At 41.4% G+C, this 136959-nt stretch overlaps 3 protein-coding genes across 5 annotated transcripts in view; 1 reads left to right on the top strand and 2 right to left on the bottom strand.

The window, feature by feature from the left end:
• ENPP3 (ectonucleotide pyrophosphatase/phosphodiesterase 3) overlaps positions 1–6390 on the bottom strand; it is an 87220-nt gene extending 80830 nt beyond the window's left edge. Inside the window, exon 1 of the mRNA XM_018567688.1 lies at positions 6259–6390. Within this exon, the coding sequence (XP_018423190.1) occupies positions 6259–6336 (78 nt within the window). The 5' untranslated portion in view covers positions 6337–6390. The remainder of the gene's footprint in view (positions 1–6258) is intronic.
• An 8934-nt stretch (positions 6391–15324) lies between these two features.
• MED23 (mediator complex subunit 23) lies at positions 15325–81404 on the top strand. 2 transcript variants are annotated; one of them, XM_018567685.1, is made up of 30 exons: positions 15325–15570; positions 18836–18867; positions 20666–20753; positions 24396–24520; positions 25538–25649; positions 30148–30246; positions 31572–31673; positions 33593–33662; positions 37281–37393; positions 39820–39915; positions 40418–40435; positions 45785–45985; positions 47597–47740; positions 50406–50551; positions 53599–53844; positions 54437–54579; positions 59129–59303; positions 60770–60933; positions 64917–65041; positions 66091–66296; positions 67597–67777; positions 67970–68140; positions 70827–71043; positions 72248–72484; positions 74456–74621; positions 76278–76350; positions 78062–78276; positions 78623–78743; positions 80014–80145; positions 81027–81404. In XM_018567685.1, the coding sequence occupies exons 1-30, from the start codon at positions 15532–15534 to the stop codon at positions 81198–81200; spliced, it is 4131 nt and encodes a 1376-aa protein (XP_018423187.1). In that variant the 5' UTR covers positions 15325–15531; the 3' UTR covers positions 81201–81404. The 2 variants fall into 2 exon arrangements, with proteins under 2 accessions (XP_018423187.1, XP_018423188.1); XM_018567686.1 differs by lacking the exon at positions 40418–40435.
• Positions 81405–87924: 6520 nt separating this feature from the next.
• ARG1 (arginase 1) lies at positions 87925–106763 on the bottom strand. 2 transcript variants are annotated; one of them, XM_018567683.1, is made up of 8 exons: positions 106651–106761; positions 101421–101493; positions 97175–97349; positions 96420–96579; positions 95336–95430; positions 94594–94698; positions 89765–89901; positions 87925–88515 (listed from the first exon to the last, which is right to left on the bottom strand). In XM_018567683.1, the coding sequence occupies exons 1-8, from the start codon at positions 106708–106710 to the stop codon at positions 88349–88351; spliced, it is 972 nt and encodes a 323-aa protein (XP_018423185.1). In that variant the 5' UTR covers positions 106711–106761; the 3' UTR covers positions 87925–88348. The 2 variants fall into 2 exon arrangements, with proteins under 2 accessions (XP_018423185.1, XP_018423184.1); XM_018567682.1 differs by having other exon boundaries at positions 87932–88515; positions 97175–97397; positions 106651–106763.
• Positions 106764–136959: the final 30196 nt, after the last annotated feature.

Genomic DNA, 136959 nt, shown 5'->3' with positions numbered 1-136959 from the left:
ATACTGTAGTACTTGCACTAGCGTTGTTCATCTTGTCTCATCTGATTTTATAATGCCTTAGAAATGTTTATTGTGAATCAAATTAATCTATCACCTGCTGTGATGTAACCTGTAAAGTCTTGTGTCAGAAGGCGTATTCTGGAGCAAGGATTGGAGAAAGCATTAACTATAATAAATACTTCCTACACTCATTGAAGAATAGTCTGAACCCTGTTTTTGACTGTTATAGAAACAGCAACATTTCTGCGTATAAAAATATGAATCGCTGTATCAAAAACAATTCTATGTGTGTAAGTAAAATGTTTTTGTTTTTTAATATGCAGAATTGGGTGAAAATTGTTCTGATCTGACTTCTACTCCACTTTGGTATGACCAAGTTTGCAAAACATATCTCCCTCTACCTGATTTTATTTTTTTATTTTTAAATCAGGTTTGTTTTTATTTTAGGCAGGGGAGGAATGGGCTAGGGGGAATTTGCCCCCTGGGACAATACTAATATATGTTGGGCTGGTGGTGTCAGGGATACTGGCACAGGTGACCCCCCACCTGCGCAGGTACCCACACAGGCAGACCAAAACAGATGTGACCACACGGACCAGGCAAGTATGTTATATATGTATAGAATGTTTAATATACACAGCAGACTAACAGCAACAACCAACAACAAGGCTCAGGACAGCAAACAAAAGACACAGGAAACAGGACTTCAACCAGGGTTCAGGATTCACAGGAAAAAAGATTCAAACAGGGTTCAGAACTCAAAGGTAACAAGGTTCAAACAGGGTTCAGGATTCACAGGTAACAGGGTTCAGGACTCACAGGTAACAAGGTTCAAACAGTGTTCAGGACTCACAGGTAGCAAGGTTCAAACATTGTTCAGGACTCACAGGTAACAAGGTTCAACCAGGGTTCAGGACTAACAGGAAACAATACTGAGCCATCGTCCTGACTGCAGGGAGGGTTTAAATACCTTCCCAGGAAGCACCAGGTGATGGCCAAGTGCTGGGAGACACCCGCAGGTGAGCACTGAAGCTGCAGGTCCCAGCACCACCCAATGGTGGTCTGGTACCTAGCAGTTCCTGGATGCCTGGAGAATCCTGCAGGTGAGCCCAGGAACTGCAGGGCTTAGCTCCAGCGCCACCTGGAGGCGCTCTGGATCCTAACAGGTGGCCCTAAGTGTAGATACATCACCATCCAAACACTGATCAGGGTGGGACCTGCAATTAGTGACATCTGCTGGTCATTATATAGCTACCTTCTCTCCATTTAGGCTGGGTTCACACCTGTTCCTGGACCAGATATGGAATGCAGTGCATCGCGGTTTTGCCGCGATTTTAAAGTCATTTTGACGTGTTTCTGAGCCGTTTTTTTTGTAGCTTAAAATAGGCTCTCAGGTGCGTTCCAGTGCAATCAATGCATTTTTGATGCGTTTCTATGCGTTCCAGTGCATTCCAGACCAGACAAAATGAGACATGCAGTATTTTCCTGGTCTGGTCTGGAACGGACTGCGCTGGTGTGAACAGAGGCCAGAAATAGCATAGGGATGCATTAGGATCTGGTCTGGTCTGGAGACTGGATTTGGTGTGATGGGCCCTTAGGCCTGATCACTATGCTTGGCAAAAGAAAGTCCTCCAGCATCAACTTTCTTTACAGCTTTGAGATTTCTAATGACTTGTGCCCAAATGGCACTAATTGCAAAGGAAGCTAGTGTTGGAAGATGTGAATCTGTATTTGCCTCTCAGGCCAAAGGATCCTAGTTCTCCTGTGGCTACAGTTTATCCATTTAGGCTGCTGTAAAAATGCTTACATGTTGATTTGTTTATTTTCTGCTATCGTTATTGCCTAAATCCATTCTTATGGTAGATATACAGTAAACACTAAGTATGAGTTACTATTCCACAAATGCCTGATACTCAATGAGATTGTGCAGCTAACATGGAAAAACATTTCTTGGGCTCGTCCCAAAAGGAATTTTTATATGTCTTGGTCTGTGTAAGATTGTAGAACGGTGTGCTCCTTCTCAGTAGTTGCTGATAATGCCTAGTTCAAAATAGTCTATGTTAATCTGCTGCTTTCCTCAGAACATCTGTAGCCTTCACCTACAGTATGTCACCTCAGCTCAGACCTGGAAGAGCCAGTTGCCAGACACAATCCAGACACAAGGAATGCAAATGAATGTCCTCTGGAGGTTTCTGGAGGTTTCCTTCTTAAAGCTGGCCATACACTATGTGAATTTCGGCCGGTTTGTCAAGATTCACAGATTGGCCGACACCCCTCGATCAGCTGATTGAAGGAGCCAGTTGCAAAATCTTCAAACAAGCAGAGCAGGCAATTGTGATTACAGTACATTTTATAGAGTTTATATAAGTTATATGTTCTACATTTGCCTTGAAGAAGCATTTAAAGAGGGCAATCAAAGTGTGTTTCAGTGGGAACACAATCTGAAATACTGATGCAAAGTGTACTTAAAATAAACTTTGCACCGAACTTACTATTCCTTCTGTCTGGTGTCTTTATTACTTATGACATTATACAGTGTTCACTCTCCCTCCAGTGGCTCTCAGTATGTTAGACCAGGCCTCAAAATTTCCATTCGCAATTGGCGAGTGACAATTGCGTGGGGGCAAGTGGAATCTCATCGAGGTGCGCCGCCGGCGGGACCAGAGATGGGACACTACCGCTGCGGCAATTGCTCGCTTCTGTTCTCTCTGCTCATCGGCCGCTGCAGCTACAGAGTGGCAGAGGAGGAGAAGAGAGAACAGAAGCGAATGATCACCGCAAGGGTGGTGTCCCATCTCTGGTCCCGCCGGTGGCGCACCTCGATGACATTCAGTTCTGCTGTCTTCTGCAGCTTCCGCTGCCCACCTCAGCTGCCAGGCTGGGAGGAAGACTGCAGAGACAGTGAGACCGGCCATCCAGAAAGTTATGCAGCAGGGGGAAAACAAGATACATGTAGAATCTTCTTCACCAACCTCCACTGCCCCACCACCACCACCACCAGTAGAAAGAAGAGGCACCTGAATACCAGCTAAGTAAACTGTAAGTCTCTTTTCTTTCTTCCTTACACTGTGCGTCACACTGACCCTGCACTGTGCGCCACACTGAACCTGCACTGTGCATCACACTGACCCTGCACTGTGCGTCACACTGACCTCTGCTTCACACTGACCTCTGCGCTGTGCATCACACTGACCTCTGCGCTGTGCGTCACACTGACCTCTGCACTGTGCGTCACACTGACCTCTGCGCTGTGCGTCACACTGACCTCTGCGCTGTGCGTCACACTGACCTCTGCGCTGTGCGTCACACTGACCTCTGCGCTGTGTTTCACACTTACCTCTGCGCTTGTGTCACACTGACCTTTGTGCTGTGCGTCACACTGACCTCTGCGTTGTGCATCACACTGACCTCTGCGTTGTGCGTCACACTGACCCCTGCGCAGTGCGTCACTCTGACCCCTGCGTTGTGTGTCACACTGACCTCTGCGCTGTGCATCACACTGACCTCTGCACTGTGTGTCACACCCTGACCTCTGCACTTTGCGTCACACCCTGACCTCTGTGTCACACTCTGACCTCTGCACTGTGCGTCACCCCCTGACCTCTGCACTGTGCGTAACACCCTGTCCTCTGCACTCTGCCTCACACCCTGACCTCTCCACTGTGCGTCCCACCCTGACCTCTCCACTGTGCGTCCCACCCTGTCCTCTCCACTGTGCGCCCCACCCTGTTCTCTCCACTGTGCGTCACACCCTGCTGACCCCTGCACTCTGTGTCACACCTTGTCCTCTGCACCCTGCGTCACACTGACCTCTGTGATGTGCATCACACTGTGACCTCTGCACTCTGCGTCACACCCTGACCTCTGTCTCCCACTCTGTCCTCTGCACTCTGCGTTACACCGCTGACCTCTGCACTCTGCATTACACCGCTGACATCTGGACTTCTGTGCTCTGCCTTACAACTGACCTCTGCAGCTTGGAAATTACATTTTTTAAATTGATTCAGCTGAGTTAGGTCCTGCGCAGCAGCCTTCTGTGAAACCACCCCACACCTGCTTACAGCGTGTTTGCCGCCTGCACATCTCCCCCTCCTGAGACCCTCTGTACCCCTCCTGAGGCCCTCTGAACCGCTCCTGAGACCCTCTGCACAAGACATCAGGCCGGCATTTCAGAGCAGAGAGGCAGAACAGAGTATGTACCGAATTCATATACTATTATTCTGCATCTCTTTGTTCCTTAGGTCCGCCACTGGGTGTATTATTGTATTAGTGTGTGTGTATTTCTCTGTGTGTGTGTGTGTCTGTGTGCATATTTCTGTGTGTGTGTGCGCATTTCGATGTGTGTGCGTATTTGTCTGTGTGCATATTTCTGTGTGTGTGCGTATTTGTCTGTGTGCATATTTCAGTGTGTGCGTATTTCTTTGTGTGCATATTTCTGTGTGTGCGTATTTCTGTGTGTGTCGGGGGGTGCATTTCTGTGTGTGTGTATTTCTGTGTGTGAATGAATGTGTAAATCTGTTTGTCCTCTATGATTAAAATGAAAACCTGTGGGAAAAAACACACATATACTGACACTGCACACATATACTGTACATACGAGCATACATGACACATACAGATACATTAACACACAAACTGACATCACTCATAAGAAATCCTGACACAAACCATCACATAAAATATACTGAAATTGCATACAAAGTAACCATCACAAACACATATACTGACATTATAAACAGACATTAACGCTTGTACCGTAAATACTTACATTTCATTTTAAAGTATGACATTTTATAAAATTTGCAAAGCGGCCCCTATGGAAGAAGAAAATTTGTCCAGTGGCACCCAAGTGCATTGAGTTTGAGACCCATACTCTAGCAGCACTAGATTTCTAAATCTGTAAATCTTACTACCAGCCAGGACAAGTCATTTCACATCATAACTGGGTATTTGCACTTTATATAAACCACATTCAGCCAAGAGCAGAAGACGTTGCTGCTTGAGTATCTGTACCAACAGTTATACTCAGATACGAATTAAGGCAACATTTAGCCCTAGCCAAAGTAGGAGCTCTGTCCTTTCCTCATCTCTTCAGATAACATTGGTAAGGATTGCAATAGCACAGGCAAGATGCCCTTATTTGCATTCACTTCTGACATAGCTTACCCCATCAGACATTCACTGCCTACAAGTGTATACTTCCTTGGGATGTGACAGGCACATGCACAGCCTCATTATTCTGCACTTTGGAGCAAGTGCATGAAAATTGTAGCTGCCCCCCCCCCCCAGCATCTATCAGGTTCTAGCCTCCTGCCTTGGTTGTCCTGGGATGATCCTGTTCTAATTGTTGTACTGTGGACTTGTGCATTGGCTTGATCATCCCAATGACTCCCATCTTCAACCAAGGGTTTCCTAATACACAATCCTCCCACCTCTTGCATACTCATCTTGGCCCATCACTGAGATGATTGACCTTACTAGTCAATATAAAGTGTGTAAAGAGGTAGGCAAAAAAGATAACTTAGCTCAGACCTACCCACAGTCACCTGAAGGACCATGTAATGTCATATTCTGCTGGGTGTCAGCATTGTACTGTTGCAGCCTGAAAGGTTTAATTTTAGGTAAATTACAGTTCAAGAGCATGCTTGATGGCTTCATCTCGGGTGTTCAAATAACAGGCAAGTGACTGTCAAATTCATATGTTACCAAAACAATAGTAGAAAGTATGTAATTTACCAAACCATTCCACGTATAGTACAATCCAACAACAAATAAGAGAAGAGACCAAGGCCATTAACAGCTTAAAATGGTAATAACCAATGAATACTCAATCCCTACTGAGTACACAGAGGAAAAGCAAAACATTTCAGCACACACACGTGCATTTGATGAAGAGGGGTTGCTCCCTTCAAATATTATGGTTCTCCCTACCCTCCATGCAGATTAATTATTCATTACGACATGCTCTCTCCTTTAGTATCTTTTCAACAAAGACCCCTTATAAAACGAATTTCAGGTAACCGAAATCTCTCCAACATCTGCAAACTAGTGTTCACAGTCTTATCACTCATAAGAAACATTATCATAAAAAACATCATATAACAGATAAATTAAACATCATATAATATAAAAGCAAGGACACACTTTACAGTTACCCTGTATAGTGTCACAGGAACATAAATTAAAATCATGAGAAAGAATGGTTATAATTAAAAGGTTATAATTAATATAATACAATAGGAAGCACTTGGCACTTACCCCAGAGATTATTTTATATTTATTCACTCGCTTCCTTTTAACTGGTTCCTCCATGTTTAAGCTAAGAGTTGATTCCATTTTGTAAATGTGTAATTATTGCTGTTACCTAACAGTCCCAGTCACTCCAGTGAGCACTTGTGAGTCTCACTGGTTCAGTAAGCAGGGTCCTGTGGCTTTTAGCTACGCCTCTGTATACACTTCTACTTGTTTCCTCCTGCAAAGGAGACAGTCCCTGTTTATGCAAGGAACAACTCCATGGTGAACTACTGGGGAGATCTGGAGAAATATATGCAGGGTCAAAGACTGAATACGTTTATCTGTATACAGTCCATGGTTAGTAATGCTAAAAAGATTACCCTACTTTGCATGGACTCAAGGTAAAGTACAACCTTGGATAATAAAGATAAATTGTTTCACTATTGTGTTGTACTTCCCTCAGCAAATAATTGATCATTACAAACTTTAAACACCATGGCATTGTGAAAGAATGCACTTTACTCAGAATGCAGGAGTGCTAGACTGTCCAGGTTATCAGTAATCTGTCAGACACATAAATATCTGTGCTTAAAGAGACCCTGTCATGTCTTTAAAAATAAAATATAAACAGCAGTGCCTAGTTAGAGAAGAGGTAGTATATTCACCTCCTTAACTGCCTGTGCTTCTTACCGCTTATATTTTATTACATTTTTACATATTTCTCAGCACATTTGTTGCACAATCAAAAAGGAGAGAATGGTTTTTCTTAGGGATGCACCGATACTTTTCAGACATCAATGCCGATACTTGCCATTTTCATGAGAACTACCAGGGTTGCAGCGGTTGCAGCTGGCGCTCCACCACTGTCCTGAAATCATTAGTCTGTATTGTTTTAGAAAAACTGGCACATGACAATAAACAAAAATGTATCAGTACTTGTATCTGTAAGTACTTGGGCAAGTATCAGTACATTAGAACAGAGATGTACAAATCCCAAATTCAAGAGATCATCAGAAAACTTAAAACAATCATATATTTGTTCTCAATTGTGCCACAGATGAGATCCCGGACCCCTCTCTACAGCAGATGCATGGAATCCAAATGGAAATGGGGGTGAGCCAAGTAAGCCCTGTGTTGAGCTTAAAGGAGAACTATGAGGTGAGTGATTTTCACTCAATAAAACTGTCACACGTCGGCTCAATAGATCGGGAAGTGAGTGAACACATACCGTCGCTCGCTCACTTCTCGATCATCTCCCTGCAGAGAGCCGTGACTGTCACTCACGGCTCCCTGCAGGGATTCCCCTGTTCCGATCCTCCAGCGCTGACTGGATTAACGAACGGGGGAGGGTGCAGCTGGCTCTGCCTCCAGATAGGCAGAGCCAACTGTCACTCACGCAGCTGGGTGGATCTCGACAGTAATGTCGGGATCCGTCCCGGCTGCGGCGTTCTCAGTATACTGCGAGCTGTAGCTCGCGATATACTGAGCTTTGGGTCACGGGAGAACGCTAGTTTATGTCCTTCTGTGACCCTTAGGAGAAATATGGGGAAAAACACTTACCCCATAGTTCTACTTTAATAATGAGTATGATCAATTGTCCTCTTAGTACAGTTTGTGAACAAGTATAACAGTCCAAATAGCATCATAGAATACTATCTAATTGCCCCAGCGAATTATAATACCAGCTGTTGACATTTTCTTTATTCCTTTAAATGACAAATATGTTCTAATTTTCTTACTAGCACCGAAAACTTCCAAAGTTTGAACGGTTCATTTAAATCTTCCAAATTTCCCAGATGTGACAGCTCATGTAGAACTATGATGTAGAGCAAATTAAACAGGTAACAAGGAATAAGTAATATCCTATATAAAAAGTAAGGGAGAAACCTTCCTGGTGCAGAATACTATTTTAGCAATTCATGGATGCCAACCTAGATACAAAGAACCAGACATAATAATAAACACTGCCTCTGAGCTCGCATTTAGTGTAGCATGCGAATGTGTGCAAAATCGCACAACGTGTGGTGTTTGCGGTACCATTTATTGTTCATGGCACTCCAAACATGGCTAATAAGACACACGTTTTGCATGTGCAAAGACCTGTAAAAACGCATGGGTGAAAAACCACAAAGCACATAGCTTGAAACTCAACAAGGTGTTTTAACTTTTTTGCGGAATTTATAACACAAGGTAAAGCATTGAAATGAATAGGCTGCCCTATGTGCAACACATGAGAAACACATAAAAGTGATGTGTGATGTTACGTGTCACAAGTGTGAATGGGGACTGAAACGTGAAAGAAACCAGTCTGTGTCAGAGCATACAAGGCTATAAGTATCCCCCTTCCTAAGTGCTGTGTAAGCTCTGACACAGACTGACAGTTTACATAGGGCTTTTTGCCAGGGTGTTTGAGCAAAGCATACAAGAGCCAAAGGCCCTCACCTTCCACAGGGCTCCAGTCTGCAGTGACCAATTGCTCTATGTTCAAGCACGCAGCACTGTATCAAACACAGCAAGGCAGTCTGTGGAAGATTGATCTCCAGCCCAATGATGTTAGAACAGATCTTGACATCAGAACCAGTGGCGCAAGATAGACATGTGCGCTGGCAAAAAATATTTTGGTTTTGTTTCGTTTTCAGTCAGATTTTTCATTATTTCAATTTTTGGGATTTGGGCCCAAAAGGCAATTAATTTTGGGATTCGGACAAAATCATAATTTTCGTTAATTTTGTTAGCAGTAGTATGTATGAATTTTCGTTACGAACGAATTTGTGTTACACCAAAGTTACATTAGACAAAAGAAAAAAAATTACTTTTTTTTTTACAATCCGCAGAAGAAAAAAAAAAAAACGTGAGGTCCCCCCCAATTGATACCAGGCCCTTTAGGTCTGGTAGGAATTTTAAGGGGGAACCCAACCCCCAAAAATGGAGAAAAAAAACAGTGGGGATCTCCCCTAAAATCCCTTGATTGGAGCACAGGCCTGGCAGGGCAGGAAAACGTGCCCTTGGCATTGGGAGGGTGCCCACATGCTGATGGGGACTGCGGGCAGGGGGGCTTATTTGCATCAGGGTACCCCTTTAATTACATAGATGGATCCATTTTTTTTTTTTTTTAAATAAAGGAACTGTCAAAAACGGACTCTTTGTTTTTGTTTCAATTAAAGGACTTTTTCAGGGTTGTGGGGAAGAGGCCCTTGTCCCCGTCCGCATGGGGACACCCTCCTAATGCTGAGGGCACGTGGCCTGGTATAACGCGGGGGGGGGGGGCTTGATCATCCCCCCTGGCCTGGTAGAGCCCGGGGGGGGGGAGCTTGATCATCCCCCCTTTCCAGCCCTGCCAGGCCTGTGCTTGGATCAAGGGTCTGGTAGGAATTTTAGGGGGGACCCGATGTTTTTTTTCCCCATTTTGGGGGGGTGGGGTTCCCCCTTAAAGTTCCTACCTAAAGGGCCTGGAATTACTTTTTTTAGGAAATGAGGGCGAATCTCCCCTACAGGAGAACAGGCAGCAATAAAATCCTCACAGAGACTCTAACTCCTCACTGCTCAATTGAAAACGAGATAAAAAGTTGTGGCTGAATTTGTAGCTACTGTAGCCTTGGCATCTGAGGTTCTGATGAGACAGAATGTCCTTGATACCAATCACTCCTCCCTGCCTTTTCCTGTTTCCGTCTGATAGCAGTCTACATTGTAACTTTGTCTGTCCTTGTGTGCTGCAATGGGAACAAACAAATGACAATGCTGAAACTTCGAGATCAGCTCAGAAAATTACATTTTATGGCTCTGCTTACTCAAACATGATTCCTCAAACTAATGTTAAAGTCGTCAAGGAATTGTCAATTAAGTGAATGCCGCATTTTGAGCGTTTTCCAAATTTTTACTACTATTTGGTATGTCTGGAACTGTACACAAATTTAAAGTTAAACTTCAGCAAGTTATAAAAGACACAGATTAAAGCGATATTAAAGTCAAAGAGGGGAATTTATCAAAACTGGAGCAGACAAAATCTGGAGCAGCTGTGCATGGTAACCAATCAGCTACTCTCTTTCATTTTCAAATCTTAACGAAAAGAGAAGTTGATTGGCTGCCATGCACAGCTGCTCCAGACTTTGTCTACTCTAGTTTTGACAAATTCCCCCTAAAAGGTTTTAAGCTATTTGAAATGCAGATTAGATCACTTACAATGAATGCTGTTTCCTGATGTTTAAAAGTCTAGGTTTCCTGCACAATCAGCTGGTCCCCTGAGCACTGGCCCTGATATCCTGTATTGGGGTGGCTCCTTTCCCTTGCAGGGTCCTATGGAGCCATCCTGGTGTGTGCTAGTAAACTCCCCTCCCCCTTGCTCCCCTAGCTCCTTCCTTCTCCAATCTAGACAATGGACAGCTGCTGGAGACTGTTCTGTTCCTTGTGATCTTGTACTGGATAGGAAGTTCAGGGAAGCAGAGCTGAGAGAGTTGGTTCCAGCTATGTGGCCCAAGCCCAGGATTGGGTGAAACATGTCAGAGGGTGCAGACCTTGGGCAGGACTGAGTGTCACTGACACATTTTCAATAAACTGATTCAGCATGGAACGTAGTGCGGCCAGATTATTCCTTTACTATATACCTGTTTGGTTGAAGTGAGGTCACATTTCTGCCGGCGAGCACCCAGGTGTCTTTCCCCTGCTAAAGCCGTGGAGGAACGGTGCTTTGGTGTACTGTATATGGAGCCAGCTGTTTGTAAACATGATGGCTGAAAGTCTTTGGGGAAGAATGTAAAGAAATACATTATTGAAAAGAAGATTGAAAGTTTTTTACTCGAAAGCAAAACTTCTCATCCACTCACTTGTTATATCTCGTCTTGACTATTGCAACTCCCACCTCATTGGCTTACCTCTACACAGGCTATCCCCCCCTTCAGTCCATCATGAATGCAGCACATAAACTCATCCACCTAACTAAATGCTCAGTGTCTGCAACCCCCCTCTGTCAATCCCTGCACTGGCTTCCAATAGCCCAAAGGTTAAAATTCAAAATATTACCAACCACTTACAAAGCCATCCACAACTCTGCCCCCGGCTATATTTCAAACCTTGTCTCAAAGTATCACCCTGACCCTCCCCTTCGCTCTTCAAATGACCTTCTACTTTCCAACTCCCTCATCAACTCCTCCCATGCTCGCCTCCAGGACTTCACTAGAGCCTCTCTCATCCTCTGGAACTCTTTACCCCAACCTGTCGGTCTATCTCCCACCTTGACTGCCTTTAGGCATTCCCTAAAGACTCATCTCTTCAGGGAAGACTATCCCACCTCAACCTAACCACTGAACTATCACATTCTCAAACAATTCATCCCCACACAGCTACCTCCTCATGTATCACTCCCCCCCACCCTTTAGATTGTAAGCCCTCAGGGGCAGGGCCCTCCTTATCATCTCGTCTTGAATTGTATTGTGATTGTAATGTCTTCCTTATATTGTAAAGCGCTGCACAAACTGTTGGCGCTATATAAATCCTGTATAATAATTAGGGATGTCCTGATACCACTTTTTCAGGACCACGTACAAGTACTTCCCCGCATGTACCTGCCGATACCAATTACCGATACTTTTTAAAAAAGGGACAGGTGACTTTAAATGATCCATAGTACAAGTACATGTTATGTACTATGGATCATGATTTAACCTATTCATGTTAGCAGGGCAGAATTGTAACTCTATTGCTGGTGTGTAGTGGAGGTGTGTGCTGTATATATGTACTACATATACAGTGCACACGTCCAGTACACTATAGCAATAGATTTACAGCCAGCCCTGTCCCAGCTTCCCTCACTCACAGTTTCACTCCGATCCCTGTGCCTCACAAGGTGCCTTTTGTAGTCTCGGATCGCTGCATCGCGTCTCGGTGCTCAGCTTGTGGGAGGCACTCTCAATTCTGCCCTGATAACATGAATAGGTTAAATTATAATCCATAGTACATATACAGCACACATGTCCCGTACACTGCAGTAATAGAGTTACAATTATCCCCTGCTAACATGAATAGGTTAAATCATGATCCATAGTACATAATAGTACGTAACATGTAGTTGTACTACGGATCATTTAACCCATTCATGTTAGCAGTGCAGAATTGTAAATCTATTGCTGCAGTGCATTCTATATGTACTGTATATGTACAGTACATAGAGAATGCACTGCAGCAGTAGATCACACAAAAAACTAAGCCCAGTCCCCCGTCTTACTCACTGTTGCCTCGATCGCGGTGCCTCACAATTTTTCTCACAAGTGAGGACGTCGTCGGCACTGAGCTGGAGAGGAGCGTCGCGTCAATGCTGCTCCGGTGGGCGGCGCTCCAGGTGGGGTCCTAATTTAGGTGGCTGGCGACTGCCTGGAGCGCCGCCCACCGGAGCAGCAGTGACACGACGCTCGGCGCGACGTGGTAAGTAAAAAAAAAAAGTGACAGCCTCTCCAGCCCCGCTGCCCGTACATGCTGAGGGTGGCAGAACGGTGGGGAAGGAGCGGCACTATCTCGGGGTGGGGGGCCCTCTTCTTCCTCTCTGCCCCCCCCCAACAGGCGGAATGCCAGGGCCCGGTCGCAATCGCAACCACTGCGTCCCTGGTATTGCCGCCAGAGCTGGAATTTGTAGACCTGTATAGCTGGTGGTATTCGGCGTTCCTGTATAATCATTATACAGTTATGCAGAATACCACCAGCTATACATTTTACATTAAGTCAGCATACCACACCCCACAGTCTCCCATCCCCCTCCCCCCCTCACAGCCATTACCCATAGGGGCTTACCTTACTCCTGCAGAACCTCTTTCTTCTGAGTCCTTGGTGGCCAGTGGAGGGGCGCAGGAGAGGGTCCTCCCAATGATCCCAACAGCAGGATGTGGTGGACTGGCGGTGCCTGCAGAGACTGTACAGGCACCGCCAGGCTAAACACTCCTTGCAGTGACAGGCATTTACAGAGCCACCTGTCCCATCCCCGCACAGCAGCCGCCGGGACATACAGCTGTGACTGTCAGCGTTTACTGCAGTTCACTGAAAAAATCGGCACAGTACTTGTACTGTGCCGGTTTTTCACACTGAACCGCAATAAAGTCTGTGACTTTATTGTGTACCTGTTGCGTTTACAGGGCAGGAAGAAAAGTTTATTGTCCCCCAATAGGACACTAATGGCAATTAAAAATCTGATAGGTTTTAACAATTCCCTATTCTATAAAAAATGTGGTTTTAGATATACTTTAAAAGCACATACAAATACCCTAACCATACAAAATATCTGCTGAATATCTATTATATACAATAAAACAGTGCCAAAGTTCACTTACATTACTTTTGTTTATACATCTTTATATGAAGGTGGTAGCTCTTGGTAGCTACCACAACAGAGGGACTTGTCAATAAGTTGTCTTGTCACAAGTGCGGTGACACAATTTGCATTCCATATTTCCTCCTGCCCATGTTACTGAATGTCTTGTTACCGATGGCCTGGAGGAAAAGTCTGCAGGGACCAGAGCATTGCACCCGCCATACACTAATGCAGCAAAATATTAACCACCTGCTGTCCGGCCGTTGTAATTAAATGGCCGGACAGCGGCTTCTTGAGTGCGGGTGGGCGTCTTTAGAAATCGGCTTTGTTCTCTGGGGGTCCCAAGGTGACATTAAGGGTCTTGAAGACCCCTGATGTCTCCATAAAGAGGACCTGTCTTGGCAAAAAAAACCGTAGTGATTAAATACCACCAAAAGAAAGCTCTATCTGTCCCCAAAAAATGGTATAAAATTCATTTCAGTACAGCGTTGCATGCCGGAATAAATGTCAGTCAAAGTACTGCAGCGCTGAACACTGAAAAATGGCCTGGATGGGAAGGGGGTTTAACACCGCGGACTTGAAGTGGTTAATAATTTAGGGAAATTGGAATATACAGAGGTTGTCACACATAAACTGTATACAGAATAGTGCAGTATGCTTGCAAGGGAGGTCAGCATCTTCCTCCTTGCTGACCTCCCTCCGTGCTGTGAATGCAGAAGTGATGTGTATTACATTACTTCCGCATTCACCTGTCAGTCATCTGGCTGCTATAGCCATAGAGAAGAAGCTGATGAAGCAGATCTGTGCTTCATCAGCTTCTTTTGGGGTCCCCAGGTGACATTAGGGGTCTTAGAGATCCCTAATGTCTCCATAAAGAGGACTTGTCAGTGTGCCTTTGCTATTATATAAGGGGATTGTTATCCCCCTATGTAATAGCAATGACATTAAGTGTAAAAAAACATAAAAAAGTAACCCCCCCAAAAAATTTTAAGTCCCCCACCCCCACATTTACACACATATAAACGTAAATACGCGTCCGCTGCGCCAGCATGCAAAAATGACAATTGCGATGCACACGTTACATATCACTACAAACGTCGCAGTGAGAGAGATCATTCTAGGGCCATCAATCACTGATAACACTAAACTGATGAGCGGTAAAAGCTTTTAAAGCGTCGCACATGGCCAATTTCGGGTATTGTAGTTTTTTGAGGTTTCGCGCGCGCGCACAATTTTAAGGCTTGACATGTTTGGTGTCTTTTTACCCGACATGACCCCGTCTTTTATATTTTACCAAAAAAATTGGGTAATAATAAATGTTTTATCATTTAATATAGGGGAAAGTTTAAAAATGTGGTACTTTTCCCTTAATATAGTAAAAAATAAAACCCTCAGTGGTGATTAAATACCACCAAAAGAAAGCTCTATCTGTCCCCAAAAAATTGTATAAAATGTATTTCAGTACAGCGTTGCATGACGGAATAAACTTCAATCAAAGTACTGCAGCGCTGAACACTGAAAAATGGCCTGGATGGGAAGGGGGTTTAACACCGCGGACTTGAAGTGGTTAATAATTTAGGGAAATTGGAATATACAGAGGTTGCCGCACATAAACTGTATGCAGAATAGTGCAGTATGCTTGCTGCTCCTCCATGGGGACTCTGGCCAGACTTGTGTAGAAGAGACGGGATGTTACATTTGTGTCTGTAGAAGGACAGCGGCGGCCTGCTGTGTGTGTGTTGCGCTACTGCGCATGCGTCATAGATTCTCCCTCGTGAAGTATCATTTTGAAACGGAAGTGTAGGTTTCCGGGGGAGCCGGATGATAGTTGCACGCTTTAACCCGGAGACGAAAGACCTGAACACTCAGACACTGTAGCTGAACATGATTCAGTAATTGTGATGGCGTGTGATCCTAGCAGTGTAGAGCAGCATGTCTGGTTATGTGTAATGCGGTCAGCGTTGCCTGTGTGATTTCCTTTGTGTGTAGTGTGTTGTCACACCGCCATGGAGTCCCAGCTACAGAGCATCTTCGAGGAGGTGGTGGTAAGTCACTGGGGCAGCAGCAGGGTCAGGGGTGCTTCTACTTTAAAGTAGATGTAATCTCACTGGTATCTCATAGAAGACTTAACATGTCATCTTCATTCTTTTTATCTTTTAATCGTATGATCTTTACTCTTAATTCTGCAACTTTTAGTAGACTAATAAGTGGTGATCCTGCCTATTGTTGTGTGGAGGCTTAGTGTGAACCCGGTGTGCTCAAGCCCACACAAATCTGCCACTGACACAGCCCCACTTCCTGTCTAATTAGTTGCAGCCAGGGAATTCCCTGTCCATTTGTGACATGTAGCTGCAGGGTAGGGAATGCCCTGCCGCAGCTGATTGGACCGTAAAGAGATCACAGAGTTGCATGGGCTTGGCTTAACTCCCTGCCCTATAGGTCTTTGTTCAGATGTTTCTAGTTATGCAGTGACAGCTGTCTCCCTGTTGCATTCCTTCATTGTCACCATTTCACATATGCCTTGATGGAGAGTACAAGCCAATGCGTTAGCACATATTTAGCAGATAGGGTCACTATCGGTAATCCAGTCCAGAGCATTGATGTGCGGCTCACAATGGAGTGCATGCATAGACAAGCAATGTGCGTTGGCTTGGTACGCACCCAGTTCACCCAATCCAGTGCAAAACTGTGAAAAATACACCCCCATCCCAATCAGCTACAGTTGAAGCATTCTACACCCCACAGCTATGCGTTGCAGAGGGGCTGGGAATGCCGCCAAGCCCCCACACATCACTAGTAGACACACAGTGCAGGATATCAGCAGCACTAAAATGTAACAAAGGATGAAAACAGTGGGAATAAGATTATGGGGATAATAGCAATTGTTTATAGTACACAGTGACATTCAAGACCCCTGTAAAGTTTTTTTTTGCTGTCTTGTGTCCTTCCCAGGACATTTCCTTTAATTCCTGTCCCAGAGACACAGCAGAAAGTAAGAGGAAGCCCATTCAAAGTGCAGGGATATCTCCTCTTAGGCCCCTTTCACATGAGGGGTCCAATCAGCCCCACCTGTCAGTTTTTCAGCCGGACTCGATTGGAGTCTGTTTACACACGGTTACCTCCGGTAAATCAGATTAGGGCTGCAGCTAACGATTATTTTCAAAATCGATTAGTTGGCCGATTTATTAAGTTCGGTTAATCGGATTAAAAAAAAAGGCTCCAGTGATGGACTACTAGTTTGTATTAAGATTGTAGTCCATCACGGGAGCAAGCTTGGAGCGGTGGAAGTAAAAAAAAAAGTGTGGTGTGCAATATAGTACATTATACAGCGGCGCAATGCAGAACACCAGCAGCTTTAGAGGAATACAACAAATCGCAGCAATAGTACACTATAGTGTACTATTGCTGGGATTTGTAGTCCTCTGTAGCTGGCGTTATTCTGCATTGCGCTGTATAATGATTATACTGCACAATGCAGAATACCACTGACCAGTTATAGAAGAACTACAAATCCCAGCAATAATACATTATACATCGCAATGGAGAATACCACCAGCTATAGAGGAACAACAAATCCCAGCAATAGTACATTATACAGGCTGCTTAATGTATTATTGCTGGGATTTGGTGTTCTTCTATAACTGCTGGTGTTCTGCATTGTATTGTGCATGGTATCCTGCATTGTATAATACGGTGGCACAATGCAGAATACCACAGACTGATATATTCTGGTCAGCGGCGTAACAACCGAGCGGGGGGGAGGGCAGCAGGTGTGCTTAGCAGTTTGGCTAAATGCCGAAAGTGTCATTTTCCTGCAGATACATCGGTGCATCTGTGATTTCTTTCCTCCCCGCTGGGCGCTGCTCTGTGTCCCAGCGGGGAGGAGAGAAAGTGACAGCCGGCCAAGCGCTGTGGGAGGAGAGCGATGTGAGCAGCTGGTGTCTCTCCTCCCAGACCACTCAGCCGCCTCTCACCGTCCGGCATAGCGGTGTGGGGGCGGAGACAGGCCACGCTGTCACAGGAGGCGGAGCTCTCCTTCCTGCTCTGCTCGCTCAGCCTAAATAAAAATACACTGCCATTATAGAACTTTGTGTGTGGGTGGGGGGGTACAGTTCAAGGGGTCCTGACTTACTTTCAAATCGTGGGCCCTCTATTGTCTGCGGGCCAGCAGCGAGTGAGGGAGCTCACAGCAGCGTCGTGCGCGGCTTCAGCGCCCTGTGCGGTGGGCTTGGCTTCAGCGTCCTGGGTGCGGCGGGAGCAGCGTGTGACGTACGTGCGGCTCAGACCGTGTGTGGAGCCCCGAACAGGCTAATCAATCAATAGCTGACGAATCGACGATCGAAAACGTCGATTTTAATTGACTTAATCGATTAACTGTTGCAGCTCTAAATCAGATGGATCATTGATCTGTTTCAACGGACCGAATTGTGCTGGACCGGATGTAATGTGATGTAAACGGACACATGTCCGCTTACATCAGATTCCCCATAGGATTGCATGGGGTCTGGCAAATTCAGATATGTCACTACCATGCAAAACCACGTTCATGGGTTTTTAAATACCACAGAAGACATCCTGCAGCAGACGTCTTCTGGCTGTGCCTGCGCAATACATCCCCATTGACTTCAGTGGAGCTCATCTAGTGGAGCTCATCTACTTGCCAGGCGAAGTCTGCTGATTTATCACTCCAATAGGAAACCACAGTTACAGGTTGCTCCAACACCACAGAAGACATCCTGTAGTGGACTCGGGAGGATCATATCCTCCTGGCTATGCCTGTGCTGTACATCCCCATTAACTTCTATGGGGCTCGACTCCCAGCCGGGCCAAGTTTGCTGATATACCATTTCAATTGAAAACCACATTCTATACAATAATTCATAATTAATGGGCTGCCTTAAGGCAATGCATGTTAACATGTGTACATAAGCGCACTGCAACAGAACATTTTAATGAGAATGGACCCTAAATCATCTTTGCTTTCACTCCAATATTTGCAATTTATAATTGGATGCAAAAAATTAGTGCTAATCCTTAGAAAAAGAAAATCTTTTTTCTTTCTATGTCAGACACCTAACTCGAGAATATGTGAGTGTAGAACCCAAGATCCAGCAGTCATAGCGAGCCTGAATAACTGGAAACATGAACAGTTCCAAACCAGCAAACTTTAAAATAGATACAAATTGGGTGATTTATAAGACCACATACTATATGGGTTGTGTTTGCGCTACTTGTCTTTTGAAAGTGTTTTACATTACGTGAATAAAAAATTGTCAATTATGTTTGTTTTCTTTTTTTTCTCTTTTGTAGAAGACGGAGATCATCGAAGAGGCCTTTGCTGGGTATGCGTCTTGTCTGTTTTAAAATTGCTTTTCCCTAAAAACCACAAAAATGAAAGTGCTCTAGTATCACAGGAAAATACCATTTGTCATTTTTTTTTTCTTCTTTTTTTTTTTTTTCTTTTTTGAAGCCCGTGGACGTGCATCTAAACAAACTTCCCCCTGTGAACAAAAAAAGTGAACCGTGAAATCACAGCACACAAAAACGTGCAAGGTCCTTCCAAAGAAGGGACCTACTTCCTGACCCCCCGGGGCGCAAGGCTCCTGACGGGTTGAGATACTTTGGACCACCAACCCGATGGCCGAAGGTCCATTTCCTTTGGGGACCTGCCGAAACAGGTCCCCCACAGTACTTGGCAAGGGGGCTCTCCCGAAGAGAGACCCCCTTCCTGGGTGGGAGGAGACAGAGAACCCCCTACGAGGCACAGAATCTCCTCCCAGCGTCAGGAATAGGCCCCGAAGAAACCTGCACCTTTCGCATCTGTGGGTCAAATTTAAAATAAAAAAGTGCCAATCGTGCATAGAGTGCATAAATAAATCTAAAGTGCCAGTGCACCACGCTGACAGGCCTTAGGGGCCGGAGTGCAAAAATATTGCCCCGGACTAGCCATAAGGCCTGTCCAAGAGGCGTTGTGCAGAAAAAGCAATATGGTGTGTGACCGAGTGCTACAGTGAGTCATGTGGGGTCCCATACCCAAGTGACTTTCTGAGCACCCCTGGGACGCCACCCCCAGGGGGCACAACACCACGGGCTTCTGCCGCCCCCGAACCCTCGAGCCAGACCAAGCTTCGCATCTGTTCAGTCAGAAAGCCATGTACTGAGCGGTTCCCCTCTCACAGGAAGCCGCCCCACACGCTCTTTCACTCCAGCGAGTACTAAGTAACCATCCCCCGCAAGGACGGTTCTTTTCCCCACCGAAAACTGATAAGAACAGATACTACACTTGATCTTAGCCAAAAGGCCGAGAAGCCTTTTGTCATTTTTAAATTGAGTTTCTGACTTTTAAAAGAAAACTATGAGCAAACTTTTTTGGCCGTAGTTCTCTTCAGTGTCAATTACCAATGTACTTCTGTGACCCAAAACTCAGCATATAGAGCCGCGCTGCAGCATGGAAAAATTCCGACCTGATTATCAAGATCCACCCCGCTGCCTGGTTGACAGCTGGCTCTGCCTCTCTAGAACCAGAGCTAGATGTGCTTTCCCTTTTCTACTGTCTGTCCCTCCAGTCGGCGCTGGAAGAATGGGGAGGGGGAATCTCTGCAGGGAGTGGTGACTGACAGTCACTGTTCTCTGTATGGAGAAGATTGTGAACTGAGCAATCAGCGATTTGTGATCGCTCAGCTCTCGATCAATGGAGCTGATGTGTGACAGCTACAGTGTCACACGTCGGCTCTTACTATGCGGCTGAGTGTGAGCCTTTAAGCTCAAGTTCGAGAGTTGAGATTCTAAAATATTTGAACTCCTGTGTATTCATATACACGTAGTAAAATATTTATGTGCTTTACCTAGAGTGGCATCCTTTGTCACTGGCAAAGGTCTAGCATGTTGAAAGTGTAATGTATCAGTGCTGCAGAGTCTTCAAAGGGTCAAGCCTGATACTCTGATTTTGCAGCAGGAGCAGAAGTTCTCCTACTGTTAAGGTTACTGTGGTACAGTAAGTGGCTAATGCAAGGGAGGAAGAGAGGTCCATGTGCTGTGAATTTGCTGCACTAATCTACTGAAGATATCATCAGTGTGTTGCTGTTTCGTTGGCTAATAATTGACTGGTTTGGGCTTAAATTTTATGTTTATTATTTCTAGCATGTTCATGGACACAGCAGATGATGAAAGGACAAAGTTATTGAGCTGCCTTGGTGCATTCAGACAGTTCTGGAGTGAGCTACCTCAGGTAAATGTGTTGCTACGCATTGTGCTCTTGCTATTGTTCTATAAATATACTGTGATCAGCCATAACATTGTGACCAGGGAGAGGTGAAGTGAATAACATTGATTATCTTGTTACAATTCCACCTGGAAGTGGGTAGGATGAATTAGGCAGCAAGTGAACATTTTTTCCCTAAAGTTGATGTGTTGGAAACTGAAAAAATGGGCAAGCGTAAGGATTTGAGCGACTTTGACAAGGGCCCAATTATGATGGCTAGATGACTGGGTCAGAGCAACTCCAAAACTGCAGCTCCTGTGGAATGTTCCTGGTCTGCAGTGGTCAGGACCCACCAAAAGTGGTCCAGGGAAGGTGAACGGGTCAACCGGCGACAGGGTCATGGGTGGCCAAGGCTCATTGATGCACATTAGGAGCGAAGGGTGGTCTGTGTAGTCCGGTCCAATAGAAGAGCTACTGTAGCTCAAATTGATGAAAACGTTAATGCTGGTTCCAATAGAAATGGTTTACCTTTGCAACTTCTAATGCCTCCTCTATGCCTCTGTTATACTCCTTGGCCAAAATCAGCTTAAGCAACTCTGTTCACTGTGCAGGCTGATGATCTCGGTAGTTGTAAAGCTGAAGGAAATGATTATACTGCAGGACCATGTAGTGGCACAAGAGTGTATAAATCACACAGGAGCTTGAACAGAATTACAGCCTTTGGCAAGAAGAGAAGTTAACATTAATGCTTCAACTGTATACTCAACCACATGCCTTGATTGGAGTTTTAAAAAAAATTATGTAGAAATGCTGCTTTTAAATTCCCTTGCCACGTCTCCAGCCTGTCTTACAGGAATGCATGCATGTCAATGCAAAATAAAAAATGTCATACATGCACATTTCCCCATTTTTAATACCTTTTTAATCAAAAGCAAGCTGCAAGTACAGACAAATAACTGATGATGTGCCAGAAATATAGTGTTCTCCTACCTTACTGTGTGAGCTGACAACACAGTGTCATTTGAGCTCTGAAATCCTAAGCATGGAGTGTCAGCCCTGCCTACTTCATTTCTGATAGATTACAAAGGGCACAACCTTCTCCTCATCTCCATCTCCCTTTCATCTCCATAACGCCTCCTTGTGCATGAGAAGTTGTCAGCTCACAAGATTTCTGGCAGAATCAGTGGATTCTGATCAAACAGATATAACAAATCTCTTTCAGTGGTATACTTGGCTTAACAAAAAGAAGCAAATGAGAGCTAATGTTTAGGGTTTACATACACTTTATGTATTTGTATTAAACAGGGTAGAACTTTTAGAAGTATACGAAAAGACCACACTATCCAGAGAATTCCAATACTTCAGACTTTATTGAAATTCACAGCAAATCCAGTGTAATAGTGAATAAAAGTGTATAAAGCAGCAAATACTAGCACTGCACACCCTTAACCAGCTACAACCTCTCACATGTTTCACCCGTAGGCTTATTCATAGAGGTCTAGCACTTTTATTTTATTTCCAAACCTTTTTATGGCTGCTGTCATTTTAAGGGTAAAACTTGTCCGGTTAGTGTTTTGGAATTAAACAAAAGAATCTCATAGTATGTAACAAAGCGCCAGCGGCTTACGTCCAAACAAGGAGAAAATCTGCAGTGATCTTAGTATGCACCGTGAATGAGGCAGGCTCTCAAAAAGGCTTTAGGGAAACCTCAATTCTGGAAAAACAAAAACACAGAGAGCGCCTCCATCGCGTAAAAACATTTTAATAAAATGATTTAAACAGATAAAAACATACTCACAAGGATTGAGTTTAAAAAGGCATGAAACGGTAAAAGCATGAAAGGCTTAGCCCACCGGCTACTCTTCCTCCCTGATGGTTAACGTTTCCGAGGTCACGCCTCCTTCGTCAGAACCAATAGGGAGTGTTCTATTGACTCCCTTGAGCGCGGCTCAACTCAGGCTTACAATTACAAATCACCTGGGGTCGCAGGGATTTGAAAAAGATGTTCCCGCTTTAGAAGAAGTCGTTTTATGGAATATCTGATGTATATTTGTCACTTATTACTGTGTATGTAACAGAAAAAATATGGCCATATATGCATAGAACGAATTTAGGTGATAACATGATCAAAAGGAGATTCTTATAATACAAATATAAATAAGGATGCAAATAAAAACACCTGCATGAAACCATGCATACTTAATATATATCTTAGCGTGGAATCAGACTGATTATCTGCTAGTTTTATACATAGCCTTAATCAATTTAAAAAAGGATGTATAGGATTAATTAATCGTCAATTCGTATCCTAATGATAGTACCTAACGAGATCGGGGATATATGCCGGGAGATTCTGTCTAAGCTAGACACAGCTACATAGAATGGCACTACATGACGGGAATGGTTTGTTGAAAAGTACATCCTGCTGGACTGGTTCAAATACAAAGAAAATACATATAGGAAATATATAGAAAAAGGGGGGGAATCTGTATGAAATTAAATAGAAAGCGAAAGGACCCATAAATATTTTAAATAAAACAATTGGGTAATTAGAGATAAAAAGTCGTTAGAACAGAGACTAAAAAGTTTCCTGACAAACTATAAGATTATTTATACTGTAATGTCACAAAGGGTTAGTAGCAATGATTGTATTCATGAACTAAAGACGATAATGTTGTATCTGGACCTCGGTTTCAGTGTCACTCAGCCATACATTGTAGCAAAACCGCTCCTTGGCTGTATATTGATACAACTTAGCATAACATGTAAGGAGAGCCTCTAGGTAGATTTAAAACAGAGCTGAGACTTCACAGGAAAATGACACAGAAAGATAACACAAATGCTATGGCACAGAACGTATATACAGTATTAATCAGTCTTGATTCCACGCTAAGATATATATTAAGTATGCATGGTTTCATGCAGGTGTTTTTATTTGCATCCTTATTTATATTTGTATTATAAGAATCTCCTTTTGATCATGTTATCACCTAAATTCGTTCTATGCATATATGGCCATATTTTTTCTGTTACATACACAGTAATAAGTGACAAATATACATCAGATATTCCATAAAACGACTTCTGCTAAAGCGGGAACATCTTTTTCAAATCCCTGCGACCCCAGGTGATTTGTAATTGTAAGCCTGAGTTGAGCCGCGCTCAAGGGAGTCAATAGAACACTCCCTATTGGTTCTGACGAAGGAGGCGTGACCTCGGAAACATTAACCATCAGGGAGGAAGAGTAGCCGGTGGGCTAAGCCTTTCATGCTTTTACTGTTTCATGCCTTTTTAAACTCAATCCTTGTGAGTATGTTTTTATCTGTTTTTAAATCATTGTATTAAAATGTTTTTACGCGATGGAGGCGCTCTCTGTGTTTTTTGTTTTTCCAAAAGAATCTCATGCCTAACTCATAATAAAAGTAAATAAAATAACAAAAGATGAGCTACATTTTTGTGTGTATGCATGTTTTTGTTTTTTTTTACAAACTGACTATATAGTTAACTGTATATTGTATGTCTGGAAGATACTTAAGTGGTATGAAGCTCTTAAAATGTAGTCACCAGCTGAAATTGCCATTATGTCTACAATCTTTAATTATAAATGTAACTTAGTCTGTTTATTTTGTAAGCTATTTTTAATTTGCACATTGTCTTTTCTATGTTTAGGAGTCTCACGATCAATGTGTGCAGTGGATTGTGAGGTTTATACATGGGCAGCACAGCCCGAAAAGAATCTCCTTCCTCTACGACTGTCTGGCAATGGCGGTGGAAACTGCCGTACTTCCCCCAAAGTATGTTTACCTAATGTATTACTTGTTTCTGCTATTTTATGGAAAGCTTTACTTGATGAGCCGTTGTTTCTGATGAATTTTTTTTTTAAATCAGATTGCTTGACAGTGTCTTGTAAGGTTATGGCTACATGAGAGATGTGCTTATGTTCAGCTGTTTGAGTGAAGAACATGGGTGAAACAAAGAAGCAAGGAAATCTCAAAGGGTTTCTCAAACATTACAAAGTGAACATAGTGTTCTTGTCCCTGTAAATGCATCCATTAAATAAAGTTATTTTATTGACGAAAATTATCACCCAGGTCAACTGTGTACGATGCAAAGATGTTAGCAGATCATACTCGGATCATTGCTTGCTTCAGCTTTGTAAATTTTGATATTGACTTTCCATCTAATTAGAAATTAAACCCCTTGTGCAGTAAACCTATGCTTATAATGTATCTCAGCCTTCCAGTACAAGCAGTTAGCCAATTACAGAAATAATGGGGTGAATGTTCTGGGACATTCAGTGTACATACAGAGTATTGTTGCCATTGTTTCAAGGATAAGAATATTTTTCAAGTCAAGAATTAGTTTTTTTTCTTTTTTTGTCAATCGATGGACACAGGTCACTGTACTGCCCCTTAGAGGAGGATTGGAAACAGGCATGCAAAGAAAAAAAACTAGGCCAGCCTAGGAGCCCCTTTTAGTCCCAGCATGCCTCAGTTTTTTTTGCTAGTGTCGTAGGAAGATAGACGTCTTTTCTTTAGTGCTGCTGAGTAAATTCTAACCATTTTTGCTAACTTTGCTACATAGCTGCTTTAGCTAGTCTTTAAATGACAGCTCTCCCGATCGGCCCTTCCGCAGGCTGACCATTGGCGTGCTGTACCTGAACCCCGCTGGACTGGATGCTGCAGGGCTATCCTGAAATGTGACCTTTATGCGAGTTGTTGATCTCGTGTGTGTGTGTGTACAAAAAAAAAAATATCACTAGTAAATATTGCTGTTTTTTAAGCAAGTATCCCTTGTTCTACTTGTTGCAGAATGGTGTGTGAAGCATTGGTAAATTCTGACGCACTGGAGTGGGAAAAGACACAACTTTGGGTGTTGACATTTAAACTTGTACTAAAAATCATTGGTGGAGTTGATTATAAGGTATGACATGTTTCCATTGATTTGCTTGTAAAATGTATTTATTTATTTATTTTGTCTTTTTTTAAATGTATGTTCAACCAACACTTAGACAAGCGAAAATGGAAATACTTTATGACCTCTGTGTTTTTTTGCTATCCAGCTTCCCCCTGTTTTATTGCTATCCAGCTTCCTCTAAATTAAGTTGGCCATGTACTGGTAGATTTTATTAGGCACTTTCATATGAAAAATTTCCCCAGAAGATTTGATAATGCCCTCAGAGACTTGACCAGTGTTGTTTGGAATTTCGTTCCAAAACTGTTCCCTTTTTTTTGTTGTCTCATTACAGTTGAAATCTATTGTCTATTTGACCCCATTAAAGGGTTTCTAAAGCCTCCGGTTTTTTTTTGCCTATATCTACTGCTATCTAGCAGTAGATATAGGCAAAAAGTTTTTTAAAAAAAACAAAACCCGCTTTAACAGAGGTTTACACTTACCTTGTTTTCGCTGCCCGCTCCCGTTCGAGAAAACGAACCTGCTCCGGCGGCCGCAAAGCATCTTGGGGCGGGCGCATGCGCAGTTCGGATTTTTGGCCGGGAGAAATGCAGAGATGTAAGGTAAGTCTATGGACGCGTGCACCCGCATGCAGACACCGCTGGATCGGAAGTGCCTGCATGCAGAGAGGAGTCAGCGCTGGATCGGAGAGCTGCCGCACCGCTGGAGGGACAGATGAAAACATCAGGTAAGAAGAGGAAGATCGGATTAAGAGACATCATTTAAGGTAAGTGCTGACATTAACATTCGAGGGAGGGGAAAACAAATTATCCTTTAATGTCACTTTAACTATTAGAAAATTAAACAAACGTTCTGATAATGCATTTGTTCCAATGAAATTCTAACCATGTATAACCAGCTTTAGTATCCCCATAACAAAGGTTTCAACAGAAGTAAGGGAAATGCTTTTACAGCGACACAGACAGACCTAAAATGTTTTTTTTTTTTTTTTTTTAATATATTTGGGGGGCTCTGTTGCAGATCTTCCCTCACTTCCTGTCTGGTACCATAGTTTTCACCTGACAGTGAGGGGAAATCTCTGAGTGCCCCAGATAGAAATCAAAATCCGACGTGGGGTTCTAATCCTTCCCTATTTAAAATGAACACAGTTTTTTTAGATTTCAGTTGAAAATTAGTGAACCTTGTCATGTTTTTGTAATCTAATAGCCTTATGTTAAAATTGATAATCTTTTCTTGTTTTGAGTTTGTATTTATAGTTTCGAGCAGTGTGGGTAGGATTTGAACTGCTTAAAGCAGGGATAGTCAACTTAAAGGGAAATTCTGCTTTTTCACAAAATGTGAGCAAATGAACTTATCCAAAGGATTCCCCTACCCCTGCCCACCTCTGCTATTCATACAGTTTAGCTCTATGCGGAACCCGATATTCCCCCTCCCCCCGCTGCTGGCCAGTGTGCAGTCCATACAACGCATTGCAGCCCCACACTTAGGATCCAGCAATCAGAATTGCCAATGGAAAGTGCTTCTACTATGGATCCTTTTGAGTAAGTAAATGTTATCCCATTTTGTGAGAAAGTGGATTTAATCCTCCACAGAAGGGTAGGCACATGACAACGTTTTATAGTGGAAGATTGTCACATGGCATGCAAAAAGGCTCGCACTGGTTTGCTGGGGAAACAAAAGAAGCTACAGTGGGCCCCTGCTCTCTACAAATACAGTATGGGGCTGATCTGAGCTCTGAAGGTGCAGGGATTGGGGCTGATCTGAGCTCTGAAGGTGCAGGGATTGGGGCTGATCTGAGCTCTGAAGGTGCAGGGATTGGGGCTGATCTGAGCTCTGAAGGTGCAGGGATTGGGGCTGATCTGAGCTCTGAAGGTGCAGGGATTGGGGCTGATCTGAGCTCTGAAGGTGCAGGGATTGGGGCTGATCTGAGCTCTGAAGGTGCAGGGATTGGGGCTGATCTGAGCTCTGAAGGTGCAGGGATTGGGGCTGATCTGAGCTCTGAAGGTGCAGGGATTGGGGCTGATCTGAGCTCTGAAGGTGCAGGGATTGGGGCTGATCTGAGCTCTGAAGGTGCAGGGATTGGGGCTGATCTGAGCTCTGAAGGTGCAGGGATTGGGGCTGATCTGAGCTCTGAAGGTGCAGGGATTGGGGCTGATCTGAGCTCTGAAGGTGCAGGGATTGGGGCTGATCTGAGCTCTGAAGGTGCAGGGATTGGGGCTGATCTGAGCTCTGAAGGTGCAGGGATTGGGGCTGATCTGAGCTCTGAAGGTGCAGGGATTGGGGCTGATCTGAGCTCTGAAGGTGCAGGGATTGGGGCTGATCTGAGCTCTGAAGGTGCACAGATTGGGGCTGATCTGAGCTCTGAAGGTGCAGGGATTGGGGCTGATCTGAGCTCTGAAGGTGCAGGGATTGGGGCTGATCTGAGCTCTGAAGGTGCAGGGATTGGGGCTGATCTGAGCTCTGAAGGTGCAGGGATTGGGGTTGATCTGAGGTCCCTGGCATGGCATTGTTCACTGGCACACCAGTTGTCTAATGCTTGTACATTTGTAAACTTATTGTGGAATAGGTTGCCGAACCCTGGTCCAAAGTTTTTTAAAGTTAAACAGTTGTGCCTGGTCATGCTCTACCCTGAGCCATGCTTATGGTATATTTTTAAATCTACTGTGTAAAGAATCTAGTACAAGCATTGTGACACATTGGTGCTCTTGATGCCCCTTTGAGTTTTAAAAGAAGGACGTTTTTAATGAGTGTTTGTCTTTCACTGGCTGTGTAAACTTTTAAGTGAAGGTTTTTTCTGCTACTACAAGGTTTTTAAACCTAAGGAGACAAATATATATATTTATAAGATCTTACTGTCTGCTACATGCAGTTGGTTGAGGTGTGTATCTATTGTACAGTATCTAGGAAGTCCGGCTGAATTGCCGCCCATTATAAGAGATAGAAGATAATATTTCTACTGTACTTTGATCTCACATATCTGTACAGTTATAAAGAGGCACCTTGTTTATGCAGGTGTATCGGTTGATGACCTTTTTTATTACAAGTTCAAGATTTTATTGTGCTAGTGGCCTGTTAAATACACTACCTGTAGCAATGCATTTCTGATCCATTGCAATATTCCAACATTATCATATATTACCTTCTTTTTATATATTTGATGTGTAGTTGTCATTATTAAGCTTGTTATAGTTTATGAATGGCACTAAGCAATACATTATTTAGTAGGGATGCACCGATACTAGTATTTGGGCGAGTACTCGTACGCGCCCTGATGCTCATCCCGATACCAAAACTTCCGGTATCAGGAAGCCAGTCGGCGAGTCATTACACACCGACTGGCTTCCTAAATGGCCGTGAAGCTGACACCGAGCTCCCTCGCCACATGGTGATGAGGGAGCAGGGAGTGCGGTGAGTCATTACCCGCTTCCTGATTAACCAGAAAGCCGGCTCTATGCTTCCCCGTCCCCTGGTGACAGAGCATGGAGCTGGCTTTCCAGCTAATCGGAAAGCCGGGTGGGGAGTCATTACACGCCGCCCGACTTCCGTAATGGGAATTCCAGTATTGGTGAGTAGTGGAAAAAAAATATCGGTCCTTGTAGTCGATAACGAAAAAACAGTATCGGTGCATCCCTATTTAGGTTTTATTTTGAGGAGTATTGCCATGTCATTCTAAATTCCGAGGCAAATATTTAAAGATGTTTAATTTTGTTACACCAAATACTTTTATTGTTTTAGTTTATCACTTGGGGATCAGGTTATCAGTTTTTACAATTTTAAGGGGGGGTTTTTTCCCCCTTATTTACCATATTGGTCCAGCTGTTTAAACATTGCATTGAGGTCATGAAACCTGATGTTGCAGAACTCTTCCTCCAGTCTACAGTACCTGCACAAATCTCACATAAGATGCATAATATTTGTTTGCCAACACAATGCAGGAACCACTGCCAACTTTCCAGTTTATTGACCGATTTCACTTGTTGCGTGCAAACCTGTACTGAAAACAAACTCCAGAGGTTGCCATAGTAAGGCTAGCCATACACAGACAGATTTCTTTTGGATGAATGAGAGCAATCTAGAAGATTCCTCCATGCCTGCTAAAGAGAGTGGATGGAGGAATCTCCCCACCAGATGATTGGCTGCAGTCAGTCCTTAGTCGACAATTGTCCACCCGACCTGCAATTATGTAGCCTGTAACTTTGAAAAGACTCAACTACCCTTCCGTAATATTTTTCTGAGTGAGTGACTCACTTGATAGGATAGATCCTGGTTTCTCTGACAGGTTAATTTTTAGGCAAAGGCAAGAATTACTGTTGGGAGCTAGTAGCAGGTATTCAACAGGACTTGTGTGACAAATTACTACTAGCTATATCATGACCTAGATGAATGGGAACCTTCACAAACATACCACGGTAATACTGTTCTGTAACCATCCACTACCTTTTTAATACCCATATTTGCTGTACTTTTAGCACTCAAGCATATCTATTTTGTCATATTTTGTTCTTAGGGTGTCAGAGACTTGTTGAAGGTGATACTGGAGAAAATTCACACAATTCCCAACACTGTGAGCTCTGCTGTTGTACAGCAACTTCTAGCAGCAAGAGAGGTAACGGTCATGGTCATCTATGCCAGGCACTGATACATCTACAAATGTCTTCTGTTTGTCTTTATGTGTACATGTGTTAATACATGGGTTACTGTAGTCTGTGTATTTTAATATGTTAATACCCTAGTATTCCAGAATGTTTGTTGGCCAGTGGTGTGGGGTTTTATCTAGTGGTTTCCTTTTATTATTATTATTATTATTATTTAACTTGTTAATCATTTGTGATCCCATAGGGAACATTTTAAGCTCTTTTACCGCTCATCAGTTTAGTGCTAACAGGCATTGACAGTGCTAGAATTATTGCTCTCGCTCCGACGTTCGCGGCGATATGTAACATGTGTAGCGCAATTGTCGTTTTTGCACGTAGGCGCACCGACGCGTGTTTGCGTGTGTGCATGCACGTGGGGGGTTAAAACATTTTTTTTTCCATTTTATAATTTTTCTTTTATGTTACTTTCATTTTTAAAACTTTTTAACACTTTATTTTATTTTATTATTTTTCCACTAACCCTATTGCTATTACATAGGGAGCTAACAAGCACCCTATCTAATAGCAGGGTGTGACAGGTCCTCTTTATGGAGACATCAGGGGTCTTGCAGACCCCTAATGTCACCTAGGGACCCCAAAGAAGCTGAAGCAGAGATCTGCTTCCCCAGCTCTAAGAGCCAGAGACTGTCACGAGCGACACCGGAAGTGATGTAATACACATCACTTCCGGGTCCAGTGATCGGAGGGGAGATCAGTGGCTGGAAGCTGCTCAGGGGGGCGCCGCCGCACGGTACAAACGATCCAGCGCCTGTAAAGACGCCGGATCGCTTGTAAATTAACTGCGATCGCCTGCTGTTAAGAGCGGTATTTTAACCACTTTTTTTAACCACTTCAAAGGGCCGCCCTCTATAGACGTATTGCGGCCCGGAAGTGGTTAATATATACCAAAGCCATTGTTATAAAGTTATTGAATCCAAAAAACACAGCAATATGACCCCTTTATTCACAAAATTACTTTCCTCAAAATTATAACTGCTAATTAGTCAATAAAATCCCATTACTTGATACATAAACTTAAGTCAAAGAATACTAAAATAGTCCAAATTATACAGTTCATAAATGAAATACGGGATGTGATGGCTATCTATTGCTTTCTGTAGACTTCCCCAGATGCAGCAAAATGTTAAAGTATTTTTTCAGGTTTTCTTTATTGCTGTCTGCATGTTCCTGTTCTGATGGCAAAATCGGGCCCCTCATATTTGTTCTTGAGTTATGGGGACAGTAATTGAGGGTAAATTGAGGATAATATGTAAATATGAATGTTTTTCATTTGAAGGTTGTAGCATATATATTGGATCGGAATGCATGTCTTCTTCCAGCATACCTTGCCGTGACAGAAATTCGGAAACTATACCCAGAAGGAAAACTTCCACATTGGGTAAGTGTTCTCTTTTTTTCATTTAAACAACTAGTAATTTTACAAATTGCAACAGCTGGATTTCACATTATGGAAGAATAAAGAAGCACTTAATCTGATTTTGCAGATGCTTTTGTGTTTGGGTATTTTCCTATTTTAGTTCAGTACATTTACTTTTTCTTGCCCCTTGGAAGGTATTTGGTGGACATTTAAAATGCTTAAAGTTCAGCTTGAGGGCCTGTTCACACGACGTCCGTTTTGTGTGCTGACCGGCTCCGTACGCTGCTGCACTCAAAATGCATCCCAATGTATCCCTATGTGTTTTATGGGCTCAAGTTCTCACGTGCGCAGTCCCTTCAGCTTACGACAGAAAAAATACTGCATGTCACATTTTGTCAGGTCCGGAAACGGTCCGAATACGCAAACGCGTCAAAAACATGTCAAAAACGCACTGCGTTGCAGCTAACATACTAACAGCCCCACTCCAGCAAAAATAAGACAAAACATTTTTTTTTGCTGGAACGCATCAAAAACGCGGCCAAAAACGCACTGCATCAGCAGCTCCATGTCTGCTGATCAGGACCTGATCTCATGTGAACAGGCCCTGAAACACAAAGCAAATAAAAAGCAATCCACTCAACAAGCATTGGTTTTTGAGCAGCTGCACACTCTTAGTAATTCAGTAAAGTCAGCATGACAAGTTTCTTCCCATGCAAAACTCTATGCTGAAAAACAAAAGTGTCTGCCAGCCCTGGGGTTTGTCTTTTAACTCTATAGACCGCCTCTTTACATCTACTTCCCAATCTGTTGACCTTACAGATGGGAGTGCACCAGTCCAATTTTCTTTCACTGTGTGAGATACTTCCTACATTTTGACACCAAACCCATCTGTGGCTTTTACAACACAAAAACTTGGGATGGACCAGTATGGTGTCCAGTGACTCACCCACTCTTCCCCTGGCTATGCTCCAGGGCCCTGTAAAGCACATAGCTTTTGACGGGAGTCTAGAATTGTCTTACTCTGGAAACATTTAACATACAGGCCAGCTTAACCTGGGCAGCAAACACAGCCCATATCGTCCCAGACCATACCACAGACTTTCTTGGGTTGTTGTTCACAAGCTTCCAAAATACTTTACTCATTCATGCAGATTACTCATTCTCATTTGAGACAAGTGTTTCCATTGCAGGAAATAACTCTGCTTTGATTTGGACGCTGTAAGCAATGTGTTGGCAGGTGTTAAAGCCTCAGGACACTTCCCTTCCCTTGTAATATAATTCAGTGGAAATGCCTGTTATCAACTAGCTATGTTACCCATTCCTTCAGAATGATAGAAAACCAACTTCTGATTCTGAATCAATTCCTTGGCACTACAAAGCTATGGCATCCCTTCTCAAACTGCTGCTTTTCCTGCTTTCCTCAACTGGTTTGAGATTATCTATGTGTCTGTCTGTCTGTCTGTAGATACTGTTATTTTATCACACGATAACCTGCACAGTAATAGTTGTAAATGTATTTAAATTTATTACATTGATTTTTGTCTTAACAGGCATTAAAATAAAGTGGACAGGGTTTTAATAGAGCTAGTAGTGGATGACACCACAGTTTACAGAGCAGGCTAGACAAAGCTTATTATGCACCTTTGTGAATGTGTGAAACCTTTAGACATGTAAACCATGTAAGGGGCTGCATCAAAAACCTAATGACTAAACGGGAGAAAACAGCTTTGTGAATTAACCTTGATTTGTTTATCTAAAGGCTAAACAGGCAATTTTAATCCTGTGAGTGATATTACATTTTGATGGTCTCTTCATCTACAACCGAGTTGTGAAATAGCTCAGTTTAAGGGTTTGAGGTCGCCTGTGCTGTTTGCTTTTTATTCTCCCATGTTTAACAGAATATTTAATTTTCAGTTTTATTTTTATTTTATTTCTTTTAGCTGTTGGCAAACTTAGTGTCTGACTTTATGGATAGCTTCAGACCCACAGCAAGAATTAATTCAATCTGTGGTAAGTTGTGGAATTGAAATAATGTAGTTGTCATATGTAAGTTTGTACAGTCTAATCAACAAGTACTTTGCTTTCCCTTCCAGCTGGATTGATTAATAAAGGTGGTGGGAAAGATGTAGGTTTTGCAGTGTCTACAATTAATTGCACCAAAAGATGTGGATAAAGCTATGAGAACTCCCAATAGCTTTGAAACTTTTTTTGTCACACGCAATGGCTCATCGGCAGTGGCTCAAGCATGACATTCACCTTAGGTCCGTAGCATTTCAATTTCACCTGTACTATACTGTAATGGATTCTTCATTAACTATAGTTTAGAGTCATCGCTCAGCCACCAAACAGCTGACATGGCAGGTTGGGAGGGGGGATAAAGCTTGTGAAAACTACCTTAAACTGAAAACCTATTTTGGTTTTCTAATGCAACTTGTTTCAGTTACGAATTAGAACTTTTAAACGAGTTGGAATTGTTAACCATAAAACGTTTTTCTCATTACTTATCCCCTTCATGACCGAGGCCTTTTTTAAAAAATGTTTGTGTACATGTTGTTATCCACATTTTAGGCCTGAAAATTACTTTAAACCCCCAAACATTATATATTTTCTGGAAGCCAAGACCCTATAGAATAAAATAGTGGCAGCTGCAAATTTTTGTTGCACAATATTGCTTACCGGCCCGTAGAAGCGATCTAGCAGCAGCTGAGCCGCCAGAATAGCTTCTACTGTAAAGCCAACAGTCGGCTTTACAAGTTTAAACAGTTTGCCACCGGGAGTCTGCTTAAACGGGCCTGATGCCAGTGATGTACTATGGACATCACTGGTCATTAAGGGGCTAAAGAAACTTGCCTTTGGAAGCTATATCCAAAAAAAAAGGAAGGCGAACAACTATTTGCCAGTATTGTGGTCTGCCTGCAGCTGATCTTTTCCCCAGGCAGCCATCTTGGTAAAAGCAGGGCTTTGCTTCCTCATATCAAAGCCTCTTGCAAGATCACAGTAGTGACATAATTACATTTCACTCCAGATCATCTCCTGAGATTAGTGTTCAGAAGCAGCAGAGTCTTAGAGCTCACACAACATATATACAGCTGTGGGGCACACTCGTATACCAGGAACTACACATGGCTTTTTTTCAGGAGGAGCTCTAGATTAATGCTACATTTTTCAGGGTGGTACCTAGGCACAATTACCATTTCAATGTGTTTCCTATGACACAGCAAATATTCTACTTTTTTTTTGTTAAGGTCCACATCAATTGTGTTACTTTGTACCTGATTTACTTGCAAACAATATACAATAATGAAGTTATCAACTCACTGATTCGTTTTATTATTTCATGTAGTTGCAAGTGTTTGATGTCTCAATACGTTTTAAACTACCTTCCGTTATGGGATGTTGCCATCTTGTGGATGTCTACTTTAACTGCATATCAGGAAGTTACTCCACATCTTAGCTTAGGTGCTTTTTCCCCACAAAAAGTATAAATAAAAATACTGCTCTCTGTTAAACTTGTCTTACATTGTCAAAACTCCCAAAGCAGCCACCGCTCATATTCCTTGTTCTGACGTCACATAGCCCCATCCCTCTTGTCGGTGTAGACAAGAAAAGCACGCTGCAGCTTGATACTGGTTCTCACAGAAACAATTGCCGCTCAAACGACTGATATCACAACCTGGATACTGTTTACTCCCAAAGTCAAAACATGCTGTAAACACACACAGGCTCCTCCAACTCTAACATGTTTCACCAAACAGCTTATTCATAGAGATGAAGAAAGATTACAAAGACAACATTTAAATAGTTCCCTTTTTCCTACCCGCATATGTATCTGATGAATAGCCTTGTCTTGCTTTGCTTAGTTCATAGTTTGAAATGTATTTTTACATAAAATTATGTGATGTAGATTAGTTATGTTTACTCGGGTTCATAATATTTATGGTACTTGGCTTTACTGTTTCATCAAGATTTTTTATTATGGTGACATAAGAAATATGCTCAGGCATAAGCTACAGTGCTATCTTTAAATACAAGATATACTTGTTTATGGGATGTCATGACATATATATATTAAAAAAAAACCATTCTTACATGATGGCACCTGGAATGACAGACATGCAGTACATTTTATTTACATACAGCTACCCCTTGTAGTTATAAGAAACAAGTGTTACCATCTGAAAACTAAAACTACTATGTATACAGACTATACAATTTCCTAAGGGGCTAAAACGTATAGCTTGTTTTCACATATAGTTTTCATTGGCTTGAAAGGAGATGATGTAGAAAATAGGTAATGCTAGTCTAGCATTAGCAATAAATAGTTTGTTGGTCATTTACCAAGTTTTTATATGTGGATTTTGAAGTAAATATTGGCATTTTTATAAATTTATCAGAGCTTTTTCCAAAGCGGGTGTAAATGGCACAAAGTAAACCATTTCTAAAAAGTATTGTTAATCAAATCTAAGGTGTATAATAACGCAGGGAACATAAAAGATTACTACCGATCATTAGATCATATAATATGTGACCTATAACTTCATTAAAGCTGATATGATAGGTCATATTGCTCCACATGACTGTCATCACTCTATATTTAACATTAAGGGTCCATTTACACCACATTGCTGTGTGCTGCAATACATAAAAAAGCGCATTCAAAATGAATAGGCTGAAACGCAGCAATGCACGCAAAAGTAGGGCAGGCTGCATTTTAGCACAGCACACATGCGTTTTGAAGGTATGTATGTAACGTGCATTGCTTTGAACGGGCTCTTTCCATAGTGTATTTCAACGTTGGGAACCCATGGTGCCTTTCCACATCTTTCCATAGTGCAGCCAAATTTGGGAAACCCCCAGTATATATTTTTTTGTCTTCATTCACACAGCATATCTAAAAAAATATTTCATATACCTTTCTTTGTTTAAAATGTTTCTTTGGAGCAGGATTATGCACAGGACTCTAGCTGCACCTAGAATTCTTTTCAGAATAACCTGCTGAGCAATTCACTCTAGGAACACTTTAGGAACAATTTATTTTTAAAAGTACATCAACAAGTAATCTTTAACCCGTTGTTAGGACAGACAATGTGCGCATATGCGATGAGGTCTGCCAGCACAGCACATACAGGGTTAATTGTGGTAAAGATATCACCCCTCATGGATTAATTTTTTTTTGTAGGATGTTTTAGCCAATAAATGGATAAGCAGAAATGTTGTAATTTTTTTTTTTTAAAGTTATGTTATTTGAATGGGAACATGTGGCAAATATAAACTGAATGATATTCAAATTTGCCTGCAAAAGTGGACATGCATTTCAAGTTAAACTCTGGACAGACAGCTAAATACACAGAATGCCATACATATATGGTAGTTGTCTTACCTTTTAGAGGTTTTGTATCTTAGTCCATCCACTTAACATAGTCCTGGCGCACACAACGACCTGTCTTGCAGGGGAGGAGACCTGATTTTTCCCTGCTCCCAACCTGTAATGTTTGTGTATATAAATATATGATATACCCACTGCTTGTTTTTGTTATTATTTAAAAAAAGCTCTTTAAATGTGTTGGGAAAGAACACACTAAGTAAATTAACAATGTACATGACAATGTATGTTCATATAATTTATAGGACGTTGCAGTCTCCTTCCTGTGGTGAACAATTCAGGGGCCATATGTAATTCCTGGAAGTTGGATCCACTAACACTATGCTTTCCATTGAAAGGGCATTTGCCTTATGACAAGGTAAGTCTCCATTAGCAGTAACAAAGTTGAATGACCCAATTTAACCATTTAGCTAAAGTTCTGTAGACATTTGTAATGCACGTTGGGAGTGGCTAAACAAGAGAGAGCATGTTTCTTATTGGAAACATTTTAAAACCGTAAATTCTTATAGCCCAGGGCCAGCACATATATACTGTAATGCTCTACTGTTGTGCTGATGTCTGAAAGTTTAGACTGACAAACTAAATGTCAGAGTTGGCAAAAAATGTTTAATTTGGTAAACTTGACAATGGAGTATTTGAGACTGTAGAGAAAGCATAAACTATCCAGTCTCCGTAAACTAGCCTCATTGGGTAATAACTTACAAATGGTTACAAGAGAATATAAGGCATGGTACAACTTGGGTGCAATTTTTATATCCATCATTGGTATTACACCTTTTTTGTATGAGCTTTGAGTAAAATCCCCAATTCAGTATGCACTTTCAAGGCTATTTCACACTAGCCAGAGGTGCTGAATACTGGCCGCCAGTGTATGCAAGGAGGAACAGTGTCAATCTGTGACCCCAGTGCATCAGACTGTTTCCATTTTTTGTTAGAACTTTATTGACATGTCACAGCACAAAATTGTGCTGTTTAGAATGAGAATGATCAAAAGGTAATGTCACATATCATGGTACAAGGACAAGGGAGGCAAGGCGATGTGTAAGGTATAACAAAAAAGCGCATACACCTTAAATACATTCCCTGACTCCACAGATATAATGTGTGTGCAATTGTAATAAATACATGAAAATACAAATGGAATACAAAATATATATACAGGGTAACACAAAGGTTACTGATGAGTACCAAAGTGTCTGACGTGAGTAATGGATCTGACACTACTAGTCTGCATGGAAACGGAGAGGGAGCTCCAGCAGTGAGCTATGCTTTCCCTCTCCGGACTGGTCTCTACTTTCAATGACTATTTCCCACAATCACATGTGAGTGCACATCGCTTGCTTTTATATAGTAAACATTTTGGATTCTACTTGCTATACCAAATTGGGTCTGTTTGCGCTGTGTTCCGTTGTTGTTTTCCTTATAGTGATGTGTAAAGTATCACTGTCTGTCTCATGTCCTCTGTGTACAGATGAGCAACAAATTTACTGACTTTACAGGCATTGGTAATACACAGGTAGCGCAACAGTTTCTGTAGGGGTTAATTCTTTGCTTAGTACACAGAAGGAAACATTAATTTTATAATTGAACAAGGAACAGTGGATGGAAGTGTGTACAGAAATAATCATTACAAACAAGAAAATGCCATGCAGAAATATTGGATAGTTGCTTTAAAGTATTGCGATTCTCTGCTGTTTAGATCAGTGCTCCCCAACCTTTTTATCGCCGCGGACCGGTCAACGTTTGATAATTTTACCGCGGCCCGCTGAGGGGGGGACGTTGATTGTTTATATTTTAGATTGGAATCACCTGTCCCGATAAATCCATATTTCAAGTAGGACTCATGGTATTGTCTGTTAAAAGATACATGTTTCTTTGATGTTGAAGGCCCTTCTTCTGTCTCTTCACTGGGCCTTTTCTTTTTCCCAAGGAAACTTTCTAACGACGTCTGTTTCGTACTCATTGTTGCTAATTTGTGGGTTAAATTTGAGCAAACGCAATATACACGTACACCAAGCACTGTTAAACATGAGAAAGTACCGGTGAACAGAGAGAAGAGCGATACACACCTTCTCTTTACCAAAGCTACAACGCCACTGCCGCTTGCAGGGGCTCAGCTCCAGACGTCACCTAAAACCGCCCCGATATCACGATATTTTGTGCATGCGCGGTATTGGTGCGGCTTTAGGTGACGTCTCTCAGCTCCCGGTTAACCTCTCATCCTGGAAAGTCGGACAAACCCGAGAGAAATACACCACAGTAAATAAAATGGAAATAATTTAATGTTCCTTGGGCGGCCCGGTACCATTTGATCCACGGACCGGTACCGGTACGCGGGCCCGGGGGGTTGGGGGACCACTGGTTTAGATAACATAAAAATGCAGACTACTCTGTATGGCTGTTATTTACAAATTCTATGGAAGGCTACCTTTCCACATTTCTTCAGATATGTATCATTGATATACTGAACCATACAATATAGTCAAATCAATTACAAGATGAAACTCATCAGAGGAAGTCTTACCAATGTGTGTATAAAACCTGGAGTTCTATTGAATGCAACACATATTGTTATTGGGAGGACATTGGGAATGAAACAGGTTTGCTCTTTTGACGCCATATAGTGATACTGTGTGTCATGTCTAAAAATAAAACCTAAGATATTTTAAAGGTTGCATTATAATTGTATAAGTCAGCCACTTATTGTCTGTTTTACCACCTGTTAATATTTTATGGTATTTTGCTTCTTATATTGTTTGCATTACATTTTATCTTTCCCCACAGGACTTATTTGAGCCACAGACTGCACTGTTGAGATATGTGCTAGAGCAGCCCTACTCCCGGGACATGGTGTGCAACATGTTAGGACTAAATAAGGCGGTATGACAATACACCTAGACCTTTCTCTGCAAATATTCCTCTATCCCTTACCTTTTTCTTTGCTCTATAGTAGACTGAACAAAACAGTTAAAATAGTCATCCCTTATATTTTATTTTCTTGTGGGACCCTTAAAATTATTTTCCCTGTTTTCCTTTCTTTCTGGGACTTTGCCTGGGGATTTAAGTGGAATAAATAGTTGGAAAAACGACTTTTTGTTTGCATTGCTTTCCCCTTCCTATAAGGCCAGTCTCAAGAGAGCCCTTTGCCAGCCTAATGCACCACTAAATGAACACAAAACAATGCCCCCTTTTTTTTCTCCTAATGATTTTCTAACCACGAACTAAGTAAACATAATGATGGAATCTACTTCAGACACCATTGGTGGGTATTCTCTGACTCTGGGCGTCTTGAGGCAGGCCTCATAGTCACTGTTTTGTCTTTTCTTTTTTTTCTTCCTTTATTTTTGTTCTGTCTTGTCCTGCCCATCCTCCAATGCTCTAGACCTTGAACATTGCTCAGGTATGTTCACAACCTTCTTCTTGTATTGTGACTAACAGTCCTGCCGGCTGCTTTGTAGCCACTACTCCCATTTAACATACACCCATTTATTGGTGAGGGCTTGAAATTGGCCAGGCCGCAACATGCCAATTCTTTATGTACAGGCAGACACCTTTTTAACATCTATTTAAATGTTTTTTTTACCACTTTAAATAGATTCTGAAACATCGTGTAATTGTCTAGTCCATAAATTTTGTCTAGTTTGTGTGACCGTATTAATCGTTGAAATGGCAAAAAACTTTGTGACAGGTCTACAGTACTGCCTAGCATCATTCTATCCTTCTTATTTTCTCTTTACTTAGTCTCCATCTGTTTGGTAGCTGCTTTTCTTGGGGCAGAGTTATTCTCTATTTTTTGTGTTCTTTTTTAATATTCTCAGCATACTTCCTAGAATTTTTAATGCTAGTGCAATGTTATTTGATGTCATAATTCTTTCCTATACCTTTTGTATTTCTTTCCCAAAATGGAAAAAAAAAAAGCTGCATGTAACATTTACCACTTACACTGTAACCAAAAACTTGGTGTGATTAGACATGAAATATGCTCCTGGTTCTATTTATCAGTCCTCTAAATGATATGAGTCGGCTAGTTTGATAAATTTAGCAATAGTGCCCTTGGAATATGCGTAAATGTATTGTTACTTATTGGCACAACAAGTAATGCTAAAATAAAAAAAAATCTGAACTTTGATCATATGTGCTTGGCACCCTTTTCCTTGAAGTATAAATCTAGGCATCCTTTGATAGAGGATTTAAGGTTTTGAAAAGGGCTGCAACCAACTAATTGATGATCAGAATAGTTGCCAACTATTCTCATTATTGATTAGTTGGTCTGGATCCTCTAGTTCTCTGCTCTGCTGGGAGCCGGTGTTTCATTGGCTCTGTGTCCCCTCCAATCCCTGCTGCTCCCAGCGGGGATCGGAGGGGGCACAAACCCCTGCAGCCGGTGCCCAGCAGTAAGGAGAGCTCCCCCAACCTCAAACCCCCACACCTCCGGCGCCATTCTGCAGCTCTCCTCCCAGATGTAGATTCACTGGCTTTGGCTGGCTGACAGCCGGTTTTTCTTGCCTGCTGGGCACCAGCTGCAGCGCTCTGTGTGTGTGTGTGTCCCCCCGATCCCCGCTGCTCTCCTCTTCTATGTATTCCTTCCTGTATTATCGGCAGAGGCAGAACGGATCGGGGGGGGAACACAGCTGCAGCCAGCGGACAGGAGAGACCGGCTGTCAACCAACTCCGCTGTGACTCTACATTGGGTGCAATAGCCAGCCTCCTATTGGCCATTTCAAATTGTAATAGCAGGCTGGCTATTGCACCGGCCCACTCTCTGCTGTCAATCAGCAGGGGAGCAAACCTGAAGGAAAACTTTTCATTTTGGTGTGTTATTTTAAATAAAAAGTTAGTTATTTTATCATATTGGATTGGAGTTTTTCAATTCAGATTATTTTAAATCCATGAAACTAATTAACATGTCTAATCTAATACATAGTTTGTGAAAAAAAATAATTTTTGGTTTTGGCCTGACAAATTCTCCTGTGGGAGGTGCTTTGCAGTGCCATTCATTTCAATAGCACACCAAACACACCTCCCGTCCGCAGTGCGTTTGCCCACACTGGAACACATGGTACCGCAATGCCATGCTTTCCAGTGCGGTACGATTGCAAAAAATGCAGTTCTATTCTGAAGTGAATTTTGTTTATAACGCTTAATTTGTGTTTTTTAAATAAAACATGGTATTTCATTTTTTTTTATCCAAAAATTAATCGGAAAAAAAATAATCGGCCAAATAATCCGATTTATGAAAATAATCGTTAGTTGCAGCTCTAGTTTAGAAACTTTCCTTGCATTTTTTTTAGTGTTGCCTGTGTATCTTATTAGAAGATTAGAAGGATAGTAAAATTAAGAAGGGTTATAGCTAGGGATGCACCAATACTAGTATCGGGATTGGTGGCGATACACAGTATTTGGGTGACATGCTCCCGATGCCTATCCCAAACTTCCGGTATCGGGAAGCCGGGCAGTGCATCATTACTGATTGGCCAGGAAGCCGGCTCCGAGCTCACTCGTCACCAGGAAGCGTGGAGGTGGCTTCCCGACCAATGTGGGGGGGGGGTAATGACTCGCCCCTCGGCTTCCTGATTGACCAGAAAGCTGGCTCTATGCTTCCTCATCACCTGGTGACATGGTAGCATGGAGCCGGCTTCCTGGCCAAACAGGAAGCGGGCGCCATGTAATGACTCGGCCCCTGATTTACTGATTGGTCGGGAAGCTGGCCAATCGGGAAGCCAGGCTTCTTATTGGGACTTCCGGTATCGGTGCATCCCTAGTATAGCATCAGGTTTCTACTGCTCTCTGTCTCGTCATGGGGAAGCTTTCTTTTTCTTTAGAAAAAGTTATTACCTATGTTGACCAGAAAACACATCTGTGTACCCATATGATGTTAGTTTCAGTTCATTACTTAAAGTGACATTAAACCCAGGAGTTAAATATGAAATCTGCTCCTGTGATGGATTACAATTTCCATACAAATTAGTAAACTAAACGTGAGATTGTATTTAATCACAGGAGCGAGCTTGGAGTTGTGTCTACTTTACAACACACACAGGGACCATGGGGAACAAAAGTAGCCACCCTCCAGAAGGAAGGACAGTGTCTGCATGAACTCAGAGATGATTTGAGTATATACATATATATATGAGTGATATACAAATAAGATACATTTTTATTAACCGTTAAAGTACTTGAATTCATTTTTATGATTTAACTCCTGAGTTTAGTGTTGCTTCAAATCTTAAAAATGCATTTAAGTTCCCAAACTATTAACAAAAATGTATCACTTGGCTGTAGATCCTCAAATCACCTCTGAATTGGTGCTGACACCGTCCTTCCTTCTGGAGGGTGGCTACTATTGTTCCCCATGGTTCATGTGTGTTTTGTAAAGTAGCCACCGCTCCAAGCTCACTCCTCACTACAATCCTCACTCCACTCCTCACTACAATCTCATGTTTAGTTGCTAATTTGTATGCTTCTTTAATTTTTTTTATTATCTGGGGACCCCCCTACCTGGGACCCCCAGAGAAGCTGATGAAGCACAGATCTGCTTCACCAGCTCCTCGCCAGCTTCTGTAGCTGGGAATGATAGCTGAATGCGGAAGTGATGTAATATACATCACCTCCTACATTTGGGGACCGGAGAGGAGATTAGAGGAAGATTGTGTACTGATCTCTTTTTGATCTCCTGTGACAGAGCAGCTGTGCCGGTTAGGCCGCACCAGGCACAGCGGATCTTGGGACCGGCAACAGCACTGACAGCGGCGACATGGGGGCGAGAGGGGGTAGAACTGCAGCTAATACAAACGATCAGGCATCTCTAGAGACGCCCGATCGCTTGAATGTAAACCGCCATCCAAGGAGCTCTCGGCCGGCCATTTAATTACAACTGCCGGCCGGGAAGCTACTCGTCTGGCTTCGGCGTCCTCTCGTCACAGACAAGAGGACGAGTGAATTTTCAAGCCCTGTACATCAGTAAAACATTTTACTCTCGGTTCCATCAGTTAGGCTTTTTTTAATTTATTTCTGTTAATGGGTGGATGCGCTGTGTACATTTGAAGACAAAACTCTTAATTGAGCTAACATTTTTGCAAGTCTTTAGGTTTTCTTTCAAATTACTGAAATAGAAAAATCTCACATAATCATTCCTTCTGGATAAACAGGACTAGTTAATTTCAAGCCCTAGACAATAGGTTTTGCATGCTAGATAACATTGACTCTTTAGTGTTGTATTGTGCATTTTTTTACAAAATGTGTGTCTTTGAATATAGTTTTCCTGTGTTAGTTTTGCTAAAGTGTTGTCATCTAAGGGGTCACAAGCAGTCTCCAGTCTACCATTTAATTTGTAGATATTTTTTATTTATTGGAGAAATTTCCTAGTAAGCGAAGTAATACATTTGCAGATTTAAATTGAGCACTTGTTTGCCCTTTTCATGCTTCTAGGTGTGCCTCTACCAATGCAACTGCAGCCAGCTTCAAATTCAGCAGCCTTTACTAAAACCCAACTGTTAATATTTATTTGTTTTATTCTCAAATAAAGGGTTATAACCTCTCCTAGTTTAAATAATGTATGTGTCCCTTCTGAGTAGATTTCTTCACAATTCATGTTCAGCTTGACACCTGTCGCTAGGACAGGAAATGCTGTGAAATCTCCCGAATGGGGAAGAGGAAAAATTAGGCTATTAGTACACTGGCACTGGCAGTTGTGCTTGCTAGAAGCATTTTAAGATGTGTGAAACCTTAAATAAAACATACATAGTATGGTAACAGGGCATTGTTTTAGCCAGATAGTTGACTACGATCATGTGCCATTGGCCTCCTCCTGATAAGGGGTAGTCCTGGGTGCTCTATAGAGACTACATGTTACTCTTTGTCATGGCATGCGTCAAAATATCGTCGGCCTTGCATCTTTCAAGTTGTCGTTTTTGTTGGCAAAGAGCATGACGGGTGATGTTGATCGTACACATTTTAACTTGGCTACCATTTTCCTCATCCCTTTTTTATGGCAAAACAAAAGAGAAAAGTGATCTTACCATCTTGTCCTGAATTGTATTGTAATTGCAAAGTTTTCCTTATATTGTAAAGCGCTGCGTAAACTGTTGGCGCTATATAAATTCTGTATAATAATCTTGACCTGTGCTGGCATAAGTGCACAGTAAGCGCATTAGGTGGATGGTTTCTTTCTAAACTCTTAATTTTCCAATAGCTTTCTATTAATGCTTTGTATATATTTTTAAGAACAAAATATATACTTCTATTTTGCCTGTGGAAAGGGACGCTGTACTTCCTTGTTTAGACCTGCTTCTTTTATCATCTCTGATTCCTAACAGAGTAAATTAAAGCTGAATTCTGGTGACGGGGCATTGATAGTGAATTTGTGTCCAAAGTAACATATTCACTGCTTTTATAAATACCTATTATACTGGTAATATATGTCTGTAGCTGTGTTTTCTCAATTAAGAAGGAATCCTTTAAAATCTTGGCTCGTAAGGATTGCCTTGTTTTGTGATAGATAAATAGATAGATAGATATATATATATATTAGTATTTTGCATACGGTAAAGTATGTGTAGCTTAAACAGGAGTGCAAACTAAAATTTTTCTTTGTAACTTCGAACTATCAGTATCCCTGTCATGTTGGGTTCAGCTTGTTTCCATCTGTACCTCATTTCATGCTTCTTGGCCTTTTACTTGTCATCTGTATGGTGGGTTGTTTCATCTACTGGAGAGGAAGACTTCTGGAATACCGATTTCTGCTTTGCAGCACAAGCAGCGATGTCCTGTTCTGGAGGACCAGCTGGTGGACCTGGTGGTCTATGCCATGGAGCGCTCAGAAACGGAAGAGAAGTTTGACGATGGTGGAACCAGCCAGCTGCTTTGGCAGCATCTTTCAAGCCAGCTAATATTCTTTGTGCTCTTTCAGTTTGCCAGTTTTCCACACATGGTGTTATCTCTTCATCAAAAGGTATTCTTCTACACTCGGCATGCAGATGGTGTGTTTAGAATGTGAAAGCTATATGTTAGATTTAAAGAATATCTGTACTACGAGAAATACTTAGGCCAGTGTTGCTTATTTTTGAACTTGCTAGCTGCTTGGCTGTCTCCTGCTTAATGGCTTTCTGAGACACGGACCTTGGAAGAATACAGTCAGAGAAGCCCATAGTCCTGAAATGCATGCTTGGTCTGGTTCAGTGATGCAGATAGTATTAAAGACAGACAAAAAGCAGCTAGCATTTTAGTGCCTGTATTGGCAGCCAGGATGTTGCACTCAACAGTTTTGTTTTTTTTCTTCAATTGAATGTATAGTGATTTTGTACATAATTAAAGTAAGGCCATTGAAAAAATGTTTACATTCAGTATCTCAACTGGAGTGTTATGCACATGTGAATTATTCAGAGCACAGAGTCTAAAAGAAGGCCTAATCTAAAGATTGAAACAAATCACAGCTTCAAAGCAGTCACTGTTGCGGTGTCCCTATTGCTAACCCATAGAGTTCTGGGAGCCTTTTTTGACGTATTGAATGTTAGTTAAAATGTACATAGATGCTAATACAACAGATTAAAAGATAAACCAAACAGTAACTTAAAAATTAAATCCCAAGCCAGTATAGTTTAAGTGACACTGAATTTTGGGATTGTGAGGTAGAAGGTTGCATTGAGTGTTACCTATAGATTCCCCAAAGTATCCAGACTCTGCATGTATGGGCTTGTATCAACAGGCTTTTGTTTGCATTCAATTTAAGTCTTTTAAAATGCAAAATCCGCTTGAAGCAGGTCAAATGCAAGTCAGAAGACGGTTCACTGCCGATCAAATGCACCTGTTATTGAATTCTGACTGATCTTGGAAACATCTTAAACTGATGCTATTGATGCAAACCCTAAGCCCATTGAAACAGCTGCTATATGTGATACGACAAGTCTGTGTTTTTGATGCAGGTAGCTAACAGAGATAGAAGCAGCAGAAACAAGGGGACAAGCCTTGTAACAGGTCTTGTATATTGAAGTGATGTGGCAACCTGGCAGGTGATATTTATGAAAATGAGCCCTTTGTTGGTCTTTATAATAGACCATTTGTGTCAAGCAGTTACGGGCATCTTCCCAAAGATGTGTACGTTTCCTGTTTAAAGGAAATTACTTTGTATGGAGAACAAGTCTGAGCTGCTACAGTGTACAACGATCATGGAACCATGCTACTATGTCACATCAGAAATACAAGGCATCATTATTCATCATAGTTTTTTCAAGAGCTGACTGGGAATCCCCTTTGCAAGTGATCTGACAATTCATCAACTTAAATTTTCAACCGTAAGCACTCTGTTTAATCAGTGTATTGTAATGCTAAACATGATTGACACTCTTGAAGTGGAAAGCAGTCCTGTTTAGGAGATGTTTTGTGCTGCATGGCTGTAAAAGGAAAAAAAAAACCTCAGAAATTTAGAACGCAAGCTTGTTTAGAAATTACTCTTTATTGTAAGTAAAGTTTCTTAAAACCATGTAGATTTTCCTTATATCCACTAAAATGTATCGCGGTAGAAATCGAATGTTGAATGTGTGATGCTAAAATACATTTATTACAGCTTGCAGGCCGAGGTCTCATAAAGGGCAGAGATCATCTAATGTGGGTTCTACTGCAGTTCATCTCTGGAAGCATACAGAAGAACGCTCTAGCTGACTTTCTTCCAGTTATGAAGCTGTTTGACCTCTTGTATCCAGAAAAGGAAGTGAGTCTTCTTGTTTTACACAACGTATTGCATAACTAATTGTAGACAAGTTGCAGCTTTCTGCTCATGCATGTATTTGGAGGGAGGTGGAGGTTATATGCATGGTACATGAAATAATTCTATATTAAATCTTGGCAGTATTTTTTTGAGTGAGAAAAAAATATCCTATCTAATTTTTCTTTTTTTTTGGGTGCAAGAGCAATACAAATAAAATAATTTAGAGATATATAAAGGTTGACACAGGGATTTACACGCTAACTACTGAGTGTGAGTGTAGTTGGTTTTCGTAGAGGTATTTGGTACCAAAATTATACAACCATATGAACTATCAGAACAGTGAGCTATAAAACAAAAATGAATTTTGCTGAACAGTAGTGAAGTACTGTTTTAGATAATAGCCATAATTGGGGTAAGGTGTTGCAAGTGTGTCAATGACGACAGGGTGGTATCTCCGTGTTATTTTGCTAAGGGCAAGTGCTAAGGGCATTGACTAGCTTTCAGGGTAACACTGCGTACTTGTAGGTGTCTGCTGTTCATCCTTTGCAAGTACAAAGTAGTACATTTTGAAACATCCGATTTAAAGGAGAACTATGGGGTTGTCTTTTCCCCATAGTTCTCCTTAGGGTCCTGGGAGGACACAAACTAGCGTCCTCCCGTCACCCTAGGCTCAGTATACCGCGAGCTGTAGCTCGCGGTATTCTGAGACGCTGCAGTATACCGCAAGCTGCTGCTCGCGGTATACTGAGACGCCGCAGCTGAAGCGGATCCCGACAATTGTGCCGGGATCCGCCCAGCTGCGTGACTGACAGCTGGCTCTGCCGATCTAAAGGCAGAGCCAGCTGTACCCGCCCCCTCCCCGTCCGTTCCGCCAGTCAGCGCTGGCGGATCGGAGGGGGGAATCCAGCCCCTCCCCTGTCACGGCAGAGAGCCGTGACAGGATCGAGAGGTGAGCGATCTGCATGCACTGATACCAATGATCACAGTTACATCGAATTTTTCACTGTAACATAACAATTTGGGTGGATGAGTGAGGCGCATTAGACCTCACCACACGGTTTTAGGTATTTTCCACATCATAAACACAATCACTGAATATTGGTGGAATAAAACACTCAATAAAAAGACAGGTTACATTTATTACTTTATTTAATTCATTTTCAGAACTTTTTACGACAAAAATCTAAAGACAGTTTAAAATTTGTTTGCCATGTAATTTATTGCTCTGGAAGCAACGAGTCACGACACGAATATCACCACTTTGTTTATTAATTATTGTTTGTGTTCACTATAGATATATAACCTTTACGATACACAGGAGGACACGAATAATAGGGGCAATATTTAAATACCAAGCGCAACATATTGGCTCACATTGAACGCCGGTAACTGTTCGCTCACCTCCCGATCTACTGAGCCAAATTGTGACAGTCTCATTGTCACAGGTCGTCTAGAACTATGAGGTGAGTGAAAAGCACTCACCTCATAGTTCTCCTTTAACTGCAGTTTTGTGCTGGGTTTCAGAGAGTTGATTTAAACTTTCTCATGTTTCAAAATAATTGTTAGTAAAGGTCTTTTCATTGAGTGCAGTCTCTATCCACTCCTTCTTAAAAATTAGTTGCAATTTTTACCGGAATTGTTGAATGAAAGAAGGCTCTGAAGGGATCCAATTCTGGAGATAAGAGAGTTTGGAGAATCTTTGGCCATTATGTCCAAGCATTCACAGAATCGCCCATTTCAGTTTAAGAAAAATTTTGTTTTTGGATTTGATAGAAAATCATGTTCCTAAATAAGTCAAATATGTAACATTTTCCAACAAGGTCTACAAATATTTCATAACTGGGTTGCATCTAGTTGGGGGAAAAGTTGCAGCCGTTTAGTTAGCCCAGAATTGTGTGGCATGGTCTGTTATTTTGTTAGTGTACATAGTATATGGTTGTTGCTTTTTAGGAGACATTAGGGGTCCATAGAATTCTATGAAGAGGTGTCTTTGGATTGAGATCACAGAGAGAATAAATTAAGTGGTTATTGTTTCTTTTTTTTTCCTTGAGCATTTACAAGGTTAGTAGGGATTACTGGACATTCATGTTTTTTGAAATATTTTCTTCCCACTTTACTACCATCATTTTTTCTTTTTATAAGCATCCAAAATAACATTTATCCAGTAATCTTTGTGAACATGTTTTACTTTTCATGTGTTGTCCAGTAACCTCAAAATAAGTATATGTTAATATGTAATGAAAAATACAGATAATCATTAAACCTGGTGGGAAAAAATGAACACACAGTTGGAGTGGTTGCCCATAAAGACCAATCACAGTTCTTGTTTGATATTTCTGTAATGTGAAACTTGCATTATTTTATGTAATGTAGAATTGTATTTTAAAAATACTGGGGCTGATTGATTTCTATTCGCAACAGCTCCAATTTTGTGCTTATTTTCTCATATCCATGAATCAGCCCCAATATTTAAAAAAAAAAATACAATTCTCTCTTTTTATGTATTGACCATATGTTTAAGAAATAATAAAGGTAACAAATAATCCACAATGTCAACTTAAGTTCTTATATTTTATTTTCTTTCTTGCCTATTGTTGGGCTTGATGTGATTTTTGACAAATGGATATTTAACTGTCTACTCCGTACTTATGTGTTTTTTTTTTCTCAGTGTATTCCAGTGCCAGATATCACCAAACCTCAGTCTACTCATTCCTTTGCAATGACCTGTATCTGGATTCATCTCAATAGGAAAGCACAAAATGACAACTCCAAACTCCAGATTCCAATTCCTCATTCACTAAAACTGCACCATGAGTATGTAGCAATCTTTTGCTTTTAGATGCGTTCTTTACTGCGGTCCAATCTTTGTAACAATCTTGTCTTTCAGTTTCCATAATACAGTTTGTGCATAAGTTATTAGGTGTGCTTATTATAAACCTACAGGTGTAAATGTCTTGCAGTTGTTGGCAGTTAAGCTTTATGGTAATGTAGTCACTTTTTCATGTGATTTACGTTGCCTGTTTTAAATTTAATTTGAAGACATGTTTATGCTGAAGAACACCCCTGTATCTTACCATATTGTATAGGCTTAGGAACTTGCAACGTCCACATACTGATAGATTCACTTGCAGTACATACAGGAGTAAGCTGGCACAACAAAGGAGTGAACAAGGTATATTCTGTTACCACAGTGCAGTTGAAACGGGAGTATTATGCTACAACAGAGGACTTGCATTTCCAACTAGAGTATTCCGTAACCAGATAGTGGTAGCTGCAGTTCTGATTGATATATTCTGTTATCACAGAGGAGTTTCAATTTCAGCTGAAATATTCCATTACCACAGGGGAGTTGCAGGTCAGATATGAGTGTTCTCTTGCCACAGAAGACTTGCCATTTTGGCAGGAGTATTCTGTTATTATAGACAGTTGCAGTTCAGACAGCACTAGTCTGTTACTAATACAGTAGTTTCAAATCAGACAGGAGTATTCGGTTACTATACTGGGGACAAAGAGAAGGCAAATCTATTAAATACTTTCTTCAGCTCTGTGCACACCAAGGAACAGGATGTAACTCAAGTCCATAATGGGGATAGCAGTGCCACAGACTTTACTTGACCACAATGGTTGACGATTAATATGCTACAAAAACGGTAAGACAAAATTAAGGTGAACAAAGCACCTGGACCAGACGGCTTACACCCATGTGTCCTCAAAGAATTGAGCTGTGTAATTTCAAAGCCATTGTATCTAATTTTTAGGACTCTCTAATGACTGGCTTGGTACCGATGGATTGGCGCAAAGCCAATGTGGTGCCTATATTTAAAAAGGGATAAAAGTCTTTAGCAAGTAATTACAGACCTGTAAGTTTAACCTCAATAGTTGGCAAGGTACTTGAAAGTTTGATCAAGGATCAAATACAATTGTTTTTGCTTGAAAATAATTTCATAAGTGATAGTCAGCACAGATTCGCAAAAGAATGACAGAAGTTGTCAAACAAACCTTCTTTCTTTTCATGAGGATGTGAGTAATAAATTGGACAGAGGAATGACTGTGGATATAGTATACTTGGACTTTGCAAAAGTGTTTGACACAGTTGCCCACATGCGGCTAATGTATCAGTTAAAGTCAATAGGTATAGAGCATTCAATCTGTAATTGGGTAGAAAACTGGATTAAAGACCGTATTCAGAGTGGTGATCAATGATTCATATTCTGAATGGTCTGAGGTTGTTAGTGGTGTCCCCTAAGGTTCAGTGTTGGGCCCCTTACTGTGTAATCTATTTATAAATGTCATAGAATTGGGCATTAAAAGTACTATTTCTGTGTTTGCAGATGACACCAAGTTATGTAGTGGAATACAGTCCTTGCAGGATGTCTCCAACTTACAAGCAGACCTGAATGCTCTGTTTGATTGGGCATCTATTTGACAAATGAGGTTTTATGTTAATAAATGTAAAGTTGTGCACTTGGGGACTAAAAACATGCATGCGTCATACACTCTGGGGGGAGTATGGGGGAGTCAATGATGGAGAAAGATCGGGGTGTTCTGGTAGATCACAGACTGAATAATAGCATGCAATGTCAAGCCGCAGTTTCTAAAGCAAGCAAAATACTTTCTTGTATTAAAAGCGGTCTAGACTCCAGAGAGAGAGACATAATCCTGCCCCTGTACAAAGCATTAGTAAGACCTCATCTGGAATATGCAGTTCCGTTTTGGGCACCAGTTCACAAAAAGGATGTTGTGGAACTAGAGAGAGTGCAGCGAAGGGTGACTAAACTCATAAGAGGCATGGAAGAGCTCAGCTATGAGGAAAGATTAACTGACCTGAATTTGTTCTCTGGAGAAGAGGCGATTAAGGTGGGACATGATCACCATGTACAAATATATAAATGGTCCATATAAAGACCTTGGTGCCAAATTATTCACGTTAAGGTCACTGCAAAGGACAAGGGGGCACTCTTTGCGTCTGGAGGAAAAGAGGTTTAACCTTTGCATACGGAAAGGATTCTTCACAGTTAGAGCTGTAAAAATGTGGAATAGACTCCCCAGGAGCTAGTTCTGGCTAGCTCGTTTAATTGTTTTAAAAAACATCTGGATGTATTCCTAAATGCACAGAATATTACTGGATATTGAGTTCTTATAGGTATAGTAAGCATCAGAGATTGTTAATCCAGGGAATATCCGATTGCCTTATGGAATCGGGAAGGAATTTTTCCCCCGGTTGGAGCAAATTGAACCATATTTAATAGGGGGTGTTTTTGCCTTCCTCTAGGGGGTAGTTGTGGGCATAGTGTCTCGGTTTACATGCCCCAGAAACATGTAAACCCGAGACCCCACAGGGGCAGTGGATGCTGATGCTGCACATCTTTTCAGACTTCCGCTGCTAGATGATTTGACATGCCATTGTTTTCTACATGCCTATTGTACTTCTTGTAAGTACAATACAGTTGTGCGTTTTTATCATTAAAATTCGTTTTACACTATGGAGGCGCTCCTTTTTGTTTTTTTTGTCTCTCAGATGTACAATGTATATCGGCCATTGAGAAGACGCTTAGTATTTAGCAGCTAATGAATCAGGCTCTTGTTTTATTTGCACATTGATTTCTGTACCTGTACTTCCTTAGTAGATTGCTTTCAGCAGGTGCACTTTTTTGTCTGAAGAAAAGTTAGTGTTCTTGAAATATACACTTCATACATTAGTTGTCTAAAGTTTGATTTCTTTGCAGTATTATTCCTAAAAACCACATGCCTACCTCTTAGGTGTCATTTAAAAAACAAATATTGCTGAGGCTAATGTGTAAATGGCATACTAATGTCGTTTTTATTTTCTCTTAATATTGCCATTTTCTGTTTTGTTGCAGGTTTTTGCAGCAGAGTTTAAGAAGCAAGAGTTTACAAATGAACGATTATAAAATTGCTTTGCTATGTAATGCCTATTCAACCAATTCTGAGTGTTTCACATTACCCATGGGAGTGCTTGTGGAAACCATTTATGGCAATGGAAATGTGAAGATCTCACTGCCAGGAACCAACTGTATAGCATCTGGGTCAACTACACCTCTTCCAATGAACTTGCTGGATTCACTTACAGTTCATGCAAAGATGAGGTATTAATCTGACGCTTTAAGTGTTGCAAGTCATAATGAGACTTTGCAAAAATATTTAAGGTCAAGCTTCCAGTTAAAGTTTATTGGTTTATGTTAAAAAATCTGAGGGTTTAATGTCACTTTAAGCATTGGAAAGTAAGCACTGTATTCTTTGCATGGTCATTGCCCAATTGACTATTCAGCAGATGATATTGTAACATTAACACACGCAGCTCTTCTCACAAACTACTCACTTGGGAACACCTATTTTACCACATTAAGAACCTATCCAACCACTGATTAATTATATAAGTTGATCAACCTTTAGCGTTGTGTTTCTACTTTTTATCTACTATCAAGGTGGTTCATCCACTTTCTCTCATAGCTGCTTTAGGATCAATTACAATTTAGTTAGCTCCAGGAGCGCAGAATTCTATTTCTTTTACATATTGTAGATAACCGTGCCCCATATTGGTCTGTCATTTCTTCTTGGAGAAAAATAAATATAAAAATGTATCCATATTCTCTGTTGAGGGAAGTGGATAAAGTATCCCTCTAAATCTATACTTGTCCTTTAATTAACACACATTCTTTTATCTCCTTTTCTCTTCAGTCTCATTCACAGCATTGCCACCAGAGTAATTAAACTGGCACATACAAAGTCTAGTCAAGCACTGGCTCCTGCACTCGTGGAAACTTACAGCCGGTTGTTGGTCTATATGGAAATTGAGTCACTTGGCATCAAAGGATTTATAAGTAAGTAACTTATATGATTCTAAAGCTAGAAAGCACTACAAAAAGTGTATGTCAGCCTTAACGATACACTTACCTGATTTTGCTCTATTAACATATCTGTTCAATAAGTTCAGTGACAAAAAAACTTGTTTTATATCAGAAATTCACTTCCTGTGTTAGGGGGAGGATTCAGTAGTTTTGCAAACGACAACTAGGCAGAGCTGACACCATATCTTTTGGTTTCAGTCTATAAATGTATACACTTTTTATTGTGATTGCTTAGACTTTTTAAGATTTAAAAAAAAAAGTCTTAATACTAAACCATGTGTATCCAAAAAATAAGTGAGTAACAAAATCAAATAATAGTATTGTCTACTTGGAGAAAAAAGCATTAGTGCTTTGCTGCCCTTTTTGATACTGGTATAATGAGGCCTGAAAGTGTGCTGCCGCAATGACCCCAGTTAATATGAAGACAAAATCCCTGATGGAAGACGTGGTATTCTCAGGCAAAAAAATTTAACTTTTTTTTCTGACCGCTTCAAACTGTAGATGGAAAGTGTTTAAAGAGTCACTATGGCTAAATTACATGATTGCTTAAAATAGAGTAAAATGACCAGCTGTCATTTTGTTAACTCCTTTTACTTTCAATTCCAGCTTACTTTAGCAGTAATCTGTATGTAAGATTATAGAAATAACCGACTTTATGGACCCAGGCATAGTTATAGTGATTCTTAGTAACTCTTATATTATGCATATAGTCATTTATTTTATAGGTATAGCAGTCATTTAAAGTAGAAAAAAAAGGGGTTGGTGTTCCTACCTGGAGATCCGACTAATTATACGCCCTAATTCAGGTTTGCATATTCGCTTATTTAGACCGATCCGTGACCAGACAATCATGTACAAAGGAAAAAAGAGGATTAACTCGTAAGGAGGTAACGAGTCAGCAGCGGTCAACTAAGGGATCCGGACAAGCAGCCAATATGCAAAAATTAAATTTTATTAGAAAAAATCATTGAAACAACACAGTAAAGACAACACCTTCAAAACACCTCTCACCATTAAAAACTTTTTGGTTACAGACATACATGAATAATTGCGGATCGATCCTCATAAATTATTAACCTAAAAAACCCCCGATACGGAAAAAAGGTGCCGAGTGCTTCTCCCTATCATCTTCAATAGGGGCTCCCTGCAGAACATACCCTGAGTGTGCACCTGTAGATGTTATAAAATATGAAAAAAGAGGAGACTGCTCGGATCAGTCATCATGAGATATATATCATTCACTTCAAGTGAGACATTGTAGCCTCATGTAGACTATATTAGCGTGCTGCTTAACAGTAAAGAAGTCTCGTTCTCAGTTCACAGAGTATGCTCTCTTTATTTAATCCCAAATTCTCTTTCTTAGAGATCCTTATTCATTCGTGTAAACTTGAATATTCCTTTATGTTCGATATTAATGTCGCCGGCAAACTGGCCGCGTGAATCATTGATTTCCTTTTTGTTCATAGATAATGAACTGTGACAGTTTAGGAATAATCAGACGTATCACTATTCGTTTGTTTAAGGAGGGAAAGAGGGATGGGTAATTACTTTGGGACGGACTGTCACTGTGTTGGACTACAACTCACTTAAACTCCGGAACACTTTCCTTTATCTCCAAAATAGTGTAAATATTATCTTGCAGAGTGAAGTTCAAGCAGTGTCCTAAACGGACATATATAACATAGTTCAATCACTCACGTTATTGGAGTTTCTCAAGGTCCAGGTGATTCAGAGGTTTTTCAGTCTGATCCAGTGATCCAATTGTGTGGGTGTATATCCCATTTCTTTAAGGAGTATGTCGGTTGGAAGACTCGTCTCCGGAAAAGGAGTTGGAACAAAGTTGTTGTCCGGTGACACTTCGATGTTCTCCTCAGTGTCAAGGAGGGAATGAACCGTCCCTTAAACAGGCAACCATGGACTCGATTTCAAGTATTTTCGGGGTTCTTTTTTTCAAAAATAAAAGGTTTGAGGTTAAAGATCCGTCTATAGCATGATGTCTTTTTGTCTGATCACCATCTATCTGTCGACGCGTTTCACCCCTCCCATACTACGGGGCTTCGTCAGGACATAGTTATGGGCTGGGAGGTTTACTCTTAAGTACTTGGGTGTACATCCCTTCTTCTTTCCGGTTCATTGATTTTGGTTACGGATTGCAATTAACCCTCCCTAGGTTTAGATTATGATCAGTTACACCAGACATTACTTAAATGAAATTTAAAAAACGTTCTCACTTATTATCTACACAGCCGAATATACACTTCATTTTCTACCTCTAAATGGTGAAGTTAGTGTTCTCAGGATGACTCACCACTGTATATATGGTTTCTTCGCTGGGGAAGATGTGGATCTACATGACAGTGAATTAAACTTATTCTCCCTCATAGGAATACATTTAAATTACACTCATTGTTAAGACCCACCGGTAACATTGTATTCATTCTGTAGATCCACATAGCTCACCTATTCTTATTTTTAGTTGTCTCTTGGTTTTGCCTACGTAAAATTTTTGACATGGACATTCAATTGCATATATAACCTTGCTGGAATTACAGTTGTTAAAGCTTACTATCTTAAAAGTTTTGGTGTTTTCCGAATTACTGAAGGTTTTTGTTTTGTCTATATAGGGACAGATGTGACACCCTCCACAGGGGTACATACCTTTAGGTCTCTTTTTGTCCAGAAAAGAATGTTTTGACAGGCTGGGTGTAAATTCAGAATTTACTAGACTATCTTTCAGGTTTTTTGAGCGACGTGCTGTGAGTAGGGGTCTTGGTCCTACTATGTTGGACAATAATGGACATAAATCCAGTACATGCCAATGCTTCGTAAGTACTTCTCTAAGTTTTTCCCAGTTAGACCCATATTTAGTTATTATGCGTGTATAATTTTTTCCGTTTTTTGGGGCCTCTGTTCTATGTTCTTTAGTTTTCAATAGATCTTTTCTTGTTTTTTGATTGGCTTTAATTTTGCTCCTTTTAATTAGTTTGTGTGGGTATCCCCTTTCCCTGAAGCGTTTGTATAAATCTTTGGATTCACTCAGGTATTCAGTGTGTTCACTGCAATTGCGTTTTATCCTTAGAAACTGACCTGTTGGAATCCCTTGCTTCAGGGGAAGGGGATGATGGCTGGTTGCATGTAGAAGCGTATTTGCGGAAGTTTTCTTTCTATATGTTCTAGTGATTAGTCTGTGATCTTTAATCTCTATAGAGAGGTCCAAAAAGGCAAGTTTTAAATTACTCCAGCTATAGGTGAATTTTAAATTCCTATTATTCATGTTTAAATCTCCTATGAAGGATGTCAGGAGGTCTGCATCTCCATCCCAGACCACCAGTACATCATCAATATACCTGAGCCACGTTTCTACGTGGCTCAGGTATAAGGGATGACCATACACCAAATCTTCCTCCCACAGGCCAAGGTGGAGACAAGCGTATGATGGTGCCCATGGGGCACCCATTGATGTGCCCCTGATCTGCTTGAAAAAGGTTCCTGAGAATTGAAAACAGTTATTGTGTAAAGCAAAATCCAAGAGTTCTATAATGAACTCATTCTGGGATGCCATTAGTGGGAAATGTACGTCAAGGAAATGTGCTATGGCCTTTAATCCCCATTTGTGGGGGATTGACGTGTAGAGTGATTCTACATCGATCCCAACGAGCAAGGAGCCCTCTTGTATCACCAGGTCATCTATTCTATTTAGCACATCTTTTGTGTCTCGGATGTATGAGGGTAACTGTAAAACCATATCTTTCAGAAGGGAATCTAAGTATTTACCCATGCTTTCAAGTGGCCCTCCCACAGCCGAGACTATAGGTCTTCCAGGCGGGTTGTTAGGATTTTTATGAATTTTCGGTAAGATATAAAAAATTGGGGTATTATAATTATCTATTTTAAGAAAACAAAATTCATTTTCATATTTTATAACATCTACAGGTGCACACTCAGGGTATGTTCTGCAGGGAGCCCCTATGGAAGATGATAGGGAGAAGCACTCAGCACCTTTTTTCCGTATCGGGGGGTTTTTAGGTTAATAATTTATGAGGATCGATCCGCAATTATTCATGTATGTCTGTAACCAAAAAGTTTTTAATGGTGAGAGGTGTTTTGAAGGTGTTGTCTTTACTGTGTGTTGTGTCAATGATTTTTTCTAATAAAATTTAATTTTTGCATATTGGCTGCTTGTCCGGATCCTTTAATTGTCATTTAAAGTAGACCTATTCTGAAATTGTACCACCCCCTAATTTTAACATAACAATTAATACAGCTGCTTTTCTTGTAGAAACCTGTGCTATGTGGTCCTTTTTTTATGCCTGAGCTTTGGTCATATAATCTCTGCTAAAGGGACTTAGAAGACTGGATTTCAGTCATCAATGCAACATGAGCTCGGATTCTCCATGCATGACATGCTTAGAGCCATTTTAATTGCTTTCCATTGCTTGTTTGTATTTTAAATGTGGAACATGTTTTTATTGGCACCAGAACTCTATTTTGTATACTTTTTATCATTGGTTTGTTTACCCAGGTCAGCTTCTCCCCACTGTGTTCAAGTCTCATTCTTGGGGAATCCTTCACACGTTACTGGAAATGTTCAGCTATCGAATGCACCATATACAGCCTCATTACCGGGTGCAGCTCTTAAGTCACCTCCATTCATTAGCTGGGGTACCACAGACCAATCAGAATCAACTTCATCTTTGGTTAGTATTTCAAATCTAAGCGCACACAGCTCAAATCTCGGTGAGAATGTCCTGTTGGTGAATTGTGAATGGTCTCAAAAGCATCTCAAAATGATTTTGAACTGATGCCATCGACACAAGCCCAAAGCCTGTCAACATAGGCCTTAAAACACTTGGGGGCTGTCACTGCAATACAAATTGCTTAGTTGTCATTCTGATGCTCTGTATTCAATGCACTGAGTTACTGACCAGCAACAAGTATTCAGCTAAGGGACTTTTTTAAACTTTCCTTGTTTACAAGGAGAACACAGAAAAGAAGCAGTGCTCCTCCATGGCTCAGGGAAGGAATGAGCTGGGTGCTTGCCATGGGGAGCACAGTCTCGCTCCGATACAAAGAGGAAAAAAAGCCTGCCACACAACGGATTTCGCTGGAAACGTTTATTAAAGCTTGTACCACATCGCTGGTAACCCACACAAGGTCTGCCCCTAACTGATGTTTCAAACAATCATGGGCTTAGTCATAGTCTCTACAACCAAGCCCATGGTTGGGTGAAACGCATCAGAGGGGGTGTACCTTGGGCAAGACACCTGTGATGTGGTACAAGTTTCAGTGAACTATTCCAGTGGAATCCGGTGTGCGGCCAACTTTTCTTCTGTTTCCTTGTCTACGTTTTTTTCTCTGAATTAGTGACTCAAATTGTAGAAGCCAGTGGTCTAGGTAACAGCCAGGCAACTAGCATTTTGAAATGACCAGCAATGGTAACACCCATATTTTCTAATGACCTGTATTATTTATACTATTCTAATACATTTGCCATTGTGTAGATTTGAATGTCTACTAGTGAATAAGAATGCACTTTTATTTTCAAGGTAAATTTGCAGGAGTAAGCAGTTTGTTGTTATGGTGGTGGGTATGGGATTAACTGGTGGCAGTTCTTACCCTGGTGTCATAAACTAGAAATGGCAACCTGTGCTTTGCTGTAAATACCGACCTTTTGTAAAATGTTTACAATATTATTTTTGTGTACTAGTAGGCTTATTATTGACAAATGTAAAGCTGGCCATACACCTATAGATTTTCTGCAGAATTTCTATGGTCAGATGGAAAAAGTACAACAGATTCCCCCATCTACGCTAAACTGTGTGGATGGAGGAATCTCCCACTGGGCCAAGCTTCAGTATCTTGCTAGTCAGCCCCACTGGCTCTCAAAATACCTGAACAATGCCTGCATCCAATCAGATTATTCAGGTATTTTGACAGCCAGTGGGGCCGGCTAGCAAGATACTGAAGCTTGGCCCAGTGGGAGTTTCCTCTATCCACACAGTTTAATGTAGATGGAGGAATCTGTTGCACTTTTTCCACCTGACCATAGAAAATCTGCAGATAATCTATAGGTTTATGGCCAGCTTTAGTCAACATTTGCTGCTAATTTTCTTTTGAAGCTCTCAACTTATTAGGTGATTTTCTCTGTTACTTTTTTTTCAAGTGTGGAGAGCACGGCCTTGAGACTAATCACTGCCCTGGGCAGCTCGGAGGTGCAGCCACAGTTTACTCGGTTCCTGAGTGATCCCAAAACTGTTTTATCAGCAGAATCTGAGGAACTGAACAGAGCTCTTATTTTGACGCTGGCCAGAGCAACTCATGTCACTGGTACTGTTATTACAATACAAGAAAAATGTATTGCTCAGTTAGTAGAGAAATTTGTGTGTCTTTATTTTGCTTTATATATATACGAAAATTTCTGTTTTCCAGATGAATATTGTTGTAGAATTAAAAAATATATTTTGGTTTAGAGTGGGTGGTAGTGGGCGCAGTTGATGTGTGAAATGTTCTTCTGGTGGATATAACCCAGTTAGTTACTGCTGATTCAGTTTTAGCTTGGTCCTCTGCAGGAGGATAATGCTATGGACTTTTGGGTCCATCTCTTCTTTGATTTAGATTTGTATTTGATATGTGATGGCTTCCTCTTATTTTTCTGATCTGTTTTTGGGTTGGAAGAGATAATTTTGTTCCTTCCCACTTGGAAATACATTTTTGCTTGCTCCTTGCAGCAACATCCTAGGCCGAGAATATAGGGCCATAAACTGGTCAGATCTCCGCTTTCAGTTAAGACTGGGCATGGTCCCTGTTGTCACAGAAAGCTTGTAGACACTGGACCTTTTATCCTTCTGCTCCCCTGATATAAAGACAGAAGAGTCAAGTCTGTGCCACAAAAGATGACATGTCTGTACTGTTTTGTACCCAGTTTCCATATGGTGGAGCTTTCTTTCCCCATGTTTAGGTGGTCCACTAGGACTACAGCTAGTGGCTGATTAACCCCACCTCCTGAGTCTCACAAGGGTTTTGATAGGTGCATATTTTAGAGCAGAGAGGTTCACTCCCCGATCAATAAAGCCGACGTGTGACTGTTTCATTGTCGCACGTCGGCTCTAAATATGAGGATGAGTGTAAATCACTCAGCTCATAGCTCTCCTTTTAAGGTTTCTTCTACCCGCAAGTGTTCTATAAGACATTTGTACAGGAAAAGTGCTGGCCAGGCTGACTTCTAATGTTTCTGAAGTACTTTCATTTAATTTATCCTTCCTTAGAAAAACAAATAAGATACCCTTTCTCTCCCGTTCATTGAAGGACACAGGCAACAGATCGTAGATCCTGAAAAGGTAGGGTAATATCGCCACCTGCAGGAGAAACCCCCCACCGGATGACAAGTCTCCAGTTTTTTGCCTAGCGTCAGGAGTAAGGAGCTAAAAAAATTTCTTTGGAGAAATGTTTTTCCCTTCTTCCGTTTGACTTGATTTCTTCTAGCAAGTGTCCCCAGGGCGACATGCTGGATGACTGTAGATCCTTGTAGTCTCCCCTGGGTGACCGTCGAGCGCATGCAGACTCTGCCATGGTGGGTCGGCTGCGACATGTGGTCCCCCCTGACGCCTGTGGGTTCGTCCCGGGGAGTGCATATGACAGGGGGTCCGGGCCTGCCTGTCACAGCGCTCCCCTCAGGCTGGTGACGCCGCGGCTACGGTCGGGGGCGTCTTCCTACCGTTTCCCTACTCGTCCTGGATCCTGGTTGTGGAGTCCAGCCTTCGCTCTGCGGGGGTATGTATGTGGGGTCTGCGGTGGATGTGTCGTGGGGACCTGGAGCTGAGGTAAGCTTTGGCTGCGCTGTTCTCTCACAGCTGCAGCCTCCTGTCTCCCCCCTCCCCCCTGCCTCATGGTGCTCGGGCTTCAGTGGGCCGTAGATGGGCTCCTGTGCGGGCTGCCTTGGTGGGGACTTAGGCTCTGGGGGAGCTTCTGGGGCCCCCTCCGTGGGGCAGCCGGATCCGCGGCTGACGCTGCTCGTTCGGCGGCCGCTACTCGAGGCCCCGGTCTGATTGGGGCCTCCATGCGGTTCGGCGGCCGCCATCTTGGATGTGGGCAAATTTGCCCTTTTCTTTTTTGTCACTTCCGCCCGGGCCTCCTTCAGCCTCGGGCGGATGGGGAGTGTGTTCCTTTCGCCCCTGGACGCCTTGACGGAAGGACACACAGAGTGCAGCTCTCCTCTGCCTTGCGGAGTCGGACGGCTGGGCTGGGACAAGGACGCTGGGGGTCGTGAGTAGCGGGGTCCCTGTCTCCATCTGCCTTGTCTGGTGGTCTGCAGTCGGTGGGGTGGTTTTGTGCGGGTGTGCAATGTTCGCAGGGATGACGCCCCTACATTGCCTTGTGTGGGCTGTGGGCAGCACTCTGCGGACCCCTCTAGATCCCCTCTTGTGCATCCTGTACGCCTGCGCTGCCTTGCCAGTCGCCCATGCGTCCCTCTGGTTCTTCAGGGGGGGGTGGGTGGTTCCGCGGGTACCGCATTGTCCCTGGAGTCCTTTTCCTCTGTCATGGACGGGTTTGTAACGCGCATGGAGCACGCCTTGACGCAGTGCCCACCTGGAAAGCGGGCCTTTACCCTTGCCATCCCCTGCCTTGTCAGGGGAGTCTGAAGTGGAGGGGGAACTTCCCGCGACGTCGCCTCATCCTGATCCGGGTGATTCCTCACATCCTGTTTCGGCCAGTGAGGATGAGGCCGCGTCTACGTTCCATGATCCAGGAACGTGACATGGTCTCCGCGCTGTCAGGGAGACCCTTAAAATTGAGGACGTTGCCAGCACGTCTGCGCTGCCGCACGTGCAGTTTGGGACGCATAAGAGTAGGCGTTCTGCCCTTAATCAAGGCCACGGTTATTCCGGTGGAGAATTCTCCGTCCTTTAAGGACCTTTTCATGCGGTAAGTTTAGCAAGTCCTCCTCTTCCCACTCCTACAAGCGTCCATGGCAGCCCGAGTCTGCCAAGCCCGCCAGCAAGCCCCAGTCCGCATAAAGGTCGGGCCCCTACTCTGGTTCACAGGGTGGGGGGGAGCCTTCGGCTCTTTGCGGATTTTTGGCTGGTCCACGTTTCCGACTCTTGGGTCCGGGAGCTGGTTTCTTTGGGCTACGGGATCGAGTTTCTGTCCCGTCCGGGAAAACGGTTTTTCCCGTCCAACACGCGACTCGGATCTCCATCGCGCTGTGGTGGACCTTTTGTCCCAGGGGGTGATTGTGCCGGTTCCGTCCTCAGAGGTTCAAAGGGTTTTATTCAAACCTATTTACTGTGCCCGAGAAAGAGGGGGTGTGGCCCATCCTGGACCTCAAGCGTTTGAACACCTTCGTGCGGGCCCGTCGGTTCCGGATGGAGTCGATCCGGTCCATGGCGGCTTGGCTTCGTCAGGGAGATCTTCTGGCCTCCTTCGATATTCGGGATGCATACCCTCATGTACCTGTTTGCGAGTCTCATCAGCGGTATCTTCGTTTCGCGGTGGGGGAGGACCTTTTTCAGTCTGTGGCGCTGCCCTTCGGCTGGCGTCGGCCCCACTTGTTATCACAAAGGTGCTGGCCCCGATCCTGGCGCTGTTAGCTTACTCATTATGATTCCCCACTGTTTTATCATTATGAACCCTCCGCCGCCCCCAATGTCTGCCCAAACCTTCTCCACGGTTGCCATTTAATTTCGTATTTCTCATATTGGTCATACTTAATTGCCGTCAGTTCTTCCATTGTTCTATAATACTCTACTCTTTGATACCAATCTACCCTGTTCGGGATGGCTGTTTTATTCCAATATAGAGGTATTAAAATACTGAAGAGAATAAAGCTGTGTTCCATTTTGAGCCTGGAACAGTCTCAATATGGATGATGTAGTCCAGTGCAAAAATCCACTATTATGCTTCCCCGGTACACCCTCTCCCTCCACTGCCCCCCCCCCACTCCCTCCCTTAGTCCCTTTATAGCACCATTGTGTCTATATCACCAGGTAGGTGAGCTGTGGCTTGAAAGGTATGACATTCTCACCACTTCCCAACCGCATCTGTATCGATCCTCTGAGTCCACCCGCTTATTATAAGGCGTTCGAGTGTCCTATCGGGACCCAGGGAGCGTCCAAGGTGCACCAATAATCCCTATGGAAGATGTAGTACTTCGAAACCACTCAAAAATACAGCATGCATGATTTTACTAAAAGGTTTTTGTTTCTTGGTTTTTTTGTGTTGTTTTTTTTTTTGCATAAACCTTGTCATGATATACTTGATTGTGTTGCTTTAAAAAACATATATTGTGTTGTCATCGGACCACTATGTTTTAGATTTCTTTACAGGATCGGACTCAATTCAAGGCACTTGGTGTAAAGACATTCTGCAAACTATTATCAGCTTCACTCCACATAACTGGGCATTGCACACTTTGAGCTGTTTCCCAGCTCCATTACAGGTAATGGTTTTCATTCTCTGATATGTTGGGTTCCACCACTAGAGGGAAGTGGTAAACTACTCGGGATCATACTAAAAGGAGGATGCGTTTTTCAGTATTTGTGCCACTAATTATGCATTGAATCACACTAGTATAACACATTAACACTTTTTTTGCATTAATGTCATTTTGGGCATGGTATGTCACCTGATGTACTATATAACTGTCTTTTTTTTAATGTCAACTAGCATTTTTCTCTAAAATATTTGTTCCATTGCTTATTCTAAACATTAGGAGCTGGCTAATTTGAGTTAATCTAGAAAGAAAAAAAGGAGACCTTATCAGAAATGTGTTCCAATGAAAGGGCAAAAGTTAGAAAAAAGTTTACTGATAAAACACTGAGTGTACTTGCTCTCATTCCAGACCGCTGTCACAGCATCTCTCCTCCCACACCGCTCAGCCTCCTATCACAGTCTGGCAGGTATGGGGACGGAGACAGCTCGCTCTGTCAGGAGGCTGAGCGAGCAGTGCAGGAAGGAGAGCTCAGTCTCCTGTGACAGAGCGGGCTGTCTCCACCCCCATACCGCTCTGCCGGACTGTGATAGGAGGCTGAGCGGTGTGGGAGGAGAGATGCCGTAACATCGGTCAGGAAGGAGAGCAAGTATAAACACTCAGTGATCGCTGAGTGTTTGTAGATAATTGAGGACATAGCATGTTGACTATATCCTCAATTATGAATGAATGGGAAGTGATCTACATCACCTCCTGTTCATTCATAATGTTTATAAAACGTTTATTAAAAAAATAAAAATTTGGAAAGATTCAAATAAAAAACATTTTCGTTTCAGCCTGACAATTGTTTGTTTCGGTTTTGAGATTTCCATTTCGGTGCACCTCTAGTTTTAAGTATTAAAGTAGTAAGCGAAAACAACAACAAAAGTTATGAATGTCAAAAACCATACTAAACCAACAGATATAGTCATAAACTGTTTAGTAAATATTACAGAATATTTGCAAGTAAAAGAGCTCTGTCACAAAGCTGATTATAATATTTTTTTTGTTTTGTTCAGGCTTTCTTCAAGCAGAACAATGTGCCCCAGGAAAGCCGCTTTAACTTGAAGAAGAACGTGGAAGAAGAGTATAGAAAATGGAAGTCAATGACCAATGAAAATGACATCATCACACACTTTTCCTTACAGGGTTCTCCACCTCTATTCCTCTGCTTACTCTGGAAGATGCTTCTGGAGACTGATCAGATCAACCAGATTGGATACAGGTAAGACAATATTTCTAAGTTTACTTTAAATTATTGTCGCTTCTAAAAAGGTGTGAAATAGTTTATCCATTAGGTTGTTATGGATGTAATACTTGACTAGACAATTGATCCTTTTTTTTTTGCTGTCATACATGTTTGTCTACTGTAGTCATGGAATCAGAAAACAGAACATTGTGCAGGACTTAAATGTCTCTGGTATTACAGGGGATGCCTAGGTCACTTGTATCTATATATTGCTTCATGCTCCCTCGTCATCTCATGACAAAGGAGCATGGAGCCGGCATCCCGGCCAATCATAAAGCAGGCCGTCGCGACGTTACACGGTGCCCGGCTTCCATTTATGACCAGCAAGACGGCTCCGGCTGGGTACCAGAGGAAGGCCGCTCCTGGCTGGAGAGGCCCCTGGGGTGACAGGCTGGACATGCCGAGGTGAGAGGGGACAGAGATCCGCACTGCAGAGACATGCTGGATCATATGATTATTATGGGGATTCGTATGGGACGGCTTTCTTGTTAATCGGGAAGCCAGGTGGCTAGTCTTTACATGTTGCCCGGCTTCCCAGCTAATCAGGAAGCCAGGTGGCGAGTCATTACACGCCACCTGGCTTTCTGAATGGGACTTCCGGTACTCTGTAATTGGTATCGGCGAGTACCGGGAAAAAGTATCGGTACTCGTACTCGGTACCAAAATACTGGTATCGGTGTATCCCTAGTAATTATGCTTACCCTGTTCTGAGTTACTGTGTATCAATGATGAGCTGCTGTTTCCAAGAGGCTATTTTTGGGAATTTCTGCTTAGAAAATGTGTTGGTTTTGATGGTCTTTCCTATGCTGGAAGGGAAGAGAGTATGAATTTATTCCAGTCTTCTCAAATATAAGCTGATATAATCTATAGCCGACATCTTGGTCGGACAGACCCAGTTACATGTAGGCTGTATTGGACATCCCAGAGCATAGGGCTGCATGTCGGCATCCTCCCTATTTTTTTTTCATACATTCACATTTACAACGCTTCAGAAGACTTATCCTCAGTTGCAGCCGAGGAAGGCCCATATATTGCAAATAATATTGTGCACTATTTTGGAAATATGTGATTGTATAATCAATAGGATAATCCTGACATGTACACCTCAATATTTATATTGCAAGCTGATTAATAAGGCTCAGATGTTTAACATTGCTTACCTTTCCCATAGCTGTGAATGTAGGCTTTGGTGAAATTGTGTTAATGTAGCAGAAAGCTGAAAAAGCAGTTGTTTTGTTAGTGTAGTTTAAGTGGTAAAAATGTCCTTTCTTTTTAGGGTTCTGGAGAGAATCGGTGCCAGGGCTCTTGTTGCTCATGTGCGGACATTTGCAGATTTTCTGGTGTACGAGTTCTCTACCTCCGCAGGAGGGCAACAACTCAATAAATGTATCGAGATGCTGAATGACATGGTGTGGAAATACAACATTGTCACTCTTGACAGACTCATCCTCTGTTTGGTAAAGATTTATGTTTTCTATGTTAATACTTTAAAGGGTGAACGTAGAGAATTTGTGCTTTTATTGGGGATATTTTACATGTTTCCCTAAGATGTGATGCTTTTATATTTTTCCTGTTAACTGGTTTGAGAAACCACAGTATGCTTAACCTCCATTGAAGTGTTAGTAAGTGACAGATGTTTCTATCTATAGGCCATGAGAAGCCATGAAGGAAATGAGGCACAGGTGTGCTATTTCATTATTCAGTTACTTCTCCTGAAACCAAATGACTTCAGAAATAGAGTGAGCGACTTCGTGAAGGAGAACTCCCCAGAGCACTGGCTGCAGAATGACTGGCATAACAAGCACATGAATTACCATAAGGTAGCGTACATCAAGTAATTGCAATATTACATCTTTCATGAAATGTCCAAATATCAGAAAGAAAATTGTGTGCCATAATCAAAGTTGGTTTGGTGTAGTTTTGTCATTGACACCCACAGGGATGTGCGAATCCTGTCGCCCGATTGTTCCTCGATCTACTCTGTGTGATCAGTGAGAAAGGATTGATGTACTTGCAGTGCTTCCTGTCTCAGCTGCCACGAGCCAGGCTGCACAGGAGATCGAGCACAATGCTGTGCTTGATCTTCTGTATTGGAGGGCAGGGGAGAGACCTGGGGTTTAATAGACCTCCATAAAGACAACCTGTCACCTCCAAACACTATCACATAGGGGCTTGTTATCCTCTATGTGATAGCAATAAAGTAAAGTTTAAAAAAAAAAATTAAACCCAACCCCGCGCCCCCACCATCTGCGTGTGAATCCACGCATAGGGCATGCACATGTACGTAAACGCCAGTAGCGCCACAGCTCAGTTATCACCTTGGATGTCGGAGGGAGAGCCATAATTCATGGTTCACGGGTGCATGCAATTTTAACACTTGACATGTTTGGTAACTATTTACTTGCTGTAGCCAAAAATTTGTTGTTTTATTGCTGTGATCACTCTGATCAGTGCATTAGTTCTGTTCAGTATTTTGGGGGTTTGATTTTTTTTTTTTTATGGCTTTTTTCTTGTAATAATTTTTTGTATGGGGACAAGTAGATTAGGCCCCGTCTTTAGAAATTTGGAAAAGTATTGTTTAAAAAAAATCCCACACCCCTGACCCAGCATCACTTCATATGAAAAAGGTCTGCACTTTGCTTTTACAGCATCTGAAATTGGCTGCTACTTCCTTCTGTTCTAATGATAGCCTAAATCTCTCTTGCCTGGAGAGTTAGAACAAATAATAGCAGCTTGTGGATAAGTGTACAATTTATAACATGTAATGTTTGATAGAATACTGGGAAGCTTACACAGGAGGAATTCTTTCTATCGGTATACCCCATAATTTGAGATTACATAGCTTCCCTGCTAGTTTAAAAAAAAAAATGCTACAAACAGTGATACGAGTAAAGTGACACTGCATTACCCCCTAAAGCTATTAAGCTCCGTGTTCTCCCAAGAAGTGGAAAGTTTTGGAACAGCTGGAGTGCCAAGGTTCGCCACCACTGCCATACACCCACGACCCTTTTCATTGCATTCTATCAGCACTTCTACACTGCTTCCCACTTACCTTAACCAGGTCCCAGAATCCCCTTCAACCAGCAACTTCAGGTGCTGCTATGTCTACCAACTATCTATGTAACTACACAATTACAGTTGCAGGGCCTGTCAGCTGCAACATCAACCAAAGTGCTAGTTTATTGTGAGACGACAAACCCAGTAAGAAGGGCCTTTGGAGAACATTGAAACTATTGGCAGCCTAGACAGGACACTGAACATGTCTTCATGTGCCTTTGCATTTCTCCAAAGTTTCTTATGTGTGCCCAGAAAGGCCCTAAAACCAAGCAAACTCTTGAATCCAACTTTGCTCTGACTTGGAGCTCCAGCATGTATGGCAACTGGCAATGTAGCAAGAATATCACAGAAACCTGAGGAACACCCACATTGCAATCTAGGATTCTGTGTGGCACATGACAAACTTCTAGTTGTTTAAGTACACGTAACGGATCCTGTATAAGGCACTAAATCCAGTCACTATGTGATGCGCAAGCATTGTAAAGTAAACATAAACTTTCTTTACCTTCCATGACTGAGCCAAATTCTTTTATTTTTCATGCTTACCCTCCCAAGCACTGCAGCCTACAGTGGAAACGTTTTCAGCATTAGAGTGAATACTGCCAATCTAGAAGACAGTGAGTACGACTAGGTGTGACCAGTTGCTGATTGACAAGCTTCAGGTTTGTGAATCAGCCTTGACAATGCTGATGGCCATGCCCCCTGCCTAATTTTCTCATCCTAATGTAATACTGAATTCAGGAGTAGTGCAGTATTGTTGGCACCTCATTACAAGAAGCTTCAAGTGGTAGACTTCACTGGCAAGATAAACAAATATTACTGGAGGTGGGGCTAAACCTGTGAGTGCAGATGCACTTATAATGAAGTTCTGTAAGACATATTTTCTCTATTTAATGGGAGGCCATAGTTCTACTTTAAGTTTAAGAATGAAACACATTCACTTTAATGGGAAACTCTAATGGCGTTTAGGTAAATTTTATGTAAACTGATGTTCAATGTTTTGCAGTGTTGCTTCAAGGACTTGCCAGCACTCTTTTGCCACCGCCACCGCCACACACCCACCAATCTGAGTTCCAAACTGTTAAGCCCTGGTCACTCTGGCCAGGCATACAGCAGATCAAGGACTGTTTGTCCTCAATTCAGCTTGACAGCACGCTTGCAATAGCAATTAGCTATGTTTAAAGAAAATCAAAACTCTAAATTGATGGTCTGTAAAGGCTTTCAATTCCTTGCCTATGGGCAATTTTGGGCATGCTCAATATTGAGGCATGACATATTTGGTATATATTTACTCTACTCATCTTTGTTTAACTCTTTTTCTACAGATCTTTAGTGAACTGGCCGAAATTTCCCAGCATGTCTGACAGTATTTGATGAATAAATAGCTAGTATTATAATTTTGATTTTATACACTTATACATTGTTATGATTGTAATTTTTGTTTTTTAGAAATACCCAGAAAAACTGTATTTTGAAGGCCTTGCAGAGCAGGTTAACCCACCAGTGCAGATTCAGCCACAGTACCTCCCCATCTACTTTGGAAATGTGTGCCTACGGTTCTTGCCTGTGTTCGACATAGTCATCCATCGATTTTTGGAGCTGCTTCCTGTCTCAAAGTCTTTGGAAACCTTGCTTGACCATCTAGGGGGCTTGTACAAGTTTCATGGTTTGTTCTTTATTTTGTCTCATTTTGCTGTTTTTTTCTTGTTTAGAATTGTATATCTTTAACAGTATCCTCCTCATGCACACCCTAAATCCGACATTAAAGAACAACTGAGGTGAGTAAATTTCCACCCAACCTCATAGTTCGAGCCGACGTGTGACAACGAAACTGTCACACGTCGGCTCAGTAGATCGGGAAGTGAGCGAACACATACCGTCGCTCGCTCACTTCTCGATCCTGTTCCTGCAGAGAGCTGTGACTGTCACTGCTCCCTGCAGGGATTCCCTCCCCGCTCCGATCCTCCCTCCAGTGCTGACTGTTAAATGCCCAGTAAGATTACTGTGTTGTTGGAGCAAAGTTTGATCATAATCCTAGATCTTCTAAAGGTCTTTGATAGGTTGGTTCGTGGTATACTGAGACGCTGAAGCGGATCCCGACAATTGTACCGGGATCCGCCCAGCTGCGTGACTGACAGCTGGCTCTGCCGATCTAGAGGCAGAGCCAGCTGTACCCGCTCCCTCCCCTGTCCGTTCCGCCAGTCAGCGCTGGCGGATTGGAGGGGGGAATCCAGCCCTTCCCCTGTCACGGCAGAGAGCCGTGACCGGATTGAGAGGTGAGCGAACGCCGGTATGTGTTCGCTCATCTCCCGATCTACTGAGCCAACCTGTGACAGTCTCATTGTCACAGGTCGGCTAGAACTATGAGGTGAGTGAAAAGCACTCACCTTATAGTTCTCCTTTTAAGCTTGAAGAATCCCTGGATATGGTGAATTTTCCTTTGGCATGGTTGGCTCCTAATGAATTATATCCTTTTATATTTTATTATATGGAAAGTTAGGAGTAGCCTATTGTGTTGCATCATTTGCTTGTTTTTCCTATTTTTTGGCAATTTCATTTTTTAAACCTCCCAGCATGTCATGGGTGAAGTCTATAAGAAATGTATTTTCAGGCCTTAAGGCACTCCTCTTGGAAGAGTAATATGTAATCAAGTCTCTTACTGCAAAGTATGTAAGCCAAAAGAAAATTGAATAAGAAGTATGAAATGAAACCACACCATTCTGGCCATGGGTGGTAAGTGTATGTGGACGTTTCAGGTGCAGGGATGCCATCAGAGATGTACCAACCCATGAGTGTCTAAAGCTAATACGTGGTTTTGGGTTGGCTGATATTTGTTCTATAATCCAGTCATAATTATCACCCTACTTTAGATCGACCGGTCACCTACTTGTACAACACACTTCACTACTACGAGGTGCATCTTCGAGATCGAACAAACTTAAAACGCAAATTGGTCCATGCCATTATTGGCTCCTTGAAAGATAACCGGCCTCCGGGGTGGTGCCTGAGTGAAACATACCTCAAATATGGCATGAATGCACGGGAGGATAATCCTTGGATTCCAGATGACACCTACTACTGCAAACTCATTGGTCGACTGGTTGACAATATCCTTTCTAGTGGTTTTGTGTGGAACGTGTTCAACAATTATGTTTTAAAATACATTGTGTGATTAATGCATCAGAAGTAATAACAAACCCCAATAAGGCCCATAATTGGTAAGCAGAAATTTGATGCCAATATTGCATTTTTTTGTAAGAATGTTTTACAAAATGTATTCTGTACTTTCGTTGATCACCAACCGTAATCTCTCTGTGTCAGGTTTGTGTTGCTGCTTGTGTCCCTATTGGGGAGCTTTTCCGCACTACTTGTCTCAGTGGCATAACAACAAGCAAGAGGAGATCTCCCCAAAGTGATGGCAAGTCCCTGGAACCTCACATCCTGTTCTTGTAACCTCCATCAAATTTGGGGTTTCCCTGCACTGTTCACAACGTGTGGATGGATCTATTCACAGAGACAAAGACAGCAGTATAAACTTGAGAGTTCCTAGCTCTTCCCAACTCCATCCACACCTAAATAGTCTGGTTACATAATACATAGCATATGAGACAAACCATTTAACACTGACAGGGGTGCTTACATTGGTTAGCTTTTATTAATTTATGCAAATCCTTTATTCCAAAAGGAAAAGGGAAAAATGTTGCTGTAACTGCCTAAAAACTGTTAGGTTGAGTCTACATTAAATTGGTTGGTCAAGTCTATCTAAATCTGCTTGTGCATCTAACACTTCCCTCTCCGTAGGGAGACAATGCTGCTGTCCAAGGGGCACTGCATTGCTCCTCAAAGTGGAGCCACCCTAAGACAGGAAGTGCGTCACTAGCTGTATCACCGGGTGAAAATAAAAAAAGCCTAAAAAAAAAGAGCAAATGTAGTCCTACATTTAAAGATTAGTGAGCTGAAAAATATATATTTTATTTCTTGGTTTAGATACACTTTAAATAATGTGAAGTTTGCCCTAAAATATTTCAGATTGTGCAGTCGGCTCCTATGTTGCAAATTAAGAGAAAATAAATTACAGGATTAGCTATCGGCAGATTATACAATTTCCATGAAATCACTATGGACTTGAGCTAAACCATATATTTTCACTGAGATAGGGAGAGCAGTAAAGTACAATCGGTATACAGCACTACTTAGCCAGACATTATCTATGTAACAGTGAAATATGGCTCCAGGTTTACATATACAGTAACAAGCCTGTATACATTAAAGTGACAAAGTCAAAAACGTTTTTCCCTCTCCCCGATGTTAATTAAAGCACTTTAAATGATGTATCTTAATCCGATCTTCTTTCCAGTCCTTTTCAGCTGTCCCTCCAGCGCTGCTGCGGGTCTCCGATCCAGCTCTGACTCCTCTGTCCTTGCTGGCACTTCCTGTCCCACGGTGTCTGCATGCGGGTGTACGTGTCCATAGACTTACCTTGCGTCTCTCCTCGTCTCCCGGCCGAAAATTCAAACTGCGCATGCGCCTGCCCGAGCATTTTTGGATTCTCGGACGGGATCGCGCGGGGAAGACGGGTAAGATTAGACTGCTTTTTAAAGCGTTTTTTACTTTTTGCATATATCTACTAGATATATGAAAAAAAAAACGGATGGTTTAGAAACCCTTTTAAGTTTCTTTTAAAGCTGAACTTCCAGATTTTTTTTCTTTTTTTTTTTTTTTAATATTTTCGTCTCACTTCAGCAGACATCCACCACCCTGTGCAACCTCTTCTCCAAAGCCTCTTCTTCGAGACAGTGTGGTTGGTAGTCTGGCTCTGACATCAACTACAATGCAGTACTGCATTGTATGTGAGAACACTGAGGGCCCGCCACTGAGAGGGCCAGAGCGTGGAATAGCGAGTTCAGCTTTAAAATGATCACATTAGTTTGATTATATTTAGGTTTAGAGATTATTTAAAACATTTTAGGGGTGTGTCTTTTTAATTAATATTTCAAAGAAGCAAAAGTGATCTAATGTTCAACCCTGTAGCAGTCTTATTGGAGGATGCTGTGAAACTTTTCCTTAACATAGGTTACCCATGGCAGGAAAATCTCCTGGTCCGTTTCCGAACTGTGATTGGAGATTTAACGAGTTCCCTAATCCAGCAGCTCATGCTCTTCATGTGACTTGTGTGGAACTCATGGCTTTGGCTGTTCCAGGGAAAGATGTTGGGAACGCACTTCTCAATGTCGTTCTAAAGAGGTATAGGGAATTTGATCATGTTATTGATATATTTTACTTTTGATTGATTTTTTTTTTCCATGTGGTAAAAAACAACTTGAATGCCAAAGTCCAAATTTGTGTTGTCGTGAAGATAAAACAAAAAAGATAAATTGCTGTGTAAGCATTTAATCATCTATTTTCAAAAAGTAATCAATGCACAGTCTCATGGGTAGGCCAGCAGCATGTCCAAAAGTGCCTCAGATTATGCAGAAAAATCTTACATTGTTAAAGGAGAACTATTAGATGAGTACCCAGGGTAAACCAATGCAAGCACAGGGAGAACATGCAAACTCTTTGCATCCAAACCAGGGACCCCCAGTGCTGCAAGACAGAAGTGCTAGCCGCTTCACCACTGTGCTGACCAACTCATGTATTTTATTGTCGAAATCAGAAAAACCTAAAAAAAAGGTCCTGTACTCACCAATCTCGGCTTATATTCGGGTCAATACTTTTTCCCAGTTTTTTTTGGTAAAATTAGGTACCTCGGCTTATATTCGGGACGGCTTATGCTCGAGTATATACGGTATATGAAATGGGGCTGAGACCAAAAAAGGCAACTGCACAAAGATGCTCCATTATAATATAGTGCCTGTTAAGATACTGTACCTTTCTGTTGCTTATTACTTCTGGCAATCACTTAATTCCTTTTATAGTGCAAACATTAGAAAAAAATTTGAAGTGAATGAATCTGAGAAAAAGAGCCTGATGACATTAATCTCCCAGGATACATTGGAACATGTAACACCTGTGAATTGATACAAGCATCTGAATCACCCTGCCTGTTGCTGTGAATTAATGGCATAGACACTTTACTGTTTAGCGTTTTCCACATACTCTAAATGTGTAAAAATTGAATCCCCCAACACCACTGGATTTGTTATTGTCAGGTATGCTTTGAATTACAAATCATAGGTCCCTAGCTGTTAAAAATGTTAATCTTCCTGACGCCAACAGATAGTTAGTGCTTGAAAGCTGTGAAGAGAAAGTAAACTAAATCAGTATGTTACATTTGTAGGTGTATATTTATAGTATAGTTTGTGTATGTTTGTACATTCTTAGATACAGAAATAATACACTGTTGTAAATATAATGCAAAACATGGATATACAGTATGCCGCCATGATACAAATTATAAAAGGCATTCTGTTGTGCCTATAAGATTTACCCCAAACTTGTATTATAAAAGTGAGAACTCTTCAATATAGTTTTTTGTTTTTTTAATGTCCCTGGTGCCCTACAGATAGAGCAGGGCTTTTGAATAATATTTTGTTTCTGAATAAACAGGGATATGCATAATTAGACTGAAGACAAATGAATGGAAATAGAATCCCTAGGCTGTGGAATCGCATGCTCAAGTTGAGCTATTTTGAGAAAACCAAGTTACCGGCAACAATACATTTTACACAGCTGGGTGCACTTAAGCAATACCAGGGATCCCTTGGCAGGTTAAACCGTTCACATATGTGTATTATAACGATGTGTTTATCAGTTTGCCTCGAGTTTAGCTTTACAAGACATCTCGAATGAACTTGAAAAAATGAAATGTGTAAACACACTCTGCCGTCTCATTGCATCTAATAAAACCCTGTCCGATTTTATTGAATATTTGTATTTTTTCTTTCCCCGTGTTTATAGCCAGCCACTTGTGCCAAGAGAAAATATCACAGCTTGGATGAATGCAATTGGACTCATTATCACAGCTCTGCCAGTGAGTGAAGTGCATAATACAGATTCCTTTTACATTTCCGTTTTCACATCTGTGTTTATTTAGAGAGTTTATATATTTAATGCACAGCAATCTGCTTGAAAGCAGGAGGCTAAAGCAAAGAGCAGACACACACAAACAAAGGGAGATGCAGTTCGTGTTAGCCATGGCATTTTTCTTGTCCTCTTGTGTATGCACAGATGATTGCAATATGGGAATCTTTGGTGGTTTTGTTTATTTACATTTTTTCATTATTCTTTTTTGTTTTCATTGTTTTTGTTAAAAACCGTAAAGTGCAACCAAAGCCAAACTTTATTTTTGGATGTTGTCTTTGTGTCCCCTTTAGGGAGGTTCCCCCTCTCTATCTGTCCTGACGTGTGAAAAAAAATCCTGAATTGTGGTTTGTCATCAGAACAGGAATAAATGGGAAGTTTTTCAATGGCGAAACTAGTTCTGGTGACCCTGCTGACCACCAGGGATTTCCCTCTCTTTGGAAGGATTTCCTCTCAATTCCTGTTTTTGTCTACCGGACAGGAAGTGAAAGGAAGCTTTCCAATAGGACACAGAGGGCAAAAGAAACTGACAAGGGTTATACCCCTCCCTTACTCTATCCAAAACTAGAAAAAGTTTTGGCTTTAGTTCCACTTTTTAGCAAAATAAATGGGTTGGACTACATGTTGGTAAGACCTGTTTTGGCCAGCGAATGGTATAGCTTGCTTTTTTTCTTAGCAACAAGCTGAACATAAGATACATAAAAAATGCATAAGCTGCAATATATTTGTCACCACATCAAAATGATTAATAGATCCAGAAGCAGCTAAAGTTGTTAATTTCTCAGTTTTTCCTAAATATCAAACTGTGCATCATCCCCTCCTGCCTCAGAAGCCTCCCTGTTATTTACGCCCATAACAGCAAAGGACCCAATAGGAAGATGATGTTTTCACGGACAGTAACTTCTGTCTGTCTATTTTTGTTCTATTTGAATTGTCCAGATTTACTTTAATGTGATGTGAATATGATGACACCTGTTGATATTATTTATATATTCCTGCAGCTAAGCTTTCCTGTATCCATAGAAACTCACCATGCATGGTGTACATTTAAAATATAATCCTTTTTTACATACTCAAGGAAAACTACACTCTAATCATGTAGCCCGACTCTTTTGGAATCTACACGGCAGTCAATACTTTTTTAGTTTAGAGCAATAAAAGATTAACTCTGATAGATGGTTGCTTTAGATTACCATAGGTTGTATGCACGATTGAATAAGCCAGAACATTTTTGATTGAGTGAAATATAGTTATCTCTCTTTTTTATTTATTTTTGGATTGTTCATTTCATCTCTTTATTACATTTCCATTAATTTTTTTTTTTATGTACCGTATGTTTTTTTGCATTATCAGTTTTACCGTGGAGTTTTGCAGGTTTAATCACACCTTTTCATATCTGATGACAGTGATAGTATAATATGCTGGGGGTTAGGGAGTCAAACTTGCCAAGTGAGGTCACTTTGGCTTTAGCTAATTTCCTTTGCTAATTAAGTATCATTTGTTAGAAAAGAAATCCAGCATAATATAGTATTAAATTACGTTTGTAAAAAGTAACATTTTACATTAATGTTTTTTTAAAGTATTTAGCTTCTTATAAATTAGTCTATTGCTTACATGCAATAGATTATCTTTCTTTTAATTCTCGTTTTATTCATTTTTAGGAACCGTACTGGATTGTTCTACATGATCGCATAGTTAGTGTGCTCCAGAGTCCAAGCCTGACCTCAGAGACTGAGTGGGTTGGTTATCCTTTCCAGCTTTTTGATTTCACTGCCTGTCACAAGTCGTACTCGGAAATGAACTGCAGTTACACACTGGCTCTAGCACATGCTGTGTGGCACCATTCAAGCATTGGGCAACTGTCACTCATTCCAAAGTATGTAAATGTTCTATTCTACGTTCATATCTTTACCGTCATCACCATGCCTGTTTGTGAAATATAGACCTATGTTGAAGGGAACTCAGATGTGGAAGCTTAAAGAGAAATTGAGTGTTGCAAAATCTTTTTTATGACAGTTAAGCCTTATGTTTAATTTAATAAAGCTAATATATATGTTAAAGTTGATGACATGAAAAAATAAACTGCCAATCAGCAGGTTTTATATGACAGAAAAGACGTGTATGTTTCTTCTGCCATAAACGTTTCTTGCTGCCATTTAGCAATTTCTGTTCTGTACACTAAGCTGTGCATAATAATTTCATTGGGCTTTTTTTCTTTTTAGATTCCTCCCAGAAGTTCTCATACCCATTGTGAAAACTGAGTATCAGTTGCTCTATGTCTACCATCTGATAGGACCATTCCTTCAGCGTTTTCAACAAGAACGGACAAGGTGCATGATAGAGGTAATGGCATTTTGTATGGCCACATAAGGCACTTTAATTCCCGGCAAATACTGTTTTAAGTAAATAGAGAAGAGTGAAAACTGAATGACTCTATGTACAAGCATTATTTGATTAATTGTTATCAGTCATATCCATCAGCTGACTCTTTAAGTCTTGGGTTTCAAGCTTCTAGCCAGATTTAATAATTTTTTTTTTTTTTTTTTTTTGCTGTACACCTACTAGGGACACATAAAGGTGACCATGCATGGACAGTTTTTAGTATTTTGTTCCTTTTCCTATCAAGCAGTATATAGGTGAAAAAACATGGGGAAAAAAAAGTTACAAAAGGTTTAAACTTACCTGTGTCCCTGGCGCGTGCTCCCGTCCGAAGATCTGAAAAATCTGGGGAGGTGCGCATGCACAGTACAGATCTTTGGCCGATAGACAAGGAGAGACTAGGTAAGTCAGTGCAGGAAGCCTGGCAGCGTGCACCCACACACAGACTCCGTGGGACACAGAAGAGACAGCAGTCAGCACTGGAGGGGCTCCTGAAAACTACAGGAAAGAAGATGATTATCGGATCAAGAGGCATCAGTTAAGGTAAGTCCTTACACTAGTAATCTGTCACAGGTCGGTTCTATTGATTGGGAAGTCAGCGAAAACACACCACTGATCCGCTCACTTCCCGATCATCTCCCTGCAGGGGGACTGTCAGTCACCGCTCCCTGAATCTCGACACTATTGTCAGGATCCGTCCCGGCTGCAGCACTCTCAGCATCTAGCGGGCAATAGCCCGCTAGATACTGAGTTTTGGGTCACCGGAGGACACAGTATATGTCCTCCCATGACCCTGAGGAGAACTATGGGCAAAAAAGGCTGCCCAATAGTTCTCTTTTAAAGAAAACCAGTCAGGTTTACTATAACAAAGAATGTGTTTATACCCACTTCAAACTTTGGAAGAGCCAGGTTTATGAATTCATTTTGACTGCCCATTGCCCTAATTTGCTTATATATTCATATATAAGGACTTTGTGTCCTTCTGGTCAGACAAAGGTAAGTAAAGGTAGATTGTTCTTTGCTGCATCAGCGTAGTAAACGCTCCTGGTCCACTTTATGCTTGAAGCTTGAATAATTTATATTACTGTTTTTATATAATTTATTTATACATGAGTTGGATGACTTGAATATAGTGTAAATGATTCATTAAACCTCATCTCTAAAAATCATAGGTTGTGAAAAAGTGTAACTATTCCATGGAAACCAATTGCTCTCTTTCTTTGTTTTGTTGTAGATTGGCGTGGCATTCTACGAGATGTTGCTGAACGTAGATCAATGTAGCGAGCACCTTAATTTCGTTGAACCCATCTGTGACTTCCTGTATCACATGAAATATATGTTCACTGGAGATAGCATTAAAGACCAAGTAAGTAAAGTTTTGTATTGTTTGGAGATATGGCAAGAAACAACAACGGTTTCCTCAGTATTTTACTGCTATTGAAAGTAACATTATAAACCGAAAATATATAGACTTTTCTCTCCCGTTCTTCGATGGTTTCCGGTCTTCCCTCGTGTGGGTATGTATGTGGGGTCTCCGGTGGATGTCCTGAGGACCTGTATCCGAGGTAAGCTGGAGGCTGCGCTGTTCCTAGGCAGCTATTTGAGGTGTCTTTTGGGTGTTTGGTTGTTGTTGCCCATCCCTCAGTGTGTACTGCTTGGTGACGTCCCTACCATTCAGGATCTACGATCTGTTGCCTGTGTCCTTCAATGAACGGGAGAGAAAATAGGATTTTTGTACTCACCGTAAAATCCTTTTCTCTCCGTTCATTGAAGGACACAGGTCCCGCCCTCTTTTATGGGGTGTACACTCCTAACTGCTTGTTACTTGAGACTTGTCAGCAAGTGAGGGGAGGGGCCGCCCCTAGGCTGTCTTGTCTTTTTGTTATGTGCCTAGCGTCCTACTCCTGCAGGTGGCGATATACCCTACCATTCAGGATCTACGATCTGTTGCCCTGTGTCCTTCAATGAACGGAGAGAAAAGGATTTTACGGTGAGTACAAAAATCCTATTTTTTCCACAAGGATACCTGCTAGGGCCATGAAAATCGACAGCTGACTGTATATTGTTACGGTAACCCTGTTAAAAAGTGACACATTGAAAGTCATTTAAGCTGAATACAATGGCAAGTCCATTTGTTCTCTCTAAACTGACTGTATCTAATAAGCAGATTGCGGAAGTGAAAATATTGGGGTTAATTAATGTTTGATTATAAAGTTAATCTCAACTAACAACAACTTCTTTCTTTAGGTGGAAAAGATCATCTTCAACCTGCGACCAGCTTTAAAATTACGGCTGCGTTTCATTACACACATCTCTATGCAGGAACCTGTTCCTGCACCCCCCCAGCCAGTGAATAGTGGCTCCCCAGCCCCACAGACCAGCCAGGTGCCTGTGAATGTTACTATGCCTGTTGCACAGTGAAAAGACCAGTTTATTTTTTTTGCCCTGAAGTCATTAAAGAGACAGAGGAACTTCATGGCTTAAAAGACATTTTTGGCTCACTTTTATTTTATTTTGTAAATGCAAAAATATTTTATGGTTTTGAATTCTGCCACTTTTGCTACTTGAAACCTATATAGTGAGCTGTTTGTTTTACCTTTATTATTAGGTAAGTGAACAGCCAACTGGCAGGTTTGGATACTTGATCATATGCACTGCTTTCATGTGTTTCCGATACACAATTGTAGTTCTCTCTGCTGGCATCTGAATAGAGAACTATTGATTTTATTTTCAGAACATTTTGAAATCCTGTACTTTTTGTACTCCTAAACCACAACAAACTTTGTTGATATGTCGGTTTCCTACAAAGTCTGTCCATTTATGTTGTACAGTTTCTATAATCTGATATTGTAATACGTCTAGTTTGTTACAAATGTGAAGGGGCTATTCAGTCATCCGAAGTCTAATCAATACATTTTTGATTAAAGTAAGATAACTCCCATCTGTTTTTTTTTCTTTTTTCTATTGCGGATATGATAAAGCATAAGGTGATTGCTCTGAGACTCCAGACGAGAGGGGTAAAGCCTTCTAAAGAAGAGTACGGATAACCAATGTTTTTTCATTCAAATATTTATTTATTTTTGCTTGTTGTAATCTTGGCCATGGTTAATATTACAATATTTAAATAAATTCTCTGAATAAGAAGCATTTATCCATTTTTGTCTACCTTTTTATTAGGCTTTGCATATCTGTAATAAAGTAAGCGCTCACCTTTAGCTGTGCCATATTTACTATATGTTGGGCCCTCACGGTTTGTTATACCTGATGGTTTCTGGTTTGCTCCCAGATTCTTTTCTCATTCTGATTTTCTTTTTTTTTATTGCCTGCATAGTGATATTTCCACTGACTTCCACAAGACGGGAAGTTAGGGGAGATCTGCTTAATGGGGTCATCTGCAACATTGAAAACACTATCATATAATTAGATTTGAACACAGACCTTTTTTTTTATCATGTTTTTATTGGTGCATTAACCAGTTGCCGTCCGCCCGTTGCAAAAAAATGGACGGACGGCACAGTCGCATTGGCGGGTTTTTCCTGCTCGCGCGCACGGGCAGAAAAAACCCGTTCAAGGTAAAGAGCAGTTACCGGCTGTTTCACATATACACGATCGGCGGCTCTATAGCCTGCCAATCGTGTATATGTGCTGGCTGTGTGCCACTCCCCCTCCAGACCCATCACCTTCAATCCCGGGATCCGCTGCCCCATCTGCGGCCCAGGAGGGTGTCAGGAGGTAAGATGGGAGGGAGATCAGCATCTTCCTCCTTGCTGACCTCCCTCCATGCTGTAAATGCAGAAGTGATGTGTATTACATCACTTCCGCATTCACCTGTCAGTCATCTGGCTGCTATAGCCAGAGAGAAGAAGCTGAGGAAGCAGATCTCTGCTTCCTCAGCTTCTTTTGGGTCACTTAGCCCGTGTCCGGACTACAGTCCGCCATTTATTAACTCCTGTCCTATACCATACCCCTTCACCTCACTTAACAGTGACAGCCATGTTGTCACATCTGCCCTCTTCACCATTACATGCAAAAGATGCTCTCATGTTGCCATGGTAACTGACAGCATCGCTATTGTCAAAGTGACAGAATCGGGACCCACCTTATCCCTGGATCTGGCCTTGTCCTTTAGGGTGCAGATCATCAAGTACATAGTCTCCCGCTGGCCGGACCCCTTCTCCTCTCGTCTCCCAACAGACCGCACAGCAGGAGTGTCCTTCCCTCTGTTTCTCATGCTGAATGTAGGCAGCATCCGGGTTGTGACTTCCATCTCACCCTGTAGCCTCATGGCACCCCAGTAGCCCGTCCAGCGGTCCTACTCTTCCAGGGGTGATAGAGAGCGGGCCCAGCAAACACCACTCTATCCAGCCATGTCTCTAACAAATTTGTTTTCCTGCCCTGTACAGACAGTGGGGGGTGGAACCGAACTATGTTATGGCTGTCAGTGCACGCTCCGGCCTCCGAGGCCAGTGTATCCAGTGTCCTGCATCCACATCCCAGTGCGGGTCAGCCATCGTGGTCTGGACAGAGCCGCCACTTAGTCAGTGTCCAGACCGCGGCCCGGCCTTTTGTGCAACCTGATGTATACCATGACAATGTTGTATATTTGACACCACTTGAATTTTAGACTTTCACAGTAAAACATGAACAGTGATATTACCACAAATTCAGACCACTGTAAATGATGTTACAATCCTAGAGATGAGGATAGGTCCGCAGAATTGTCATCTACATTTCACGGGTGAAGAATGGTTTTCTTTCAACCACATATACATTTACAGATTTGTTGGTGCTGAATTCTCTGTTTGCTTTTAGAGGTTTCTGTATAGGTATTTTGGCATTTACTATAACTGTAATTATGATTTTTTTTTTTTTTAATAAAACCCTAAAACGTGTTTGCTTCTGTTTTTAATTTTTTTATATACATATTTCACACAGTTCTGCCCTTTCCTCTTCAAGTAAAACGCCAGACAATTTTTTCTTTTTTTTCTTTTTTTTTTTCTTTCTTCAAAGTAAGGAAGAGTTGAGGCTCATTGAGAAATCATCCGCAAAAATAAAAACCTGATAAAGCTTCTTCCCTTTTCCTTTTCTGTTCAAAGCTGAAAAAGGTGCCACTGTAAATTCTGACTTTATAAATGTCATCACCCCCAACAATAAGTTTACATACAATATACACTTACATGTGTTAGTGTGTGCATGTGTATGAAGATGCAGAAGAGGGAATGGTCTGTTTCAATTAATTTGATAGGCCAGTGGCGCAGAAAAACATGGAAGGTGCCTTGAGACATTCTACTGCAGGCTGATCCTATACATAATGCTGACCTATTAATTTAAGGCATTTCAGAGATGCCGCACCCAGGGCGTCCCGAGGTCGGCTGACACCCCGCCGTGTCATCAGCGCGCATGCTCGTGACTTCACATCGTGCATGTGCGACCATCTGATTGATGCCTGCCGGCAGCCATGTTTGTGAAGGACGCAGGCAGAGAGAGGAGAGGACGTTCACCCGGCGGCATGTCATTTTGGTGTCACCTCTGCAATGGTGAGACTCGGGTGCGGGCAGCACCCCCCTTGTGACGCCACTGGCCGCACAATACAACCTATTCGGCGCCTGTACAGACGCTGTATTTAAACAGCAATCGTCCTGTTCGTGCAGCAGCAGCCGTGTTTGTGGTATAACCACTTCCAGCGGATGACGTGTGTTTACGTGAATCCTCTGGAAGTGGTTTTACAAAATTGGGGGGGAAACGGTGTACTCAAAGGGGAAAGGCAAAACTCTTGAAAGTCTGCCATAGATCTTGTGTTTATGTGATGGGTAATAAAATCTCCATTTACATTTATACTTACCTGATGTAAAAGTAATCAGTTAATCTAAGGGCTTGTGTGAACAGGACATGGGACACATGACCAGCTTAAAGCAAGTCAACTGCAGGTCAAATGTACCTGTCAATAAATTCTGAATCCCGATCCATGAATATGATCTCGGGAGTCTCAAACTAATGTCAAATGCATGCTCATCGACACAAGCCCTTGCTCAATTTAAAGACCCGCTATTAAGCCCCATTCGTATTGCAACACAAGCAAAATAAAGATAAAACAAAACTAAAGATTATTTATTATGTACCATTCGTATTTATTAATCGGATGAACCAAAGCAAAATAAGAACATTTATATAAACAAACATTCAGCTTATTACAAATTTAGGAGAAGATTGGATTTAAATCAAATGCGGTAACCTAGAACTTTCCAGTGATTCTTGAAATACAAATCCCAGCATCCAATACCAGCCTTCATCATACCTGCAGACAGTTTTTGGACTACAGGGTATATTGTGACTTGTAGTTGCCCAACAGTTTGCAAGCCCCAGATTCATATGAGCATTATCTCCTATATGTTGAAGCGGACCTTTATCCATATCTTTAAAATAACAACAAACACACCTTTAGAAATGATTAGTCATGGCAATCTACAAACACATATTTGTAGATAATTGTAGGCTTTGTATTCTTTGCATGCATTATTTCTCTGTTCTTCCCCAGTCTTCTAGCAGTGGCCATGTTTACTAAGGGCAGATTACTAGCGTTCCTATTGCTTCCTGAATTTCTGGCACATGTGACTATACATGTGACCATGAACATTATCTCAGGGGAGAAAAATGCCTTTCCCTGAGTTATCTTGAGATTTCCCAGCAATGCTCTGCTGATGACAAGGCAATCCCAGTGTGCATTGCTTTGCCAAACTAAAGTAATTTGCACTTTCAAAGCAGGAAGTGAATGCTCTGCAAGTGTAAGTATTTCAAAATCACAGCATTTTACACCTGACATGTCCTATGTTTTTATTAATCATCATACATAGAGGGATGCATTGGTAGAATTTGATTTTTGAGTGTAAAGGTCCGCTTTAAGCATGTAGATGGCAAAAACATTTTGTTATGAAACATTACAATGCTTGTGTAGTCTATATTAATCTCATTACAACCACAGCAGAAGTGGTCAAGCGCAAACAAAAAGCAATCAATGTTCTTGTATAAACCACACATTCTACCACTGTGATGTACCAACAGCCTTATTATTTGGCAAATCACTGCATCATGTTCTCTAAATTCCTATACACAAAATGCAACAGTATTGAAAAAAAGCAGGCCTAGAATGGTCAAATCCTCACAGCTAGGTGGTTGTTGTACCACAGTTGGTCCCTCACTCTTTTTAGTCCATGTAGCATATGTTTAATGGCTACAGTAAATTTCAAGAGCACTTTGGTGCTTAAGATTGGGCATACTGGCTCCTGAACTTAACTAAACGTAACTAAATTAATTTTTTGTTTTATGACCACTGTGACTCACGGCCTTACCGTGAGTCACAGTGCTCATAAGACCAAAAAGTAAACCTATGATGAGTGAAATGCAGAGGGTACTACTGCTGTTGTTAAAAAAAAAAAAAGTTAGTTTCTAGAGGTTCTGGATCATGGGCCTTAATACTTGTCACTGAGCTGGGTATGAATATTCAGATCAGGGAAGTCAGCTGAACAGAAGTTATTTTCTGCATAAATCCTGACACAAACACATTTAGCCATGCAAACGTGCTTGTTTTGGGTCAAGGGGCCAGGTTTATGTGTGCATACTCTCAAGGCCAATGGTTGACAAATAAGGGAGCCTCAGCTGCAGCCCCTTAGGCCTTGTTCACACCAAATGCAGACCAGATACGGTCAGGTTTCTGCACACGCAGTGTAGTGGGTTGTGCCGCGTTTCAGATGCGCTTTTGGCCGGTTTTGGTTTTTTAACTTTAACATGGACTTTCAGGCACTTGCATGCGTTTTTGCGTTTTAGATGCGTTCCAGACCAGATCCAGAGCAGGTAAAATAGGGCTTGCCGCATTTTTTTCATCCGGTCTGGATCTGGTTTGGATCCGCATGCTGCGATGTGAACTGGAGGTCAAAATACCATAGGAATACATTGGACGCAGTTTTGATCCGGTCTGCACCTGCTCTGGTCCGGATCTGCTCCACGCTTGGTGTGAACAAGCCCTAAATGTACCAAAGGGGTGAGCATAATATTTAGTATATCTAGTGCTACAGAAGGCTGTCAGAGACTGCAGACAGGTGTTGTGGACTGGTACTCCGAAGCAGATGACGGGACATTTTTCCCCAGACTGCAAGAGATGACTTCTATTATAGTCCATTTGCAAATGTATGTTCCCACTCTTATTACTAAGGTCTACAAAGGGCCATATGTGGCCCTCAAGCCCCAGGTTGCACATCAGCGCTCCTAAAGTTTGCTATACAGCTATCTTTTTGTATGTCTAAACAGTAATTCCTGTGCCTGATACAGAATGCTGGTATAATGTAGATCACTTTCTTTGTGCCCATTCATGAGACACGATAGCTTATTTCACTTCAGAATATAGGCTGCCTAGATGTGATGGGTTTCTACATCCCGCTTTTCAATTAAGAACATCTATAGCAAGAAAAATAGATACTGACACCACCGGATATGTCCCTTGCCGCTCTGCTCTGAGGACTCGATTTCTTGCGTAAACCTTTCTGCTGGAACGAGCGTAGATTCAGTGCAGTGACCCCATTTATTCTACCTCATTTGCCTTCAGTAAAATCCATTCTAAATTATCCCGCAGTCATAAACTACATTTAAGCTTTCACTTACCAACTGTCCTTTTGCCAGGGCAGGTTTGAACCTGATTGGTGCATGTGAAGCAACTCAGAAAATGTCTTCCATAAAGTGAACTTGTCATGGCTTAAAAAGTGTCTACACTAACAGGGCTGATAGAGTGTAGCACATCTTTTAATCTTGGTATCAATTCCAGTGGCCTTGTGAGCCCTTTTAGATTCCATTCCAGTCTAAGTACAGTCTCAAGTTAACACTAAGCCAATAAACTGTGAAACAGAAGAGCCTCAGTAACATCTGGAAGCTATGGGATTTGACATGATTGGCAAGTGTCAGCCTTGACAAAAGTCAGCCTGAAATGAGAGGGGTCTCCACGGGCATGCAGGTATCAATGAGACCCAGCTATGACTACTTCCATACTGCATCTAGTTACTTCTGAATAGGAGCCACATTATGTACAAGAACACACTATACCAAAAGTACATCCTGTGCACATGAACATGTCAGAAACCACTACCGCTATGTGTGAATGGAGCCTAAGTGTGTAATCCCCCATCATACAAAACTGGAAGCATTACCGAACAGTGTTGCATTTATATCAATAAATTAAGACTGTTAACATCAAAACAGCAAGGTTTTCCTCTCGCTAATATATATATAAAATAATCTACATAAACAAGTGACAGAGATCAGAAGACCTCAAATTCTAAATTCTTACATGTAAAAGAAAGGAAGTTAATATAACTTAAATATCATTTGTGTTATGGTTCCCTATCTTGTGCATTTCTATTTTGTGAATAGGGGAATGAAAGGAATTCTCAACTCTATACTGTAACAAACTTACTGAGTAATGGTAACTTATGCATTTTGATATGAGTATTCTGCCCATTAAAAGATACTGTTTCTAATAATTAAAAATGAAGTATGTGATATGGATATAGCAGAGGCCTTGGCATTTAGATCAGATCAGGGATATACATCGAGGATGCGTGAAAGCCTTCTCGTGCCTTCCCAAAGCAGGATAGGATCATATTGAGGGCGGTGTTAACAGTCAGCATAGATTCCCTCTCCGTTTCACCACGCGATGGGTTGACCTCCATCATATCCACTGCAGAAAGTAAGCCTAAACCAGGTAATGGTAAAATGTGTTAGGAAATGCCATAATAAACCAACACAATAATAAAATTAGCTGCTTTGTGAAACCTTACTGTATAAACATAAAGAGTTAAGGGAAATGGACATATTCCCACAGAAAACAGGCAGAATCCAATTGTTCTCTGAAAGTTTGGGATCCCCTGCTGAAATTACGTGTTGTTGACTTTCTAAGCGAAAAGACGTTAACACAACCTCTGCAGGGAACACACATGTGCTGATTGTAATGCACATTTACTGTTTGCCGGCTGAATGGAAAGAACTGTGGCACATGCAACACAATGCAAAACACAATTACCAGTCAATCTTCTCGTAGTGTTTAAAGCTCCAAGTATTTAAAATGACTCATTGGGCCTTAATCTAATTTCGGTAAAGACAGCCTAAAGCTAAACTCCAGGCAAGCCCCTAAATACACAGATGAAATACATCAATTGGAGCTGTATTACCTGCCAAAAGGATTTGTTTTTCTGTCCATCCAGTTTTGAAATGTACACAGTTCTGATACACACCACAGCCCTCTCTGGTAGTGGAGGAGACCTGTTTTTTTTCTCTGCTGAGCTAACACTAACAGGTCTTGGCCCTCTCCCTGTATGTGAGTGGACATTGTAGCAAAAGCAACAGAATGATGAGCACATGTCCCAGTCACTCTATTCTATCCTCCTGTCAGCATGATCCTTGTTAGCACATGAACAATGCAGCACAGCTGACAGGCTCCACCCCTTCCCTTCCATCTCTTAGTCTGAGCTCTGCTATACAGGTACTTCTTGCATTTAACAATTATTATTATTATTTTTATACAGGATTTATATAGTGCTAACAGTTTGCACAGCGCTTTACAATCTGTGAGGTAATCATGTTAACAGTAGTAACAAAACCTGTGGTTATCTAGGTGTGTGATATCTTGGTTAATCCTCAACAAGCCCTATATCAGGCCCCTGCAATATACAGGACCAAGACTTCTGAGAAACCTGGAGCTCATCCCTTTCCCTGCTATTGAACAGTATCAACAGCTACTAGAGTCTTACACAGTGGACCATTGATTGAGAATGAATTCACACAAGCTTCAGGTCTGATAATACTAAAACCAAGAACTAGAGGTTTTGCAAGGAGGAGTGGAAAGAATTTAGAAGCAAGACTTGAAGGACTACTGACTGGAGAGAAGAACATTAGATACAACACATTGGTAGTGTAGTGTGACTGTTAGAGGAATAATCATTTACCTGTATTGTAAAGCTGCTCTGTAATGTACATGCCCTCTCTGTAGGTGAGGCCTCCAGGAACAGGTGTGCCAGTAGCAGGCGCAACACTAGGATCTAGACCATCTATGTCAAAGCTTAAGTGGATGGGTCTTTTCTTCCTTCAAATAATACAAAATATAAAACATCATACATAGGCTTACACAATAGTCATATTCATGGTATTTACAGTGAAGAAAAATACTAATACAGAATCTAGCTTTTCTCTAAGGCAGAATGTTCCTTAGCGTACACCTGTCATAAAAATGATGGGCGTTGCCATTTTTTACCTAACTTCATGAGAATGCTAGTTCCCTGGTTGCCATACTCATGGATTAGTTTCAATGATTTCTAAATAACTGAGAACAAGGAAAGAGATAAGGAATCCTCTGAATTCTCTGACATTCATTTACAGCATGTTTGTTCCAGGTCAGTGACTTAAAAGTGTTAAACCAGAAACAGCAGGAGAGGGCCAGCTATAGCAGTTTCAACACTTCTCATATTCCTAGAGAGGGTTTTTTTCCAGCATGATCTCTTCAAAATCAATGATGGCAACATTATACCAATAAACGTATAACAGATCCAGCAGGACAGGGCCAGCGATAGCAGCTCCAATACTTCTCTAATGACAGGCGGACTTAGTACACCAATAGGTTATCTCTTCGTCAGGTAAACAAATGTATGTCAGTGATCCTGTAATCCACATATTTCTACAGAGGGACTTTTGCTCAGTATAATCTCTTCAAATCAATGATGACAATGATGATATTGTTGAGGCTTATGTAACAACCTCATAGGTATCTAGGTGCTTCGTAAACATTTCAATTTCTAAAGTCAGTCCCCAAATTAAAAAATGACAGTCCTGTAATACTATATATTTGTCTATGGAATAATTGCTAGAGTGTTTAATGTTCATTGTGGGAATTACAGAATATACTAAATTTAAGATAAAGTAATCACAAGAAGCAAAGCTTTCATTCCATTTCATAATGCATGCAGTGTCTGTCATTGGAATTATAACAGGAAGTGAGCTGTATGAAAAGATGTACAGTAATACCTTGGTTTACAAGTAACTTGGTTTGAGAGTGTTTTGCAAGACGAGCAAACATTTCTGAAAAATGTTGCCTTGATATACAAGCGATGTCTTGCAATAAGAGCAAAATGTTTTAGGGAAGCACCACCCGAATAAGGCTGTAGCAGTGCAAGCGATGAGTCTGTTTAACAACAAAGCAATGTCACATTGGATAGATTCCTTGTTAAGGTTTCACTACATGAAAAAGATTCCAATGAGTCAAGAGATAGCAGTGATTCTGTTAGTGATAGTGAAAGTTGTCCTACACAATAATCCTCCTCTCTCTTGTATCCCTCACACCAGCCACGAAGGTATCAGTAATTGGTTTATTTTTATTTTGTACAGTATTATATTACAGTACAGTATTGTAATCATTGTTATATGAATATTTTTGGGTTGTGGAACGAATCATCTGAATTTCCATTATTTCCTATGGGGAAATTCGCTTTGATGTACAAGCGCTTTGAATTACAAGCATGCCTCCAGAACGAATTATGCTCGTAAACCAAGGTATTACTGTATATAGAAGTCAGAAAAAAATCCACTCTGAGATGAGCCAATGGACTTTGAAAACATTTTGTCTAGACAATTTGAGGTGCTCTTTGTTCACACTCATGGGGTTACCATGGGTACTGTAATTGATCACAATGTGGCCTATGCTTGTACTAATCTTACCCTACTTGATGAATATTGTGTTTTAAATGTGTCTTTATTGCCCTGCCTATTGATGCTGCATATCTAATATCTTATGTGACTTTATTTTATCCTGTATTGTATTTTCCTATGAAACTATTGCAAATATTGCAATGGAAAATGTTCTGTCTAGTTCACACAAGCTTTAGTTCTTGGGTGGGTAATACTGAAACCAAGAACTAGTGGTCATAAATATGCAGCTTCAGAACTATATACTGCACGTATTCATGGATTTCAGTATAGAATTATGATGCATGCTCAGATTTTACTATGCTTCGTTTAATCCGTTTTCCATGTTGTACAGGGCACTTCTAGACCTGGGGACAACAACAATACACTGACTTATAAATTGGTGGCTGTATTAGAACACCATAACATAGAATTATGTAAATCTATCACCATTGTTTTCATGTTTTATTTAACCATTAGAATAGGTCATTCCACACATACCTTAGTGATATAAAATTAAATATACTGTGGGCAATACATATCCTCCATCATACCCGCTCCAGAAGGCACAAAGCACTATGCTCCTGATCACTGAATACATCTTTAGGAATAAACATTATACATACATATATATATATATATATATACACACACACACACATACATACTGTACATACTGTATATTTGTCGTTTTTTTGGAGCTAAAAGGTCAAGCTGAAATTTTTGCACACTCACAGCTTAATGAGTCAGAGCACCTCACCACTACCTGCCTGACCATTCAGAGGGGGCTGTTTGGTATTTTAAAACAGAACTACCCCCTCCAATCTTTTACAGCCAGGAAAGGTAACATCTCGGCCTCTATTTGGATTACAGTTGCCACACATGTGATTGGCTATGACTCCAGCCATTTGGGATCTTGAAAGTTCAACTGAGAGCTGAAATAAATACACTGGCAACCTTGACAGTTGCCATGTCTTAAAAGTAACTGTTTTGGGAGAGATTAAATTGGCAGTCACGTTTCGCTTTAAGAAAAGAGATACAGTCTGAAAGTAAACAGCCTTGTACAGTCTGAAAGTAAACAGAAGTGCTGCCTCCTTACCAGTATCTGTCTAGTGGGACTGAGGCATACTAGGGATTTATTTTCCTATTACTTGAAGTGGAAGCTAAGCTATTTTTGTATGTGCTTTGTAAATGCTTGTTCAATGTGAGGTTAGCAAAGGTTAAAAATGTCTATGTGCTCAACGCTTTTAACAGCTAAATCATTTCTGTATTTTTTTTTTTATTTGCTCAGGTCATATGGTTACAAACTTGTAAAGGCTTTAGAAAACCTATAATTATAACACTTTTAAAGCTTTTAGTGTATCCTGCTGCAATTATGTGGCTGAAAAAATAATTATATAGAGTAATTCCTGTTTATTTCAAGTTATAACTCTGAAGTAGACATAAGGTGACATTTTTGTTTCTGTACCCAATACTCTAATGTCCACACTAAAGTCAGTAACTACAAGATGAAACATACCACACTACCATATAAGCAAATGTATGTCTAATCTAGATAAGCATGTTGCAATAGCTGTAACTTTAAAGAAAAACAAAGGCAGAATATTTAGATGTTCCTACATTTTCCGGATACATCAGTTTTAAGAGTAATGTATTACTCTCACCCTATTTGTCACAGCATATCTGTTTTACAAGAGATCACAAGCATCATATTTAATTACATGATAAACCTGATACACCCGAGAGTCATCTAAAACAGTGTGGCTGGACCACATGGGAGATTTTTGACTGTGTCATTAGAATCAGGAATAATGATTACAAGTACTGTATGTACTACTATTTGCGAATCTGCAATCTCTGACATGAGGTTAATTTTGGGGGGTGTAAGGAAAAGAAAAAAGTCTAACAGTCTCTTGGATTCATGGGTAAGGAGGACATGAACTGTGGAACCTGTATCCAAAAATACAAGCAGAGAGCAAATGACCAGTCACCAGTGTTGCCAGTAGAACCCCTGCAATGAAACCTTTTCACATTACTGACTTTCCATGCCTTGATTCTGACTGTGGAAGGAGACATTTTGATAAAAACAGGGCCTTGCTCAGGTCAGATCTAATTATTGGTGGTGTAATGATCAAAAAGCAGCAGCAATGATGGAGCTAGAAGAGAGCTACAGAACGAATAAAGCAGAAGAAGAGAGATGCATGCACTGCAACTCTTCATGTACAGCTTCCTCTCCAGGAGAACAGCAAGCAACACAGTAGTGACATCTTCAGATCTTGTGAGACTTGTAGCCATAGGCACACTGCCTTAGATGATCTTACACTGTTGCTACAGTAAACAAGGCTCAAAGCACAAGCGTGCCTATGAACAAAAAGTGCACTGCTATTTTTTAGGAGAATTCAAGGGAAAGGGTAGATTTGGGGCGCTACACAGACACAATTAACATTTATAGATGTTCCCTAAAAGATAGCAAATCTTCACGTTTTGAGTTCTGTGCTACTTTATTTTTAAGGCCTCAGCTGGTTGCAGATGGTAGATAGTAGTGATGTTTTTAAACAATATGACCACAGTACCTTTTTTTTTATAACAGAGGTGCACACAACATTCAAAAGTCGGTATATAGCAGATACTATGATAATACAGACTGAGAGGCAGGCTGATATACTTTTCCCCCTTAAGATCTTTAAGCTGAGGGTAGCCACTTAGATTTATAGCCACCATATAATTTTCAAATCCTATTAATGTTAACAAGGTTGAGTTATCTAATATATCGAGTTACAGTGGTTTAAGAGTCATATGTGACCTTTAGCTAACTTTTGCTGTTATTTGAGGTGGATTCTTAGAGATTGTTCAGTTCATGTCCATTTAATATTGCACAGTTCTCATGTGCACAATGCAAATATGATTTGAAAATATACAAATAATATAATAATATGTGCTCATATAACCCCAAAAACATCCCGCTATATCAATCAACTTCTAATAACCTAAACAGCTGCTGTGTAAACACTCAAAACTCATTGGGGGTCTTCATAATACTAATTTATATGATTCATTAAAATGTTGGTAAATATTGTTTTGGGTGTTTATCTATACGTACTTTCCAACTAAATATTCAAGAGTTTCTTCCATCACTTTATTTATTGTGAGTCTGTCCACGTCTGACATTGAATAGCTCTTAATCCCAAGAGTCTTCAGAATAAAACTGCAAGAAAAAAATGTATTTGTTGAATATAATGTATATACACATAAAATGAAAATAGATAGGCTGGGGACTTTCATTGTCTGGCTCCTATCCCACTTATATTGTCATTGATAAAATGAGGGAGGGTATTGAAAAAACATCTGGAGAGAAGTGAATCACATTGAGGCCAGTCAGAATTGGGTTTAAGCTACAGAAAGATCTAGGATCAGATTACATGCACCCAGTTTATTCTATGGTTAGCTGTTATTGACAGCACTTTTGTAAAATTCAATATATTGTGTAGAAATTTTTGTTGTTTTTTTGTAATTTTCCTACATGGTTTGTGCATTCTATTTAGGTACACCTGGTATTATAGTAATGCTCACTACTAATAATGCAAGTTAAATTGTGTATTCAGCCATAACCTGTTTAGAGCAAGTCAGTGCTCCCATTATGTATATACCTTTAATACGGCTGGATGGGATTTTTTTGTTTTTATAAAGAACCAAAAGCTCAGGGCTGTACTGTATATAGTATATTAAAAATGTTACGTAGAGAGACAAGATGAACTTATCCTAATAGTGTCTACAATTTAAAAAAAGGTTCACTGTATCATAGTGAATGCAACTCAAAAGAGAAAGCTTCTGAATGGACTTACTGTTCTCCGGGGTCTACGTCTCTCAGTCCAATGTATACTATGTCTTTAGCAGACAGGCATGGCTTCACCCAAGAGAATCCTGGGATATCTGGCACCTAAGAAACAAAATTAATAAGACAAAAAACTTGGTTAAAGTCTTTTACAAAGGTAAACCACAGAATTATAGGACACAATTTAGTAGGAGTGTAAGATAACAAGTACATTACAGAACAGACAGGTGTTAACCCCTCTGATGTCACTGAATACTAAAATGTATCAATGGAGATAGGGTGTTGTTCCTAAGCTAGGCATAAGAAAGGTTTCACCCGAAAAGAATCCAAACTCCAGCGCTACGTGAACTTGCGTCTAAACGTTTCAGTTGAGAAGGGAGAGTGGTTACCATTAGAGGGTGGGGATAGAGTGGCCCTGAGGTACCCCATACCCTGGTGTGTGTTTTAAAATAAACATTATATAAGAAGATATAAAGTGGAAAGAAGGGTGACTTAGAGGGTGGCTAAACTAAAGAGTATGAAAAAGGGATATGGTTAGGGAAAGTAGGCATAAGGAACAAATTCGTTTTTAGAGGTGAACATCTATGATTACTTAATTAGCACATCATTCACATTATAATTATTATTATTGTTATTATGCTTGTAAGCTTAAATTACCAACATTCTTTTCAATCCATGTAAATGTATTTTCCAGTTACAAACAGAACCAGTTTAAGTAAATGATCCCTGCCACAATTGTTTGTTGTCTGTTTGCTTGGATACATTGCAAATAATCAGAAGAGTATTGCACAACGTGGAACCTATATGAAAAGAACTTCAATGGAAAATTGCCCATAGCAACCGATTAGCTATCACCTTTCACCAGCTGGATTTGAAGTGCTGTTAACCTATTATTCCCAATGAAAAGGCAAATAGACCTTATACGTGAGTTGTGGTATGTATCTAATAAAATAGAGCCTGGGTTTCTTTCTAGGAACTGACCCCATTTTGTAGTAGAAATGTTATCACTGCTGTTATCTATTTTTATGTTTAACAGCTAATATGCATGTGATTACGAAGAAAATTAGCAGTGCGTACTGAAAGCCTTGGTTTACCTTGTTTTGTAGCTCTTTTATTAGGAAAGAGACAGGTTGTCCATGTAGATTGCCACTGGGTGATGTCATTGGAGTGTTGATATCTGCATGGGCATCCACCCAAACTACACACAGATCAGGGTGAACCTTAGCGTGACCTGCAATGGTCCCAACTGCCAAGCTGCAACAGCACAAACAAAGAATAAGGGTAAACAAAAAGAATGTCACAACAGATTGACTTGGGACATCTTGTCCGCAGGCTTTTATAATTCTTTCCTTAGAACATTGTGTTACAACTGAAATGTCTCATTAGCACGCAGCATGGGGCAAACCAAACTAATTGAAGGCTTTTCTGAGAAGAAGCTGTAGGGATGGGCCAAAACTATTTAACGCATCTGATTGCTATTTCCACATAGATCAGGGTCTGGTGAACTAGATGCAAACTACATATGAGTATTGTCTCCAAGTTCAGCTACTGTCATCATATCTGTGCCATCCAAATGTTCCATTAAAAGTATAAGTGCAGTTTTTTTTAAACTATTAAATTTGCAGGCATCTCCAGCAATATGCTTTGGTTTACTGTATTCAGGCCCCATTTACACTATCACATTGTAGTAACCTTCATTTCTCTTACTGCAACAGTGTCATTTTAGAATCATACCCTAGAGCAGCACAATGCACTTCTGTTGCAGCAGACCACAACACACAGATGTGAAAACAGGTTGGGACTTGGGGTTAAAGGATTTTATTTGCAGATTTCTTTTAAATATAATCACCTGTGATCTCCACCAATCGTCAAGCAAACTCTTCCACTTTTCTTGACTTCTGAAACAGCATTAGCAACTGTTTCTGTAGCTTGCCCAACTGTGCGTGGATTCTTCACATTCTGGAAAGGTTCGTCATGGGGCAGCTCAGGAAAAGGCAGATCACTGTAATCTTTCACATCATATTCTGCAAAAAAGTAAATAATAACCTTGTAATTTAGAATGTATTGCACAACTAAAATAATCAGTAAAATATGGAACATTGTGGTGTCAACACCTAGTATTTCTTGTATAGGTTTAAAGGTCAACTTCACTTTTAATCCTTTCACCCGTTTGAGTGGCAACCACAAAAAATTTACTTTCAGCCCTGCTCCTGACTTCTTCACTGTGTTGCCCTGCCTGATACCACACATCCTTTGCAGAAAGGGGCCTTGTCCATGCCAAGCAACTACTGCACATGCATGCCGCTTTTCCCATTCATTCCTATAGCTGTAGGCAAAGTCCTCTGGATGGCTGGGGTCCTGCAGGGGTATGAAGGCTGGGGTCCTCCAGGGGTATAGACCAGCCATAGAAATCCTGCTACTAAAATTGCTAACTTTTTTACCCTGTGATAAAAAACGACCTGCTTCCCTCTGCAATGGACTTCCTCCCTCTTTGCTGCCAGACTATTTGCCAAATACCTGCCAGCCTCTTAGTCATCCTGCACATTGTTGTATTTGTAAGCAAAAATATATATACAGTATATATAATATATATCTATATATATACACACTGTATATACACTGTATATACAGTATAATGTAAATTTGTGTTATTTTTCATTCCTGTCATTGCTTTCACTTTGCGCTCTAGTAACTGTTGCTAGTGCTACCATACTTTACCACCCCAAAAAAAATAATTTCCAGCCTGGGTGGGGGCTTCACTAAACAGTCCCCCAAATGTAGACTGGCTTTAATTACAAAATAAAAATAAATCTGTCTTGCAGTGTCCCGTTAGTGGCAAATGCAAGCCTGCACTCACAATATTTTTTACTTTTTTTCTTCATAGTAATTTATTTTTCCAATGCATGATTCTAAGTCCAGAAAAGTGCAAAATGTTGGTTAATGAAAACAACCACGGCCAGCATACCAATTCCCAGGGGGGAAAAAACAAAACATTCACACCTCATGACACCTCAAGTTGTTGATTTGGGGATTGGCATAGTGAATATCTGGTGGAAAGTCAATTTTAGGTCCAATGTATTTGAACTGGAGGCAGAGAGAAGGTTGATTGTTTTCACCTATCACACTTCTTGAAAGTAGAAATTTACAGGTTCCAAACATTTAATAGTAGATTAACAGAACTTCTTTCAGTTTTTGGATGGGTAGTAAATAAAATAAAAGTAGTTATACATTTAGGATATGGAGTTTTAGCATATGATGCATGCTTCCACCTTAAGAAACATAGCTACATTTTTGTATGGGGTAGCATGTTTTATCTGATGTAATGTTTACCTATATGTGCAAACACATATTTTTCCATCTAAGGTGAAATTTGATAAGCCTGAACAGAAAATGTATTTAATATTCCAGAAACAGTAACCTACCTGATAAGCGATGCAAGTGATCAAAGACGACTGCAAACAATTTACAAGTGTTGGCAGCTTTTCCCTGCATTTTCACCTACTGCGATTAGCAATAATGCAATGAGGCTCATTTACTTACTTTATTGTGTGAACATTGTCGATTCCTTTAGTAAGGCAGACTCAACAGCAAAAGCCACTAGCTAGTATGTTAAAGACAGCAAATTTTGTATATTTGTACTAATCATATTGCTCTTTTTCAAATATCATGGAGATTAGGAATTTATGTTTTCAATAAAACATGTTCACAGTCACGTAAAGCTATATGTGTCATAGAAATCTTGAAACTTGGGAACTTTCACAATAATCAAGCCAAAAAGGAAAAGGATTACTACATGCCCGTTCCAACAATAAAAGTGTCATAGGTTTATATCAGTGAATCACTATTGCCTATTACAGGCAGTGAGCTAAAGCTGACAGTTTTGCCAACCGGTAGGAGACGTAGGTTCTAATACGTAGTTTCAAAGAACAGTAATGCAATAGTTGTGACTAATATCGGTCAGAGCAAAACACAAAATATTGTGTACATTGTGGTTAAAACCTGCGTTACAAGATGTGACCAGAACTGAAAGTGTGTAGGCAGCCTTAACAAACTGACCTCATACAGATTTTTATATATGATTTGTAAGGTCAGCAACATTGACTCAAAACTGTGCAATTTAATACATTTAGGGTAGTTTTAAGGTTATGAAACTTCAACAACTTCCAGTAATATCCAGTATTAGTGTTAAACAGCATTAACTTTAGGTCATACACATGAACTGAATCTTACTTGGAAGTCAATCAATAAAGCCACAGCCACACATCAAAAAAAAAAATAGTATATTACAGCTTACCAATCCTTAGATATGGCAGCTGCATTAGTTTTCTTTTTCCTCTATTTTTACCTTGTGATCCTGGCAAGAATACACCTCCTGTCTTAGGGTGGCAATGCACCCTCACTGTATCTGTGTAGGAGCAGCATTGTCACCTTAGGGGGCTACCCTCCTTTAGATGGTGTTTATATAGCACTGCCAATTTATGCAGCACCTTTACACAGAGCACACTCACATCAGTCCCTGCCCTCAAGCCGCTTACAATATAAAGTCCCTATCTAACATGTGTACATGCAAGCACAATTTCAGAGAAGAGCCAATTAACCTGCCAGCATGTCTTTGGAGTGTGGGAGGAAACCGGAGTACCTGGAGTAAACCCATGCAAGCACAGGGAGAACATGCAAAATCCTTGCAGATAGTGTCCTGACCGGGATATGACCCAGGGACCCTGAGTGCTAAGGAATGGTTAGTTGCAATTTATTAAATCTTTGTTCTTGGGTTTATATACTTTAAGCCAGCCTTTTTCAACATTTGTATCACAATGGAACCCCTAAAATAATATTCAGGTCTCCGAGAACCCTTGCCAATAATTATTTCATATAGTTAGACCATACAGTACATTAGTGCAATCAGTCACTTGTAGATATAATAACTAAAAGAATAAGGAATTTGATGTACTCCTCTCTCTATACGAGAAAATAAATAAAACATTAAAATCATATAAAAATGACCAGACAAGAAACTTTAATTTTACATTGGTGGTCAGTAAAGAAATATGCATTTACATTCATAGTCAGAGTAGTGTCACCTTACTTTGGTGGTCGTTGGGAGAAGAAACCCTTTCTATTTTGCTGGTTGTTGGGAGAACCCCTTATTGTGTTGGTGATTATTGGGAGAAGAGCACCTTCTTATTTTGATGGCCATCGGAAGAAGAAACCCTTCTTATTTTGGTTGATGATGGGAGAAGAACCCCTTCTTATTTTGGTGGTCATTATGAGATGAACCCCTTCTTATTTTGGTGGTCATTGGAGGAAGACCCTCTTCTTGTTTTGGTGGTCATTGGAAGAACTACTTCTTGTTTTGGTGGTCATTGGGAGAAGAACCCCTTCATTTTTTGGTGATTATTGGGACAAGAACCCCTTCTTAATTTGGTGGTCATTTGGAGAAGAATCCCTTCTTATTTTGGTGATTATTGGGAGAAGAACCCCTTCTTAATTTGGTGATCATTGAGAAAAGAGCTCTCTTACAGACAGCTAAAAATATCATTAGTGTCAGTGATTACTTACCTGAGAGAAGAGAGGAGAGACTCTACTGGTCCCATGCTGCTGGCTCTGCCAAGTGACTTACAGGGGGCAACAATGTTGGCACCTAAAGGCAGGAAATCAATTTTCCACTGCTGATTGCTCAAGGAACTGCTCAATCTCTGGAGGAACCCTACGTTTCTACACAAACTCTGGTTGAGAAAGGCTGCTTTAAAAAGATATAATAAGAATACTGAAGACCTCCCGTGTGTGTTTGTGTGTGTATACCACATGCAGCAAAATTAAAATTGGTAAGCAGCTCAACCAGTTAATATAGCAAGGGAATTGCATAGGGTGACTCAAAATTCCCCAGCTCTTAGCTCATTAGCCCCTTGCCTGGAAAAAAAATATTTGTCAAAACAATTATCTATACAATGATATGTAAAAAGGCGGCTTGTGTACATAATAGAAATGAGCTGTTTGCATCTGCAAGTTTTAGCCATATATAGTTTAACATTTTAAATGAAACACAAAAAGAGAGAAAACACAGATTGTTTTTTTAAATATTGTCAATATCTTACCAAGTTCTTCCAATTTTTCAATTAAACCTGCTCTTCTTATGTAAATTGGGCCTTCTTCTACACCACCTCTGGACTGTTGAAGAAAAATAGATGTTTTAAAATAATGATAACATTATATTCATCAAACATGTATGATTGACCTTTATAATTACATATTTCTTCACCACAATAATATTCAGGCTTTATTTTGTTAAATAATAACTTATGCATATTACTAAATTTAAAAAACATGCATATCCTATTATGAAAGCACATTGCCATGGTAGAAAGTACAGAAGAGGTAGAGTGATTTGCTAACAGATGTGGCACCTGATAAAGTAAAGATGGCTATACGCACTGCAAATTTCATCATGTTCTTAAAAAACCAGCCAAAATTTGCACAGTGGATGCTCCTGTCAGCACCCTTTTTCCCGGAATCGCTCAATTAGCTGATCGAAGGAGCAGGTTGGAAAATTCTCAGCCGTTTGGAGCTTGCAGCTGATTGGCTGGCTGCTGCTGTCAGATTACAATGGAAACAGCGGGTGATTCTTCAAGACAGAGGAATCTGTTATATTTTCTTTGTTCAGCCTGCAGGTTGAATAAAGAAAATAGAACCTTGTATACCCAGCATTAGTATGGCATCCAGGGGTTATGTAATGTTGGGCATTAGGCTCAGATTAAGGTTAAGGTTACGGTCAGGGGTCAAATTAAGTGTTAGGCATAAGGTAAGGGTTTTAGGAATATTTTCAAGTTAAGTTTATGATAGGTTACCTATTAAGGTTTGGTGTTAGGGTTTAGTTAATTATAAGTCTGTAGTGTTTAAGTATTAGGGTTCAGGTAAGGGTCTGGCTAACCAATATGTTTGAGGTTATGTTTAAGGCCAGAGATGTTTTGGTACACAGTTTATTTTTTTACGTGTTTTATAGGCTGCAAGCCCTGCAATGAGAACTACTGCACAGGGAAATTAAATGCACCAAAGTTTTTTTGGATTACAGTTTATCTGTGTATAGGATCACAGCTAAAGAAGGATTTGAATACATATATATACTATATATATGTGTATATATATAGTATATATATGTATTCAAATCCTTCTTCACCTGTGATCCTACAGGTGAAACTCGAATAATTAGAATATTGTGCAAAAGTAATTGCAGTAAGTGCTGCAAAAGGGGCCCAAACCAAGTACTGAGTACATATGCATGCTTGTACTTTTCAGAGGTCCGATATTGTTCTATGTACAATCCTTGTTTTATTGATTGCATGTAATATTCTAATTTTCTGAGATTGTGGATTTGGGGTTCTTGGGGTTTTCATGAGCTGTAAGCCATAATCATCACAATTATGACAAATCACGGCTTGAATTATCTTGCTTTGCATGTAATGAGTCTATCTCATATATTAGTTTCACCTTTTAAGTTGCATTAGTGAAATAAATGAACTTTGCACGATATTCTAATTATTCAAGTTTCACCTGTATACTTGTTTTATAGGAGATTTCAATTTGGGCTATTAAAATGGCTATTATTGCCTTATTGGCTTACTCCAACCATTTTCTTTTCTGTTTACTGCACTGTACTGCAGTGCATTGGTGGCACAAGGAAGCACACAATGGTGTACTCATCCCTTATATCTGTCTAGTTTTATGCATTATTTAATAATAATTAATTAGGAAACAAGTAGATATTGATTATCACTACAGTTATTTACCTACATTTTGTGTATCTTTTCACAGTTCACAGATGCATATTTCGGATGAGGGGTTTATTTATCAGTGAGATACAAATATACTTCCCTACTGTCGTTAATTTTTCTTTGAAGGGGCAATTGATAGCAATGTTAATTTTTAAAGCAATTTCCGATTCAGTTTTAGTCTTAGGTTTTTTGACTAAAATGCCGGTTAGTTTTAGTCATATTTTAGTCATCTTAAGGTTCTTAGTTTTAGTCTAGTTTTAGTCAACTAAATATCATAAGATTTTAGTCGACTAAATCTACATTAATTTTAGTCTACTAAAATCTAGTGGGTTTAGGTAGAGCAATTTAAGAATTTCTCTAAATTTCCAATCTCATTATATACTCCTGGAGTAAACATCTGTTAACCTGTTAATACTTACGGTATTAAGGTTTGAACATGCAATACAGACACCAATTTAACTGTTGTGATATATAACATGTCTTTATTTATCTTAAAATTAGATTAAACCAAGTCTTATAAAGAAACCATAATATTGAGTATTTTCAACAAAGAACCAGTAATTAGATATGAATTGATTATAACAACTTGCATGTGACATTCTTCATTATTTCAAGCAGAAGTGAAACTCTAAAATATTACAATGAAAAACTATATTGGCTGTAATGCCGTAGCACATATTACCTATTATCCATCCATTTAGTATGCAACTGGAACTGAAAGTCCAAAGAGATTAGTTCTGATTGGATCTCTTCTCAAATCGTCTCTCCCTAACATTTTAGCCTAGTTTTAGTTAGTCGACAAAAAAGTCATTATATTTTTGTTATAATTTTAGTCATCATAAGTTAGTTTTTATTTCGTTTTAGTCACTGAAAAGGTGTTGCTGACGGAAACTGTGACGAAAATTAATAGCCGAGGAAATTAACACTGATTGAGAGGTAATTATTTTTCTTTTTTAAGATTAATTAGTATTATTTTACTGAACTTGGAATGTCCTTCTGACTTCTAGTCCCCCTTGTGGCCACACAAGAAAACATTATCAAAAACACTTTTAAAAATCATAGGTATCTAATTTTTAAGAAGTATAAAAACAAAAAATTCCCAGCCCTTCCATGTGCACCTTGCTTTAAAGCTAGTTGTGAATTCAAGAGTGCATTGGCAGTTTGTTTCACTTGTCATTTTTAAGACTCAAAACGGGAACATCCCTGTGATTAAGCAATAATTAAGTTAAAAAAAACTGCTCATAATTGCATGTATATAGTGTTTCTGTTTTTTGTGTGTCATAGGCTGAGTTTTAAAAGCAAAGCGAACAATTATGGCATATTTGCAACTAGCTGCCTCCTAATGACTAGTGTTACAATCTCTCTTTTGAAAGCCAGAATTATTTAGCTGTATCTACCATGACTAGTTTCAGCCAGCGTGTATGCTTCCAGTGATGACAACAGTCAAGGTTTCAGACATGCCTTTGGGCAAAGTGAGCTTTATCAACACATAACTGATGCATGACACATTGGGGTTGATTTACTAACCTTTTAAGCACACCACGAACGTGTATACACCTCTGTAGTGTGTTCCCTCCCAGCATGATCTATGGGAGGAATCGAAACACCTTTGTAGTGTGTACACACCCAGCAGGTGTGTTGTTCAAAGCCCTGCAATGAATTGCAAGGTAATGTGGTGTAAATTAGCTCTATGTTATGTTGCTTGTGTTGATGAATGCAGGAATGTAAATGCATGAGCTAACCATTTTTGTCTAAACTGTGAAGCAGCATTATATATGCATCATGTGCATGATTTTTCCATATATGGCATTAGTGGAAATATGCTTTTAGAGACTTTTTGGTTGATAAATACGTTTTGCTGTGTGAAAATCACACACACCTGGTGTGTGTGTGTGTTTAGGTTAGTAAATCAACCCCATTGTGTCAGAATGATTTGTGACATGTGCTATCATTAAAAAATACCGTGAAAGGGCTGCAGGTATTACTGATGAACTTTATCTATCTCATAAGAATATTATTAAGCTAATATTTATAACATTTTCACTGTAGAACTTCTATACAGTTGGATCAGGGAGAGTAGAGTTGCTGCTAATAAAAAATCAATTAGTCATTTACATTTTCTCACTTTAAAGGGAAAGTAAACTCAGGAGTTAAACCTTAAAATGCATTCAAGTACCTTAACTATAAATAAAAATGTATCTTGTCTGTGTATTACTCAGCTGTAAATCCTCAAATTATCTCTAAACTGGTGCTGACACTGTGCTTCCTTCTGGAGGGTGGCTACTTTTGTTCCCCATGGTCCCTGTATGTGCTGTAAAGTAGCCACCGCCCCAAGCTCACTCCTGTGATGGACTACAATCTCATGTTTAGTTACTTATTTGTATTAAAATTATGGTCTATCACGGGAGTGAGCTTGGAGTGTTGGCTACTTTACAACACACACAGGGACCATAGTGAACCAAAGTACCACCCTCCAGAATGAAGGACAGTATCAGCATAGATTCAGAGATGATTTGAGGATCTACTGCCGAGGGATACACAAATAAGATACATTTGTGTTAACAGTTAAGGTACTTGAATACATTTTAAGATTTAACTCCTGGGTTTAGTGTCATTCTTTGTATAGACCACTTTAGATTTAACAAAACTATGTAATATGACAAACTACCTAATCTATCCAATCAGGCAAGCCTTGTACTACATAGTTATTTGTTGCTACAGAATTATATTGTACAGCCATGCTGTAATGTGGGTGGTGAGCATTGCACTAGAAATGTTACAACTTAAATCTGATTAGTTAATGCTGGACATACCCTTACCTTTCCTCTGATGTGTAAAGTCAAAGCAAACCTATTCAAACCTGGGCAATGTAAAATGTGCAATAGAAACAGGTATCTTTAGTATCTGAAATCTCACATAAAAAGGATCAGTAGATCCATAATTATAGGCAGATGAACTGCATTAAAAGGCAGATGGGAAAATCTTTGCCTCCATCCACCTTGCCTCCAATGCCTCTCCATTGGCCCTTTTTTATGACGGGCATCTTTTATATTCAACAGGGAGACTCACCTGGTGGGAAACAGCAGTACCAGTTTTCATCTGTCTATAGCTGTGGATCTACTGATGGTTTTGAAGTGTAGTTTTAGCTGAAGGCAAACTTCTGATTTTTTATAATAATATGATCAGTGTGAACTGACCATCTTTATGACAGATTTTCTTTAAACCTATGTATCCTTTCCTTGCTAATACAATACAGATAGGGAGGCATGTAATTCAGCTTTAAAGATGCTACAACAAAAATCCTGCAAACAACTTAGGAACTATAAACAAAAGAAAAGCATTACCAAGAAAACAAAACTTTTCATATGGCTATATTAAAGTTCCTAAGGAAAAAAGTGTGTGTATATATATATATATATAAAAAAAAATCAGCCAGAAAAGCAATCTGTTTCAGCGTTTCAGTTAATTAGTAATATGTGTGTGACTTCTGTTTCAGATATGGTCCGTCGTAGCATAGATCACAAGCAGTGAAAAGTCATTGTGGGAAATATCTCACCTGCCCCTTTGAAAAGGGTGCTCCAATAACTCCCACTGATCTCTTAGTCCTTCCACTCATTGTGCCTGTCTGTTCTTGTGTGTGGGTCTGCTTGCTAATATTCTCCTTTTGTACCTTTCTCCTTTCCCTTACGGTGAGGTAAAGAGGTGTAACATCTCCACCCAGGAACAAAAGTTATGCAATGTATTTCATTTGAAAAGCATCTGCTGAGCAATCCTGTATTTGCCTGGTGATGTAGTTGTGAAAAAAACTGGCTGTTACTGGACCATATGTACATACAAATGTGTCATACTAGAAATGATAAACTGAAAGAAAAGTTTACAGAAGCAAAATGGTTAGCAAGGTTAATAAGTTGAATTGCCTATTTAGCATTAATTTTATTATTCACAATAAAATTACTAATTTATAACAGAGAAAACAAGGAGATATTACTTCCCCAAAATGTCAAGCAGTCTGAATGACAGTTGCTGTATGTATCTCTTGCTGTTTGTGTTATCTATTATTTGTTTGACATGCGTGCTTCATTTGCTACCATCATGATACTGTATATATGACATATTTTATAAAATGTTATCAATTTTATTGGTGTGCTTATTATTTATGCTTTAATTAAGCTTAGTGTAAATGGATATAGCTATTGGGATTAGCATACTATGTAGCTGCTTGTTGAGATTCTGTTGGTGTTCTGTTGCCAATTTCCACTATTTGATATAATATATACTTGTGTAAAGGTATATTGATAGAACTGTAGCATTGGTACATGTTTTATTATACCATTTTTATGCTTGACAATTATAACAATTTGTTTTAGCGTCAGTTCGAAACACACACCCTTGGATCAACTGTTTGGAACCCTCAATTTACTGCCTGGTTTAGACACTCGATCTTTCCAGCCGAAAAGCACGTTCGGCTGAAACAAAGGGAAGAAACTGTTTGCCTCAGCCGATGCAAGATCTGGATCAGCCATAACAGTGAGCATGAAAACAAATGGGCAGAGGAGTGGTGACGTTACCACTGGCTCCGCCCATCTGTTTTTATTCGGCCGGGTGCTGTCAAATCTCTAATTTTGTGGCGGCAGTTCGTTGGAAGCAGTTGGGTCCGGCGGGATTTTTTTTATTTCAGCGAGTTGCTGGCGTCGTTCATCGTGATTGATGTAGGATTACATCGTGATTTACCCAAATTTTTAAAATTTTTATTTATCTTATTATTTTTTAATTTTAAGAAATTTATTTTATTACTTTTTACTTTTTTATCACTTTTTATATTTTTAGTTTTTATTTTTATATTTTTATTTTATTAATATTTTATTGTATTGTTCTCAGCTCTGCTCCCTGCTCTCCATCCTGAATTACTTTGCCATGGTCCCAGGTCCACCAGAAGAGCAGGGGACCCAAAAACCATGGCAGAGAGGCAGAGCCAGCTAGAGGTGGGGGCAGACCATGGAGGGGGGGCGGCGGGGGAGGACGGACGAGCAGCTTCTCATGCTCTACATTTAGCTCTGCTTGCCCGAAGCAGGGCTAAATGTAGAAAAAAACGACCCGCCCGACACCCGGAACTGGATGTCCCAGACGTCGGGCGATAGGAATTCCACACCCCTGCTGCCCTGAGGCCGGGCCTTGGTGGCCTTGTGGGAAATTTAGCCCTGGCTGTACGGGCTATTGTGAATAGTCTATACAGCAGCCCTTCGGTTTGGTTGACCTAAAGGCTTCCTGCACCCAAAGGATTAGCTGAATGTTCAGCTAAATTCTTTGGCAGCTTAGTGATTATTCTCAAACACACCCTATGCTGGATCCTTGCCATGTCTCATATGCAGAGGGCCTGAAGTGTTATTGTTAGTGTTAAGAAGGTAATCACTGCCAACAATTAGAGTCAAACCTGCCTTGGAAGCCTGAATTGACTATGCTCAGTATTTACATATTCTAAACAAGCAGTAAAATCACTTCAAAACAAGCCCACATTTACCTCTGTAGATATAGACATTGTAGAGAAAATCCACAAATCTTCTATGTTTTGTATACTTCCCTATACCCTAATAAAGGGGTATCAAACACAATTTCATTGGGGCCCACATCAGCATTATGGTTGCCCTCAAAAGGTTGGTTGTATCTGTAACGCTATATACATGTGCCTACTCTTTATCATATTAAATAACTGCCTCTGCATTTGATTATTACTGGTTTAAGTAATAACTAGATCTGTAAATAGAAGTCTAGGAAAAATAATGGCAATTAGTGTAATAGTGCTGACTCTCAGGTGGCTGTGCAGGTTCTACGGTGGGCTGTGCGCACTCTCAGGTGGGCTATGCATCTATTGTGCAGACTCTCAGGTGGCTGTGAAGGTTCTATGGTGGGCTGTGTGGACTTTCAGGTGGGCTGTGCAGGTTCTATGGTGAGCTGTGTGGACTCTCAGGTGGCTGTGCAGGTTCTATGGTGGACTGTGCGGACTCTCAGGTGGCTGTGCGGGGTCTATACTGGCTGTGTGGACTCTCAGGTGGCTGTGCAGGTTCTGTGGTAGGCTGTGCAGACTCTCAGGTGGCTGTGCGATGTCTATACTGGGCTGTGTGGGGTCTTAGGAGGGCTGTGAGGGGCCCCGTAGGTCTCGGTGGGTGTGCAGGCGGCGTGCATCCACAGTAAGGAGGAGATTTGCTACCAGCAATGTAAACGGGCACTGCAATTTACAGGAAGGCTGCTGGGACTTAGCTGGGGACCTCAGCAGCCTTTCCTGTGAAGCCAAGCGCCGGCTTCGGGTTCAAAATTTAAAGTGATGGTATCAACGCTTAGTTGGGGGCAGAGATGGGGGGGGGTGCAGCAGCTACAGACGAGGTGGGAGAGCCACATAAAATGGCTTGGTGGGCCGGATTCGGCTTAAGGGCCATGTGTGTGACACATGTGCCCTAATAGATTGTAAGCTTTTCCACTTTCTATATCCCTCCTTTATACCCTAGTAGACTGTAAGGTCTTATACCTTCTGTATCCCTCCCTTATACCATAACAGATTATAAGCTCTTCCACCTACCACTACCTCCCTTTGAGAGGCAGGGCCAGTTTTACAAAAAATTCGACCCTGGGAAAAAATTCAATTGGGAACCCCAGTAGTATAACGCATCTTGTAATCAGCATCATAACATTGGTATATTAACCAGAGACAGTTTATCTATAATACGAGAATAAAGTGGTGTGGTTTATAGAATGTGGGTCTCGGTTATCAATGGCATATGTCCCCTCATATTCAGACGCATAACACCTCCTCAGCATGCAATATTACTTGCAGGTGGTTGGGTTCTTTAAGCCAGCTATGGAATGTGAGGCCACAGAGAGAGGCAGAAAAAAAGTCCCTGTCTTGGTGCTTAGTGAGAGAAAGAGCACACTAGAGCCAGTGGTTAGTGGGGAAGAGCCCCAGTGATGGTGGTCAGGGGGAAAAAATGTCCCCACATTGATGATCAGTGGGAAAAAGAATGTCCTGACTTCGATAAACTGTCCCTTATATTGATGTTAATAGTGGAAAACTGTCCTTTCCTGTTTGGGTCAAACAATCTCTTACATTACTGTAATCTGGGGCATTCTGTAATTTGCATTGGTGCCAGTGGGGTGACTACCTTCCTTACACTTGTGTCATATAGGGGGCTTACTGTCCCCTTCATTGGTGTTAGAGAGGAGCATAATGCCCCTTTCATTGGTTATGGGTACACTCTGCATTTTAAAATCTGCCACTTGCTACCACTCTACAGATAGGGGGTCCTCAGGGGGTGGGGGTCATGAGCAGAGCAGTTGCGCCAGTTTGCCCCCCGCCCCTTCCCAATGCTGACTCTGCGGACAGGTTGCACTGATGACAGCAGAGGACACTGATGTGACAGTGATGATATGTTGATTACCACACATCATTGGAGTGAGGTAGTGGCAGGAAATGGCAGTACATCATGGCTGCACTGCTAGGCACTAGATTTGAGGCCACCAATGAGCTGCAGCCTGTGTGCCCCCCACTTTTATCACACACATGCTAAAATCTACATGCAGAGGATTTCTGGGGCAAAAAAATGCAAGTCTCTGTTTTGTATGTCACACAATAGTTACGCAAAGGTTTATGAAATCTGTATTTTCACAAAAATAATAACTAACAATTTTGGTCCAAATAAAACCTTATTGCTGAGTATTTGAATAAAGGATGAAAAGAAGAAATGATCAAAAGAAGATGAAACTGAGTCAAGTTAATAAATAGCAAATATATCTAGTTATCTAGTTTGAAAATGGTGGATGCATGTGAAGCAGCAGAAAACTACAGTGGCCAAAATTGTTAATACATTAAAAACCTTTAGGCTCAATTCACATGTAGGAGCAGTCTCACAAGTAGCTTCGGAGACTGAACAGTGCTTATGTGCACCCACAGGCATTAACATGTAGTCCGTCATACAGCGATTATCTGTCTACCTTACCTCTAGCGTGATGTGGTGATACTTAAGATGTGTTAAATAACAGGTGTTTAAGTACAACAGTGTGTCATAACCATGTTTATGTATAAGTAAGTGTCTGTGTGTGTTTGTGGGGAAGTAAATGTTTTTTATTATCTTAATATATTTTTGCTAAAAATTTATGTGCCAGTATATAAAGTAATGGCTGCTGCACCAGGAATCTGATAGGTCTGACATGCTCAGAACCGAATGAGAAGCAGTATACCGTTAAAAAGGTGGGATCCGATTGTAAACCGATTGCCATATTTGCAGTCTCTGGCATTTTTCTTCCTCTGGATCTACAGAGCAGTGATTCCTAAAACAGATAGAAGGAGCCTGCCAGAGTGGGGAATAAGGTATGGCACTACAGAGGATGACAGAGTGCCCTACAAAAACAAGAAGTATTCTGCACTTCCCTATATCAGAGGGGAGACAATGATGAGTCTCTTTAAAGAGCCACTTTAGATGTAACAGAGGTTTGAAACTATAGCTAGTGAGTGTATTTTCTGCCTATAACAGCCCATTCCCATAATGCGAGCAGGCCTATGGGTACTTGGTTGCTTCCAGCTCCTGTTAAACAATGCTATAGTTTCTGGCTTGGTGGCACGAGGGACTGGGTGAAGGTAACAGAATAGAGTGGTCTTCTGGAGTAGCAGGCATGAGCCTGAAGTATGCTGGAGAGTTTCCATAGGACTGGCTGAAGGCTGGCGGTGATCTGGGCAGGCAGCAGACAATTAGCATAATGAAAAGACAATTTGAAGTCAGTGCAGGCCGCAGACAAGCACAATCCAGAGACAATCTGAGGTCAGGGCAGGCAGCAGACAAGCCTAATCTAGAGACAATTGAAAGTCAGGGAAGGAAGAAGACAAGCATAATCCTAAGCCAATCCAAGGTCAGGGCAGGCAGCAGACAAGCTTAATCCAGAGACAGTCTGAGGTCAAGGCAGGGTCAGTAACAGTGAATTCAAAGATAAGGCAAGTAAAGGGTACAGCAGCTAGGACACAGGATGCCATCACAAGTCAGGTTTCAGTATTTTCAGAGTCCCGGGACAAGTATACAGATAAGGAAAGTGATAGTAAAGTGGGAAGACAATGTCCATATGCCTTTTTCCACCTAAGATCTGAGTCTAAGTACTGATTCAAGAGTGTTAGCATAACAGCCAGGTAACCAACATTTTCAAAAGGTGAGGTTAGCAATGATAGCCTTTACGGATCTCTCATGACAGATTTCCTGTTATGTGTCTGAATTTACATTCTTCTGTTATGTGGCCAGTTTAGAAATAGCCGTAAACAGAGTTTTTTCATCAATGTTTGTTTATAGATTGACATGATCTGTGTGATGGTAATAGCTGAGTTCCGTATTTTTTCAGATCACAAATAACATACAATATTTAATAATTTCAAAATAAATTAGATAATATGCATCTTTTAAAGGTATTATAATTGGATTAGCATATTACGCCACTACAACAGAAAAGGGTGACCTACTGTAACATTTAAGTGTATAACATTTTTAATGAATGTATAAACAATACAGATGCAAAGGAACTGCTAATATAAATGCAGCACAGTGGTGTTGTGGTTAGTGCTTCTGCCTTGCAGCACTGGGGGTCCCTGGTTCAAATCCTGGCCAGGTCACTATCTGCAAGGAGTTTGCATGTTCTCCCTGTGCTTGCATGGGTTTCCTCCCACCCTCCAAAGACATGCTGGTAGGTTAATTGGCTCTTCTCTAAGTTAGCCCTCTATGTATGCATGTGACATAGTGACCTTAGATTGAGGGTAGGGACTGATGTGAATGAGCAACTATGCAAAGTGCTGTGTAAATTGTCAGCACTATATAAATACCTGTAATATAATAATACCAAACAAATACATCTTTCCAACTGTTAACATTAATAACAAAAAGCAAAAGCTATTAAAAATAATCCCTAAGAAGGAGGGAGTTAACTTTAACTGAATTACCTTGAACAAGGTAAAGGCTTCTTGAAAAATACTTGAACGTCAAGTGCCATCAGAGTTAGAGTTGTTTCGCACTATTATTGGTTTCAGCATGCTGAGAGACCACATTCCATGGGTGCATAAACAGGATACTGAGCTGAACTCCCATATTGCGTCACAGACTATGCATCATTTATGTAAGTACGAGGCATTACCTAAAATAACTAGAAGAACGACACCTAAAGCCTAGTGCAGTGCAGAAATACAATACATTTCATAATCGAACATTGCAGGACACAGGCTCCTTTAATTCTTAGACCATTGGATTATATGCAGCTTCCTGTAATTGGCAAACAAAGCCATAAAGACACTCCTATGTAGCCCCTCCCACTCCAAGCAAGCCTCATTTTTTTTTTGCAAGTGTCCCTAGGTGTTGGACATCTAATCTCTGTTATGAGAGAAGTAAACTCTTTGTTTCTCAAGATGTTTCTTCTAGCAAGACTTTATGCTGCTTACTTTGCAGCTTCTGGTTTGGTTGACTTCTCAGCTCTGCCTGGGGGCCTGTACCCAGAACTCTCCTGGAAGAAGATCAATAAATGTCACCAGCACACCACCAGTATTGCAGTCCAAAGAGTTCGTTTATTGGAACGTCGTGTCACCAAAACTAGCGCTTCTGGGGCCACGCAGTGTCCCCTTCATCAGTCTCAGCACACCCCCTCATTCAACTTTGGGTTTTTCCGGTAAGGAGAGCGACAAGGTATCTCTTGGTTTGTCTCTCCTGGAAGAAGATGCAGGGCCCAACTGTAATGTCACTTTGTGCACTGGATCCTGCTAATGGGTGCTCACCTTAGCAGTGTGACATGATTTAGCTGCATGGTGCTATACAGGTAGGCCTGTGGAACTTCCCACTTGGCGTGATGCTGTCCCTGAATACCCATTTTGGGGTATGTCTATTAGGAGGGTGAAGTTCTGAATGGGGCTTGGCTCCTTGAAATCCCCCCTGCTTTGCCACAAAAAAAAGTTGGTTGGTAAGTGAGGGCTGTGCCCTACTGGACCCCACAGTGCTGATGCTCCAGTTCCTGAGGGGTTAACGAGTGAAGCATAGTCTTTGACAGATTCAGTCACAGCCAGCGATAGAAGAATTTTGGCTATCCTTTTTTTTTTTTTAAATAGAGCCATTTTTTCCTTTGCCGCAGGTCCTGGACCAGGGAGTGACACTGCACCTGCAGGGCCTTCTATTCAGGTGCTATACTGCACATGTGAGCAAAATGTTTCTCTGCATGCAACTCTCCCACCTCTGCTCCCTGCCTCTTGCAGCAAAATACAACCACACAGTGTTCCTTGGATGCATCTGAGTGCTCCATAGCCTATATGGACTGGTCATGGACAGCTTAAACCTTCTCGCTCTGCAGCCATGGTCATAGGTACCCTTAGGACCACATAGTGGATCACATGAGAGTGGGTCAGCGATCTATGTGGGTCCATGCTTCAATGGCTCAGTGGAGTCTTGTGACATTACCCCTAGGGGGGCATAATTCTGATAGCCCAGGCTGCTGTTTCCATTCTGACTCACTACTGTTCTCTGAGACATCCTCTTTGATATATTATCAAAGAGGTGTTCCTTAAAAAATTGTCTGTCACAAATGGTCCATCTACATTATAACTATGAAAGAATTTTGGCTTTTCGCAATTGCAAACTGTTTAAATTTGTAAATACTGGGACCCGTGGAAAACGTGGTATTTGTCCCACTCGACGGGCTAACAAGTTTGCCCAAATGCTATGTCTTGTACACTGGAAAGTATATGTGTTCTATACTCTCCCTTTTTTGTTTTGTTTTTGTTTTGTTTTATTGTTTTCTATGCTATTTGGTAGATTACTAAGATACATTCTTTGAGTCTATTTTGTTCTGTAACGTGAATGTATGTCACACTCCTAAGAACGAGATGAATCAAGGACCTATACACACACACACACACACAATAGGTTGGACTTGATGGACATATGTCTTTATTCAACCTCAAATACTATGTTACTATGTAACAATATCTGGAAAAATTAATAAAAATCTATTATTTAAAAAAAATTGTCTGTCCTTGTTGTTGACCCAGAAATGTCTTGATTTAACAAGAAATGGTTGTGGAGGATGTCCCTGCGGACAAGAGACTGGATGCCATCTTTAGGGCCTTATTTTCCCTTACAGGCCCTCCATGCAACCATGGAGGGCCTGTAAGGGGTTGCAGCCATGTCCATCTGTCAGACCCTAGCTGTCTGGTCCAAATTAATGGCTTGGGACCCTGTTTCCATTCTAACAGATGCCTCTATCCTCCAACATCTTGAGCTCCTACCTATGGACTTGTGCTACTGTGTGGATGGCCTGGCAACTTTATGTGCATATGAGGAGGTCCTACTGACTAAAATGTTGCTCTGCAGGGCTTCCCTGCAAGAAATGTCTCATATGCCCTTTGAGTGAACAGTCAGATTGGGTTATGTCTGCCAATTTGATCCGAGCTATGCAGATCCTACAGAAATTGGGATGGATCCTCAACACTGAGAAGTTGGTGCTGGAGCCAATGCGTCGGCTGGAGGATCTGGGCCTAACCTGGATACAGCCATGTCCCTGGACAAACTCCAGTCTCACCACTCCCATACTTCAATCTTTTGGTCCAAGAGCCACCCAAACTTTAGCTTTTGCATAAAGGTTTTTGATCTGATGGTGGCCTCCTTTAAGGCATTCCCTTACACCCTCACTCCAGATCATTACAACTCCTTATTCTGGCAACTTAGGACAAACGGTCCCTGTATTGTTCCATTTGCCTGACCAGCAAAGCCAGACTTGCTCTGGTGCTCAGCTATTGAATCAGGGAAATCCTTGCTCCCAATGGTCTGGAAAGTGCTCATGACAGGTGCCAGTCTGTCAGACTGGAGAGTAATCCTGGAAGCCCTCTAGGACTTGGTCGTCGGAAGAAGCTTGGCTCCTAATAAGTGTTTTGCAGCTCAAAACAAATCTGTTGTCCCTTCTTTGGCTGGCCTATTAGCTGTGTGCAAAAACCTCCCCTGGAATCTAGGGATATTCACTTGTCTTCATTTCTCACAAGGTTGCCTTTCTTGTTGCTGTCACCTAGGCGAGGACAGTGTCTAAATTCCCAGCTTTATTCCTTGTGTTGCATGTGGATAAGGTTCTTTGAGACTAAAGGCCTCCTTTCTTCCCAAGGTGGTCTCCTCCTTTCACCTTAAAGCGAAAGTAAATCCCTATGAATTTTTTTTTTTGTCCTAATGTGCAGTGGCACACCTTAAACGTGTGCCCTTTTCCAATGCTGGTGGATCAATCTTTGGTCCTCAGTGCTGTCCCCTGCTGCCATCATATCCTCTGCTCACACTTCCACTGTACAGTGTACACAGAAAATTTGGAAAATCACTGTGGGAGAAAGCAAGATTTTTTTTCCTTTTTTGCTGCTACTAAACATCCTAAGAAGAATTCTTGGTGCCGCTGTTTTGGTCTTTTTTTTTTTTTTACAGACAGTTGGTTTCTCACTTTGCTATTGCTGAAGGTCCCCGCAGGGGACACTCTGCCTCTCACACCACTAATTCTAGGTAGGTTGGCATCAGGCATCTGTTTGCCAGATTTGCAAGGTGGCCACTAAGTCTTCAGTTGACATGTTTGTTCCATCAGTAGATGTTCATGCTTCCTCTGATAGCAGTTTTGGTCATAAGGGGCTCCAAGCTGCTCTCTGAGTTTTTTCGAGCCCTTCTTTTACCCATTTGTTATGTGGACTCATTGGTGTTGGTTGTTGTGTGGCCCACTCCTCAGTTGGACTGCTTTTGGACATCCCAATGGTCTAAAAATAGAAAGAGCTTATGTCATGTAATGTACATTTGGAGTACATTACAGGCTACAGACCTCCTCTCCTCTGTTCTTTTGATCCACTCCCATTATTCCCTACCAAAAAAACGGAGGTTTTCTGGGAGTGTTAGCAGGGCCGGATTAACATGGGGCGGGTGGAGCTCTTTCTCCAAGCATGCCCCTGAAAAAAGGGCCAAACCGACCCGAATCACTGCTGGTATAATGGCAATCCAGGTCGACCATGACCAGGCAGCCGCGGCCCTCTATTCAGGCATATAGGTGGGCCACTCACTCCTTAGTAGGGCCCCAAGAGGCTCCAGTGAGTGTCCCCCTGATATGCCTGAGCACAGAGCCACTTCTGCTGCTACCGCAAATGCCATTCTCGCTCACTGACCACCTGAGAGCCGGCACTGACTACCTGAGAGCCCATACTGACCACCTGGGGCCCGCAATGACCACCTGGGAGCCCACACTGACCACCTGGGAGCCCATACTGACCGCCTGGAGCCCTCACTGACCACCTGGAGCCCATACTGACTACCTGAGAGTCCATACTGACCACCTGAGAGCCCATACTGACCACCTGGAGCCTGCACTGACCGCCTGGAGCCTGCACTGACCACCTGAGAGCCTGTACTGGAGCCACACTGATATGCCTGAGCAGAGAGCCGCCTCTGCTGCTGCCGCAAATGCCATTCTCGCTTGCTGACCACCTGGAGCTCACACTGACCACCTGGAGCCCACAATGACCACCTGGAGCCCACAATGACCACCTGGAGCCCGCAATGACCACCTGGAGCCCACACAGAAAGAGAATCCTATTTTGATATTAACCTATTAAAAGAAGCACTGTTTTTGCAGTCTTAAAGCGATCTAAAGCCAAAACCAAAATTTATACCCAAAAATGTAAAGCCAATACCAAAAATATAGTGCCTCCCAGCCCCCTAGAGAAACCTGCACCTCCCTTCAGGAGCCCAAATTTTTTTCTCCCCTGACACCATTAATGGGGCATTTGTTCTTCCTGGGGCATCCTTCTTTCAACTCACCACCAACAAGGGGATATGCTTTCCTCCTATTGACCACTGATGCTGGGTCATTATTTTCTCCCACAGATCACTGATGCTAGGGCATTTTTTTCCATCTACTGACCCCTGAAGAGGCATTTTTTCCCCCTACTTATCACGTACATGTGTGGAGACTGGATGTAGGAGGAGGCTTCCCTTGCAGCTCGTGTCCTAGTGACTCTGGTATTGGGGACAGAGTCCTTATAGACAGTGAGTGGCAGGAGGGCCAGAGGCGGTATCACCGTGCAGGCCAATCCTGGTTTTGCTGCAGGGTTGTGTAAATCCCGATATCCGAGGTCAACAGGCCGAGGTCACACCGAGCAGGCAGAGCAGGTACAAAAGGAGAAGGCGTAGGCAGTCCAGTAGAGCAATCCGAGGTCAAGGGCATAGGCAAACAAGAATGGTCAAACATTCCGAGGTCAAAGGCAGGCTGCAGGCAAACAATGTCAAAGTCAATCCGGGTCAATAATCAAAGGTACTGGTAACAAGGAGCAGGAGACGTCAGGGTGGTTGAAGAGACAATCCAGCAATGAGTTGGTGTGGAGTCTGGGTTTAAATAGGGAAGAAATCATCTGGAGAGCGTCACTTCCTGTGCGCCATTTGGCGCGTTTTTCCGAGGCCAATCCGTGGCGCGCGTATGCGCGCAAGCCCATTACGGGAACCCGGACTTGGCGCATGCGCGGAAGCAGCAGGTCTCTGACATTACTTCACTGACACCGGAGCATTTTTTCCTCCTATTGATTACTGACACCAGGACATTTTTTTCCTACTGCTGACCAATCAATTAGGGTAGGGTAATCAGGTAGGGTAATTTATCTTTCCCTGACAGCTCCATGTCAGCAAACAAATGGGTGATGGCTCCGCCTCCCCACCCGTCTGATAGAATAGTAACTCATAAATTTGAGCAATCTGCAGCAACCCGCGTTCCTCTTTTTCCCTCTTCTATAGTGCGGTGTCTGCTTACCTGGCTGGGTCAAATCTCTGGCCGTCCACCCTGTCGGTTATCTGGAAATGGAAGGGTGCAGACCCCTGGACATCCTAAATCAAAGTGATGGGGGAGCCTCCCTGCTGATCCTCGAGGTGGAGTTCTGCTCAGTAAATCTGAGCTCTCTGGAGGTGGTGTACTCTGATCTATGGCCGTAGTGGTTCGTGCAGCTGCTCGTCCGCCTCCTTTCCTGTGTGTGTGCGGGGAGGGCTAGTCTAGAGCTCACACACCTCGTCCAGATCAGTGCTACGCCTATCACAATGTGGCCCTTCCGGGCAACACGGCATGCGGGTCCTCCTTTAATGAAGCTACCAAACAAAAGGAGAGTGACAATCTACAGGTTGTCTCGCTGATGGAACTAGTTTTTCAAGAATCCCCGAAGGATGCAGCACGTTCTGGAGACTATCAGGAAGCTTCTGGCTCGAGACCCAGAAGTCAGCGGGAAGAGCTGAATCCCCCTGCGGGGGCTACAGAGTATGTGGCGTCAGGTTCGGAGTGACCAGTCTTTGGATTGGGAGGAAAATCAATCAGACACCTTTGACTTTACGATGGTGCAACCAAACGTGCAGGCGGTGAGGCACACGCTCCTCTGGGAAGAGGAAGCTGGTAAACCAGATAAGAAACGTAGATACTTCAAGCGTATTAGAAAGGAGGTTTGCAGCTTTCTATTTATCGAGAAGATTAAAGATATTATCTTTGAAGAGTGGGAAAATGTAAATCAAAAGTTGATGCTACGTAACCGGCTCTCTAAGCTATACCCCTTCAAGAAGGAGGAGGTGAAATATCTTGAGGAGTCACCTGTGGTGGATACTGCCTTAATGCGGTTGGCAAGACATGTGACTCTACCTCTGAATGATACCGTCACGTTCTGAGATGTGTTGGACAGACGCATCGACCTGGATCTTAAAAAGATCTATCTGGCAGCGTGGGGTGGCGGTAAACCAGCTTTGGGCCTGGCAGCTACTTCCAAAGCTCTGGAGGTCTGGGCCAATGATGCAGAGTCAGCTGATCCAACAACCTCAGTAAAGCTGAGATATTGGATTCACTGAGGCAAATTAGGTTAAATTGTATATAGATGGGTGTGCAGCGCTCGGGGTCACCAATAGGGCGAACTATCAAATACGTAATTAAGTGTTAACAAAACAACATATAATCAAAAAATCTAAAAATTAAATAAGTGTTTACAATCATTATTAACATACTAAAGTGATAGCCAGTGAAATAAAAAATAAAAGATAGATGAAAATTTCACTTTGTGTACAAATGTAAATTATGCCTTATGATAAAATCCTTGTTGTAATCAAACGTGCATCCAATACAAAAATCATCAATAAAAGTGATAAACAGCAAATCAACTCAAAATCATCAATAAAAGTGATAAATCACCAAGTGAGTCCGAAACTATTATAAAATCCAAGTGTATATGATGCTTTGATGATGAAAACAAGCTTTAAACAAAAGCTTAATCTTTTTCCCACACCAAGTGTCCACAACAGAACTGCCCTCTGGGGTGTGCACTCACCAGACCCACGGTGTTTGTAGGCAAAAGAGATGAGAAGCCAATAAGTAGTCCCAGTAGCCGTCTCATCAGCGTCACATGCATCAGTATTTAGCAAAAAGAAAAAACTCCTCACAGTGTAGTATTTTTTCAAATATTTTATTTTTATTTATTTTTTTACAAACTTTTAATTTTTTTAATATTTATTTGTATTTATGAAATCATTTTTTATTAAATATTTTTATCTTTTACTTTACTTTTAGGGGCTTTGGGGAAATATTAGGGGTCTAAACAGACCCCTGATTTCCCTTTTAAAATAGAAAAAGAGATTGAGAACACAGAGTCCCCAATCTCTTTTTCTGTGTCCCCTGTTATCAATGAACAGGAATCCTCTATACTGAGTGTTCCTGTTCATTGATAACATGAGGACATGGTATGATTACTACAAGTATGAATGGACAGGAGGTGATGTAGATCCCTTCCCATTCATTCATGATTGAAGATATAGTACACATACCATGTCCTCAATTATCTACAAACCCTCAGCGATCACTGAGCACTGAGTGTTTGTTCTTCGCTCTCCTCTCTGACACGCTGTCACAGGAGGCTGATCGAGCGGTGTTGGGAGGAGAGCTCAGCCTCCTGTGACAGCGCGGCCTGTCTCCGCCCACACAGCGCTCTGCCGGATAGATGTGATAGGAGGCTGAGCGGTGTGGGAGGAGACGCCGGCCGCTCACAGCGCTCTCGTCCCGCAGCGCTCGGACGGCTATCACAGTTTCTCGTCTCCCCGCTGGGACACAGAGCAGCGCCCAGCGGGGAGGAAAGAAAGCAGGGATGCGCCGATGTATTGGCAGAAAAATTGCACTTTCGTCATTATGCCAAAAGTGCTATTTCGACCGATATATTTTGGCGGCCGATATATGTCGGTGCATCCCTACTTAATGTATGTGCACAAAACATGCAAAAATGTGAAGTGGAAATGCACATTGAAACGTGTGAAATCGATGTCGCCTAGGTGTGAATGCAGCCTTAAGCAGACCATTTCTTCTTTTCAACCTACTGACCATTGCCGGTCGGTCTGTGCCTGTTTACAGTTGCATGGCCCACATGAGAGGTGCACAGCTCACCTGAAAGTCGCATAGCCCACGTGAGGGTCGCATAGCCCACGTGAGAGTCGCATAGCGCACCTGAGAGTCACACAGCCCACACGTGAATCACATTGCCCACCTGCAAGTCATATAGCCTAACTGAGAGGCAAACAGCCCGTCTGAGAGTTGCATAGCCCACCTAAGAGTCACATAGCCACCTGAGAGCAGCATAGCCCACCTGAGAGTGCGCACAGTACACCTAAGAGTGCCCACAGTACACCTGAGAGCTGCACAGCCCACCTCAGAGACATAGACCACCTGAGAGTGAGCACAACCCACCTGAGAGGCACAAAGCCCACCTGAGAGGCACACAGCCCACCTTAGAACCACGCAGCCCATCTTAGAGTGCGTCTAGAACACCTGAGTGGTGCACAGCCCACCTGAGAGCCGCATAGCCAGTCTGAGAGTGCGCACAGTACGCCTGAAAATCGTGCAGCCCACCGGAGAGCTGCATAGCCCACCTGAGAGCAGCACAGCTCATCTGACAGCCCGCATAGGCCACCTGGAGACATCAGGGCTTCACTTGAAGAGAAGGTGGCAACCCTAAATTTCCCTGTGATTTCTAGCAATGCCCCTGACTACTGCATATCTGAAAATACTTATTTTTGCTATGCATAACTATTTTATTGTCATCTTTTACTAGTATATGAAATACGTTCTCGGCAGGATTGCCTTTCAAACAGCTGCAGATTCCAGTACAGATGCAGTGAATTTATTTTTGCTAATCTAAATTACTTTTAGCATGCTCAGCAGAACAATTATTGCAGAAGGTTGGGTAAATGCCACAGGCACTACAGTTACAGAACTTTACCATACCTGTGAGGATTTCTTTTTTTTCTTCCTTTTTTTGCAGTGTCAGGATATTTACATTAATAAGCCTTAGGCAGAAATGGCTAGGAGATTCCCAATATCAGTCATTGAAGATTGAACCCTATGATTTTTGACAATGGTTTGTCACATGGCATTGCACAATGATGCATGATCAGTTATGACATCAACAGGCAAACGTGATGGTCATTCAAGGTTTCTACTGAAGAGACAGGAGAGGATGTGCTGTATTTCAGCAATACAGGCTGCTAAATAGTGAGTTTCTTAACAATGAAAGTGGCATACAGTAGCAAACAGTTCTTATCAAAATAAAGGAGTGTATTATGGACACAATTGCATTATTGTTAACAAAAAAATAAAAAAAAGTAATACTTATACAATACAGTCACATGCAAAGTTGCTGTAAAATGTATATGTGCTGTGGAGTAAATATGATATATGTCCAAGCAAGTTAAGCGGAATGTAATCCCCAAGGCATGAACTTGTTTGTATGAGCAGTTTGCTCCTGTGAGATCCTGTGAAGCTCTAATATGTAACATGTCTGAATCAAAATCAACTGGACTTTGAGATAAAAAATACAATCTCCATTTTTTTTTTAAGCAAAGTAACTGCATTTCAACCTGATCTTAATCAATAGGTCATTAAAGCAGAACTCTAACTAGAAATAACAAGATAAAAATAAACAGCCTATTAAAAGATAAAATAGCCAAATCAGCTTCCATAGATTTCTCCACATTCCTTTTTTTCCGCCACTAGATGTCCTAAGTCTGATGGCCAGCATTGTTTAACCTGCTTCTTTTGAGACCATTTCTTCTTGGATGCACCCCAGCCTGTGACTGGACAGTGAAAAAAAGAAGTAGCACATGATGAGCGTATTCCTCCTTCACTCTGCTTTTTCTTTCCATGCTTCTTGCCAGCACATACACTTGTTGGTTCTTTCTTCTTTCTCTCACACTTTAGCCCTGCAATGCAGGGACTGCAAGAGGCTGATACCAGCTCAAACTGACTACAGAGCTGCATTCATTTGTGTCGCTTATATGTGCTTAGAGTTTAGTTTTAGCACTCAATGGGGGGAATTTATCATAGCAATTGCGAGTGTTTCAACTTGCACGGAATATATTTGCACCAGATTTATGATGCAAGTGTAATGTTGTTGATAAATGAGGTTTAATAGACTCCAGGAAAGTAGACTTGTAACTTCAGGCAAAAAGCTTAACTGTCGCATCTTGAAGAAGTGGTCATGGGGACTTCTTAAGTTGAAATGATGTTTGCGAGAGTTTACTTATCAACTATAGCTAGAATCAAATATGTCTATAGGTCTAAAGGTGCCCACCTTGCGATAATCATACGATAATCGTGGGAAATCCCACGATCGTACGATTACCGTAAGGTGTGTGGAAGCGGTGCGACCTCTGCTACTGTAAGGTCGCACGACTTTTATCTTAGGAACATGTTCGAAAACCAGCCGAAAATCGTACAATTTTCGGCTGGTTTGAGGCGCGTTCGCAAGATATAAGCCGCACTGGCCGGTTTGCGCAAGCGCACACTGCCCGTTCAGCATTGCGGTCATCGGAAGCCCGCCCCTCAGTGGGGCGGGCTTGCGATCATCGCAAGTACGATCTGCCTGTCCAAGATAGGCAGACCGAACTTTTTTTAAATTACCTTACAACCATCGCAAGACAAAAGTCTTCCGATGGTTGTAGGATGTGTGCCCAGCATTAAGCTACTTGGGGAATAATCATTGGACAGTTTGGAAAACCTGGTGAAACCCTACTGTTCTTCCCTGAGACAAACTGCTTCCAAAGCACACAGCTTCATCCCACCTGTAGCCCATCTGCCAAACGATCTGACCTGGGGAACGTTCCAGAAGCGTCTACACTGCAAGAAGTAAAGGTGCCCATACACTGTACGATTCTCGTACGAGAATCGCGGGAAATCCCACGATCGTACGAGAATCGTACAGTGTATGGAAGGCGGGCAACCGTTTCTACTGTACGGTCGCACGTCTTTTGTCGAACCAGCATGCTCGAAAACCCGCCGAGAATCGTACGATTGTCGGCGGGTTTCTAGCCTGCTCGTTCGATAGCTGTGGAACGGGCCGGTGTGCGCACGCGCACACTGCCCGTTCTGCATTGCGGTCATCGGAATCGCTGCATTGCGATGGTCGTAAGGTGTATGGGCACCTTTAGTCAAGTACATTCATCAGAACTGCCCAAGCTCAGAGTAGTCATAGTCTGTTATTGTTACAATTACCCATAGAATATGATGGGATGAGCAGGTTCTCAGTTCTGATGTCATAACAGACAAAATACCTGGTCATGTATGGACTGCTGCAAAGTTGTAGCAAATTTCCCTTTCCAAATTTAATCTACACTACTTGGGTCAAAGTTGTGGACATTGAACATTGACTGTTAGGTCTATGAGTAAATTCAGTTTAGACATAAAATGAATAATCTCTGGTGTGACTGCGTAGTCACATGCTAATTGCGTGGTAATGTTAAAGTAAGTCAGGTGTGTAGAATATGTAACCTGCTTTTAACATTAATAATTTGAAATGATTCAACAACAAACAACAATAATTTGGAATGATTCACAGAGACATTTATGTGGTTAGAACAGTTTTCATCCACCAATGCTAACCCTCACTGATTAATTACAACATAACCTGGCAATTGTTCTAACCAGCATAAACCAAATAACTTTTTATTTATCCCCACTGGCATGCGCTTAACTGGTGGGTAATCATGTATCTCTAACAAGCTGTAGGTGGAATTAACTGCCGCTAATTTATATAACTGAAGGTGTAATGAGAATATGTGGGATCCCAGACTAAAATCCCCATATATCATATACAGGCAATTACTATTTAGTAAATTTAGCCCTTGAAGTTTTTATTTTCTTCTTCTGTTATAAACAGTGTCTTATAACAATAAATATAAAGAACATGAAGCTCAGAACACAGGGCGTAATGTATAAAACTCATCAGTTCAGCCAAAATAGGTAGCCTTGAAGTAACATTTTGTAACACTTGTAAATACAGCAGTTAATGTAAATACAGCAGTCAACTTCTCAGACAGTAACATATACACAAAAGAATTGTTCAATAAATAGTTTAATTTTTTTGGTTCACTTGCATTGCGATGGTCTTTCTTAAGGTGCCCATACACTTTACACGCGTACACTGCGCACACTGCCCGTTTGCAGTCATCGTAAGCCCGCCCCTCATTACAGTCATCGTAAGCCCGCCCCTCAGGGGGGCGGGCTTGGGATGATCGCAAGTACGATCTGCCTGTCTAAGATGGGCAGATCGTACATTTTTTAAAGTACTTTACAACCCTCGCAAGACTTTTGTCTTGCGAGGGGGAATTTATCAAAACTGGAGCAGACAAAATCTAGAGCAGATTTGCACAGCAACCAATCAGCTTCTATCTCTCATTTTCAGATCTTACCTGAGCAAACTAAAGAGCGAAGCTGATTGGTTGCCATGGACACCTGCTCCAGATTCTGTCTGCTCCAGTTTTGATAAATACCCCCTCTGTATTTAGCCTATACAAAATAATAGTAATATTAAAGTCAAAAGGATTTTAAGCTATTCCAACTGCTGATTAAATTACTTACAATGAATGGTGCTTCTTGATGTTTTTTGATGTTGAAAAGGTTTAGCTTCCTTCAGATTCAACTGGTCCCCTGAGCACTGGCCCTGATATCCTGTTTTAGGGTGGCTCCTTTTCCTTGCAGGGTCCTATGGGGCCACAATTTTGTGTGCTACTAAGCTGTGTGTGTCTCCGCAAACACACAGGCACAGCAAGGGAAGCCTTTCTCCTCCACCGTGCTCCCCTCTCCTCCCTCTTTCTCCAAGCTAGTAGATGGGCAGCTGCTGGAGACTGTGCTCTCCCCTGTGATCTTGCATTCAAAGGAAGTTCAGATATGTGAAGCTGGGAGAGATAGAGCTAACTGGTCAGAAGCATGTTGACATGCTTGGTCAAAAATGTAAAGAAATACTTTGCTGGATAATGTATATTTGTTTAATCTGGATTCATTATTTAAAAACATTTAATACTACTTGAAGGATGGCTAGCCCTGGAATTATCTGCAAATACTCCATCTAAAAGGTTACGGCAACATACCTGCTGTGCCATACCTGATCAAAACACATGCTACAGTCTGTGCATATTCACTCAAATAGGAAGGAGTGAAAATCCTTGGTGTGAAATTATATTTACCAGCAGTTCAGCATTTGCTCAAGTAAGCCCCCAAAATGTGTTGGTTGTGTATATCTTCCTGTGAAGGTTTGTGAAGCCAATAATGTTTTTTTGGACTCTTGAGAGCATTATCTGGCCCTTTTTTAGTCTCCTTTCACATGTATTTCTCATTCTGGCAATTTCCTCCCTCATTTTGTGAAGAGCTGCCTGAACTAAGCCATCAAGCCCAAATATTGCTCCTATTTCGACGAGAGAAAGGTCATGGTCCAGCACCTCTTCCCCACTCACCCTTGGAAACCTGACAGGTCAGGCCACCTGATTAGGCAACCAAGTACATCTGACTGGGAAACAACAATATAGGTTAAATGCTGATAATGTATCCCAATTCATCTATATGGTGGAAGAGGATGCACAGTTGCTCTGCCCTTGAGGTTTAGGGAAATTACTCAAACAAAACTGGCTTTTATTTACCAGCTGGTCCCAAATATTACATTCTCTGCAGAAAATCAACATTTCTTTTTTCTAATTTCCTTTTTGCAATGTTTCTTCTTCCTTATCTAGCTCTAAACAAACTTATCACAGAATTGTCATGACCAGAAAAGTATATATTTCTTTACTGTAGCTCTTACATATCTCTTTGCATCATGTTTTTAAGGGGTACATTTTTATGAAATACAATTTTAAAGATACAATTTATGTATTGGGTAAAGTGTGGATATTTTTTGTTTAGTGGAATTTGTCTGGTGTGAAGTTCCAAGGACTGCAGAGACTGTCTATACATAATTCACTTCTGCTAGTTACCAAAGTATGCCTCGCTCTGAGGTCTGCAGTAAATAGTTATCAGCATCATCATCCTACAGGTGCCTTTGCATTTCATGCCTAAATATCTAAACAAACACAGGCACTTCAGTCCACTGGTGGCTGAGGTTTGGGTTCATAGACACAATTTGACTGTATGTTCTTGTTTATAGTTGAGAGGGGAGGGTGGAGGAGATGAGCAGCACAGGCATATGTAACCAATGAACCCTATCTTAATTAGGAACAATAGCAACTCGGACAGGTTGTCTAACCTGCTCCAACCGTTGATACCCCCAAGGATTTTGTACATGGAGCCCTTGGACATAAGATTGATTTTAAAAAAATGCCAGATCAGGCAACTGTGATGTTTTTGGGAAAAAGGTTTACTGGTTCTCGTAGACCAGAGTTAAAAGAATTTTGGGTATGCCTACAGTGCAATGTACTCCAAATTATAATAATGGTTAATAATAAAACCTAGAGTAGAAATGAACTTAGCAAACTCTAGTACACTTTAGACACTAAGCACGTGTGCAGACATCACATGCAATAAATCGAAGTTGCTAAACGTTGTGAAATAAGTGGAAAACTTTACTTTTTATTAGTAGGTCAGTTATTTGATTTTATTAAATGCTTCTCTGATTTTTGTTTTACTTTTTTTTAATAAAGAATTATTATAGTAAACTACCCTTTTACATAGAACATATAACTTTTGAAAGCATCATAATCTGCAAATTAATTAATTTAGCTTTATGCAGATCAAGTGACTGTCAAGAAGCAAGAGTTAGTCTGCATGTCCAAGGCTCTGTGCAGGAGCCTGTACATGCACATGTGCATGAGCATAGTCTGGCTCAGAATTGTGCACAGCCTTGTGCATCTGTGCTCCCTGGGTAGTGCGTGCACTCACCAGTTTGTGCGTGTTTGTGCACATGCTCACCGGCATGCAGGGGGAAATGTGCACATGCTCATTATGAGCTGTGGCACCAAATGGGCTATTTAAGGCTGTGACATCCAAATCTCCGGTGCAGAGTGATCAACAACCTTCCTGGTCCCTGAGGTTCTGTGCCTGATTGTTCACCCATTATCGACCCAGCTTGTTTGACTCTTCTCGCTACTCTGTGCTTCTGTGATCCCAGCTTGTTCCCAACTACTGCTTCTGTCTGCTGCTTGTTACTTCTTTGCCTGCATGTTACTGACCCCGGCTTGTTTCTGACTTTGCTCCTGTTTGTCACCTGGTACTTCTCTGCCCGTCTGCTGATAAACTTGCTAGTGTGATTATGGCTCTTCTGAAATCCTGCATCTTCAGTACTCTGTTCCTGTGCATGATTCCTGTGCAGAGACTGACCTTCCCTGTCACGGAGACATCATCTGGCACTCGTGTCTCCCAATGTCCCCACGCATCCGGCCTGCCATCCAGGGGCTTTGGGATTGGAGATGCAAGGGAGATTGCCCTCATCAACTCAGACTCCACCAAGGTATGTGACAGACTATTGGCCTGTCTTGCACTCTATCCCTTTGGCCTACAATCTTACTACCACTGCCACTTACACTACTGTCATGTAACAGCTTGCTAGCTTGACCTCTCAGCAGCTCCTAAATAGAGGTAATAATGTCAACACTTTCTGATGTCACCTTTATGTCACTCTTCTCCTCACTCAAGGATGTTATATCTTCTGTTGGAGAATCCAGTCTTTTCTAAACAGGGAGTACTTTCTTCACCATGAAACTGCTTTCCTTTTTTGGCTGTGGGTTTCTTATAAACTAAAACTGGAACATTTACTAAATCTTCCTTTTGAAAGTGCCCTCTATTCTTCCAGACAGGTCTGGAGCAAAAGAAACAAAACAAAAAAGTGCAAAGCATACATGGCATGGTGAATAGTGGAAGACAGGGAGCCAAAAGGTTAAATATTTTAGTACCAGGTTATATTTAGGCCACTAACCTGATTGGACAGGGGCCCCCTAGCAATGCTCTAGTCAGGGAGGCTTCCCAGCTTGGAAGAGACTCTGCTGTGGTGCCAGCCTGTCCTGTGTTATGACTGGTTTCTCTCTTCCCCATCCTTTACAAGGGCTGTCCCCCATGGTGTCTGTGTCACTGAGTGCTCTAGCGACAGGATTTTCAGCCTCTGCAAGTTGGTCAGTGCTCCTGAGGGAAAGAGGAAGGAGGCACTGCAGCAGGTCCAGTCCTTTAAGTGACTGGCTTGGTGGGTGTGACATCACTGGTGGGCAGACTGGACCCATGGGAGCCAGGTACCTGGTTTGCCTGTAGCTAAACTGGTGCCCAAAAAGGTGGACAGAGATGAGAGAAGGTCCAAGGGGGAAATCACTGCTTCTAAAGAGGAGAGGGAGAGAGAGCCTGTGGCAAAGAGGACTTCTGGAGCTGCGACTGTTGGGTAGGGTAGAGTCAGCCTTTATGATCTGCTTTGGAGGCTTTGTTAGGGGTTATTGGGGGGAGGGTTGGGGGAGGGGGTGCAGTGGAGGCAAGAGGTAGCAGATCAGGGGTTTGCATGGGGGGTGCAGTAGTCATTTCACCACCTCACACAGTCTCCTGCAGTAGAACCATCTGCAGGTGTGAGGGATCTTTTCATTGGGCTGCACAAGCAATTGCAAAAGTTTAAGTCGAGTTCTTCTGAGGCAACTACACCTGTGGCAGCTTGGGTGCTCCGGCTGAGTACTGCCAAGCTTGCAGCTGAGGTAAGTATGCCTCAGAATTTTCAGTTGACAGCTGGGTCCACAGTGATGGGAATCAGACGGTACAGCATACTGTCACTCGACCAAGAATTAGAATGCAGTTGCTACAGGGGTGGATAAGCAAGAGATTGTAAGCAAGGAAAGGGATGTTCCCGTGATTCCCTGGGAAAAAAGGGAGGATGTCAGTGAAGGTGGAAAAGATGCAATCTAGGCCTCGTTGTTTTTGTAGTCTGGGTTTTCAGGAAGGTTTTTGCATCCCAATTTCACTTTCTTCTATCCTGCCTGATGGCAACAACCTAAAATCTGTACCCATCATTTGTGTCCAAAAAACATCAGAAGAAATTAGCATGGGTCGGATGGGCGGTCTGTTTAGCACTGCACCAACGACAAACTTGGTGGTGTCATCCCTAGGGGTGGTGCCTAAGAAGGAACTGAATAAGTTTTGGTTGATTCATCATCTTTCCTACTCTAAAGTAGCGCCAGCGAATGAAACCACCGACCAGTCCATTTAGTGATTGGGAAGAAAAAGTAAGTTGAATTTCACTTGCAGGATCGTGGACAGAGTTGGTAGGGACTACTGCTGCAAAGGTCCCAGAGATGATTTACGCATTTAGCAATCATTTCTTGAGTTTTTGAATAGGTGTTCACTGTGGATGGATGGGTCTATTAGTAATTGTGAACTGGAACTTTATACAGATGCAGCAGCCTCTACTGGTTATGGTGCTTGCTTTCAAGTCCAGTGGAGTGTGGAGTCCTAGTCTAGTGAGTGGACAAAATTGGGGTTTCTGACGATCCTGGTTCTTTTTGAGCTTTTTCAAGTATTTATGGCAATTTAAATTTGGAGTGAATCCTTTCACAGTAAGAAGGTGCAACTCAATTGTAATAACAACGGAGTTGTGATGATGAGTAACAATATTTCTGTGTTGTCCTTGCTGGTCATTAGGCTTTTGCATCATTTGGTGTTATGATCCCTACAGTTTATTATGTTTATTTATGCAGTTCACCTACCTGGGATTCCTAACACATTGGCCCATTCTTTGACTCAGTTTCAGTGGGAAAAGTTCTGAGTGTTTATGCAGGTAACTGAGCAAGATGAAGTTATTTGTCCTCTGCAGCTATGCCTGCATCATTGCTGGACCACACCAGAGGTCAGTGAGTGCAGCAACTCAGTCTTCCTATTTCAAGGTTTGGTGAGACAAGTTGTTTTACATGCTGGTTTGTGAGTGTGCCATGATGCCTTTCTACTGTTCTACTGTATCCTCCGTGGAACGCAAGTTGACAGGGTCGGTTTTCTTATTCAAGTTACTGGGGTGCAAGGACTACACAAAGTAATTAATAGTTTAGCAAGCTGTAAAAGGGTATAGGGGGTCAAAGGAGTCCAGACACACTTTGCATACGGTCTTTTACACTTTTGGGTGACATTTGGGTGACATTTTAGTCCAATTTTTCCGCTTGTTGTAAGGTGACTATATTTAAGGCAACTTTAACAGTGGCCTTTTTTGGAGCTCCGTGTGTGAGTAAATTGGTTGGTCCATTTAAATGGTAAAACAGTGGTTTGTTGGTAGGGTAGCTCCTTCTACTAGCCAGCCAAAGTGCACTACCACCTCATACTAGTGCATTGGCTTGTTTAACAGTGTTTTGTCCCTACTATGTCTCTCTCTCATTATATATATCAAATTTTGTCAGTTTCCTGATGAATTGGCTGAAATTCAATCTGTGGGTGGCCCTGCAGGCACCCATGTGCTTGACAAATGTGCATTTTTCACTTACTTTTTGTCAAAGGAGCCAGGTGAAATATTGTTGACCAGACATTTACTGCAGTCAATCAGCTTCAGTCACTGATAAGGTATTTGGTAGCCAGTGCCAACAGCCGGCAGGGAAGATTCCTCCATCCACACTGTTATATACATTGGGGAAAATTCATCAAAACTGGAGCAGACAAAATCTGGAGCAGTTGCCCAGAGCCCAAAATCTATCTTCAGTTTGCTCAGTTAAGATTTGAAAATGAGAGATAGAAGCTGATTGGTTGTAATGGAAATCTGTTCCAGATGTTGCCTGCTCCATTTTTGATAAATTCCCCCCATTGTTTGTATGTGAACCTATCATAAAGGAAATACTGGCTTTCACTGCTGACTGCCGACTTCTTCTAAAAAAGCTAGTTACCTAGCCATTATGCTGACCAAGTGGCTTCAATAGTTTGTTGCATTGACCTGAAGCAAGTATGCAGATTGGGAAAGCTTGTTCTCCCCGTTTTTAAAAATCCATAAGCTGACAGTTCTAAAAACTTGAAGTTCTTGCTTGGATTTCCGGAAATATTTGCAGGCTGCAAAGTTGATCATTTATGTCATCTGTTCGCACACAAATAGTTGTTGTTTGACGTGTGCTCAGGCTCAAGAGATTCTATTGGTCAAGCCCTCACACACCCACAGAGCACTGGAAATGTTATTTGTAATCTTTGCCAAAACATGTTCAACTACAGAGATAGTCTGAACAAAATTGAAAACAAGCATTGTAGGAGTTCTGCCTGTAGGCATAACCTGACATACATGCAGCATAATGTTTTAAAAAATGTGATTGTATCGTATTGTTTTTCTTATGGGTGTTTTTTTCTCCTTTTAAACTTTTCAGCTCTCCCAGCCCTGAGGACTATTTTCCCCATTTCAGCTATGGACCTGTTGATACAGCAATACGTTTATCAAATAGGGCCAGTTCACACCAGGTCCATGCGTTAATCACATGGCTGGTTTACATGCTACATGCACTGGGTCCCCTAGGGGGGTTAAAAAACTATTTTTTAAAGTTGTGATGATACTTTTTCTTTAAGTCTTTGGTACACACTATTGTGTTATTTACAAATGGAATAAAAGATTTTAAGCAAATTATCAGAAACAAAATTTTTTTGTGCGTGGTCAGTGTTTTTAACAATCATTCCCGCACTACATCTACTAGAGGTTTCTGTGCCCTTTAAAGCATGCACCATAAAGGTACATTGATTAAGGTAATACCAAACTCAGGCAATTAATCATAAAAATGCATTCAGGTGTCTTAACTGTTAACCAAAATGTATCTTATTTGTGTATCACTCAGCTGTAGAGCCTCAAATCATCTCTGAATTGGTGCTGACACTGTCCTTCCTTCTGGGGGGTGGCTACTTTTGTTCCCCTCATGATCCCCATGATCCCTGTGTGCTGTAAAGTAGCCACCGCTCCATGCTCACTCCTGTGATGGACTACAATCTCATGTTTAGTTTACTCATTTGTGTTGAGATTGTAGCCCATCACAGAAGCGAGCTTAGAGCTGTGGCTACTTTACAACACACGGGGATCATGAGGAACAAAAGTAGCCACCCTCCAGTGTCAGCACCAGATCGGAGATGATTTGAGAATCTACAGTTGAGTGATACACTAATACCCGAAATTTGTCTTATTAGTTAGGGTACTTAAATGCATTTTTAAGATTTCACTTTTAAGATTTAGGGGGTTATTCACAAAGCTGCTGAAGGCAGCTGAGTGAATAGCCCAGCCGAAGTGAAGTGAGCGTTGTTCGGCTATTCAATTCTGGCTTGTACAGCTGATTTCAGCCATAGATCGGCTGCCTTTGGTCAGCCAAAGTGCAGAAGGAGTTTGACTCAGCGAATCCAACATCTGGATCAGCTAAGCCGAAGCTCCAGCAGCTCACTCGCTGCCGTTCACCCCCTATTCTTATACACTTGCTTCACAGGTCAGGTGCAAGACTTTGCCCAATCATAGCACAGTGCACTGAAGTGCCATGATTGGGCAAAGTAATGGTGACTTTGCCCAATCATGGCTCACCTGTAAGGTGTTGTACAAATGTAAACAGTTGGGCAGAGCTAGCTTGCTGTCACCGCTAGCTGTGCCCACTTGATTGTATTTTGCCCGTATCTGTCAGAATGCCATTCTGCGGTGGGAGATCGTCGAGAGTGGACGGGTTGGTGGGTGTCTGTTTTTTTAAAATGATTATTTCTATTTATTTATTTTTGCTTTATTTTTTATTTCATCGAGTCGTCATCGTGGACAACGCTGGACGCCGTGATTGACCCTAGGATTATGTCGGTGGATGCATTTAAAAAAATAAAATAAACAACTTGTCATTATCATGTCTTGGGATTTTTTAAAAAGTCTGATATTTTTATTTAAATTTACTTTAACCCTTTAGTGAATGGGTAGGGGTACAGGTACCCCTTAATCATTCACAAGGAGGGGGGGCATCTTGGTGCCCCTTTATTAAAGGGGTACCCTGATGTGAATAACCCCCCCTGCCCGCACCCCCACAACCAATGCCCCAGGGCTTGTGGGGAAGAGGCCCTTGTCCCCATCGGCACGGGGGCAAGGTGCTTTTCCAGGGGCGACCCTGGAAAAGCACCTTCCCAGTGTAGAGGGCATGTGGCCTGGTATGGGAAGGAGGGGGGGGGCACTCGGTCACCCCCCCCTTTCCTGCCCTGCCAGGCCTGTGCTCAGATCAAGGGTCTGGTTAGGAATTTTAGGGGGGACCCTACATCTTTTTCTCTCCATTTTTTGGGGTGAGGTTCCTCTTTAAAATTTCTACCAGATCTTAAGAGCCTGGTATGACTTTCAGGGGAAACCCCACGCACTTTTTTGTAAATTGTAACTTGGGGTCCCTCCTAAAATTTCTACCAGACCTAAAGGGTCTGGTATGACTTTTTGGGGGGAACCCCATGCTTTTTCTTCTTAAATGGGGTCCCTCCTAACTTTCCTACCAGACCTAAATGGTCTGGTATTGTTTGAGAAGGGGAACAGCATGCTTTTTAAAATTTCTTTATAAATGTCTTTTTTTTTTTTGTAAATGTCACTTTTGCTGCAGCAAGTTCTATACATCATACAGATGTGCCACTTCACAGGCAGTTTAAGGGGACCCCCCGGGCACCATATTTAAAGGAATTTTTCATTTTTATTGTTTCAATTTAAGCAATGTTAAAAATCACTGCTCCTTTAAAAAACTGTATTTTTTTTAAAGTGTTTTTTTCATTGATACATGTCCCCCGGGGCAGTACCCGAATTCCCATACATTTTTTATAGCAATAACTTGCATATAAGGCTTCAAAATGGGGACATTTGATTTTCAGAGTTCTGGTCCAATAGACTTTGATTGCGTTCGAAGTTCAAGTTCAAATTTTTTTCATGTTCTAAAGTTCAAACTCGAACCGAACTCGGGTGTGTTCGGCCCATCACTAGTCAGCATAACAGTCCGAAAAGTAGCATAGTAGAAAGTATCAACAATGGCAGACAAAATGTATCTTTAATGACAGGTTTCCTTTAAGTAGAGTTTGGTGACAGCAAGCAGCTAAGCTTCTCAGCCAGGCTCACAAGTCGTTATGGCCACATAGACATACAGTACTATAAGTTAAGAGGAGAAACTTGCCTGCTTCTCAGCAAGGAAATGTCTCCTTTTAAACTGAGCAAGGCAAGCTGTCCTAATAAACTGATAATGATTTTAATTCTCCTAGTTAATATCAGTCCCTGATTTTTGTAAAGTTAGTTCTTGATTAAACTCTTACGAATGTGTGGCTGTGCCATGGTCGCTTTGGAACATTATGGACACCTAAATACACCTGAAGAAACATATTGCTGCTATTACTGTCCTTGGAAGCTGGAATGAATGATGATGATGAGGATGGTTGGTGATGATGAAACAAAGGCTATATTATTCATCATTTTCAAATAACTTGGAAAAGTTTAACTTGAAGTTAGCACAGAGTTTGTCACTATATCTTAGGTGCTTCCAAGCAATAATACTGATTAAAAGCTGGCTTATAGTCATTTAAAGGGGTGTGCCTTTCCTACAATGCTCACAGATTGGTTGAAGCATTATACTATATGTGTATTGCCAGAAGTTAATATATATTATTTAGGTTCTGCGGTGGTTCCAAAAAAAGCAGTTCATGAGATAGAAGGTAAATAATGTCTTTAAATAGAGCAGTAGCTTAGTCTGAAGGTTGAATTTGTACCGCCATGTAGTAAGCAGTATATTTTGTAAAGATCAGTTTTCCCAGTCAAGTAGTTGCATTTTACTTTTTTACTTTATATTTAGGGCTGTTACTGATTAAAATTTTCGTGTTCGATTAATCGAAATTTTTTTTAATCGATTAATTATAACGCACATACAGATCCAACTACATTGGCCTATACACATACAGCACAGCAATGAAGTAATGAAATAAACTAGGATCACAGTAATCCAGCATGTTATTTATCTCAGGTGCCCCACTCAATATGGCCGCCGCTTGAGTGGGGCAACTCAGAATAATAACGTGCTGGATTAGTGTGATCCTAGTTCATTTTATTACTTATTTGCTGTGCTGTATGTGTATAGGCCAATGCCTTGGCTGGCGCTCGTGCAGAAAGTTTCTTGGGCAAACTCACCAGCCCAAGTGGCTCCGTCGGCTAACGAAGGGAAGGGGGAGGAGTCCGGCGATGTCAATGTTTGTGACGTAACCGGATCTCCGACGGGACTCCCGGAAGCCGGTGGAGAGGTGAGTGTTTTCATTAGCGATCAAAAGAAATGTAATCGATCAAAAAGTTTAACGATTAATCGAGAAATTAATCGTTAATTTCCGCAGCCCTATTTATATTTATGTATTAATTTTTGAAGGAAACTAGAAGTATATGAAAATAAAGGATGTAAGGTTAACAGCATAATATACCATGTAAATATGCTTGTGTTATTCTTTAGTTCCATTCTTGATTCCATGTGGAGCCCCCTAAACCATAGTCTCAGCCTGTATGCAGCGCCTCAACCTCTGCCAAAGTCAAGATTAAGCCCTTATTGTCCCTGCCCTAAGCAACAATCAATTGTCAAATGCCAGAACTTCAGTAGGCAGTAGAGGCTAAGGAATTGGA

This window comes from Nanorana parkeri, unplaced genomic scaffold, assembly GCF_000935625.1.
Source record: "Nanorana parkeri isolate BGI_ZX_2015 unplaced genomic scaffold, ASM93562v1 scaffold1083, whole genome shotgun sequence".
NCBI lineage: Eukaryota > Metazoa > Chordata > Amphibia > Anura > Dicroglossidae > Nanorana > Nanorana parkeri.
This window is presented reverse-complemented; position numbering and strand designations above follow the sequence as displayed.

Coding starts and splice junctions, on each gene's coding strand:
- MED23 (XM_018567685.1), top strand. CDS start 15,532: ATGGAGTCCCAGCTACAGAGCATCTTCGAGGAGGTGGTG. Junction 67,778..67,969: donor ACAGACTCATCCTCTGTTTG/GTAAAGATTTAT, acceptor TTCTATCTATAG/GCCATGAGAAGCCATGAAGG. Junction 68,141..70,826: donor AGCACATGAATTACCATAAG/GTAGCGTACATC, acceptor TTTGTTTTTTAG/AAATACCCAGAAAAACTGTA.
- ARG1 (XM_018567682.1), bottom strand. CDS start 106,710: ATGAGTGGAAGGACTAAGAGATCAGTGGGAGTTATTGGAGCACCCTTT. Junction 94,699..95,335: donor GACGTAGACCCCGGAGAACA/GTAAGTCCATTC, acceptor TTTTTCTTGCAG/TTTTATTCTGAAGACTCTTG. Junction 88,516..89,764: donor AGAGCAGCTTTACAATACAG/GTAAATGATTAT, acceptor TACCTGGTTTAG/GCTTACTTTCTGCAGTGGAT.